Source organism: Pagrus pagrus, assembly GCF_965226575.1.
Source record: "Pagrus pagrus genome assembly, chromosome: 2".
Lineage (NCBI taxonomy): Eukaryota > Metazoa > Chordata > Actinopteri > Spariformes > Sparidae > Pagrus > Pagrus pagrus.
In genome coordinates this window covers 15225233-15347128 of record NC_140186.1, presented here as the reverse complement: position 1 = coordinate 15347128, position 121896 = coordinate 15225233, and the positions used below count along the sequence as shown (strand labels likewise).

The window sequence follows — 121896 nt, the reverse complement described above, 5'->3', positions numbered from 1 at the left end:
GGATATGTGCTTTCTCACTTCCTCCATGATCATAAATTTAAACATCCTCAAATTATATAGCGCAGAACACCAGAACCGTGTCTTTTTTTTTTTTCTTCCTGGAAAAGGGACACTGAGACATAATCGAAACACAAACATGGAACAAAAACTTGGTCACACGGAAACAAGAGCTCAGCGCACGCAGTCGCATCTGTCCTCCGAGTAACACTCATGACAAACATTGGTCAATATAGCTTTTATTTCAGCAAATCATACATACACTGTAAAAAATGCATCTGTATCATTACCTTAAAACGCTATCAGAGCTGTGATGACAGTGTGTGATTGGTTTTGAGTGGCTACAGTGTCTGAGGTCATCGAAATGATTTGCATGTCATCACGCTCATGAAAACTGCACACTTTCAGACTGAAATCTTTTCCAGACCTTAAAGTGAATTGAAATTCCAAGTTAAAAGGAATGAAGGGAGCAAAAAGAAAAAAAAGAAAAGAAACAAACAAACAAAAAAAACTATTGGACAGTTAGATGGCACTTTCCAGGTCTTAACATGGAATTTCAAAGAGATGTTTGATTCAAAATGAAGCCCGACGGCTGGTTTAATATATGAAAACAGATAGATAACATAGGATAACATATGAGCTCAGCAAATCCCAGGTCTGCATAAACAGTCACAGGACTTATCAAGAATACACAAATCTGGGATCAGTTTTTAACCCTGACAGATATACAATATAAGTCGATAGAGCAGATCAGGTACAAATAAAAGCAAAAAAACACTGTAAGATGATCTTTTTTTCATATAAAGCTGTCTAAACCAAAGCTTCCTCTAGCCAGTGTACTAATATATAAACCGTTTTCAAATCCAGCAGAATCTAAGTGTTTTTATGCCTTAACTGTTAAGTATATCTGTGCTTCTCTACATTCTAACTACCCTATGTTACAAATCAAAAGATCTGAAATATGGCCTATTAAACACCATCATAAGAGAGACCAAGAGCACAAGCCATACCAAAATCCAAACGGTATCCGAAGCCACTCTTATGCAGCGCAAAGACGAGCTTAAGTCGGTCCAGTAAGCATGCTTCTCCCACTACTCCCACCATCTGTCCTCACCAGTTCAAGGCACAACCTCACCCTCTGTCTATCCCCTGCCGGACGTTTTCAACAGGTCTGCATGGCTCTGTGGATTTATTACTGTGCAAGAGATTTATCCTGTTACACCGTGTGCTCAGATCATGAAGAATTTAAAAACATCAAATCTCCCCCCCACCCCGCACCCCCGAAGTTGATGCTGCGATGTGAGCTGCAACGAGGTTTTCTCTGACGTATTAAAGATAAGTAAACTTTTTTTTTTTTTTTAATCACACAGACTTGTATAACTATGCAAGTGCAGTTTCATCTGTACACGCTTGAAGGGGATTTTTCGTCCTCAAGCTCAGTTTTATATATATTTTCCAGTTCCACAAAGGTTTAGCCTCTGGTTCTACAGACTGAAACAACATCACGCAGTATTAGACATGCTACGACAAATCTGTTTCATCTTCTGTATTCATCCAACAATGGATTAGAAAAATAGATAATAATAACATTTTTTTCCCCCCTCACACCACCGGCCAAGCAGTAATTTTTCTTCCCTTGTTGCTGAGCCTTTGAGATGATTTGACTTGACTTGTGTCTCCGTGAAAACAGCTAGCATGTCGGTTCTGATTGTTATCCAACTCACACTGTGTTTTTTTTTCTCCTTTTTTTTTTTTTTTTTTTGCCTTAATACTCCTAATGAAGCATGTCTAACTCTTATCTTGTTTTTCCACACAGTTACAGTCACAGTTACAAATCAAGATCAAAAGAAACCTAAAGAGTGCAATATTCTCTTATCTACATCATCAACATCCCACCTATACACAGGAACATTTGATAAGGAGTTAAAGGGGTTCGGGGGGAGGAGAGGAAGAGGATGAAGAAGAAGGGGAAATCTCTTTAACATTGCGCCTCAGGCATCAACACACTCAGGCATCAGAGTGCTGCACAAGGACAGGACACACTAGAAGACATGAGACTGTCCAATGAAGGGAGAGGTCTTTGCACACGTGACCAAATCCAAAGCACTGGATTGGTTGTCGATTAGTCCTTGTTATGTTCTCTGGTTGGCTGACACACAAGTGAACAAGTGCCATTAACCATATTTTATACTTAGAGAGGAAGAGAAATCATAAACGTTTGCCAGGAATATTGTTTTTTTTTTCTTACTAATGAACAAACAATACACAGAGAGTAGTCCGTAGGCTGTTAGTACGATTAAGTATCTGCCTGGGGAGTCACCTAGAAACGTGCAGTTTGACCAAACAAACAGTTTTCTCTTTTTTCTTTTTTTTGTTTTCTTTTTCGAAAAAAATTACGACAGGTATTCGTCGTTGTTGTCATCGTCGTCCTCATCCTCATCCTCATCGTCCACGTAGTCCATCCCGGCCTGGTCGTCGAGGGCAAAGGAGTCTTCGTCGTCGTCGGTGAACAGCGAGTCTCCGCTGCCGAGGTCTCCGGAAGACTCCAAGATCACGCCTGGAAACGGAATGGACCAAATCTTACAATTAAAGGGAAACTGTGCCGATTTTCAAACTACTTTGTATCAGTGCAGTGTGGGTAGTATATGCAAATGACCGATGTTAAGCCTCCATTAACTACGTATCAAGATTCTGTTCCTGTGTTGCCTTTTTCTTGCCTACAATGTTTTCAGAAACATTTCTGAGTGGATTTTGAAATCACTTCTTAATACCCACTTTCATAGTCACCCTCTGTAACTGTGCAATACGAGCACACTAATATCTATGAATTATTTCCTCCATGTCGCCTTCACTGCAAATCTCTTTGTTCCCTCACACACACACACAGAAATATGACACCCTGTCCTCCTGAGATTTTTGCCTACCGCAGTTTGCCGGGCCATGGGTGCGTGAGCTAGCCACCTCGTTGCCATAGCGATCCACGCACCAGCACTGGCCGCTGCTGCTGTGACACTGGTGTGACCTGTAGTAGCCCTCCTCATCACAGGATGGAAGATACTGACCTGCACATAGAAAACACACAGACGCACACAATGAGTTAGAGTAACACACTTGTTGTCTTGCCTTTTGTGTGTGTGTGTGTGTGTGTGTGTGTGTGTCTGTCTGTCTCACCAAGCAGTTTCTTCCCCGCTTGCTTTTTGTTGATACTGGACAGCTCTGCTTTACAAGGGGAATCTGAAAAGGAGAGACAAGGGACTGTGGTGACAAACTGCACAAGTCTGCTTTTCTGGGCTCAATCTGTGAGAACTTTGCTTACTTTGTGTACTTTTTCTCTTTTGTTGTTTGTTATCCTGCTGCTTCTGCTTTTATATGTGCAACTGACTCATCTGTAAATACTGTTTCTTTGTGTGCAAAAAAACCTAATTTTCATCCAAGGTCTTGTACAATGGCATTTTAATGCAATGCATTGTATTGTACTGTGCTGCATTTATTGTATTTTAGAGACTACAGTAATGTATTCTGTACATGCAAAGGGAGAATATTCCATTGTGATTGACTGGAAGGTGTCTATTGTCTGTAGAAGTTAGTTTATAAATGTAAGAAAAGTTATAGTTTATCAAAACTTGATGTCCACCAAGGTAACTGTCGAGTCTGGGGAACATCGCTACAACAAAGTATGAAGAGACGAAGAGTATGATCAGAGAGTGATCAGACAAGCCACAATTTTTTTTAAACAGAAAGTCAGTCTGCTCTGATGAATGATTTGTTTTTTGTTTAAAGCCTGCTTGTGTTTCATCTTTCCTGTATCTACGGTGGCCCTGAGGCTCAAAACACAACATTTCTATGATCCGAAAAAGTTGTTGTGTTTTCTAAAAAGTTGTGTTTTGTGAAATGCTGTTTTGTTTTCTGAAATATTGTAGGGTTTTTGACCCTCAGGGCCACCGTTCTTTTTATTTTTTGTCATTCAGATAAGAAAATAAGACCAAATAGTTGCGTGAAATCAGAATTATATGGGATGATCCAGAGGCTGAAGCTGACTAACATCTGTGTTTACATGTATATCTCAATACTATGTCCATTTAGAGTGGTAATATACAAACTACTGCCCACAATATTTCTAAGAATAGCACACCTTCACCAAGGACGTTACCAAACGGATTTCCACAAAACTTGGATGGAGGATGAGTCTCAGCCCGGAGTAGACTCTGGAATAGACTTTGGCTCAGATCCGGGACTTTTTTTTAACATCGCAAGATTTTTGATTTGTACAGAAACATAACTGATTTTCCTCTGCTCAGTAGGAAAGATAATTGTGGTGGTCTTTTTGTCCATCTTGGATTATAGTGATGTTATCTATACACGCCTGTAGACATGAGAGGCTTTTCTTCTATTGCTTTATAAAGCCCTTCATGGCAACATGCAATCATACATCACTTATTAAACTGTTCCCATAGTCACAGTTAGACCTGATCAAGAGGCTATTGCTGAAATCCTACCTGCAAACACTCAATCTGGAAAAACTGATTTTAGTTTTTGTGCTAAAAACACTTGGGACATTTCTACAGGTCATTTTAAGGTTGAATGAACTGAATAAATAAATATCCATGTTTGTATCTGCATGTGAGTGCAGGGAGTTAACCGTACCTGTATACCTCTGGAAGCACGTGCACCACTCGGAGCTGGTTATAACCTTGTCGGCGTGCGTGTCGCAGGATTTGAAGAACGCATCGGAGCACGGCTCGTTCCTGTCCAGGTAGAGGCTCTTGATCTCTGATTGGTCCAGCTGGACGTCAAAGTTTGTGTCCAGCCGGGAGAACATCCAGCCCAGAGGGTCCTTACAGATAGGCGATGCCCCGACCTCAAACTCTGCTGGGAAAAGGTTAAAAAAATGAGAGATAGAGGTAGATGCAGCCAGGCGATAATGCATGAAGCAACGGTTTGTGTTAATGTCACGTGACTCACTGTTCTTCTCTGGCTTCTGGATCTTGACTCTTTTGTGGTTGCCGTTCTCATGCAGCACTCTGAACCAGTCTCTCAGACGACTCACCACCTCCTTCAAGTCCGACTCACTGCACACTGAGGGGCAATTACACTGATGATTAATGATGATAAAGTGATGCTTTACTGCCTTCCTTCTCCCTCGTGGAGATGAAAGTCAGAGTCAGCTATAGCACAGCTGCCTTACAACTTCAGTGTCATGCTAAAGGACACTTTAGTAGGGCAGAAGGGGGCTTTGACACCATGGAAGACTTTTTAATTAAGGGGAATTTACTGTTTCTCCTAGCTTGCAGTGTGCAGTCATGTGTACAGAACCTTGTACCTTTCTTCTCTGCAGAGCTCTGTTCAGGCTGAGCGGGGCAAGGACACAGGCCGGGGCACTTCACTGCGATCTTCTTTCCTGTGATGCACGCCTGGTAGTCTAACTTACACTGAGCAGGGGCGACACGGACAGAAGAGGAAGTAAAGTCAGGATATGTGTCTCATCACGACTGCTGAAATGTGAGATACCAGTGATTGTGTGTGTGCGGGTACCTTGGTGGAGTAGCTGTAGCCGTCAGTTCCACAGACAGGGGAAGGGTGGACCACAGGGCAGGGTTTGCACTTTGACCCCGGACTCTGGTACAAACTGGAATCTTTAAAACTAGAGAGGAGATTTAGAAGACACATTTTTTACATCTGACTGTATGCATACGAAAATATTGTGTGATTGTCCTCATCACAATGCGCTGTTTATCCCTCCGGCTTCATTCCAAACTAATGTTTTCTAAGAATTTGCGTATCCGCGCTGTGTTTTCTTGTTCTTACATCAATTTCAGGAATGAGACATGGATTAGGATTTATGTGTGATTATTTTCTGATTTGCTTACACTGTGCAGTTGCAATTGTGTTGTTGCTAAGAATGGGAAATGAGGTCAGTATGGCGTTTCTGTCCTCTGTCCAGTCTGCAGTGTCCCAGACAGACACACACACACACACACATACATACAAAGCCCATTCATATCACTTGGCAGGACTTTGTGTCCGTTGTAAGGCGGTGCCAACGCTGGGGTAATTGGACTAAAAAGTAATGTCACACAACAGTCACAAAAGAGCCGGGAAACCAGTAGACCAGCTGGAAAAAACAGAAAAACAGCCACCCCTCTGGTGTTGGTGATTATCATGCTGCATGAATAAGTGAGCAGGGAAACAACGAGGGAGGAGAGAAGGGACACAAAGTAATAAAGAGATTTGATTTGCTCCTAATCCACTGCGTCATTTCTGGCTTTGACACGGAAGCTAGCTGTGCAGCTGGCGCTCATTTTAGTTCAGGTACTAAGTGGCAAGGGGCTAGCTGGTTAGCATGCTAACTTCAGTGGACATCTCTCCAACACAACACATGGCGTCAAAACTGATTTTTCTTCACATTCTGGGGATAACTTTAGTTAAAAATTTAAATGTTTAATGTTTTTCTAGGAGTCTTATGTATTGCACCTTCAATGTAATTCACAGAAGAAGCAGATTTCTTGAAAATTTCAAGTTCACATGTGACATATTTTCTTTATATTTGTATAAAAATATTACATTTACTTTTGAAATTGTGATTTTTCATTTCCAGAGGGGAGCTTCGAAACTTTAACCTCTTCAAAGGGCAAGTGTGTGTGCATGTGTGTGTGTTCTTACCTAACTCTCCTCTGGCTGACACAGGAGGCAGTCTTGTAATCCTCAGCCACACACACCTTGTGGCGACTGCATTTGATCTTAAGACAGGGGTCTTTGGCAGGATCAAGGCCTGAAAACACAAAACAGAGAACTCTTTTCAGTGTTTTCTGTAAATGTTTGTCTTAAATGTTCAACCAAAACATATCCTCCCTTTTAAAAGGGCTTCCTAAAAGACAAAGCCCACTAGTGCAAACAGAGAAAAATCTACCCAGGTTACATTTTCCTTTTGTTTTGGATCAATGATTCCTAGTTAAACCATGTACTGCCTTTATTTTTTTACAGATCCAAGCTGTGAGGTGTTATAATCCGCAAGTGTTAATTCCAGCCACTGTCTGTTCACTTACAGTTCACTGGCAATGTGTTTCTCACGCTGCACTGAATGAGCCATAATACCGTTAAGTATCTTTACAGCTAAAAACAGATGGAACTGGTTTTAGAGGCTGCTGCTGACCTTACATCATCCTGAATCGAGTGTCAGTCTCATGTGTGCTCTCGCTGAGATCCACAAACTGATCTGGTATCAGATCTTACAGCTGAGGGCCATATCTGGCTTTTAAGGGAGAGCTGATTTTAGATCTGAGTCTCGGGCTGAGAGTGCGATCTTTGTCGGTGAAGACGAGCTGGCCGTTTCTGACCGCTAGTCAGCCTTCAGCGTGGCAACCTGTGTGCAGGATCTGAGGCCTCCAGCTGATCTCAGAACAGTTTGTGAATGACCTCTGCTCTAAAAGAACCTTACAGTAATCCCTGAGCAGCTTTGGCAGATTATCCTGCCTCCATCCTCCAACGCATCTAATGCCATTGTTTCCCTGACATGTCCGCGTGTGTGTGTGTGTGTGTGTGTGTGTGTGTGTGTGTGAGTGAGTGTGTGTGTGTGCATTTGAGGATACAGTGATAAGCGAGAGTGAATGTGTTCATCTGCCGTTGTTCCTGGATGTGTGTATGGGCTTATCACTGTCTAATACAAATGGGAAATGAGATGACCAAAGGATAGAAAATCAACTGGTAGGTGCAGTGAAAAGACTTGGTAATAGCACACATAACACACACTCATATAAGTTCACTAATAAGTGAGAAGTGTGATTGTTAAAATCTGCCTAATGGAGGTTTACACAATAAAGCACATGAGATGCTCACCATCCTTTCCTCACTGCAACTAATTCTTGTTAAACCACGTCTGAGCCGTAATGAGTCACAGGGTGATTGGTTGCAACATGTTGCGAACAACAAAATGTTTGTGAGAGTCTGTGTTTCAGAGAACAGACGAAATTCAATTTAGAAATATGACAATTTAAGGAAAATCTGATCCAACGCCGGATTATACTGCAACAACTTTTAATTGAATTTGGTAGAAAGCTTAAAGGCCTCACACCGAGGGAAATATTTTCAGGGATACGTCTTGAGAGGCTCCGTAGAAACACACATGGGTTGTACAAAATATCTGAGTGTATCTCAGGCCCAATTATTAGACATCTTAATTCTCCCGTTTCATAGCTGAAGTCCTTGCTTTGTGTTTTGTTTTTGAATGTGGGGTATGTATGTTTGTTGTTGTTTTGTTTTTTTGTTGTCTACCAGTGACAGTATGAGAAAATTGATGTGTGTTTTGAGCATTAAAGCATGTCAACCTATTCTAGTAGTGACCCAAAATAAAATTAAGAATGTGGAAATTAGCATGTTATGTCTCCTTTAACTTTGATACAACAATCCTGCCAAATTTGATAACATTTAACATGGCTGATCCTAATTGGACAAACGCCAATTGTGCGCTTTCTGCTAGTTTGTCAGGAGGTCCCCGAGGCAGCGAGTCGCACTGGATCATTAATCCGGATCCAGTGGAAACATAATATACGCACTTGTACTGTACATTTTCTACAGCATGTACTCTAATTCCCTAATTTATTCCTCATAATTTTATGTAATGCATCAATTGTGTATTCTCCAAAAAATCATGACTCATGATTGTTCCTCACTGTGTATATATTGTTGCAGGTACACATCCATATGCAGATTAAAAATTTTAACTACATTTTCAATGAAAGAAAAATACCACATTTAAAGATGTGTTCATCTTTGGAAGATGTACAAGTTCTTTTCTTGTGTTCTGTGTTATCACAAAGCCAACAGCACTCGAGGCTCTCTTCCTCACACCCACCTTGATCGAAGGGCTTGGATGGAGTCCACGTTCCAGGCTCCTGAAACAAGGTTAACCAATAAGCAACATCATAAAAAAAAATATTGTTCAAATGACTTCTAGAGTAAAAAAATACATGACAGATACGATACTATTAAGCTGTTGTACAAACCTCCACTTCCTTCAGGAGAAAGCATTACAGAGAGAGAGAATGAGGGATTCATTTTGATTAGGTTCGTCTTTTTGAGTGGAAACTTTGCATAATGAAATAAAATGATCTGGAAAACACACACACTCAACACACCACCGAGTACAAACACATGGGGCATGCATTTATTTAGCCGAGATAGTGTTGATGTCATGACAGCAGCTCTATCCCATCATTTGCATAAAAAGGGGCCCGTGTGTCTCTGTGTATGTGCTGCTTATACTCCCACGTATCACCTAATGGAATACTGTTTATATACCACGTGTGGCATCTTAACACCTGAACCAAACACTTTAAATATGTGAAAGAAATATTAAAGGATACGTTCACCCAAAAATGAAAACCAGTCATTATCTCGTCACCCACGTGCCCGTGGTAAGTCAGGTGTTTCATAGTCAACAAAACATTTCTGGAGCTTCACAGCAAAACAGCGGTGCAGCGTTTTTGTAAACGACTGAAGTAGATGCGGATTTGGAGAAAAAAACATATTAAAAAAATGAAATATAAAATGGCTCCATACAGCTCCTCCTTTGATTTGGTTTGCATGGAACTGCAGAGCGGAAACACATGAACTCTTTTGGAAACTAATTTTCTCTAATATGCATCTGGTTGTGAAGAATCTTTATTTACAGCCAAGACAATCGATGTTAAAATGTTAAGTTTTGTACTAAAAGGTATCAGACTCAAAGCTTTGCCACACTGCAGTTACAGATTAGATCTCAAATATAGCGTAAGAAACAAATATGATCAAACGCTGAATCATCATCAATCTGGGAAAATGCAGACTTCCTGGAGCTCTCACATGTTCTGTTTTATATAAGCCCACTGCATTGTCATATAAAGAAAACTGAGTATATGAATCATCATAATTATGAATAATGTTATTTCCCATGTACCAAAGTGCTTTAGTCTCTCCATAAACGTTTGAAAGTGAACTGTTTCGTTCCAACCTTCTGAGATGAAGTCGAATGGTTCAATCTGTTGCCTGTGGCTGTGTTTAAACAGTCTAAATAAGGGTTGCAGACAAGCGCAGAGGTGAGTGATTTGCCTGCTTTTAATAGAAGAGGAAGACACACCCAGGGGGTGCTGGCTTGTGATGCAAATGTAGAAGGAGCTTAAGAAATAGAGAGCTGTGTGTGTTCAGAGGCTTCATTCGTCGGTTTGTGTCTCTGGTTTCATTCAAACCCAACACTGCACTATGCTCTCGTGAACACGTCTGTTTTCTTTTGGGCGTTTTCATCATACACAACAGTCACACACGCACATGCTTACACACACAACCACAATCACACTTGTTTAACCTATTAGGAAGTCACTGAACTGACAGTAATATCGGGGCGACATGGCCTTTAAATAAAATTGTGATATTTCTGGGCTATATCATGATGCACGCTTTATATCTCCATATTTTGAAATCTCTTCAAAGCACTTCATTAATGCTAGGACTGGGTGACAAATCTCATGATATTTTTGACCAAATATTTCATATCAATATTTCAACAATATTGTTGGCATGACAGTGAGATTTTTCATATGTATTCATCAGTAATGTGGATATAATGACACAGTGGGTAAAAGCAAGTATTAGAACCAGCAGAACAGTCTAGTAAGTTCAGAAAATCACATCACTTTATGGCCTTTAAAAAATCAAAAGCCCTATTCACATGGGTACTACTATTACCTGGGGACCTCTGCTGACTTGTAATGCAGAGGCTGTCTGTGACAAATGAGCATTTATGCATCTAACACATACAGAAACGGGCCGTAACAACTCTAAACTCTACTAATGTGGCTTGTGAAGAACAGACGCTCCGCTTCTAAAATGGTGATGTTACACAGATGCCTCGACATCTGGGGGATAACGTCAGTAAAATCACGTAAAATACAGATTACGCTTTTCCCCTGTGAATGCACCATCGCATGAGATCCCTCGCTGTGCGAATAGGACCGTTTATAGTTTCATATCACAATAACGATATAACATGAATATATTGCCCAGCCGTAATTGGCACTCATTCTCTGGAGCCTTAATTTGACCATAACAATGACCACAGCATGCTTAAGCCCAGCCTTGTTACTGTCACTGTGTCAACATATGTTTGTCCCGACAGTTTGATTAATTGGTGAGAGCCACTTGTGAAGTAAATGACAAATTTAAGTCACTCCAAATCAATAAATAACCAGATGAATAAATAAATAAATAAATAAATAAATAATAATAATAGTTACTTGCTTAATCTACAAATTACAATTCATTTACTAGTTTACTACTGGATTGTTTGAAGCAAAATACAGCCCCTCTCGCACGTACAGTGTTTACTGTAACTCAGAAAACAAAATATTCCCTTTCTCTGTCTTGATCTCTTTTTTTTCATGTGTGGCCTCTCTCTCTCTCTCTCTCTCTCTCTGCATGTGTGTTTGTGTGTGTGACTCATTCAGCTCTTTGTGCCAGAACAAATAGGAAGGGAAGGAAACAGGGGAGAAAAAAAAAAACCATCTCATCAGCATAAATCCCACAGCGTGGCTCAACGGAGACGAGTGTCATGCCGCCCAATCAAAGGTCTGCGTTGTAGATTTATACATTCCGATGTTGTGCAAATCCCAACCAATCGGATGCATCAAATTCAATTAGAGAGTGAAATACAGCTCAATATGTTCTGTGAACACAATCACCTCTCACTCTCACATGTACAGATCAGATTTATTGTGCTACTGTCAAATAATCTGTGCACATTCACTATGGTGATGGGTGTCACAGCACAGGGAGATTCATTGTGAATCATTATTCCAATCATTATACCATTATTCATTATAAAGCAGTTATTAGTTATGGCGCAGTAAGGAACTAAAGAAGTGAAGCTAAATGTGCTTTAGAAAAGTGAAACTTCATCGGTCATGTGAGGGCATGAGTCTCCATAGAGCTGTGAACCAGTGGCTTAACACTGTTTGAAGTGAATTCAATAAACTTTTTCATCCTTGCCATAACGACTGACACAAACGTATTGTACATTCATAAAAAATGCAGTATAATGGGGTTCTTGGTGACTGAAAAGGTGTTTTCATAAAGAGGCAGTACTACACTGCTACTTCAGATTGTCCTTGGTATAAATGTCGGAGCAGTTTTGTGGTAAAAGTTTTCTGACGTGGCAAGATCAAAACATCTTGTAAGAAAGGTTCAGTGTCGGTTGAAACATGGTTGAAAACGCAATTCTTTGTAGCTTTGCAAAGTTTACAGGATCTTTTTTTTTTTTTACAAGTTGTCAATTTTGCTTCAAGCAGCAAAAACACCTTGGACTCTCTGCCACGCTTGTCGATGAGATGCAGTTTCCTGTATTGTCACCCGCAGAGGAAAACACCCAAGATTGCAGAGTTACTGACCTGCATTTCATGACTCTGATTCATTTTTGGTGTTTGCAAATATGACAGATTGGCTCAAACCTTTTATAATAACTGGTGCTGAACCCAGAGTCATTCATTCAGTTGTTTTTATTCCTGATTTATTGTCAATGCATCAATGTAGTTAATGAACTGTTACACCTTTATATGTGTCAACAGGGTATTTTCTGATATCGCTGTTGTGAAGTCATAGGTATGTGAGTCGTATTGGTTATGTTAAGGCAACAAAAAAACTTGGTTAGGTTTAGAAAAACAGGGTTTGGGTTCAAATAAACCCTTTCACAACGTTTAACACATTTGAAAGGATAACTTCTCCCATGTGTGTCTTTTTCTGTTCCTTTCCCCCGTGTCACAAAGCTCTGACATTACAAAAATGGGATTAGCCCGTTGCAATTATGGTCCAGGAACAACACCAACACAGCAGGAGCCTATAGTATTGTGCATATCAATACACTGCTTCATTGGAAATGTTGCAAAGACCTTTACGCAGTAATACCCACGCCTCAACTAGCCTGAACTGGCTCCGTAGGTGTTACTGCTGGTCAGCACTGTGGAGCTGAATTTAGATATCTATTTGTCTCTATGCATGTACAGAATGTCTATGTATGTTTGCTCCCTTATACTCGGACACTGTTTGCCACCAGATCCTAGTTATTTTTCAAAAAGCATGACTTTAGCTGGCGCATCTCCTTCTCTCTTACTTCCTTGTACTCTACAAAATGAGCAGGGTCACCTTGCGCTTTCTCTCAGTTCTAATTAAGTCCTCCTGCTTGTCCTTCAGTTCTGGCCCCTTCTGACCTTCTGCATCTTCACTACAGGCCATTCATTACTCGTTGTGACATTGCTCCCTCTCTACCTTCCACTTCTATTAAAAGGTCCATATTACAATGAGAGAAAGTTCAACAATTCAATTCATTTTGATTTAAGCACAGTACACTGACATCTTATTATGAAGGAAACCCATATACTGAAAGCTTTGCACAGATAAAGCCAAATAAAGAGGTACTCTAGCCTCTGTTCAGGATGGTTTCCCTCTAGCTCTGCAGACCATGATGACTGAATAATGAGAACATTGCATTATGGGGGCAAGGCCCTCCAGACCAGTCAAGACAACAAAAGTGCTTGCGGTCTGATTCCTTAATGGAATCAGTAGACGCACGCAAGCTCGTACGCTCACACATGAAACGCACACGCATATGCACGTCCACACACACATGCGCAGTTCTATAAACAAACTTATCACCACAGCACTGACTGTAGTGCCAGAATCTGTCAGCACTACAAAACATCAAATAACTGCATGAATGCACATCACTGCACATGCAACCAGCCACCCACTTTCCAAAAACCACAGAAAATCCGAAATTCAACAATAGGTCTAATGGCCTCCTGAGTGTACGCTCTAAAAATAGCAACTTTTCAATTTATCTCTCCATCTCTTTCCACCTCTATTCCTCCCTCTCCCTTACAGTTAGCTGTCCCTTTTTTCCTCTTGTGCACAATCAGCCACAAACAGAACAGCGTGTGCATTCGCCTCTTTTGGCTAACATCATAATTTGCCACTGTGCATCCGGACTTTTTTGTGGTTTTATTTGCATGCCTATAGAACTAAGTCCTCATGAATATGCTGCCTCTGACGAGCCCTTCTCTCACCTTTACTTAAGATTTTCACAGATCATCCCTGCTAATTGTGTCCCTCTGGCTTCCTTACACCTTTTCCCGACTCTTTGCTGCCTTCCTCCTAACTTCCAACAGGAGAAATATGTGCATGTTTTCACTGTTACTGGCTCTGCCTGTCTTGCTCAAGCTTGTCGCATGCATGCGCGCGGAAACTCACACAAATACACACTGAGGTGCTTTGAAGTGGAAAAGGCCTCCAGCTCTGTACCTCCCCTACATCATTCACCCTCCACAACACAAACAACGCAGGACGGACATGCACAGAAAAAACACACAGAGTGAGATAAGAGGTGATGAGAGGAGAGGATGAAAAGGTGTAAGCTGCTCTAATGAGGCTGCTTCAAACAAGGCATTAATTTATTCCTATACCGTGCAATTAAGTGTCATGCTCTTCATCACACATCATTCATTGTGTTTTCTCATCCATTGTTAAATCTTCCTCCTCCTCAGCTTATCTCTTTACTCTGTGGCTGCACTGAAGGCTGGGTGAGACCTAGTAAACAGAACAGAATGTCTAAAAAACTGAAATGGCACCAGTGCAGTGAAGACAGCCCCAGGCCTATCCAGGACTTACAGTAAATCAGTGGCCAAGATCCTATCTAGTGCACTTAGCAGCAGACCCACTTATGGCTCTTGCTGAAAGATCAAAGTGACAGTACATGCCTAAAATGTAAAATTCAAAGCAAAGTTTGGCCTAGAATACCAGCACACGAGATAAAAAGTAGGTGTACTGTGCAGTTCTGAGAAAAAGGAATTGCCCATAATTAAGAATACTGTGCTTTTGTTTTTGTTGTTTTTGATTGTAGGATTAAGACAGCGCTAACAGCAAAGACTTTCATCCCAAACTAAGGTAACCAAACTTCTGTATAAACTACCGGCACGATAAAAATCCACTCTGGTTGGTCTTGATGCCAGAGGTCATTTTAAGCTCCAGGATTGGGTTTATGCGCAAAGTCCTTCCTTATTTCCTTCTTAGTTAGCTTCTAGCTAGTTTCAAATGAGTGATTTGCTAAATTTTGTTTTTATTATGTGAATAATTGTCTGATACCTTCAGGTATCGGAGCTAGGAAATGACGTCATACCAGGTGCAACAAGTCAGAAAACCAGTTTTAGTCAGGTTAGTAGCCACTGGTAGCAATACAAGTTGATAACAACGCATCATGTGTTTTTTTGTCCATACAAACACTAAAGTTACGTGTCCACACGTAGAAGTTGGACAGTACTGTGTCTAAGACTGATTTACTGAAACACAAATAAGACAGAAGTGTCAATAAACAGTATAATTTACAGCCCCAATACTTGACAAATTGTTTATGCATGCATGCATGAAAAAATGTTCCGCGTTCGTGTCCTTGTATTAATATCATCCACAGCAAGAACGAAATATCTGATTAAGCTAACCTTGTTTGGTGATTTGTGTTATTGATGTCTTGTGATTTGAGCTATGTTAGGTTCTTGAAAAATGTGATTTCCTTTCTATTAATGTCATGTGCGGATGAATCATCTTCAATTACCTCTCTAACCCTTCAGTCTGAACACGTCATATAGCAAGCTAGTGGTAGCCTTGTTGGTTTAGTTAGCTTCACAACAGCTAAACCAGCTAGTATTGGGCTAAATTTTGTAAAAGATCATTTCTATGTAAGAACTAGTTTGTGTGGTGCAACCTGCTTTAATTTAGTAATGTGTACATCACCACTTAGTAAACTTACAAAGAGCAGATATAAAGCAAACTCCTGATCATAAATTAGTTTTTGAGGGTTTAATAAAGCAGGCTACACTCTTTTCTCTGGATGTGAAAATGTATATATATATATATATATACACACGTGTGTGTGCCTCAGAAGTACAATTCCTACATGTTCTAGGCTGACATTATCACAGGCAATGCAGTATGTGTCATGACAAACAGTTGCAGCCTTCCTGTGTTAACTGGCCCCTGGAGCTGTAACCTCTATACAGTGCGGTACGTGACAATGATGTGACAGTATTGGGATGCATGTGTTCCATTAACCGAGACGATATCAATCAGATTGGCATAGCTTTTAACTACAGCACATCTAGATAATGAATCGATTAATTTAGAAATAGAATGAGACTGCAGCAGCATTGTGCATCTTATATTCATCATTACTCCAAGCATTAAAAAACAATGATAACGGGCAACAAACATGCAAACAGAAAGAAAGGTGGGTTACTTTGCCACAACTGTGTTTATTTTTTATAAACTGTACCGATAAATTCCTCTGTGAAAGAATGTAAAAACACCCAGTGACACACAGCATTAAACAGGAAGCGAAAGGCACACACGAATATACCGAGCAGATAATGTTTTTGTGCTCCACCTTTATCTGAAATGCCTGAGCCTCAAGGTTAACATACAGGCGTGAATGCACACAGAGCCTTCACTTCACTGACAATCACTCTTCTATCTATCTATCTATCTATCTATCTATCTATCTACACTCTTCGTCTTGCTGTATCTCAAAGAGCAGCACATGGTCAATCACTTTTCCTCTCTGACATTCTGTCCTGACACCCTATTTGCATAATCCAAATCCTACTGAATAGTTGGACCTGAGGTGTATCACGTGGGTCCACCTGAGCCGATGAGTTCACACGCTTAACTTTGACGGGCAGGGAAAGTGGAGATTGAAAAAGTCCCGATGCATGGAAACATGAATAAAACGATAACATTTTCCCTTTTATTTGCAAATTAAAGAGAACGCTGCTCCCGCTTTTCTCTCCCTGACACCAAATTTATCAAGGGCTCTAATTCAGAGAAAAATCCTCCTGCATGTGTGCAGCATGGTGGTGAAACCACTCATTAAAGCTGGTGCGAGTGAAGAGAGTATTCTCTCTGGTGCATTATGTTAACTCTGTTGTTTTTGCAGCACACTCAAAGTACAGCTCCCTCGCAAAAAGCCTGTTTCTCGTAATGTGTGTGTGTGTGTGTGTGTGTGCATATGTGCATACATGCTCATGCATCTGTTTGTGTGTGTGTGTGCGTGTGTGCATGAATGCAAGTGCAAGTGCAAGCGTGTACAAATCACTTCTGCTTGTGTGGACCCATTTACCGCAATCTGTGGTTAGAGGCAAGATATGCTTCTAACAAATACTCTCCACCTGAAACCTACACTGCACTATTATAGAAGAGAAATATTTAAACAGACTTATTTTTAACTTTGAATTCCTTTCTGTAGCTCAAACAGAAGCAGTTCCCACTGACTTGTATCTGTAATTTGCTGCTGATAAGTATAACAATATAACTAGCTAAAAGCATCGTAATGCAAGCCTCAGTCTGAGTAAGGGTCATGCCATTATAAATGCAATTTCTTCTGAACTCATACTGAAAGGCTGATGTCTAATAAAAATAAGGATGTGACAGTGGAAAGCTTGAATACATTAATTCTTTTTAGCATCTTGACCAGGGGCGAATCTAAGGGTCAGTGGAGATCTGAGGGTTTGGCACTGAAATGCTTAAATGAGTCTGGGTGGCGACATGAATGAACTATTATATCATCATCAGCACATCGAACACACAGTTAACTGTCCAAAAAAAACAACCCTTCCTCTTCTAACATATTTTAACGTGCCATTTTTTTTCATTTTTTCCAGTCAAGTACTTCAGGTGATGTACTGTAGGTTACCTCATGGAACAAAACATTAATAATAATAAGATAAAACTAATAGAATAACAGCTACATAATTTCAAAAATCCACCAAAGCCCACATTATAATAGGAAAATGTCAACCGATATATGGCTATCAGAATGTTTTACTCCCTATACTGGTATCGGTATCGGCCCAGAAAAATCCAGTATCGGTCGGGCTCTACTATCAAGGCACACCTGCACGGCTCTGTCACCCAGCGGCACTCGCTGTTGTTGTTTGGGATGCAGCGGAGAGGGCGTGTCAGGCGTGACTCGAGCCTAGACTATCATGTCAACACACAATGCACAGGCACACAAAGTGCACTTCTACTTCATTTTGGTATCCTGACTGTCAGGAGGTTAAAAACTGTCCACTGATACTCTGCTGGCTGATGCTCCATGGACAGGTGCTGGGCAAAACGACTACACGGAGGAGGAGGAGCTCTGCCGTCTGTTTCCGTCATTCCAACCATTCGCTTTAAGACACATTAGCTCCTATCCAGCCATGATCTGGGTTTATACAAAGTGCCACGCTTGATAAACAGTTAAGATTCAGTCCTTAAGCCTCGTAAGCCAGCTGGGCTACACGATCAGAGGCTGTATGTGCCATGACAATCAGCTGCGGCACCACCTTCAAGAAACATGTCAGGGTAATGGTGCCTGACAGCACCAGCATAATCAACCAGATCAGTTCAAACGCAATCAGTGCAACGCTGGAGACCAGTGGGAGACTCGCATGCACACAAAGACACTCAAACGCAGACTTGCTCTTTTTTTTTTAGTCTTTGTCATTCTGTTATTTAGGTATTTAATCCAAAGATGTTCATCTGTGAAATACAATCACTGCCAATGCCATTTTACAGTTTGAATTCACATCGTTCAAACTCCTCACAAACGTTGCTTTCACACAAAAATGCATTCGATGTTACGATGGGACGATATGAAAATGTAATGTCACGATAATCCTGTCCACCGTAATCATGATTCACGATTTATCTGGATGATCATCAAAACATTTTCAAAACACATACAGCATCTTTTTTTTTTAGTGGAAAAACAATGGATCAAGGAATCTTCAATAAGTTATCATGAATCATAAGGTCTTCCTGCACAAACAGAGGGTAAATAAACGGTGGTAACCTCATCTCCCTGTCGTTCTTTAGTTTAGGACCCATTATTTTTGTGGGGGTATACAATGTGCAAGCCATGCCTTCAGCCATGGAGACTTTTTCAAGACATTCACGTGAGAGTATTGACAATTTTCTCGATTCACGATTATCCCGATAATGAAAATTCACCACAGACTAACCTCTCTCTGTTATCATCCCGTCTCTATTCAGTGACCACATCTCCCAAAATCCATAAAACTCTTTTCTCATTCGTACCTCTCCACCTGCACAACACTATATATTAAGAGCAACACAAGCCCACTGAGGTGAAGTGATTGTGATTTATGGCTATGTAACTAAACTGATTTGATAACAATGTTTTATGTCGAAAACTTGTATCGTGAAGTCAACATGTACGCAAGGCTGCGATCCGAAGTTACACTGTGACAGAGACACCACTCACCCTCTCACAAGACACTGTACCATCAACGTGATTTAGAAGCTGTTACTTCAAGGTGAAAAAGTTACATAATGCTGCTTTAAAGCACATTTGTCAAATGCCAACACCTTTCAAAACTGCCAGACACACATTCACAACAGACTGACGGCAAATCTAATGCGTTTCTGTTGTAATCATGGTGAAATGAATGACACATTTATAATAAGAAGAAATCCAAACTATTTCCAAACACAGCTGATTGCAAGCCAGGCCATTTTAGAGAGAGGGGGAACCCTAACGGTGCTGTAATATACATGTTGTGTAGTTTTTTTTAACTATTACAGTATTTTCAGGTTTATCAAACCATTCAGTGTCCTGTATGGAAATGTCTGCACCACCCGAGTGTCCATTTGCTCTACCTTGTCATCTTTTACATTGTGTTAATAAGCTGTAATACCCCCAACTGGGGCTTTGGTTGTGATATCTATATATCACACACACACACACACACACACACACACACACACACACACATCTCATCTTGTGCCAGGTGCTCGTGCCTCTAAACAAGCAGGCCTCACCGCTGCGGACTCCCGTCCCTCATACCTGCCCGTAATTAGGCCCCTTCTTTCGGGGGGTGGGGGACTCAGCGGTGCCTCTCGGACAGGAAGATGAGCAATTGTGTTTCGCAGAGGCCTCGGCTCTATCTCAGGGACTCACACTCACACTCAGGCAGGGACGACCCCAGCACCGCCAGTGTATTTACTGTCTCGGCGGAGCAGGTGATGAACGTGTGACAAACAACCACGACGGGCCCCGTGACGCGTCGCTCGGACACAAAACGAGGAGCGCATGATCACAAACCAATGAGGGTGGCTATAGGGAGGAAAAAGGTGGGGGGGTGGTGGTGTAAATGAGATAATGAGGAGGGGAACGGCGTTGGGTAACACAAGACCGAAATATGACTTACGTCTCTGAATTTGTCCCATCTCCCCGCCAGCCACTTATCGTCCAAAAAATTGCCGCTGTCGGAGCGAGCGGAGACGTGTCCGAAGGCGACGGCGCACACACACAGCAAGGCGACGCTCAGCATCTGCGGACACACAACAACAGCACGGAGAGAGGACATCGGATCAGGCTGCGGGACACCGCAATCGCGTTGAAAACACGGGCGGCTCAACCTGCATCACATCAAGCGATGGACACGGCTCGTCAACACTGAACACAAAGATGCGGAGGTGTTTTTTTTGTGTGTTGTTGTTGTTGTTGTTCTCTCCTACCTTGTGGCATCAACTGCTCTCCAGACTGTATGTGGTCGCTGCCGTTTTCTGTCACTAGTAATAGCAGCCCTCTCTCTCTCTCTCTCTCTCTCTCTCGCTCGCTCGCTCTCCGCACCGGCTGTCTGTGCGCAGCGGAAAGCGGGAGCGCGCATGGCATCGTGCGCGGGCCCTGCACCCCCCTCCCCCCCCCCCTCTGCCTCTCTCCTCAGTGCGGAGGAAACAGTCATGATGGCTCACTGTGGGCTGCTGTCGGCGCACCACAAAAGTGTATTCCGCTGATCACCTCTTATGAAAAAGACAAAGGGCAAACCCTGTGAAAGATGAAATTAGAGCACAAATTAAGACAAATGTGAGAGTGTTAAAAACAAAACAAACCAGAAATCAGTCTGAGGTCACCAACTCTGTGAATACAACTACTGTACATCCAAAAACACACACACACACAAAAAGAAAAGATTGGATTCTTTCCAAAGATCACACCCATGTGCCTGCATGTATATGTGTGTGTGTGTGTTTCCATTAATTCTCCATGTTGCTTTCTTACAACCATCAAATGGGAGCCGCACGGGCTTGTTTGTACAGTAGTGACTCATGAGAGAGTTTTCACACACATTCCTGGCAGAGGTTAGCTCAGGACTGTAAATTGATGCTGTAAGATAACACGCTTTCCATAAGAAATGCGCCTGAACGGCCCACTGTGGATGATTTGTGGAGATGGGTGGAACCGCTCTGTTGGGACAGTCCTCTCTGGGACGCGCAGAGCCGCAAAACATTCTTCCTCAGAGTGGTTATGCGTGATTGAAGGTGTTTCAAGGGGGAGGATTTGTTGCTGTTGCACTGAGAGGATTTGTCAGTATAGAAAGACATGTATGGGTGACAAAAATCAACTTTGAATGCCACCATTCTGCCGTTGCCGGTACCAGAACAGGAGGATCCTACTGTCTGTGTGTTCACAAACAGACAGGGCCGCCTCTTCATGGACTTCTCTGTCCTGATCGGATAAAGTGGGCAGGGATAGCTGAAAATCTCTTTTCACTTTTACTGCACGAGCAGGCGGAGGAGCTATATAACGCTTATTTTCATGAGAACATAATGCTTACAGCAGCTTTAATGTTGTCACATAAGCCTGGAAATCATCAGAAAGTTTGAGGATTCTGAAAGTATGTGAATCCGTCAGAAGTCGAATTGTTAATCTAAGCAAAGAGGGTTTTTCTCGGTGTCAAATCATGGCCAGACTAAAGGTTTCTGAGAGGGCGGTGCGTTGAACTTTAAAATGCTTTGCAGAAACTTGATCAGTTGTATCCAAAGCACGATCAGGCAGACCCCAAGTGACCACACCATCACCATCACCATCAGAAGATCAGTACAAGCTTAGTTCCCTTAGAGATATAATAGCAACTTCATCACAGATCCAGACATTTTTCTACATAAACAACACAAGACTTCAATCAGCAGTTTCTAAACCACCAGCAGAAGCAAGGCCAAACACTTGAGGTGGGCTAAAAGAAATACCAGAAGGTCACAGTGGATGACTGGAACAAAATACTATTCACTGTTGAATCCAAGTTTGAGACTTATGGCAGGAACAGAGGGGCAAAACAAAATTATATTACATTTGAAAGAATTGCAAAAGAGAAGTATCTTGACAAGTGGTTTTAGATTTTTGGACCCACTGTCTATGTGAAGAGTGTGGATCCAGGATGACGACCAAGCCTCCTCTCCACCATGGTGACCTGGAAGATTACAAGCCAAACAAGATAATTACCAAATTAAATATCAGACTGTACACAGATTTTAATAAAAAAATACAGATATAAGAAGATGAGCACTGATCCAGAGGCATTTCCTCATCTGGCCAGGTCAATATCTAACATAGATTTTTCAACTACATTGAAATCTGGTTACTGCAAAGAACATTTTAACGATTAACATGGTTTTCTTGTTTATCAAACCATTCACAGTGTCCTCCTCTTATTTATTCAGGTTTTCTCATTAATTTGTCAACCAGTCTGATGATAAGATGAGCGAAGAAGAGAATGATGCAGAGACAAAAGAGCAAAACCACTGCAATCGTGGAAAGGGTGAGCAGGTTTGACAGTATTAATATTATTACCACGCTCTTTACAGAGGAGCCGGATGGTCAGGAGGGTCACAGCATTATTATGCACACAGTTCCTGTAGAAACCAACCTTGACCTCAGCTTCACATCTTCATCTTCAGAAGAGGCAGCACGAAAGACGCGTGCGTGTGTGCGTGCGCAAATGCGTGTGTGGGCATGCGTAAAGATGACAGTGTGCAGATATTTGAAAGTCAAATTAGAATTATGAAGCATGCATGACTGCGTTGGAGAAGTGCATCATGTGGCCTGAACTGAGATGCTACTGTAGGTGGTCAACAAGAGAAGCGCACACAGGTTCAGAGAAAGGAAAATGTTTGATGTGAGCTCTGCGTTTACTCCAACAGGAAGTGTGCAGCGTGTAAACAGGAAGTTGGTGGCTGAGAAGCCATTGGGGCGCTGGCCTTCTTTAGAGCGCGGTTTGTCCTCTCAGATGAGCACAGGATGATCTAATCCTGGTTATGACGAGAGAGTTGGGTAGATGTTGGCGTGCAGGGCTGTGGATGATGTGGTCATTCTTTTATGGCTTACTGTTAGTGTGTGTGTGCTTTATGACATTTTTGCAGATGAAAGCAGTGAAAGAGGTGTTCTCTCTCTCTCTCTCTCTCTCTCTCTCTCTCTCTCTCTCTCTCTCTCTCTCTCTCTCTGTGTGTGTGTGTGTGTGTGTGTGTGTGTGTGTGTCTTCCTGCCCAGGGGGTTCATACATTATTCACTCTCAGACATTAAAGATGTAGATGTGGTCAGAGACATATGCAGGAGAGACACACAGAGTGCTCACACACAAACACGGCCTCACACACTGACTTCTGTTGTTGCCTAATGAAATTCTGCATGGATTTTTCATCCCACTGTAGTTTGATTGTCCCTTTTTTGCCTCCTCACAAATTGTTGACTCAATCTCTGCACGAGCAGAGAGAAAAGATTAAAAAGGGGAGGGAAAGAAAGGAAGGAGTTGAAGGAAAGTAGGGTAAAAACAACGTAATGTGTGAGCATGTGCTCCTGTGTGTGTGTGTGTGTGTGTGTGTGTGTGTGTGTGTGTGTGTGTTTGGACGGGAGAGGCATGAAACATGTCTCAAGGAGCTGAGATTTCACAGTCCAGTGACTCTGTCACTGTGCACCTGCTCACTGAGACGGTGGGAGGGAAGAAATGAGAGGAAAGAGGGACATGAGGTGAGGGGGGGTTTGGGGTAAAAGGGAGTTCAAAATCCATCAAGGGAGAATTAGGGTGAGGGTACTGAAGGAATTTATTCTGCTTGAAGACGACCACCATAAAATTCCTTATCATCACAGTTTACGATAAGACTGCCACTCTGTACTTTATTATACATTAGTATATCGCCAAAAGTATGAGGAGATCACAAAATGAAGTAAAAGTTATAGTGAAAATGGTAATAGTAGTGGTAATGACAGAAATATAATATTAAACGGGAGAAGATCTGAATATACAATCATATAGGAAACATCATGACAAAATGCATTCTAAAAGATATCCTTGTTGTAGGTAAATAATGGAATAAACATCAAACATATTCTGTAAGAATATGTTTAAATTTAAATATGGTTATAATAATAATAATAAATAATTTTCACACCAAAAAAAATGATAAGAAATAAAATCCTGACTCAGGACCAAAATCAGGTCAGTGGAATCACATTAACAAGAGCTCTCAAATCAAATGTCCAGTACCAAATTCTGGAGCTGGCTCACCTAAATGGCATACAGCCACCATTAATATATAATCACACTTTTTCTTTCCCTGCTGTGAAAGATGTCAAAACGTCTACTGTTTTGACATGGGTTACTGGAACAGCCGAATGCAACTCTGATTGTATTATTTAGGCCACTGGTTCTCAAACCTTTTCACATCAAGGACCCCTAAACTGACACAAATTAGACCACAAACATCTTATATATAATATATATATATAATATTATCAATATTATGTCCTACAGGCTTCCACATCTAACAATATTTTTGCTTATGGATGTTTTATTACAGACAGTATATAAAACACATGACCAAAATCAGCCCAGTTTCCCACATATAATGTTAGCAGTTAACATTTTAGCCACAGATGGTTGACAGAAGTCAAAGGTTGACATGTGTGGCAAACATGGTACACATTATGTGCTTATTAGCTGACTTTGACATCAGGAGGTGGAGGGCGTTAGTACAAGCCACAAGGCTGCCAAGTGGGCGACAGCAGTCCGACTCGGGAGATTTCCAGCTGTTTTTGTGGTGACCAAAGCTGGCTATTTTTTCACGAGAAGGCAGACCATCTCTGGCAGTTTTGTGGCGACAAAACAGAGTTTTTTAGGGAGAACTTGGGACATTTCCAGCTGATTTTTGGCGACAAAAGCCGGCTGTTTTTCATGAGAAGGCGGGCCATTTTCAGCTGTTTTTTGCGGAAACAAAAAAGTGTTTTTTAGGCGGAGCTTGGGATATTTCCATCCGTTTTTGTGGCAAACAAAACAGGTAACAGACCATAAACACAGCATGGTGATGAGAGTAAAAAAAAGTAAAAACAATTAACCCAAAGAAATGTAAAGGAGCAACATAAAGAAACATTAAATTTGAACTTATCTGTGGTTTCGCAGAGACATAGTTAGCTACCATTCATTCTTGCGATTGGGTTGCCAAAATAGTCATACATACAGTCATCTTGTCACTTTTGGATGGAATTATAGGGAAAAAATATTCCTGTTTTTGCCGGGAACCCTCTTGAACCTTCTCCAAGGACTCCTGAAGGTCCCCAGACCCACCTTTGAGAATCGCTGATTTAGGCTAAACCTGTCGAAAAGGGCCCTCTGTATGTTGTAGCAATAAGATTTTCCTTGATTGAATCTAAGAGGACTAGCCCATTAAAAAAAGCCTCAGACCAAAATACACATAAGTATGCTGAAGGGTGTTTTCACATACACAGACATTGTAGAATATGTCTCCCTCTTTCTTGTTCAGTGCAGCTCAAGTGTCACTCAAACAGCGTTACGAATGATTAAATTATAATGTTGGAAATAATGGAGTATTATTATAATAAAATGCCCTCTCTCTCCAGCCTCCTCTGTCTCTCTCCGTCATGATGTGGGAAGAAAGGCAATAAAACACAGAGCTGAATTAGAGAGAGACTCAGGTGCGTCTAAATCTTTAATTGGATTTCTTGTCATCTCTGTTCTTCTGTGAAATGAAACATTCGGGTTTGCTTGGTTTCACCACAACTCCAGTAACTGTTTTATGCCATTTTAGCAAAAATGAAAATGTTTTGCGTGGAGATGTTTTGTGCGATTATGTGCAGACGTTTGTATGTGTGGGTGTGCGTGCACATGGCTGTGTAGGTGTATGTGAGTGAAATTTGTTTCTGAACATGGCTCTGTCTGCGAGAGAGAGATGGAGAGAGCGAGAGAGGGGGTGGGGGTGGAGGCTTGGGTGTGTGTGTGTGTGTGTGTGTGTGTGCGTGTGTTATCTTGCAAAGCAGACGTTTTGAGCATAGCTGCGACTATAAGGTCAGTGTGAGTCCTGTGTTTTAGCCCCAGGATGAAAAGCTAATAGCAGAATAATGACAGAGGGGGAAACTGCAAGCAGGAGATAAGGTAGACAGAAACAAAATGGCCATCGCTGAGAGGGCTGATTACAGAGCCAGTGAGCGAGACTAAGAAAAGAAACTAAAGGGAGGGACAGAGAGAGAGAAAGAGAGAAAGGATGGGAAAAAGAATGGATATAGAAAATGGATGGATGTTCTGAACACCGGGGCAGTGACCATTGAGAAGTTGACCCTGTATTTTCTGTGACCCCAAAAAGCACAAAATTATGTCCTCAGAAATAGAAATGCAAACACAAACTATCTGTGCTGTTGTGCTATCTTAAATCATTAAATTGTTTTCTATTCCTGTTAGAATTCACATATCATTCCATCTATTTTCCCACAATTGGAAACGTATCCACAGTCCCAAGTTTAAGGTCAGGGGACCCAACAGGAGGTCTCTTCGATCTGTATCTGATAGAGACAGTCACATGAAACATGTTAAACATGGTGCACATATTCTACAGAGAGTCTTTGTATGAATGTGCTTCAGGGAATAAACACAAACGAGACAAGACTAATTGAAAAAGTGGTGATGAGGGGAATTTGATCATGGAGTCAAAGGAATGTTATGAATGAACCGACAGTAACATGCGGCAGAGTTTTTGGTTGTGGTGTTTGTTCTCCCCCTTGTGGTCATCATTACACGTTACACTTAGAAAAGAGTAAAGCATGCTTCTGTTATTCAGCTGGAACAGGACAGGGCTCTTTACATGCTCATACTATTAAACATTTTACTTAGGTTGTCTTATCCTAGGGTCCAAGCAGGTGTGGGTCAAGTTCAGTTCCTGGTGAGCAGTGAACTAATGTGTAGCCCAAAAACACTTCACAAAGGCTTTTCCCCCTCTTTTTCCCTCTTAAAATACACTATACGTGATTGTTGTTAATCATCTTGCAGACAAAGATGCTTAACCCTACTGTAAATGAGGGATTTTAAATGCCACTTCAATGACTTAAGTCACCAACAATTAATTCATCAATGGACAATTGCCAACCCAATCACCAGAATAAATGTTAGCTAAGCACATTTCTGCAAAACCACAGATGAGTTTGAACTGAATATTTCTTTATGTTGCAACTTTACCACTTGCCACAACACTCTGCTTCTGCTCCGGTTAAGTTCAGCTCAAAAACCGCTTGGTTAGGGATAGTAAAAAAATCAGGGTTTGGCTCAAAGTAAGTGTTTTGGTTGCCACGATAAGGGATGCTGCCCCCCATTTTTTTGGAGCATGAACCTGACGGGTGGCCAATTTTTACATATTGTGCCTTTAAGCAGTTAATATAAGGTACGCAACCAATGCAATCAACAACACTGTAATAAATATGGGAATGATCATTTGTTGGTCCTCATTATTTGGTTTGCATACATGATTTGACAGAAGTAGTCCTCCAACACAACATTACTAATTACTGTACAGGATCAAACATGTCCACTGAGTTCAATTAAAACATAAACATGACCAAAATGAATGTTATAAGCCTGACAAAGGTTGGATTTATCACACATAATGGATTGCATTACTGCTGTAGCTAATTAACTGTTCACTCAGTGTACGTTGATAGCTTCCCTATGGCTCATATAACACTGACAGTGTTTAAACGGTATTCCCATTCATTAATTCACCTAATCTCTCCGCATAATAGCAGGGACCTTGTTCCAGATAGCAACAACAATGGAGCACAAGCTGAGCTTTTCTGGATGCGTTGAACATGCTGCCTTTAACGCTCCCCATATGTTTAGCAGGATAGCCAGTCTGCTTTCAGTATGGCTCAATCCACTGAGTCCTAGACTCCATGTTGTCTGGAAAACATGTCTAGCAAGTATCTCTATTTACTCTGACTGACTGGCCTAAAAGTCATTTTATCTTCTGTCTTCTACCATGTCAACATATTCCCCGATGGGTAATACAGATGTCAGGCCTGATGTAGGAAGGTTTCTCAGAGCTGCTGCATTCTTCTAACACAGTCCTGTTTGCAATCTCAGAAAGTGTTGAGGGCATTTTAATGGGGGAATATGTGCAATGTTTAATTAATGAATTTATGTATAAATCATTTATCAATTCCTCGTATGTGTGAAATCGTACCTGGCAATAAAGTCCTTTCTGATTCTGATTCTGATTCTGATTATTAAATTCATAAGACCTTGCTAAATCATATAGCTGTTCTCCAAATACTGTTTTAAGTTTGGCCCTCTGAGCTAAATTTCAGAATTGTTGTGATTCTTTGTATGTGTATTCACAGCCTCACCAACTGCTTACTTTTAACTTGAGAGACAGAGGTGTGTTATTCCCTGGAAAAGCCCTGTCTAGGAAAAACATGAATCACTACTGAAATTGAAATTTTGATGCGAGTCTAGACGGCACTGCAACTCCAACCCGATCCTGCCTGTTTACACACGGCAGCCAAAGGGATCAGACACATCTTTATGAGGGATTTAGTCCAATCCCATTTATATTTTTTTTAAATTGCAGTCATTTTCTTTCCGGATTACTGTACCACCCTCATTAAACTGCTCCTGACCAGTTGCTCCAAGGAGAAGGCTGCAAGCTCCATGTGTTAAACCTGCCCAAACTCTACCATGTCAACCTCTTCTACTTTTCAAGAAAGGTTAGTCCATGTTCATGCTACCCTCCTGCACATGCACGGGGTACGGAGAGGATCTGGCCCTACATGTATCCAGGCTGTTTTCCAGCAGCTCCACGTAAGCTAGTTTATTCAGATTCCACTATCAGATGCTTGGCTGTCCTTGACTTGTGCTAGCGGTCATCAGTACAGACTACTGACTCCTGGCATTACCAACTGTGAAAGGACCCTCCTAGTGTGGGCAGTACAGAACATTCACTCCTCGCCTTCTGTCAAAGAAAACTCAACACAAATACACTTTCTAACTGAATGTTTTCTCCGCTCTACAGCCCTCCATATTTATAATATCTCACAAACTCATACACTTGTTTTCAGGTACTGCAGTTTTTTTGGACCCGCTTTCGAGGTGTGATTCGACTGTGTGGTAATTTTAGAGGCTCTAGTTTGCAGTTCTGTTAAACTGTGTTGCATCATACTGAGGTGGGTTTGTGATATCATGTTAGACCTATTTATATCAGGGTAGAGTAAACAACAGAAACACCTCTAAGTATAACGCAATACAATTAAACAGCACCACAAACTGGAGCCTCCCGAATGATCATATCAACAGTGAACATCATGAAGTTGGATTCATTGCAGGACGCTTGTTTTAGGTTACATTAGTTTAACTAATTGTATCAAATAATCTAGCAAACGTGTATGTGTATGTATGTACAGCGAACGGGATGTGAATGTTTCACCCCGTTTGTGTCATCATATGCAGTTGTTAAACTCATAGGTACGTGTTTCACACACCTGTCAGTGGCATTAGTTTTGGTCAGCCACATTTGCATATTATGAAAAAAAATCTAACGACTCGTCCTTTTGTTCAGGAGTCCTTAGAAACAAATTGAATTGCGATTTTACTCACTTAATATTATGTCTGGATGCATTTCTTACAGAACATCACTCACATAGCTATTTGTCTGTGTATATGTAATTATGTATGTGTTTAAATTCACCAGTGTTTCTGTCCTTTTCTCTGTTTTTTAAAAACATGATATCTAGTCCCTGAGACCCGCAGATGAACTCTACATATCGACGCAGAGGACACCTCGACCCTCTCAGCCTGCAGGGAGAAACAGATGTACACAACTGTTCTCCTTTCACCCTCTTCAGAGTCAGATACTGCAGTGAATGGTGATCAGAAAATAAAGTATTCATACAGTATAATGTACAATATGTTTGCTTCTTAAAGGCAAGCCTTCTTCTGCTGAACAGACCTATTATATGTAATACTTAAGACTAAGTGATTTAATTCATTCACATTGAAACAACATGATAGACAGTTGCAATAATGTGACTGAATTGAATATATGTAATATAAATAGATGGAAAATGTACATGTGAGCTGTTTTTAAGTAAAGTAAATGCTGCCGAAGCATCTTTAGCTGAACAAACATCTATAAAATACAGGAAATACTTGACTTCTGTTTGCTTTATTTGTAATACTATTATCTGTCCACTAGGGAGCAGAACAGAACAGTTACAGGAGCAGAGTCTGCTTGAATTTAGTCCAGTTCAAACAACAAAAACTGATTCAAAGATATTAAAACCCTCTATTCCCTGAGCAGTCCATCTATTTTCACTTTAAGTGCTTCATTTCACCAGATGATCCCAAACGAGTACTATTTATTTATTTAGTGAGTTTATGATGAATTAGCAGCCCCCGATCCTAAAAAAAAACTGAGGCATATGTCAGATAATTTGCTTTGTGCGTCAGATTTTTGTGCCTATCCCTGCACAATCCAAACTCCCTCTGCTTCCTCTTCATTGCCCATTTTTCTTCCATCTCTCTTTGTTTGCACTCCCCTTGCCCATTCTCCCTCCCAGCTCTCTCAGCAGCTTTTCACTTCTCTGAAAATATGCAAGTGTTAGCATCCCCACTCTCCCCGCTCTCTTTCTCACTACACACACACACACACAGACGCACACACACACGGACACACACCATGACCACCACAACTCTCCATGGGAGAGGTCTGTCATGCTCTGTAGATTGGGTGTCCCAGGGTGATTAACTATTGATATGGAGCTCAGGTAACACACCTGATATGTGGGGGTGGGGTGACGGGTGGGGGCCGGGAGAAAGAGAATAGAATAGGTAGAGTAAGAGGGAGGAGAAGAGAGAGAGTGAAACAGAGAGAAAAACTACCCAAAAGCTATACTTGAGTAAAAGTAATAGTAGCATGTGAAAATATTACTTTGGTTAAAGTGACAGTCACTCATATGGACAGCACGTAAACAAAAGTCTTAAAGTATCTGATCTCAAAAGTATCAAAAGTACAGGTATAAGTAAATTACACACACATATACAGTATATACATGTATGTATACAGGGGTTGGTTGATTATTGGATCTAATATTCAGCATTGTTCTGATTATCAGAATCATTGTTTATTTTATTCAATTGCCGGTAAAATAAATGAATTTAAATATGCACAATGTTACTCTACCACAGCATGTAATCTTCAAAGTTACTCAAGCAACAAAAGTGTTCAAATAAATGTGGTGAAGCAAAGTACTGCAGTTAGGTACAATTTTAGGGTACTTGTAACTTACTTGAGTATTTCCATTTTTTGGTACTAAATATATAATAGTAATATAAATATATATATATAATTCCACTCCACTACATTTTGGAGGTAAATATTGTACTTTTACCTCACTACATTAATTTAATAACTTTAGTTACAAGTTACTTTTCAGATTACATGCTGCATCAGAGCTAAATGAGCGCACATTTAAATGAACTTATTTTATCAACAATCAGACAAAACACGATTCCAATAATCAGAAAGATGTTGATTATTGGATCTGATAATCGATCAACCATAGTATACTGTGTATGCATTCATGTAAATATATGTAGAATTTGCTTTTGCTTGTACTTTTGATAACTGTCAGTACATTTTTTTGCTAGAAAATTACTTTTGATTCTTTCATACATATAATGTCAGACATTTTAAGACTTTTACTCAAGTACTATTTTACCAAAGTAAAGTAACATGATATCTTTACTTTACTCAACTATGACTTATGGGTAGCTATTTCATACAGCACTGCTGAGTACAGTACTTGAGTAAATTTACTTTTAACAGACAAATACACACTTCAAATCTATATACAGGCTGTTTTTGGATTGGAGGGCTGAGTGGAAGCTCAGGCCAAGCAGCCAATAGCAAAGTGGCATATTGTGATGACTCAGGGCATAGCTGAGGAAATGTGATGCCGAGGGCAGTGAATGTATCGAAAGAGATGAATTGTATGTGTTTGGTGTATGTGTGTGTGTGTGTGTGTGTGTGGAAGGCAGATGTATAAACAAATGGATCACTGTTAGAGAAGAAACATCGTTTTGTTTTTAACTCCACACATCGTGGCTCTGCTCTCCAATCCCCCTAAATTACTTTACATTCCCCTCAGTTAATGGGCGTGTGCATGTGTGTGTTTACCATGTAAACAGACCCAGGTCTTTGTGTGACAGTTAAGTCCCTCTGTCAGCGTAATTATAATGGACTCACCCCTTTAAATTCTTTATCTCCGCCTCTTTTCTGCCTGATAAGCATCTGTTCTCTCTTGACTGTTCTGCCGGTGGGGAGTCAACTCCCCGAGCCCCTTTCCCAAACCTGTCCCTGCAGATAAACTGCATCAACACAACAGCTACTTCTACTTTGTACCTATTGTGCTGTTTTTCTGCCAATGAATGAGTTGGTAATGAAGATTAAGTTCAATCACACACACACAGACACACACACACTGGTACAGATGGTGTAATAATGAGCCTGAGTACAACAGTTTGTTGTGGATAGCTAATCATTTTGCTGATTATAAAGATTTGTTACAAAGCGTTGTTGCCAAAATGATTTTAGCAGAATAAACTGCTGAATTTCAACTCAGAAATCTTTCAGAAACACACACACACACACACACACACACACACACACACACACACATAAGGTGAATGGGGGGGAACTGGTCATAATACCATAAACCTCGCACAGAAGCATTTACCCCTTTCTAACAGGTTCTAATGAATGTAGATTTTCACCTCTTGTTTTCTAAAAAGTAAAAGGTTAGATATAAGATGGGCACCAGTTTCGAATAGGGCACCATTTATAAATGGTGTATGAGTCTTTTATTAAACTTACAGATCAGCAATAAGCCATTAAAAAGATTAACTCTCCTGTTGCCAGGTTGTGAAAAAATCCATTGACCACTTAAATCAAAAAACATTCATCATCTATTTTAGCTGATAAATTATTTATTGAAGAACAAATGTCAGATATTGTCAGTTTTATAATTGCACAGCTCAGATTTGCACTGTTTTATTATTGTTGTTGTTGTTGCTTTTTTCTTTATTTATCACATGTGCCTTCTAATATTGCTTTATTTTGTATATTTTTGTTGTATATATTTCTTTTCACATTGTTGCATTCTGTGGACAGCAAACAAAGAATTTCATCGTACAGAGAAACATGTTTCCTTATTGTGCATATAAACACTTTGAATCTTGAATCTAATTTGTTAATTGGCTATGCTTGAGTTTTGGAAGCTCTCTTTCAGAGCCAGTCTCCTCCTACGATGTCAGGGGAAATAAAGAAAAGATGGCCTCCTCTATCAGCCCAACCTATGACCAACACACTCATCCCAACTGTTGACAGTATCAACACAGATGGAGCCACCTGTAACAGAAGCAAAGTACCTGTAATGTGCCCTACACCCTTCTCTCATTGTGGCTCCACCGCTCTGTTTCACCCCCCCTCTATCTCCGCCCTTCCCTTCCTCTCCATCGATAGTCCCGCCTATCACCGCCCCTGTGAGAGTGACAGCGAGTTTAATGTTCCCTCTGCGCGTCTTCGATACCCGGGGACCCATTTTACTTTAAGCCCTCGCCACTTTTTTTTTCTTATGTGTTTTATCTTCCCCGACACTTTAAAATCCGCCCAAGGAAACTCGGACTACCGCATCTTCGCCCCTTTCCTCTCCTGAGCAGCACTGAAGTCACAAGGTAAGGCCACCACAGGCGAGACGCCGCGACAGGTGCGGTGAACTCTGCCAGGTTTCCGCAACAAAAACACACTTTTTCTCCCATATATTTTTTTAAAATCACGTGTAAAGAGTAACTTATTACTTTTGAAGTCGACAGCTGTGGAAGTCTTTCGTGATATCTGGCTCAGGTGATAGTCGAAACCTCCTGAGACGCAGGTGTAGCCAGGTCGCTTGTGTTGCAAGTTACCGACGAAAATGTTACCACGGGCGATGATTCCTGGTTTTCTTCTCGTGTTATGTTACTTTCTGAAGCACTCACTTAACCAGCCTCATGTGTGTATATATTGTGCTAGGACATAGTTTAGTTTTGATATGTTACCATGTAGGTACGGTACTGTTTTCTTTTCCTCTGTGTTGTCAGAATGACTTTTCACCCTTGATACTAAAGTCCAGAGAAGCACAGCCTTGTGAAGACAGCGGCACTTTACCATCAGAATTTTATTCGCCGTATCACATTACATGCTTTTGGAAAGGTTGCAAACCCAAAATGTTAAGTGGGCTGTCCTGTACGACCTGAGGTGAACCCCCTTTAAAGCCCATTCTGCTTATTATTCGGTGGCGCTTCTTTTATTTAGTATTTAATGAATGCAACTCCAACTCACCTGTTCGGTTACACCTGTTGCGCTTGCGCCACGCGATCACCTGACACGTTCGTTTTTTTTTGTTGGCGTTGAACAATGATCCGAGAGATGAGCAGGGCTTTTCCTGTTTTCAGATATGCAAGTCACTGCCAACACGTTTGTGACTCGGTTGTGGATTGAGATTAATTTCCTCCTACAGAAATCCTGTGATGGATCGCTTGAACATTCAAAGTGTGTGTGTGTGTGTGTGTGTGTGTGTGTGTCAAGAGGTGTGCCTTTACCCAAAGCAAACCCGTATTTACAAAGAATAAAGGTATAAACTCAACCTGCCTGCTTGTTTTGAGAAAAGGTGTACTCAGGAATTAGGGTTGTCAATCCTCATCAGAAAGTAAATGTCATGGCAAGATTTTCTTTTTCTACGGGCTGAACATATTGTTTTGTTTGAGCACACACTAAAGCAGGTGTTCCCAACCAGCGGGCCGTGGACCGATACTGGGTCTTGAGTTGAGCACCAGGCCACAATCCCAGTAGGAAGTAAGGGGGGGTGGGGCCGATGTAATTGCCGTATATGTACTTTCTTTCTTTTTTTCCCTGGAAATGCCAACCTTTTTATTACACATCACAAAGCACGTTATTTCCATTTAACATTAAAATGTTCAAGAAACCGATTTTCGCACTTGAATGCGTACATGCCGGGAGGTCTCACAATTGAGAGGAAAAAGTTAGAAATGGACTACATTGAAAGTTTTCTATTTACTGGGACTGTTGAAAAAAAGGTCCACAAAAAAGCTACATAAACTTCAGTTTCATTGCTACTGGGGATGCAACTTCTCCAAACTCCTTGTGTGTGGTGTGCGGGGGAAAAAGCTAACTAACGCTGTCTGTCAGAAAAATGATATCTCCTATCTGTTCTGTGTTTTTCAAAAAGGTTGGAACCCCTGTTTTAAAGCATACTTCTTCTTACCCACTACATCCCTTTTCCAACTACCCCATCTTTATTTGCAGTACATTGTGCTAATGAGATACTGTTGATGGTCACTTGAAACTTCGCTGCTTTGTGCCAGTCCCCGGCTTTATTTGTTTATTTCCTACGACAATCATTAACTCTGGGAAAGACAGAGCCGGTCCGACCTGTTCCTGTCTGCTGAGTGTTGCAGTGTATGGGCGAGGTAGCATGTGTTAATGAAAGTGAGAGGAAATGGTACAATGGAAACAGGTGGGAAATCAGCAGTGACAGGTATAGAAATGGAGAGCGGATAGGTGGAACGAATGGGGTTCAGTAGGACACTGAATGTCAGTCTGGTCTGTAGAGTTTGGCTCCTCATCGCTGAATGATATACACAGATAGGCTTTATTTATATCTAATCTGCGCTTTCTTTTTAGATGCTGATAAAGCGCAAAGATATGCAGGTGTTTAGAGAGACCCTGTTGCCATTATAAACACCTTCACATGTTGGAAAGTGGAGTGTTTGTTCCCCCAAGTTGATTTTATTTTCACCTAAAGTTCAACAGCTAAAGGCTCTTGACCTCGGCTTAACTTATCAATGGAGTGCTCTAGGCTGCACCTTTCATCTTCGATTTGAGAGGAAGTGTTTTATTTAATTTTTTACAGATATCACATCATTAACCTTCTATATACCTAGCTAATGTGACTTTTTGCACTAGATATTTCTGTTGACATTGAAATAAAGCCATCAGACCAAGTTACCAAGTGTCGGCATCTGATATTTCATTATCAGAGACTTGAGGTATGATAAAAACGTCATGCTAAAGTTAATGATTTCATGACACTTTACAGCTTTTGGTAGGTCACAAATCTGCCTTCAAAGCAGTAGTACATGACTTGACAGCTAATGTGATAGTGAGTCTTTACAATCAAAGCCTTACTAACCTAATCTAGCCATTCTTGCCCTTCAGGTCACCCCATTTGGAGTCTTTTGCAGCAAACAAACCCCCGATTAGTTAATCAGGCTCCACATGAAAGATATGAGGCAAAATAAACAGCTTGGACTGACTTGTGTTTGACTTAATATCAGTGCATGGAAGTCACATTTCTCCTCTCAACAGGGTGCATTGAGCTAATGAACCCCCGCTGTGGAGGCTGCAAGGCTGCTTCTCCTGCTGTGTTAAATCAAGAAAATGTTAGTCTAGATTATGGTGTTAGAGGAGGATAATTACTGTATAATTAGCAACTTGTTTCACTCTTAAGAGATACAAATTCTCCCTGTGAAAGCTGTAATTGGTTTTAATTTGAGAAACACAGAACAGAAAGCTGCAGTACAAGCCGATAAATATGAAGTGATAGCGGAGATATGGTTGAAGTTTATTATGTTGTTTTGTTGAAGCCTAGCTGGTTTTACAGTTTGTAATTTGAAATGTGCAGTTACAAAAATAGATGCCGTTGTTGGAGTTTGAACTGTTGATATATAGCACACCAGTAAAAAAAAAATAAAAATCGATACCACAGTCTCAGTAACATGTGACCTATATTACACTATAGCTCGTTTGCATAACCGTAAAAAATAATTAAATTCATGTTCAGTGCACTTACTTGTGCTCTACAGTTAAGCATTACATCAGAAGTAATTCTTTATATGCCTAAAACAAAACTTTTACTTATGATAACAGTATAATAATAACAATAGTAATGCTAGTTAGAGCTGCAACCAATAATCAGTTGTCAGCTATTGAACTAAACTCAATATCTTTGGGTTGTTGAAAAAAACAGGACATTTTAGGACGTAATCTTGGGGCTTTGGTAAACACTGATCGACATTTTTCACCATCTGACATTTTATAAACCAAACAACTAATTGATTAATTGAGAAAATACTTGACACATTAACTGATAATGAAAATAATCGTTAGTTGCATCCCTGATTAGAGCCCGACCCTTAATTTGCTTGTTTGTCACAGATATATCGGTATCAGCATACATAATGTCAAATATGAAAACTTTTATTCACACAGCACAATGGAGAAAAGGATGTGCGGGTTAATATAAAACCATTTCCAGTGACGTCTGCTGTTTTAGGGCACTGATGTCATTTTGGACAATAAAGTTTATTGTTAAACTTTAAAATATCCTGCCTCAATTGCGTGAATATCTTTGTCACAAGTGTTTGATACCCATGATTGAGGGACCATTGCAAAAAAATGTGTGTTCGTGTATATATTCTGTGTGTATAAGAATGTCGATCAATACATAGATATCGTAATTTCTTTACTTCCTGATATCAGTATGGTAGGCCTAACAAATCCAGTCCTGGTCAGGCTGTAGCAGGCTGTGGATAGTTGCATAGTTTTACATTGGAGAAAGCTTTGCTGTCCAAACTGATGTTTACGATGTATCATCCCAATATGACTCTCTCTCTTTCAATAAGAATTAATGTTTAATTATTTACCATATATCTCGTAAGTTGATATATTCAAGAATCATACATGCAGTAGGGGAAACAATAGTGAAAACAGCTGATGCAGAATATTGGGTAAAACCTAACACTGTTGACCATAACATATCCGTAACGTTTGTGCCTTTTTTCATCTCAACTTGTCTTCACCCAGATTAGCTTGTCATTATGTAACCTTTAATTTTCTTAATCCAGATAATTTCATCAGCCCTCCCTGTGCGGGAGCAGGGTAACCAGACTCCATCGTAACTTAAGTCATGACGGATCACAGTCCTCTGTAGACAGTGGCTTGTTTCTATAGTCACCATCAACAGTCTGGGCTCAGAAGTGTTTGTAACGATATCCCCCGGACAATGCTAAACAAAATGGCGGCCACCTTGAGTCCTCTTGCTGCCAGGCCCCAGCTGTTTGTGGAGAGAAACTTCATATACTGAAAAACAGGTGGCTGATAGGCTATACAATCCTGCTCAGATGCTATCAGGAGATGGTCAGCAGGAACAATATGGGCCATGCCATTTGATATAGATTCAGACGCAACGCTGACATCAGTGACGCTAAAACACGATGCAGGATATGTCTTGTGGGGGCTGACAGGAGAAAATAAGTGCTCGTACTGTTCAGGATGGCTGAGAACACACTGAACGAGAGGCAGGGCACGCCCTGGACAGGGTGTCGGTCTGACACATACAGACGCTTATTCAAATTCACACATCTACAGTCACTTTACATTTTCCTATTCCTCTTATCTTCAGGCCTTTAGACTGTGGAATGAAATCCACACGAGCACAAGAACTCCAGAAAGGGAACACCCAGTGCACCAGGCTTGGTTTGAAGCATACGACCTGTTGTATTTATTTGCCTAACTGGGTGTGGATTAGTACAGGTTAAGTATGATTACTTGCTGTGCTAACACGTGTAATTATACAAGATGTGACCTGATGATGACCTTCTGATAGGCCTTCTCTGAAGTTATGACCTGATGATCTGCATGGTGCGATGTGATGCTGTAACGGCACATTTAGATAGCTGTATGCTAAAGGAGAGGATAGGCTACATATATTATGTAAGTAGGTCAAAAATGTATTCATCTGCTGCCATATTGTGATATGTTGTTTGCATCAAGTATAAACATCAAGCGGACTACTCGTTTTGCTACACAAGAATTCATAGAAAAGCCTTTCTTTTGGCTGTGGCTTACTTAACTCCTCATCCAAAGCCACAGTCACAATTTGCGTCGTCCTTTCTACACTTTCCTTCAAAGGTCAGCGCATTCCTTAAGGTGAAGCAACCTGCGGAAGGAGAGCATGGGTTACTCATTGTAGAGTAGGAAAACCTGGATAATTGGTGGCTCTTTCCATGAAGTGGTTTCCAGTGTTGATGATTAATCCGAGTGAGAGGGAGAATGAGAGTAGGCATATAGGGCGCAAGCTATGACATGGTGGCATGATAATAGCTCTTTGTGTTGGTGTTTGTGAATAGAGCAGACAGAGGTTTAGAATGACGTTGGTGCTACCCACACCATGTCGGTGACGGCTGTGCACAGAGTGAGGAGGGTGGAAGGGGTGGAAGTGAAATGCGTAAAGAGAAGGCAAAGGTTGTTTAGTAAATCATTGATGATAAAAATGTAACCACACAGATACTGAGACATATTCAAAGCACCGCTCAGAATATATGACAGCACTGAAACTTGGTCTCGGACGAGGGAGTTCTTTTCCATGTGTTGAAGTTGCATACAATGTAAGATTTTCCACTATGTGACACTCCTTCTTGGATTATGGGTGACTGATAAGAGGTGGGCCAGAGTAGGGTTTACAAAAGTTTAAGATGTCTGCAAGGCTGACCTCCCAGCTTCTACATTTGCCATGCTAATCTAATCAATGTCTAAATCCTTAGTTAATAACTAAATAACTTTTTTTTTTTAATTACAAAGGATTATGCATTTTACAATGATACCCGGTCCTGTTTTTTCACTCTCCAGTTATCATTTCAGAGTAGGAAATTGATTGACACGAAGCAAACATATTAAAGTAAATAAAGGCCGCTAAGTTTTATAGCAAGGAAGCTTCGTAGCCTCAATAATGGATTGTTATTCGAGACAGCCCTTCTCGACACATCTAATAAGCTGTCCGTTGCTCTTTGAAGACTGTCGTCTGTTTTATTTTTAATATCAGGTGTTAACGTTGTTCCTTTCTTTATAATTTCAGCCATGCTACTACCCCCGTCACTACTACTCTTCCTCGGCCTCCTCACCTGGAGTCCCACATCATGGGCTGCTAAAGTGATCGTGGTCCCACCCATCATGTTTGAATCACATCTCTACATCTTTAAGACGCTGGCCACGGCTCTGCACCAGGAGGGCCACGAGACCCATTTTTTAATTTCAAAGGGTCGTGAGGTGCCCCCCTCGCCTAACTACCACTTACAGCACTACCCAGGGATCTTTAACAGCACCACGGCTGACAATTTCCTCCAGTCTAAAGTCAGCAACATCTTCTCAGGCCGCCTGACATTTCTGGAACTGTTTGACATTCTTGACCACTACTCTCAGAACTGTGACGCTGTTGTTGGCAATGTCGAGGTAATGACCCGCCTCAAGGAGGCCAAGTTCGACCTGCTGCTTGTGGACCCTAATGAGATGTGTGGTTTTGTGATCGCTCACATTTTGGGTGTGAAATATGCCGTGTTCAGCACCGGCCTGTGGTACCCTGCAGAGGCGGGTGCCCCAGCTCCGCTTTCGTACGTACCTGAATTCAACTCATTGCTGACGGACCGCATGACTCTGCTTCAGAGGATCACCAACACAGCTGTTTACCTGGTGCAGCGCTTCGGAGTCCATTATATTGCGTTACCCAAGTATGACCGGATTATGAAGAAACATGGAGTGAAGCCTCAAGTGGCCATGGCTGACTTGGTGCAGGGCAGCCGACTGTGGATGCTATGCACTGACATGGCTCTGGAGTTCCCCAGGCCCACCCTGCCACATGTGGTGTACATAGGAGGCATCCTCACCCAGCCTCCCAACCCACTGCCACAGGTCAGTACTGAGAGACACACGCAACAAGCACATGATAAGGTTGTCAATGACAGAATTTGCATGATAGATGTCTGGTCTCATGCACGAGAGGGTTTGTGCTGTTCACTTTTAAAATATTGGAGCAGGAGTTGTTGTGTTTTTCACAGTGCAAGCTATTTTATACATCATTATTTACATGTAATGTGTTAAGTTCAGCAGAGGATAGAATACCCAGACAGCCATGTTTGTGCCTAACCCAGCAAATTAAATACGAGGTGCTTCATCATGTTCATTGATATACAGCATTGCCCAAAATGGCCCTAATACACCCAGAGATGTTAAAGGGATAGCTACCTCAGTATAAACTATATGAACAAATGTATATGCTCACGGTATTTAATATGCTGTATATCGTCACATCAGATTTAACAATACTTTAAATTTACAGATGCTCTTCTTAATTTCTAGATTTATGTGCGAAAAATTTCACACACAACAAGCCGCACAGATGTGGTGCTTTTAGTGCTGGAACATAAAATGAAGGCTCTGTGCCATTGGCGACAAAAGCACTGCAGTACAATGGCTACTTTACTGTAGTATGGAAAGTCATATTGTTGTGCTTCAGTCGAACTCATTGTGATCACGCCATAACTTGTCTGACTCACGACACCTTGCCTGCAACTTGTATGATGATGCTCATTCAGTTCATAGTTCAAAATACACACACCTCTCAATCATTTATTGACGGCCTATCTCTATGATGTCTCTTCTTTCCCTTTCCTGTCGGCTCTCTAGTCTGACTGAGTTTGTATCTACCCTTGCTTGTACCCATTGTCTCTCCTATCACTTGGCATCCCTTATTATCACATCCTGCTACAAAGCGATCCTTTATAGACACTGCTGGGGTGAGGATGGCTTTGGGTTGAATGGACACGGTAGATTTTGAGCAGAGAGGGAGGGGATTCATGGAGAGCAGAGGCGGGCGGTGATGGGGGTTAGTCCTGCGTTCGGACGCCGAGAGCGCGGGCCGTCGGCATCTACTGCGGGGGGTTTTGCAATGCCACTCCAGCCAATAGGGAGCATTGTGCCATGCTGTGCGGAGGGAGTTAGAATGGAATTGGAGGGAGAACGAGGCCATTGTTCTGGGCAGGGCTCTGGGGACACTGAGACTCTTTTATGGGGTCACTGAGGCGGCGTTGTAGGGACAGTAGAGCCCAGTGTGCCCCTGAGGTTGCTCTGTGCCAGGGCCGGTCTTAGCTACCGCAGCTGGACTATTAGCCTCCCTCCCTCGACTTGTCCTCCCCTTCTATCATTCCAACATGGCTATTCCCTGATCCCTCTTCATCTTCCGTCAGTCCATACATTTTTACTTTTCATTCTTAAATATACAGTATTTTGCTACACAATGCACTGGAGCCACCCTAAATGCATGCATGCACACATAAACAAAAAAGCCCTATTCTGAGACCAGTGTAGGACTGGCATGCCAAATTACGAATGCTCCTAAGGCGATGGCATGACTCACAGATCAGAGCCAGAGTAAGACGGGTCATCTGAGGGCGCACTAGTAGCATGGCTAAATGCTACAGTGGGAATGCAGTTGACATTTCTTTGTGTAGTTATAATTCACTCATTTTCAATCAAATTGTTTTCAGCACCAGTTTAAAACTCTCAATAGAGATATGCATAGCATCCTCATTGTTTGTAATCTTTTAATCCATCAATGTGGACAATCAATCTCTCGCAGGACAGGCATGCTAGTAGCAAAGCAACACAGCAGCTATTTCTTAGTAGTTAAATGGCATTTGGCAAACTGCTTCGAGGTGTGATACCACTAACCTCTGGTTTGGGGGTGGTTAAAGTTCACAACATTAGGTTACACAAACAAGCCATCATATAACACTCCCACACCGACAACCCTGCGGCTAATCGCTGCAACTCCTAATTTGTTCCCAATGAAACCTTTGACTTGGGTGGAGGAACTTTGTTGCTCTTGGCGCATGGTCCTACCCTTTGTAGATTATTCTTGATCATCATTTACTCGCAGATATTTCACAACACTGGTCTGATGCTTCAACTCGAAATGCTGTTTCAAATTCGTTTGCTGATGTGGCCGACATTTCGACTTAATGTGAAAAAAAATGTCTGTTAGAACCGTGCCGAGTCGCTCATAAAACTCAAACATGAAAATAAAACCTGGCTTCAGCAGTTAAGGTAGCTGCGTCTGAGTTGCCAGTTGTGCTAGCCCTGCTGCTGGTTTCGTGTCGAAGTCTGCTTCCTGTTGTTTTCCATTAGAGTTTAACTCTCACGGGAGTAAACAACGATCACATTCATGAGTTGTGGTTGCAGTTCATTAGTTTACTGTTGACCAGACACATCAGCAGATTCAATTTACGCATTCAATTACTGTGTTCATGCACAAGACTGCCGATGAGTACTGCGATTTCTTCATCATGTAAATTGTGCCTCTAATTAGACAGTTGCAGATATCTTCCCTAACCCTTTATCCAACTTTGTTAAGGTAATGATGTCATACAAGGTATTGAGATAATAAAAGTTTTCCTCCATAGAGATGTTTTTATTAGTTTTAGACTTGCAAGTATTGTTCATGTCAACATCCAGATGTTAAATCTAAGGAATAAGAGTGCCTAAAAGTAAAACAAACCTGGACGCCCTCAGCCTGACTCCATAATTTTGGGTTATATGCTCATGAGTTCATACCTCCACCTCTGCTTATCAGCTGTAATATTTGGGGCTCTTTTGTTCTGTAGAAAATAGTTGTCTGTGGATTACCCAAAAGTAGCTGGGGTGTTGTTTCCAGAGTGACATGCTGCCGTTGAGTTCTTTAAGCATCACAAAATAAATTCCTTTAACATCCATTGTACTGAGTTGGCAGCAGAAACCACAGATATCTTAAAACTTGGCTGGCACTTAAAAGAGAAACTTGTATAAGTTTGTTTTTTGTGATTTAGGAGAACTTTAGCAATGTATGTCAGTAGAGTATTTGTTTTGTATCTGACGGCTGGCTGCTTTATCAACTTTTGTGCAGTTTTATGGTGTTATAAATGTAAATAATTGTTAATTGGTAGTGCAGTGAGCTAAGGACGAGTCTCCTCATGGCCACAATTAAGTCATCATTGCCCCTGCCATTGTAGATCCCAATTTATGTATTTTCCAATTTTATATCCATTGATTTATCAAGGTAAAGCAAACACAGGGTTGTTCAAAACCAGTACTTCATTAATGTCATAATATGGGGTGATGACGTATAATGCAACACTGGGCACCAAACCTCAAAATACAAGCTCAGCATATCTTTTACTTGCTGTTCTGTGGCATAAACTTGCATATATTTAACAGCTTCATGCATCAGGCATTCTGTAGCTTGCTTGATAAACTTCTACTGCAGACATTTTTTATGTTACAAAATTCCCTAGATTTGAATTTAAATGGTCTACAAGCATATATTTTTGTACAGTCTGTAAAAGCTGCAATATGATAACTAAAGATTGCACTTGTTAAGAGATTTATAGTCTTGGAGTCTCTCTTTTAAAATGTATTCTGTTCAATAAGTTTAAACATAAACCCACGTTTTATCTTTTAGCCTGTAAATTATTCAGGATGTGAGTGTAAAACACATCTCGCCTGACTCATAGCCATAAATCACTGCCTGCGTATGAAGCATTAAATACAGCAATAACAATGTCCAAAGTTCATGTCAATGGTTGGTTTTATTGTTGGTCAGGTATGACGCATTAACACAGTAAAAATCAGCTGTTAAATTTAAATCATCGCATCCCTCCAATATGGTTCAAGTGAATTTTCAACACACATGATTGAATATAAGCTCCAGCATGTAACACAGCATATTAGTGTTGCACTGAATTATAAATTGTTTTTTCACAGGCAAGAAACGCTCCAAGATGTGTATATTTTTAGCTCTCATTATCTGCCTCTCATATTTCAGGATTTTGAGGCATGGGTGAACGACACGGCGGAGCACGGCTTTGTGGTGGTGTCGTTTGGAGCTGGGGTCAAGTACCTTTCCCAGGACATTGCTCACAAACTGGCAGGAGCCCTCGCCAGGCTGCCCCAGCGTGTCGTCTGGAGGTAAAGCATCTGCTCTCTCACTTTCACTCATACTGTACACAGCTGTCACTGTGACAGATGTGGGCAGCATTTTCTAGTGAGCCTCAGGCTACTTTCCAACACTCTCAGCACTCAGGGAGCCCTGAATGTCACACAAATGAGTATGTACAGTATATATTAGAAAGTAAATTTGTAGTTTTTTTATGGCCCGCCATAATCAGCTATACAGCAGGTTGTTACCTGTTACCTTGTATGTTGAGACCAAAGTCCATTATCTCACTTGTCTTTTACTTAAAGGTGTTATATAAGGTTGCCTGTTTGATTTAACAGCTTTGAGTGGATCCTGACCCTTCAGAGACTATTTTCCCTTGTCAGAAAAGTGTAAGACAGAAACTAATGATGATGGCTTCACATTTTAATGGTGGAGATATCTCAGCATTTTATTTAAAGGTGTTATTGATAACATTCAGCGCCTAAATGTAGCATCCCATCACCCCCTACCATTGCATTTGCGTCAAGACTGATGTTCAAGTGGTTGCCAGTTTGTTGGACTACCTAACGTTGCCAGCGCTAGCTAGTAGGGATGCAAATTTAAGCAGTCTCTTTAATTGATCCTTAACAATCACTAATCGGTTAGTCATTAACGTATTACGTTTTCCCATTAGAAATCTGTTTGTAGGCTACATTAGGAAATTAAATAACGGATGAAGTAAACACCAAGTTACTTAAATAATAAATGAAATAACACAAAAAAAGCTATTCAACAACTGGCCCAACAAAATCCAACACATTAACTGCTACTAGCTACTAAATGGCTAAAATGTAATAATGTCAGCTTGTATTGAAGGTCTTTTTAAAATGACAAACTACTTGTGTGTGTGTCAGTTGAATACAATTCCTCATACCAGTATATTGGTTTTCATTTTGGTATATTTGATAAGCATATATTTGCAATTTGTAACGAGATACTTTTTGATGTATTTATGCCCATCTCTGATTGTCGATATTACGTTTTTAATCAGTTACATTTAACATCCCTACTAGTCAGCTAATGTTGTTGTTGTTGCTAACGCTAACATTAACGTTAGGGCAGTACGGTATGCTGAGTTTTTTTTTTTCTTTTGCCCCACAAACTGGCAACTACCAAGATTGTTGAAACTGATGAAACACAGACACCATGTGATTCCAACAGCGTCATACTTTTGGCTGATAAACCTTGTTAGAAGCTGGAACCAACCAATTCTTACACGGTCATAAACAAAGCAATCATTTTAGATTTTAAACAAACATTGTGAAATTATTGATTCACAATCATATAATATTGTTAAGGAAGAGAGATACTTTTATTCTGCCCCTTCTCACAAGGTCAGTCGATGTATTATTTTGTCTACATAAAAATATTATCAGTGTGACCTTTTATTAAGGAAAGTTAAATATGAGAAGTGATAAATCCTGAACAACACCTCCACGCCTGCGCTATGAGGTAGGTATTACCCTTAACCACAGTGGTCCGATGTGACGTTGTGGGTGATTTGCTGCACCCACGGGACAGGAAAAATATGTCTGTGATAGGGAAACGGTCTCTGTCCATCCATGCATGTGTTTTTCTCAGTGTTGCACTATGCTTGTAGATATTTTCATCCATGATGAACTGATAGCAAGAGTACTATAAAATGCTTGTGTTTACCTGCTGAGACAGATACTGTGGGTGTGATTAAAATCTAATCTGTCCTGCAGCAATGATCCATTGACAATGACTTGGGTGTGAATAACATCAGATGAGAGAAACAGGGCCTGAGGGGAAAAAAAGACATGATGCCAGGTTTCACCATGCTTTGAACCTGTTTAACCTTAACTTTTATCTTTGTGCTGTGTATTTACGTTTGAGATTCATCGACAAGTTTCACCCTCATTGTTTCTGTGTGACTTTAATCTCATTAATGATTAAGGATTAGTTAATAGGACATCTACACTGACTGAGTGTGAGGTTACGCATTCCTCGACAGACTATAAAATGTGTTTATGTAGGTCAATCTATTCTGGTGTGTTCCCAGTAGTGCTTTTCTAATGCCGCCTTTTCTATAGGCGTATGTTGGGTTAATGTTTGAACATGTGCCTGTATGCAGAGGTCGGTGGCTGGTGCTTAAGGTCTTCAATTGTTCAAATAGCTACACTACACAATTTACAGTGATGTCATACCTGACAGAGTGGTCAGATAAACTTTCATTAGGTCTGTCTGTGCCACATAATTACAGTTTTAAAATGATATGTTGTGTTTATTCTTACTGCAATGATAATTTTGCTGTAGTCTATTTTCAAGCGTTTTATTATTTTTATTTCGGGTCAGTTTTCAGTACTAGTTTAAGTGTTAGCATGCACACAAATGGAAATGGATCACTGAACTTCCAATGTTTTCGGAAAGTTAGATTATTCATTATTTTTATTTCGGTTAGTTCATTGTAACCATTAGCTTTTATGTTTAATGTCACCTTGTGCAATGGTACATTTCCCCCAAGCACTGTGTGTGACAGGCAGAGGTGCCTTTTTAACTACTTAAAGGCTTAAAGGTGTTTAACAAAGACTTAAGCTCAAACTCTGGAGTGAAAATTAACGAGTGCAGTCGTTTAGTAGCATTATATTTTCGAGCCCACACATGACAAATACCTGAGGGTAAGAAGTTCAATGTCACCTGTTAATAGACAAACCACTCTTCTGAAGTAAACCTCAGAGTGATCATGTTAGCCAGTGCAAAGATATGAGATAAGGTGGATAAGAAGGAAGGAGAGAGAATGAGAGGTTTTTTGTTCCTCTTTTTTTTTTACGACAATTGTAATAAATTACTCGTTAATGTGAAGCTCACATGAATCATAAATTAGAGTTGCTCAGATCCAACAGATGAGATAGTGCGGCTGACAGTCACTGGAATATGAATCTATTATTGGAGCGCTAACAGGGAGAAAGGTCAAGTTCTGGTGGAGTATGACCCCTCTTACACAACCAAAGCAAAATAGTCAAAACACACTCAAATTTAGTCTCATACGGACATTTTGACCCTTTATTCCAGTGAATACTTCCATAAATTAATAATTAAGGTTTTTTTTTTCCCAGGGGTGATTTTTGCAAAATGACAGGAGGCCAGGGGGCAGTTAATAAACAAACATTAAAATCTAGCAGTTGAAATTAATAAACATGAAAGGGTCTCTATGTAACTATTTGCAGCAATTTACATGTATTAACCTACTATTTTATTGACCATATGTGAGTGGAATGTAACATTGCATGAAAAATTAAACCTTTCCACTCAGCTAACAGAGAGCAACAGTACACACTAGTTTAGAAACGGGAGTCTGCTAACATAAATGAACAACCAGCTTCCAGCACAACACAGAAGTTCTGCATAGACTTACTTACTTTTAAAAGGTCCATAACTCATCTTAATTTAAAATTCTTTATTTTCTAAATTAACGGACGTATGAACTTAACTTATTAGCTAAATTATCTTGGTATAAGGAATGAGACTTGACAGGCCTTATATAGTTTATACAACATTAAACATGTCTTTCTACCTGCCAAGCATGAGTGACTGTCAGTAGATGGGAGGTGGAGGGTCAGGGCAGATTGTCCACTAGTTAATCAATCATGAATGGTGTTGGATGGATAAAACCAGTAAAAGTATAAGATGCTAAAATGGGTCACCAAATATACTTGGGTGGACCGTGATTGCTTAACCTCTTGGTTGTCTGGACCTCACCTTTTAAGTGTCTCTCTTATTGTATCACACAAAACAGACAACATGAAGCAGGATTTAGTTTATAGAGCTGTGGGGGAAAGCGGACGTGTGGTGCGACAGCCTTAGCAGCCTACTGTGGCATGCTAGGGGCAGGGTCCAACAACAGACACTCACTTTATGACTGGATTTTGGGGGTCGTAAGACTCTATCCCGCTGCTTCTCTGATCATGTTGGAATGAGGCGTGCTGGGTTTCCCCTGAGTAATAATGTGTGATAATTTGTCATTTAGTTTTGTCATTTTATTTTGTAAAATGACAAAGGAAATGCATTCCTCTGTTCCCAAGCACTGACCTTTTTAAAGATGAGATATCAAGGTCTACAGATGAAGTGAGACTCTGATGTGAAATTTACAGCTTTAGACTGGATCCCCATGGACGCTCCAAGACTTTTATGTGACATTGAATGGTAATTGGCTTTCAGTGGTCCTCCCAAACTCAGAGGATGGAAAAGGAAGAGGGCTGATGAGAGGGACAGGGACCAAGCCAAATGAATCGTGTCATTGATAATTGGCTGCATGAATGTACGCTTTGATTGGCAGGACAGTGAATTGGCGCTTTGTTGAAGAGAGAAAGAGAGATGAAAGACTTTGAGTTGGGGAGGGAAGGAGACAGAGATGGACGGATGGGGGTCGTTATGTAGCATGCATATGTATTGTGTGCTGCGTTTGTTGGAAATGCTTCCGCACACACAACCACGCACACCAGCAGACATGCACGCAATACTCTGCACATTCACCACCAGCCCGTAGAGGACAAAGGGCTGAAACTTAAATGTCTGAGTGAACAAGCAAAGCCCTTCTGCTTTTTGCTTTTTGTCTAGAGAAAAAGAGATGGAGATTGAATTCCCCTTTGTTCACTTTGTGCATCATTAAATGTTCGACTCAATTGATTCATTTAGCCTTTTGTATACATTATCGCTTGTACACACTATACATCTTCTGCTCTCACTATGGGTGCAATGGGTGGGCAAATTAGAAAACAGATGAAATATCATAAATAATAGTCAAACTTTTACCAAACTGCTGGTGAGAGAGCAGTACAACAATTCAGAGGATAAATATATACAATATATACTTTTATAAATAAAATAAAAATCATTTTGTAGTTGGCAACACAATGTATACTGTTGTATACTGTATACTCCCACAGTCCTTAACAAAGATAAACATTAGGGATTTTTGTGTTTTTCCTGTTCACACTCGAGAGATAAACTACAGTATCTCAGCATTATACACGTTGTATTTCCCCCTTACTTCCTTCATTTTTTTTAACTATGGTTGTGGCAGTGTTCAGGGCCAGAACATGAAAACTCTTCATAATTTATATGCAAAAGACTGCAATGCGATGGGTTCTACACTGTGATCAGCAATGATCAGCACCCTCTCCATCACACAGTAGACAGACAGCGGAGTACCTTCTCTCACAGGCCGCTTCAGCTCCGCTGTCGAAGGGACAGATACAGGAAATCTTTCCTGCCACATGCCATCACACTGTAAAATAACAGCTAAAACTCTGGTCATAACATACAGTCTCTACGCACTTTATATGTTTTTACACTGTTCTGCACCTCATCTGTTCACTGCACCTTATATTTTATTTTGCACTACAATTAATACTGCTTGTGTATACATCAACACTGCTCATTTATACATTTTTATACATATTTTGTATATATATACATTTTTTATATTACATTTTATATTGCTAAGTTAATATGTCTAGGTTGTTCTTTTTATTTCACTGTGTTGTCATTCGTCTCTGTGTGTAATGCTGCTGATACACCTTAATTTCCCAGCTTGGGATCAATAAAGTATATCTATGCTATTCTATTCTACACAAGATGGCATCATATTTCTGTTTCCTCTGACAATTGCAGGATTTTTAAGAATGGCAGAAAAGATAATAAAATCATGGTTTGGTTAAAATGCCTTTGATTCACACAGGAAGTGAGATGCTTTTTAAACTATGTTTGTCCTTTGCTTACTGGTACGTACTTACAGACTGAACATATTTCACTTAACCCAAACCATAACCTTTACCTAAAGCTAGCCAAGTAGTTTGGGTGCCTTAAACTAACCAAACAAGTCGAACTTAAGTGTGTAACGTACTTAACTTTTGTTGTGTATGTAAGCTCGAGAAGCACAGCGATACAATAAACCAGTGAATGAAGTCCATTCAGGCACACTGTTCATGGTACCTGACAAACTTCTCTACTTCTTCCTTCTTTCCTTCTTTAGATTCTCTGGAGTGCCACCCAGTAACCTTGGCAACAACACCAAGCTTGTTGATTGGATGCCTCAGAACGACCTATTGGGTGAGTACAACAATCAGATTGGCTGAACTGAAGTGTTTTATAGCACTTGTAAAACCCTTGAACCAAGATGCTTGAAAACAACATCTGAACAATATAATTTCTTCATGTGGCTGGTGACACGTAGCTGATCCTTGCTGTTCTTATATGAGATGTAGTGAATGTGGGTGTGGTGGAGAAGGTTTTGTGTGGGTGGCTTCCTCCCATTCCTACTTATTAACCACAACAGTTGGCAGAATGTGAATATGTACGCCACTTTGTGCCTGTCGAGAATGAGGAACAACAGGATTCAGAGACTGACAACAACCCTTGTATTCTGCAATGGTGTTATAGCTGTGAAGTGTTATGCCTGTGTGGATTTTTGCTAAGTCAGGAAGTGGCATTTTAAAGTGACAATTCACCATAAAACAATAAAACTTATTACGTTTCTCTTATTTTGTTGCTAACCACCACTGTTTATCGGTATTAAATGTTGATGACCACATATAATGACATATACCCACAATAAAATAAAGAATTTGTGGACTAGTTAGAGCTGAATTGTGCTACTACACCTTTTTAAAGTGTATAAAATATGTACAGAGAAAGGTAATCTTTTACCTTGAAATTTCTTGCCGTCATAAAAACACTGACTGAGGTTTTTTTTGTTAATTATGATGTTGAAATGATGCACCAAAACACACACAGATGCAAAACTGTAAACCATCCTCTCCCCAACTTCATGAAGTGAGGAGTAACGGTGAGATATGCTGAGTGTGCAGCAGTTTGTGGGATTGGCTGTATAAATTGCAACTAATGTAGGAAGAACCACCCCAGCAAGAAAAATGCCCCATCAAGAAAAGACTAATGAACATAACACCTGACATGCAAACTAACATCCCTCTTCCTCTCTTCTGTTATCTAGGCCACGCCAACACAAGGGCCTTCCTGAGCCACGGCGGCCTCAACAGCATCTACGAGGCCATGTACCATGGGGTGCCGGTGGTTGGTGTGCCCCTGTTCGGAGATCACTATGACACCATGACGCGCGTGGCGGCCAAAGGTATGGGCATCATGCTACACTGGAAGTACATGAGCGAGGAGGACCTCTACACAGCCCTGACCAGCGTCATCACTGATTCCAGGTTAGATTTTGATGTCTTCCATGCACAGTCACACACAAATTGTTATTAATTGTCAGTGCCATCTGGTGATCATGTGTTGAATCACTGCTCTTTGACATAAAGGGATAGTTCGGGTTTTTTGAAGCCGGGTTGTATGAGGTAGTTATTCATAGTCAGTGTAATACCCAAAGTCGATGGCGGTAAGGTGTAGCAGATCGTAGTAAAAGTGTAGGAAGCAATGTCAGTTTAAGTGTATGCTATATTATATTTTCACCACTTTACCTTGCTGAGTCCACACTAACCCTTTAAAAATATAATATATTGAAATTCTGCATTATAATGTCTAGTAACAACTAGGTGTTTGTTATATATATTGTTGAGTTGTTTACTCACATTATCCCAAAAGTTTCCAACAATGTTCAAACCCAAAGAAATCCTCAGGTTTACTCAAAATAACGTGCTTCATTAGGTTGCCGTCGCTTCTGCGGGGTTATTGAAGTCAGTGAACGAGACTAACACACAGCCAGATTACTCTTCCAAATTAGCCGTGAGCTAACATTAGCTAGCAACAGCACACATGTGTGTCTGTTCAAGTTAATTTCCCATACAGCTCCATCCAGCAGTCAACATTAAAGTATTAATAAAAAGTAATCTCTGAGCTCTCTTCCCGTCGGTTAATGGCTCCAATGTGGCCGTTTGTTCCTCAGGTCCGGCTAAGCCCCCAACACCCTAGCCGAATCTTTGCAGCTGAGCAGCGGCTCCTCCCCACGTAACACTCAGCAGATGTCTTGTTTTGTTTTAGGGAGCCCCCTAGCAGCAGAAATTATTTATTGAATGTTTAAAACAACAAAGTAACACAGGCAAACAAACAAACCGATTGAGGTATCTGTAGGCCAGCAACTCTTTGCTGCTGCCCCAGTCTACAGCAGTACATTACTTAATTTCCTCCATTGGTACTCCTGTGTGCTTATCCAAACTGGGGCTGTGCCAACTAGCATCTACTTTAAGTAATACACTCACTGTGGATCAGTATTAGAAGAAGAGGCTGGTTATAAGCACATCACGTAGGTGCAATGCTATCAGGAGATCGTGTGAATGAAAGAAAGGTAACGCCTGAACACTTACTCCATGCCACAAAAGTTTAATAAAGGTGACGTTTCGATCCCACTTGGATCTTTATCACATCAGACTGTTTGAAAAAGGGACAACCACACCCATATTTATACATCATGCACACCAAAAGCCAGACAAGCTCTATGATGGCTGTGTGGCTAACCGTCCAAACTGTTCAGAGTAATCCAAATGTTCTGTATCTGGTAAATATTGGTGTTGTCTGACGTGATGAACATCAAAGTGGGATTGAAACATTTTATTCACAGGTACAATAATGACCATTTTTATATTCAGACATGGTTGGTTGTTCTCTCGTGTATTTGTGCCCTCTCACATGATGAAGTTTGCCCATAACAACTTGTCTCCTTGTGTCCAACCTCTGTCTTTCCCTACCTAGGTACCGCAAGCAAGCACGTCTACTCTCCAACATTCACAAAGACCAGCCAGGCCACCCTGTGACCAGGGCCGTCTACTGGATCAGCTACATCCTCCGTCACCATGGTGCCGACCACCTGCGCTCAGCTGTGTACGAGGTGTCCCCCTACCAGTACTTCCTGCTGGATGTGGTTTTCACCGTAGGGGCTGCCCTGGCTTTGGGTTTCTTTGCCCTGCGACTGTTGGTGCGATCGCTGAGGGGGAAGGTCAAAGACCAGAGCAGAGGAGATGGCATCACCAGGGATGATGGTAACATGGCCAATGGGCATTGCCATAGCGAGAGCATTGCCAACGGGAAACACAAACGCAATGGCTCCTTGAAAAACGAGAAGAAGATTAATTAATGTTTTAAATGGCCAAGAGGGACGAGGAAGAAGTTGCCCCAAGGACTCAGCTCTAGGATTGGTTTAGTGGTTTTATAAAAGCTTTGAGAGGAAGCTGTTCTTAGGTCTGTGTCGAGAGGCAACTGTTAGTCAGAGCGAACAGAAGGCTGTAGAAGGAAACACAATGCATCGTGTGGGACAGAGCAAGGCATGGGTGCTCAAAATCTGTGTGTGTGTGGGTGTGTGTGTGTGTGTGTGTGTGTGTGTGTGTGTGGGTGTATGTGTATGTGTGCACTGAGGCGAATTTAACGAAAAAAAACCAACTCTTAACAACAGCAGCTACAGCAATACAACACCAAATTGGAAAGTGATTGAGGATGAAACAGGAAAGACACAACGGAGGACGTCGTTTATTCACGTGCGTCTTCTCTCCTGCATACTCTCTGTTGTCTTCCTGCCTCCCTCGCCCAGTAGAAGGATGATGAAGAGGGGAAAAGTCTCCAGTGCCGCCAACCCCTCATCCTCAGAACAAAAGAAGAAAACAAATGGATAACTTTTGAAATCTTTAGGATTTTAATGTTTTTAACTGCAAACTCTGCTTCAACAATTGTCTGGAAAACTGTAAATAGAGGACACATCTATTTATTACTGTACAAATGCATTTTAATGATGAAGCTTTTGAACATTAATCTTATTTTTAATTTATTTCATGTGTCAGTGGTGTGATGGCATGATGGCAGATGTATACTCCTTCCTCTAAGCTAACATTTTACGCTTCATATTGATGACAACAAAAACAAAACAAAAACTGACAGCGGCAGTCATTGTAAGTCTGCACAGGTCTGTGCTTTTTGTACTATCCACAGTATTCACAGTTGTCTTGTTTTGGAAACTAATCAGAGTGTTGAAAATATTTTCCATTTTTCCCTTTTCAAATGGTAGTGCCAAACTGCGACTGCACTTAGCTGTGCAGCAGCTAAGTCGTCTTTTGTTCTGGCAGACAATAACTCAAGTGAGCTCTGTTTGGCTTACCAGTGTGAAAAGGGTGTCATTATGTAAAGATATAATGATAACTAGAGGGGATACTGTGGATACACAGAGCCAGATCAGAGGTGTGCTCATGCTCATCCAGTCAGGTGATCAGGGATGAGTCAGAGCATTATTGATGATTTATGATAAGTTGCTTCGTCAGTCCCATATCTTGATTCTGCATCTGTCCTCTATTTATTAATTAGGATTCATCATTTGTCTGCCATTTTTAGTGCTACACTTCATCACTGCATCAGTCCTCTTTGATTCAATGTTGGATAATTTCTAACATGTTGCAAATGCTAGTTTTAAATTACACGGTTCAGGTAGAAATGTCAGAATCCATTGAATGCTTCGCTTCTGCAAGTTAAAGGTGCAATATGTAAGAATTTTGTTTGAAAACATTCAAAACTTCATTAAAATCATCAACAGAATGTGGAGGAATACTGTAACAGTTTTGCTGTTATGACGTCAGTGTATTGTGTATGCTAACCAGCTAGCCCCAAAGCTCCTGTGCTAACACTTCCATGGTGCTCTGAGCTCCCTGCCTCGACCGCTAACTGCACGGCTAACTGAGCTAACGGCAGCTTCAGTTGGCAGCAGTTAGCGGTCACTTCTGCCCCCTGTTTGTTGTGAGTATGAACTCAACAAGTGGCCAATTCTTACATATTGCACCTTTTTTAAGGCAGACCTTATGTACTTCTATTAACCTTTTAGTGTGAATGATTCACATTCTGTACGTGGCCTTTTGTAATGCAGATATCTGTGTGTGCAGTATGCTTGAATACATGTGTATGTGTGCTTGGTGTTTCAGTACTTGTGTGTTTTAGTTCACTGTGTGTGGATGAAAAAAGGCAGATGACGTTTTAGCCCACTGAGACAACAACCATTGGCTTTTGTTTTGCTATTCTGTGAAGTCTATCATCAAACTGAGTGAAGGCCCATGTGAAGGATTCTTTGTGCTCTTTTCTTTCAGTAAGACTTTTTTTTTTATCTTCCACTCCACAATATTTTACTCCTGCTTCTTGGCGGCCATGTCCGTTAATTCTTAATGCAGATGGAAGAAGGGTGAAAGAGCGACTTAGTTCCGACAACAAAGGTGAACCCCGCGACTTCTACAATGAATAATAATGTGTCAAAGTGACACTGATCCCTGCAGAGAATTTCTCTTTTCTTGAACCCCCGTCAAGGAGATCAAAGTACAGGGCGAGCTGGAAGAGTATCTTTTGAGTTTGTGGGGATTCGGTATCTGGCTAATGGACATTTCAGAAGGGCAGGTGCTCGTGGACATGGGACATAAAAATCTCATGAACATGAGACTTCCAGTTGGATAGTTACCAAGCCACCAGACCACACATACTGTATTTTCTTCCATTGTTCTGGTAGCACAGTCCAGACTTTTTAATTGGCATTCTAGCAAAGACATTGTTCACCAACTTACCAAAGCTTCACACATGGACTATATATATATATATATATATATTTATCAATGTAAATTTAAAGGAAACAGAAGAATCACTTAACATCCAACCAACATGCATACAGTATGCTCACAAATCCTGTATGATCATTTTCTGAAGCTTCACGATCTTCCTTTTCTCTGTGAGCTAGAAGTACACCTGCACAGCCCAGCCCAGCCCTGCTGAAAACACATTATACTTGAATCATTATATCATCATCTTTAACACCTTCAGCTGCTAGGGATGGTAGGTGGGCCTGCAGGTGCTACACAAGCTATGAACAGGGTGTGGAGAAAAAAAATATTTTTGAAGTTATTTATTATTTCAGTATTAATGTTCTAGCCCTCATAGTTACATGTCCGTCCTTTACTTCTCTCTGTCCTAACCCCGCAGTCTGACTTTTTCCTGTTCTCGTGACGTTTGCATTTCATCAGCTCGAAGCTTCTCTGTCCTGTCGTCACTAGCGCTTGTTCCATTTGTCCGCCTCTTTGTCTTACTCTTCACTTCATGATGTGTTCTGCTGTCTTTGTATTCTCGTCTTTTTCCTCCCCCTTCCCCTCTAAATATTAGATGTCTCCACTCACTCGCTTTTTAAAAAAAAACAACTCTGTTTTACTTTGATTTTAAAATGACATAGTCCTCAATTTCCTGTCAAGTGTGTCCATGTTGTAAATAGAACAATGTAAACAAAATACTAATGCTGAATAAAAATGACATATTTTGTTTGCAGCGACGATTGAAACTTCTTTCTCTAATTGGGTTGTCTTTATTTTTGGAATATAAATGGAAAGAAAGACGGATGAAAGTGTCCTTCTAGTTGGATAATTGATTGTTGCATGTTATCAGTACAACTGCATGACATTATTGAACAGACAAATGCATACAGACCCGACGAGGCTAATGTTAATGCTGCCAGTCTCACTTTTCTAGGGGATGTATAGGCTTTCTGTCTGGAGTTGTTACCAAGCAGCATGAGGTTTTGTAGGTATCAAATGGTAGAATCATCTAAAGTAGCCAACTGAACACACACACGCGCGCGCACAAGCCGGGCGGATAGATAGGGTTATCTAATGCTGTATGCTCGTGCTGAGTGAGGCTAAGGTAACAAAACACCCGGCCTGGTACCCTGCCTCGCTCACTGGCCCTGTTAATTATTCACATTGCCTGCAGGGGCCTGCAGACCTCACAGACACACACACACACACCAGTCAAAAGCATCTGCAGGTATGTTTAATTTACGTTCTCGAAGTTGTTTTCTTTTGTTGTCGCTGGTGGCCAAATCGGGCACTGTTCTGTTAACTGAGACAGGAAGGGGGGAAGAAATGGAGGGCAGGTCTCTGCTGATGAGGAATCTGATATCACAGACAGCACAGTGGGCATCATTCATGACATCCTCCATTCAGTCTCCCCGCCGCTCCTCCCTCCTCAGACCTTGTAAGTGCCTATTATCTACCTTTTCTCTCCACCTCAAAGGACAATCATCAGGAGCAATTAACCACTTTGTGTTGGACTAAGTGGGCTTACTGCGTGGAGGGAGAGCCCTCCGTCTTTGCACAAGATCTACAGTATGTGATGGATTTGCAAACTGTTTGACAACATGGGTGTGCTCGAGTCTTGCACACTGACATAAACGGTCGTTATGTGAGAGCAAGGTGAAGAGGATGTAAGGTGTGTGAGGGGTGTTGGACCAGGATGTTGGAGCTTGTGTGTGGGTGGGTGTCTGTGTGACATGGCTAAGGGTGTATTAGTGTAGTGATAATGTTGACTTGGCCTGTGTGAGCTTAGATGAAGGATGGCCACTTATTCATCTCAATCATAGCACATATAAAGTATGCAGTGGTGGAAGAAGAAGTAGTCAGAACCTTTTTAAAAGTACTCTGCACTGCACTGTAAAGATACTCTACTACAAGTAAAAGTCCTGCATGTAAAACCTATTAAAAGTAAAAGTACTCATTCAGCAAGTGATGTACAAGTACTTTGAATTTACAGAACTTGAGTAAATTAAGTTAGTTACGCTACATATATAACAAGAGCTCTAACTATAGATCTGCCCACAATAATGGAGGAATGACAGACTTTCCAGTTAATGACTCAATCCAAAACTAAACTCACTTTGACACGTTTCTGGAAGAAGTACTCAAATCCTTTATTTGAGTAAAAGTACCAGTACAACAATGCAAAAATACTCCATTACAAGCAAGAGTCTTGCTTTAAAGCTCCTCTCCTTCTGATGCTTGGGGATTGTGGGTCAGGTAGGTGTAAAAATGACATAATAGGTAAGTTAGTTGTAAGTGTTTATACATTTCTCATAATCTAACAATAACTGGGTTTATGATGTATTATTCATGCTTATATGTATCTAATTAATGGAAATAAGCATCATATAAGGACTTATAACAGCCTTTTTACCTATTAACTAATACGTATTACAGCACAAGGACATTAGTATTAGTTACCCTCAATTATACACTGATTTGTGTAAAACCAGAGGCAAAAAGGTACAAAAACAACTAGTTTATTCTATTTTAAAAGCTTCTTATATTATTCACTGTGTAAAATTGTCATCTTAAAAGTACCGTGGCTTGTAACTAAAGCAGTTGAAACAATGTAGTCGAGCAGAAAGTGAAATATTTCCCCCTGAACTTAAGTGGGGTGTAAGTATACAGTAGCATCAAATGGAAATATCTAAGTACACTTTTAAAGAACTTGTTCTTTACTTAAGTACAGTACTTGAGTAAATGTACTTATTTTCCACCACTGGTTTGATCAGTAATGTATATATAATGGAAAGAGAGAGAAGATCAAGCTCAGTGAATTCAGAGGATGAATCTCACATGAGATGGACCTGATGCGTTGCTGGATTATCCCCGAGCTCTAACATTCACATTCTCACATTTGAATTGTGTTGCAGTGGAACCACGTGAAAACCGGTCTTGCTCCCTTGAACAAAAATAGCCCAAATCCTCACATGTATTTTGGGATTTGGCTGCTCTTATTACAGCAGAGCGAGGTGCAACAGTATGTTTGCTCCTCAAGCTAGAAATATTTGCTTTCCTTTTCCGAAAGCTTGTGAGCCTGCCTCAAGATAAGGACCGCCAGAAGACGCCTCCAGTGCCTGTAATGAGTAGACACGTCATCATCATCATCAGCAGCAGCATCAAAAAGGCCTGTGACAGACTTCTCTCTGGTCATCTTTGTCTTTCTTTGCCCTTTTTTGGTCTGGTGAGAGGTAGAAAGGAGAATCATGTTGGGATCAATACAGCTTCTGTTTGATAAAAAGTGGTCAGTGTAACTAGTGCACAGAGGAGAGAGAAAGGGATCCTGCAGGTTCCTCTTACGTCCAGCAGAGGGTAGTAGTATTCCATTATCAACTCCTCGGCTCACCTCATAAGTCTCTCTTTTTCTTTTCTGTCTCTCTATCCTATTTTTCTGTCCACACCTCTACTTTGACCAACAGCTGATGAACCTGTTGAGCAAAGTTTAACAATGAGTTCTGATGCAAAGATCATGCAATAGGGAGAGTGTGTTTTCTGTGTCGCTTCCTGCAGTGGAGGTGGGCTGCTGTTGTAATTCAGGCCCAGTGTACATCCAGCTGTAACTCCCATTATATCTCCCTCAGACTCTCTGGTCTCGAGCTCCGAATGACAGATGTGGCCCCGGCCATCTGTGGAGGCCTTGGTAGAATTCAATTCAAACATCAGAGGCCTTCAAGAGCTGTGTGTATGTGCAAGTGTGTGTGTGTGTGTGTGTGTGTGTGTGTGTGTGTGTGTAAGATTTTAGATGAAAGTTAAATGATCCGTGTGGAGAAACAGAAGCCCCGAAGATAAGAGCAGGCCAAAAAAAGGAGATGAATGGGGGGTAATAAATTATTTCAACATGCAAACTTAATTGACACGTGCTGTATTTGTGCTCGCGCGCGCGTGTGTGTGTGTGCGCGTGTGTCAGGGTGTTGGGGATAGATGGAGTCCTGTCACCGTGTCACCATGGAGATAAGAGAAGCCTGACAGCGAGGGAGAGCGAGTGACAGCCTTTATATCAATCATACTGACTTATAACAGCGTGTGTGAGTGTGTGTGTGCGTACGTTGAGGGGTTAGGAAAGGGCATTACGCTGGAATCAAAAATAAATCAATGTCATGTGGTTTCGTGTGTCAACAGCTGTTGTCAGTTTGGCCTCACCTCCCGCCGTAATCTCTAAACTCCAGTGACCACACGCACACACACACATATGATGCACTGACACACAAACAGACAGATGCCACTGTGTGTCACCCATCTCTAAGTGCCTGGACAACACCCAGAAGGACAGAGTTGTCCAAATGTTGTCCTGGCACAAAAAATCTACATCTTTCTCTCTGATCTAATTTGTTTTCTGCCTCACTCTGTGTCTACTCTGATTTCTACTTCATTCCCCCCCTCCTTCCTCCTGCAATTTCTTCCAACTTCCCTTCCCGTCCTCTCTCTTTCGGTGCATATTCGCTGCCTCCAAACCAAATGTCGTCCAACCCGGAGCCTCAGTGAGTCTGTAAGCTGATGCAGCGTATCTGTGAGGAATTGGGAATTCAATTGGAGAAAATCGGGCTTTTGAGTTTTCAGCCAGATATTTAATTATGGGAGTGAATTATAGCTGTGTCGCTGCGGGGACACAGAGGAGAGGTAATGTGACTAAGTAAACAATAAATAAGCACTAAATAAACATAAAGTCAATGCCGTGCTTGATTAGAAACATAACACCCACTGCTGCCCTCGCTAAACCTCTCGTACTCACTTTAGCCAGCAAAATCCAACTAACTTCCACCTTCTCAAACTATGAAGTTTAGGAGAGGAAATCGTTCATATTTACAAGATTAATGAGGTAAGAATACAAACGCAGAAACATTTATCTTTTCCATGACTGAAAAAAACAAGCTGTCGATAAAAAAATCAGTCGACGAAGATCTTTCTCTTCTGATTAAAATGTCTTCGCCAAAACTACATATCGCACCTTTAATCCCTTCAAACATATATTATCTGAATCCTTCGCCCGGCTGCGGATCTCAGACAGTAGCCGAGAGGCCAGTGAGATGTACTGATAGAGAAGGGAGGAAGATAGAAATCTAACCTCCACTGTGATTAGGTACTGACCTCATAGGCCTGCTGTCTGCCCTGATAAAGAAACCGGAAGACACACACACAAACACACACACACACAGCCACTCTACCCTACCCTGTATTTTGAACTCGCTAAATCATTTGATCTTATCAGATGCTCATTCATTTCATTTCTCTCTTGTCTCTTTCGCTCTGGGTTTTCTCGCTCTTCATATTTTCTGTCTGTTCTCCCCCAAAGCTGAGGGGAAGAGAGATAATCTCACTGTGATCTGTTCTCAGAAACTATTGTTCACGCAGTCTCTTTCTTTTGCTTTACCCCGCTGAAAAGTGTTTTCTTTAAGTTTCAAAAATGCTCTAAATTCAAATATAAGTTCAAGCGAGGCAAACGCCGGGCCCCACTGGTCTCATGCGCTTTTTGCTTGGGTTAAAAAAATGTAAGCGCTTTGCTGTTGTCATTTTTCTGATTCAGCTCTTAACACACAGAATGGTGAAGAAAAAAAAACAAAAAACGATAACAGCTGGCATCCAAACCTCCTCTGAGGAGAGACAACAATTGACACCTATCTGTATAAAGTGATAACTTTCGGTCAGTGATAAGACAGCGATACTGACAGTAAATATCATGAGCTCTGCTCGATGCCTAGACGTGTTCCTGAAGGCCTCGTCTGATGTCAAATAACTGTGTTAGCAGTCTTGTCAGAGATCAGATATCCGCACTGTCAAACATAACTCGTTTTAAAGTCTGGGTTAAAGCAGGGGCTAACATAGTTATCTCCTCTCATACTGTATATCTGTTGCACCTCTCATGGCGCATGTGCAGACAGACGCTCACACTCACACACACACACACACACCACCATTGAGTCAGTCAGCGAGCTCTCCATCATTGCCAGCGGTAGCCCGGTGCTCTTTGGTTGGTTGCAGGTTGATGGATGAGTCTCCCTTGAGCAGCTCTGTTAAAGCGCCTCTCTATCAGGCTGCAGCCCGCATGGGCCCTCACATTTGATTAGATCCCAATGGAAGCCAGTTGCTCCCTGTCATCACTCATACAGCATAGGCAAGAGATGCAACTGAGGCAGCCATCGGAGCACAGAGCTTGACACGCTGAGGAAGCCATTTCGGCGCAAAAGAGAGGATATTATGTGACTCGTGTACAACTTGGTCTCACATGGGTGGCGCTGCACTTGGCTGGAGAGGAGGGATGAGGGAGAGGGATGCTGTTAAGGAGCAGAGTGTTATTTCCATTCTTCATGGGTTCATATTCAGAACAGAAAGCTACATCCAAGATTCTATCAATCAAATTGCCCGGCTATTCATTCAAATTACACCTGAATGAGAATGAGGACCATTACAGCACTTCAGAACTCAAAAGCCTTCTGTCGCTTTGACGCTCCCTCTCTCTCTCTCTCTCTCTCTCTGGCTGTTTTTCCCTCTCACTCTCTTTCATCTCTCCCATCCCTCCGTTGGTATTTACATGTCAATGACTTCTGCGTAAGTGCCTTTCTCTTTTTTTTTTTTTTTTTCGCCTCCTATTTACATGTCAGTGGCTTTCGCTGCTTGATGGTGCTGCGTTGCAATGAAAGTAATTTGCTCTGTGACAGTCAGACCATTTTACCAGCTATTACTCTCATCCATTCTGGTCAGTGAATACTGATGACAATGAAACCAGGGAGCTGTGAAGACATTTTGCAAGCTCCCGTGTTAGTAACGCTGGTACGCCTTTCATGTGGCTGCAGTCCTGTCCCATTCACCTCTAAAAGAGTTTATAAAAAAAGAAAGAAAAAAAAAGATACGCAGCATCTTTTCCCTTTTTTTGTCGGTCTTTGTTAAATCCCGCAGTCATCTCAAGTCTTTATGCAAGTTAATGGCTCTAGTGTGAAGTGTCTGCCGAACAATTCTTTATTCTGACTTCTCATCTCGTTGGAAGCAGTTGGAATAATAGCGTTGTTTATTGCTCCAAAGCTGCCTGGTCACTGCAGCCTTGAGTCAGGCCTGACATTCTTTATGAACCACACAACAATGTGAAATCCATTACACTTCCAGTAAATTGCTTTGAAAAACTTGATGGTTGCACAAAAAAAAAAGCAATTTCAGCATGAAATCATGGTACTTCCCAGTGAGGGCCTGGAGATAAGTCTCAACTGATGATGCGGTTTAAAAATAAAGACTAATTTCCTTTTAATCAGCAGCGTAGACTGCACCGCCCAGAGTGTTAAATCACTGTTGCAGAAGTGATTTGAGGATGGAGGACGCGGTGGAGGGGGGGATGAGATGTAGTGATGAGACGGTGCTGACGTGCCCAGGGTCAGCAGCTCACATGTCTGGTTAGACAGACACACACATGCACGCACGCCAACTCTCTGCTTTGTTGTTTTTAAGACTTCCGTTGGCCATTAATGATTTATTCTTACAGGCAGGACAGAAATATGACTGCTTATGACTGAAATATTGATGGGGCTGCATGAATTATTAATAGGGCTGATTTCTGGAATAAAGATGCAGTTGACCTACTGTAGTCAGAGGTGAGGTACAGTGGTCCGACTGTTTTGTTCGCTCACCTCCGAGATGCATTTTGTGCGACTTTGTGTGTGTGCGAGTGAGAAAAAAAAGCGTGCGTTCCTGTGTGACTCACCCGGTGGCTTTGCGAGTCTGCGACAAATACTCATCTGTTCCTCGAGTTATGCATGTATGAATGAGAGACGGTTGTACCGGGGTCATCCCGCCGGTGATGTGTTTATTCTTTAAACAACCACACTGTCCACAGATTGTTAGATAGCTGACAGAAGTAGCAGCCTCGCCACTACGCACGGCACCCTTTTGCCAAAACAACCTGCACGCTTTTAAATCCGTCTGTGTTTGTGCTGCCTCCAGATGAATCTAATTTGGCACCGACAAGCAGGAGTAGTTAGTGCAAATCTTAGCGTGCTCTTGGATCCGGCGAACGGAGTATTGGCGTAGAGACGTGGCACAAAAACAGTCAAAGCGCTGCTTGTTTTGATGGAGGTACAGGATTGATTCAGTTTGTTTACGTTGGATATATTTACCTGTTCTCTGCGTATACATTCTCTACTGATTTCCTCGCCTCCTTCCCCTAATCCCTGAAAGATTCATAAGCCTTCAGGTTGTCTTTCATCAGTGTGAGTATGCGTAGTCTCCTCTTGTCTTATGTGGAAGTTAGTAAACCATCACATTGGGTTTCACTGCTGGCTGAGTTTCTCGGGCTCGTCATCGTCCTCTCTCAACTCCTCACCTCGTCCTCATCCCTCTCGCACAAATTAGTGGGGCATTGGATTGATTTTTCACCCTCTCGTTTTATCTCAACATGACCCTCTGCAGAGCGTTTGACGATGTTGGAGGTTTTTTTATGGAGTCGTGATGGATAGATATGGAGTTCTGGAGACGAGTTTGACTTGAAGCTGGAGGCAAAGGAGACAGTAATACATGCTAATGACTCGCAAAAATGAGGCCCTGGAGGTGCACAAAAGAGTTCGGTGCGACAGGAAAAATGTCCAGCGCGGCTAAGGACGAAGAACAAAAGGGGATTATTCTTAAGCGTTTGGGCCTCAGCGAAGTTTGCTGGCTCGGGCTGCTTCGTCCTTCACGTGGGTCAAGAGGACAGGGATGCAGAGGTGGGGGAGGGGTAAACAGATAGTATCTCTCTCCTCAAGGGATGGAGGGAGGCAGAAGGGATAGAGAGGTAAGCGCTGTGAGGAAATGGATAGATGGAGGGGTGGAGATAGGAGTGAGTGCTGGTGAGTGGGGGAGAAGGAGAGATGGAAAGATTGGGAGGAGGAGTTGTTTATTCCTCTGATAGGAGGGAATATTTGACGGATGGGGTGGTGAGGACTTTAATTCGATTTGTTTACATTCAAATAGATGGCTAAATATCTCTCCACTCACGACAATCTTTTCGCAAAGCTTTCACTGATTCAGTTGCATTGTGGGCCACAGGGTGAATACCTGGGTTTAGATGGCAGGTATAGATGAAACAGATTTAAGGCTGTAAAGAGATTAGCCATAATCTATCACTGAAACCAGGGGGCTTTGAGTAACATCATGCACAAGCACAATGGAAGTCTGCAGAATTTAGATTGTGCAGGGTGGGAAAGAGTGGAAATGTGTGTCTCTAAATGATGAGGTTGAGTCCCGAGCCACCAGTTAATGGTTTCCATAGATTTATCGGCAGCACCGGGGGTACTTTGTTTTAAACTCGCGAGACAAGTTGCAATATGTCACCCACTCAACCAGCCAACAGACATCAGATCTGTCTGATCGGCTGTTAGGCTGACACGTGAGTGTGTGCGGAAGGGGAGTGGAAATGAGAAAGACAGGGCGACGGGGAAACCAAAAAGTGTTGGTTAATGTGAGCTGCAGAGAGGCATTAAGTACTGGTCCAGTGAAACCACAACTGGTGTCTGGTGGTCGATTCCACCCGTGGATATTGGATATGCCTCGCTATGACCACCTGTGAAATCACAGCACAGAGCATTTGAAGCCTTTAGGCAAAGTACTTGTCTCTTCAACAATCGTGTTTTCATAACCGGCCAACTGGGAGGAGATCTAAAGAGAGAGGCAGGAGCACTAATCAATAGGAGAGGGCGGACCGGTGTCAAACGGCAAATAAACAAACAAGCCATTATCCTGACGCGCGCGCGCGCACACACACACACACACACACACACACACACACACACACACACACACACACACACACACACACACACACACACACACCAGGATATGTAACAAATGCAAGGCCAGAGAAACACACACTCTTAGTAAATGTATAATATGAAACGAGTGTTAATATGGTTGATTGTATGCAAGTGACAGCACAGAACTCATTCCTATTCACGCTGCCTCCCTCCGCTGCTTCTGTGTGTGCTTATCTGTGCGTGTTCACATGCAAACATACAAACTTTGTGTGTCAGCGTTCGCACATTTATGATAAATGTGGGTGTATGTTGTTTTTTTTTCTTGTTTTTTTTTTTCCCAGGCAGGCAAAAGACGGTGAAAATAGAAAATAAAAATAAAAAGTGGGAGCAGAGGAGAGAGTGCGGCCGCTGTAAACACTGATATTACTGTATTGATCAAACCCTCATATCTGGTGGCAGTTAGATGGCCCACGGGCGTGACTCCGTGTGTGAGCGTGTTAACGTGATCCATGCATCATCTGTTGTGTATGCATGCGTGCATTCGTCTACGCGCGCGCGTGCTTTATCTCTCCCCGTCAACAATTTGTGTGTGCGTGTGTGTGCTGAAGTTTGTTCTGGTGACAGAGCGAGGGAGAAGGAGAAGTGTTATCGATTTTTAGCCCAGCCATGCTGGAGAAAGATCTGTTTGGGTGGAACTGTGATTACCTCCCTTTCTCCCCCCTCTCTGTTTCTCCCCTGTCTCTCTCTCTCTCTCTCTCTCTCTCTCTCTCTCCCCTTACCCTTTCACTTAGCATACATGTAGCATCTATCTATCTGTTCAACGTCTCACCCGTCTCAATCGTTAGGCCTAAACAAAGCGTGTGATGTGCTCTCGCTGTCGTCTATTTCTGGATGCCAGCACGTCTGGGAGAGAATATGTTTCAAAGTTTTTGCAGCTTAGAAATGGTGTGTTTATATTCTAAGTATACCACACTTGCCACATTGGGATTTTGTGTGTTTGTGTGCATCCAAGTGTGTGTGTGTGTGTGTGTGTGTGTGTGTGTGTGTGTGCACTTTCTAAAAACAATGACAATAGTATCCGAGGTTTTAAAAGATTTAGGAGTGAATCAGTTGCCTGGTTACTGGAGTCTGTTTGTTGGCGTGCATCCAATTGCAGGCATGTAACCACACCCATGTACAGTATATATTGTATGCATGCACATGCAAACATTTTTCATTTTCCAGAAAACATAATGTGAAACATGCCCCATTTACTTTGCCAAACTTAATCCTGACTGCAAAGTACGACAGGACCGACCGGCTCATTCCGAACCCAGATCAGTGTGCATCTGTCTGTCTGCACATCTGTCTGTCTCTCTGCTCGCCAGCTTGTCAGTCCTCCTCTCAGCCTGTTAGAACGGAACAGACGGCAACACAAAGGCAATCTGTGTTTCTCAGTGTGCGTAGTGAGATAAACAGATAAATGATTAGTTGCAATAGAGGAGAGGGAGTCTTAGTGTCATCATTATGAGGCAGAGAGGGATCGGGATTAAAAGAGCGGCATTGTGTCCTACAGATTATTGGGTCTGTGTGTGTGTGCATGTGTGGTTGGCTGGTTTTCTCATTACAGGATTAAAGAGCATCTGGTTCAATGTTCCTACTCAACTCTGCCACTCAAAGTCACGGGGGAAATAATACACTGTTGTCTCATGTAGGTGTACTGCATGTACTTGTCTGTGTGAGTCCATCTGTGTCTATGTATCCGTGTGTGTGTGTATGTGCGTGCACACGCGCACATGCCACATACATGATGCTGCCTGCATGTCAGCTGGGAGAACAGATATGGATTGAATGGCACTGGACACGGGCACAAATGAAATTGCTGTGTCTAGAGGCTGTGTCACAGAGAGTGGGGAAACTTGTATTGTGGGCTCTCTGTGCGAAAAAACTCTTGACTCCAATCTATTTCTGGTTGTATAATGAAAGGTGGACTGCAAAGGGCTTAGCTGTATAAAGCCAAGAAAGTCGTAGAGAGAGTGGAGGAAGGAGGCAGTGGGAAGAGTGGGATTAGATAGATAGATAGATAGATAGATAGATAGATAGATAGATACTGTAGATAGATAGATAGATAGATAGATAGATAGATAGATTAAGTACGGACAATAAAGGTACTAATGCTCTTATTGATTTTCTGTCTAATTGGCCCATTGTGGGATGTGGCAGCACAGTGCATTACATTAACAAGTGTCCAAGCGGTTTAAGAGGTGACACTGTAAGCTCATTTATCTGACCCACTAAAACAAAAACCAACCAACTCTAAAACCAAAGCTGCGCTCACATCACTGAAGGAGTGGAGTGGAATGGGGGCAACTGGACCTTAGGAAATGCTAAAGCACAATCCTATTTCCAATTTTTACCCCTACCACTCGTTTTCAAGTTCCCCTTTGCCTCGCAGAACAGAGTTACAAGAAGTAATGGCTGAAATCTCGCCTTATGAACTTGAACAACCCCTCAACCAACACCCTCATATTTCACTATCTTCACTTCTTTACCTGGGCAGTAGTGGTGCTTTATAGGTTAAATTGGTAACCCGTGCTCCTACCCTACCAGTTTGCACTGATATTGGAGAGCGAACCAAGTGCAGCTGGACTATAGTTCATTTGCTGGCATCATATGACATCAAGGGGGCAATGCAACATTGAGACACGTCAAAACGTGGGACTGTCATACACAAATCAGCAATAACAATTTGACGTTAGCTAGCTAGTGGGAAGCTGAGATGTCATACTGCTGTGTTCTGGGCGCAATCTGACAAGTTGTTATCATTTCACTGATCCTGGTTGATTAGCATCTGTAAAGTAAAAGCAGATCCGGAGGGACATGGGAGCATATTTCAAGGTAATAAGTGGAAGTGAAACACATCGGATGTAATCAAATAGTAAAGTTACTGTAGTATTGGAAGTTATTTTACCTTGAAATATGGCCAAATGTGCCTCCAGACTTTAACTATCAATCATATTAAAGTTGCTGAACAATTGCTAAACTGTAAAAATTACAACAATTTGTCAGATTACCTGCGTGCTACAGCTTGCAACCTGGAACAAAGCAGAATTACATTATTCCAACATTTAAATTGGAGGAAAATGTGAATGTCGGTACATTGAAACGGCAGAGAGTTCTCATAACACTCGTTTTGTAGCATGCCTCTGAAAAAGACTCAGTTTGGAGGGGCCACGTCACCCAATCACTTCACCTTAACCCTCTTTCCCAACAAGAGTCAGGGAAGGGTAAGGCTGTGTAGGAGGTGCAAGGGTTGTTTTGGGATTGGGCCAAAGTTTCTCTGGGCGGCACAAACTGAGTCTTAAACAAGTCTGCACATGTTGACAATATGTCCCCATTTAGTTCGAATCATGAAAACCTGCAAGGACATAATCTCATGAGCTGTGGGCGGCACTATTTACATCCTGCTGTCAGTTTCATGCTATTCTGCTGATTGACAGATGACAGCTGTAATGGGGGAAAGAAAGATACCAATGCAAAGACTGCAACAAAGCAAACACAGACGCACACAGTGTGGGACTTCAAATATATTTTCAAAAATTCGGTTTGTAAATATTTTATGAGGACGGAAATGCACTCAGCACTCTGAGTGTTAACATAAATTTGTTTGTTTACAAGAAAAGTCTATATGGCACCTTTATTTAAAATACATGGAGAACAGGACAACAAGCGAAGGAGACGGCGCCGGAGGAAAAAGATCTGATGTTCCGCATACGTTTTGAGATCAGTTAGCGTCCAACCTGTCACATGAATGCAGCACACGCGCGCACACACACACACTCACAGTCAGTGCATTGCCTATTAGACACAGCTCAGATCTCGATAGATGGTATTACTGGCTCTGCATCTCTGACAATATACCATACCTACATCTCCTAATTTAATTTAAGAAATTTGAGTGTATAAATTCTCAGTGTAAAATCAATGTACCATGCAGTCCCCTCAAAGATTCCCACCATGAAATGAAAAATGTGTTGTACATGTAGATTACATGTTGATGAAGCTGTCACTGAGCAAGGCTTTGCATTTAATAGATGTGCTTATTGGAGTTATGTGATGCGGCACCTGTAAGTGATGTCACACAGTCACGGCAATGTTATAATTTGTTTATATCACTGAGAGAGATTGTTATTCGAATTTAGTCCAGGGAGTTATCTGACATGTTGCAGCATATGGAGCCTCTGACATCAAATTTCAAGACCCAGGACATCTGTGCCATTGCGCTAAATGGTCTGGTCTGAAGAGTTCGCTCAATTCTGCAATTTCTTCATCAAATAAATTGGTTATTGCACACTGAAATGTTGTGGCAAGCATTTTGATGATGCATTTGACATAAATATATTTCCTCCTATGAATGGTGTATAAACAGTTAGCATGGTGCAGCAGAGGTTAGCACTGTTGCCTCATAATAAGAAGGTCCAGGGTTCAGTTTACAGCTGGGGCGAGCCTTCCCTGTGAGGAGTTTACATGTTCTCCCTGTGCCTACATGCATTTCCCCACCATCAAAACATGTATATCAGCTTAATTCCCTTAGATATGGAGTTGGTACTCAGGGATGTGTTAAATGCTCTGAACAAGTTTGAGAACATTGTGACAAATAAATAAAATCTATATAAATATCTAAATTACAAACACTAAAATACTGCTTATATTATGTTATATATATTTATAGATTTAAGAAAAAAAATAATTTAAAAAAGGGATTAACCTAAGGGATGTCATCAATTCTTTTTTTTTTTTTTTTTTTTTTTTTTACAACTAATTAACTTTGCTTTCCACTCATCCGAAACAATACACACAGGCAAAAATAGAATAAGTACATACCTTAATTGTATAAATTGTATTTTCATTTGTGACTGACACAACAATAATAAATCATTGTGACTGTGTTGTTGATGGTGGTGCTGAGCTAATAAGAGTGTATGTCAGTATTTCTATGTGCTTGTGTATGTGTGTGTTTATTGCCAGTGCCTCTATTAATCAGAACCTATCACTTGTGCCTAATGGAGATAGATTATCAAGCAGAGAGACGTGACTGTCCCTAGAGAATGCCTGGTTTTCAGTGTGTCTCTGTGTGTGTCTGTGTGTGTCTGTGTGTTAGTGTGATATAGTAAATACCCCAATAACTGCGTGATTTTCTGCTTGACTACTAGAGCCACCATCGTTTGTGTCACCTGCCCCCGATAAGGAGGTGAGGGTGTGTTTCTGGAGACACAGAGGTTAAGCACACTCATTTATTACACACTCTCTCTCTCTCTGTGTGTGTGTGTGCGTGTATACATTGTGTGGGTATAATTAGCTGAGACTATGCATGCTGGCGTACTCCACAATCTATTTCCCTAACAAACAAGACTTTAACAGCACCTGTACAGGCTTTTTATACACGCCTGGAGGTAGAAAAGAGTTTACCACCAGCTGCAGCAGAAGGCTTTAATCCCAGAGATATACGTATATTATCCTCGCCGCTCAGGGTGAAATATCAGCTACATACTAATATTCCTCCCCTTCTTCCTTGAAACATGTCCTTGCACGGCTCCCCGGGATACCTCTCGGCCTCTTTGTATCTTGGAAATGTTTCAGGTGTTACTCAGCCGAGCGAAATTACCACATCAAAAGGCTACAAACTGCAGATCACATTAATTCGGCAGGAACAATATAACGTGTATGGGTTAGTGACAATAATAGACCCAAACAAACTCCGACTGATCCTTGCCACGCATAATCCCCACGCCGACACGCTCTCGCAAGGAAACACACACTTGTGTAAACCCATTTTACTTTCATTAAGTATCACTCAAAATGGATGAGAGCTCTCATTTCACGGAGCGCTGCCACTGACTTGATATGACTGTCTCTTCAACAGCAGACACACACGTGGCACGAACCCTCGTATGAATATTCCTCGGCCTGACAGTGGCGTAAGGGAGCGAGAGAGAAAGAGAGATTTCGAGGCTACAGATTGATAATAGATTAAAACACTTCTATTACAAGCTTTTCAGAAGTCAGAACAGATGCATGATACAATATTACGTCAGACAAAGGGGAAAAAAAAGGGATTTCAGGCATCTGCTCTGTCTGACAAAGTGTGCAAAACAAATCCAAACGAGAGCAAGAGATGATCGTTTCTCTACTCATTGTTTATATATTTCGTTCTGACAAAGCTTTGATTGCCGCGCAGAAAAAAGAGAGATGTAATGAAATTTCTTCCAATGTTATTCGGACCGCCGGTGCCATTTGAAGGTCAGCTGAAACAACAACCAAGTTTTCTCGTCTCTAAGGGAACAAAATACTCCAAATACCTAAATAACAGCCTCCTTGCCTATTGTTCCATTTTCTTCTTTCTTCTATTGATTGTCAGCTGTCTTCTGGGTAGTCAGACTTGCTGATGACCTTTAAATTCTCTCTGTGTTTGTGCCCCAGTCTGCATTCGTGTGTGTGTGTGTGTGTGTGTGTGCGTATGTGTATGTGTGTCATTACCTCTGTGTCCAGCCGCAGCATGTGCTCCCTTTGTGTTCTGTCATGTTATCATATTTTCTCCTGTTCGCCTCATCGATTACCTGTCATCGGGCTGAAAAGTGGAGTTTTGTTTCACCAAGTTAGCAAATAGTGAGTTCTCTCTCCCTCTCTCTGCCTCGCTCGTCCGTCTTATTTTTTTAAAATACAAGAGGCCTCTGTCACGCTAGCTTTTACCTGCTTACCACACTTGTCTTTGTGAAATACTCAGTCGTCGTGGTCTGCTTCAGCTGTTCGACGAGGTTGTGTAACTTATTGAATACAGCCGTATATCTGTTCCTTTTTTCAATGTTAAACAGGGCCTCATGTCCTAGAGAGTGAAATCAAATCAGACCTGTCATAACACATCTGCTATGCATGGCTTCAACTGTTTGTTTTTGTGCGATTCTGTTTGTACGTGCAGGTGTGTGCACCTTGCATGTGTGTGTTTGCAACGTTGGTGGCACGCATGGCTGAGCGCGGGCTGGTTTTTCTTCCCTGGGATGCTAAACAACAGAAGAAGAGAAGGTTAAGTAGGAAGGTCAGCAGGAGAGTAGAGGAGGGGTAAGATATCCATCACAGAAACCAATACATTTCCGTGGACACCATGGCTATTTATTTTTATTTCTGTGGAAAAGAAGACACTTTCTGCAGGTAAGCTGGCAGCCTGCCTGGGGCCAACTTGACACATCCTCAGCAGACATTTGGAGGAGAACATGGAGCCCCGAAGTAAACAAACTGACTGGGCAAATCAGCTTGAAAAGTTGTTTGCTGGGTTGCAGAAGCAAGTTTATTTACTCTTTCAAATAACAGGTCAACCTGTCAAAGTTATAGGTAAACAAAGTGACATTTTCCTAATCCTAAAAGGGGCCACATTACGGTCACTTCCAGGCTCATATTTTAGGTGTCTACTGTAATAGGTTCATATGCTTTCATGTACAAAAACATCATTGTACTCGTATTGTCCATTGCTGCAGCTCTGAGCATCTGACTAACAAGCCTATTTTAGCCCACTTCTTCATGAGGGGTCCCCTGTCAAAAAGCCCAATGAGCTCTGATTGGTCAGTTCACTCAGACCCGAGCCATGCTAGCTCTACTTGTGTTTTACCTTCTAGCTCGCTGCACTTCTACTGTAGATATCACCACATGACGTTTGGACAGTTTCTCTTGCTGTCCCAGTATTACAGCATTAGTCAAGCATCACTTCAGAGTGTGCCTGGGGGCCATATTAGCCTAACGCAAAGTTCGACAGGCAAACCTGCCTGATACACAGTTAAAAAAAACATAAAACATGACTAAACATGGATCAACTGGTATTGGTCCATCCTCGAGTGTGTCGCCTACCATTTCCTGTCCTAAAGGACAAAGCAGCCCGGTTGAGTCAAAATGCACATAGTTTTCCAGTTGAGGGGACATGTCCATCACATTTCCATGAGAAATAAAGGTAATCCACTCGATCTTGACATCCTCAGATGGTGGGAGAGATGACGACAACAACAGAGACTGCTTCACTTGCACTTTCCACATTTTCGTATAACAACAACAGACAGCGAGGTGGGTGGGACTGTGGGTGGCACCCCTAGCTGGAGCTGGTGCTGTGTTACATAGTGATGTAGATAAGTAATGGAAGAAACAGGGCCGTCTCTCCCTCTCTCTCTCTCTCTCTCTCTCTCTGTCTCTCAACCATACTGGTCTAGGCAGATGGCCGCCCACCACTGAGTCAGGTTCTGCTCCGAGGTTTCTGCCTGCTCCCTTTGGCGTTGACTTTGGGCTTGTAACTTTACAGATGTGGCATCTTTATAAAGTCAAATATATGTTTTGATTCTTCTCCAAACTAATTATCCGATGACAGACAATGCCTCCATCAGTAGACAAGTGTCAGTTATGTTCATGATAACATGGTGGACATTTGTCTGCATTCAAGAGACACCTTAGTAAGAGAAAATGACTCACACACTGAATATTCCCATCTATATTTACTGGTTTAACATACATACTTGAGTTATCCTTGAATTTAATGATCGGCTTAAGGCACATTATGACAGCAAAGTTTCAAGGTTTTGTGACTTGTGGGGGAGAAAAAAAGGGAGTAATCAAAGATATCTTCAGATTTCAGTGTATCCATGTCAGTTTCCTGGCTGGTCATAAGATAATCAACAGCTCTAGAGGGAGTTAGCTGGCGAATTATCTGTCAGAAAACAGTCCGGTCTGATTACAGCAGCCAACAGGTGCGGTTCACTGGTTTGGATGAAGGGGTCAGTGATTCCGAGAGTGAGACAAGCTGCTCGCACACTGCTGGTTTCATCACATCTAGGCAGCAAAAAAAACCAAAAAAAAAAACTCTTCTCTAATCTAATGTACTCTCTACTTTTAGTTTGCAGAGTATGTTATTGGTGGAATAAATCAAATCACATCACAGCCCAAAGTAATGTCTTAAAATTGCTTGTCTTGTCCAACCAACAGTCCAAAATTCACATACAATAATAAAATTAATGACATTAGAGAGTTGGGATAAATTATACAATTTTTGGGAGATTCAATTTCTCTCAGTTGACTCAAATCATTTTTCTCCAACATATTACATTTTCTCTATCCAGGTAAAATAAAACGCATTAGTCTCCCCCTCTCATACCCTATTTTCCTTTTATAATTTCCTCTCTCCTGCAGTCTCTCCCCCTTTCTCTTGACTACACCTCCCTCCCACACGCTCTGTCACTACCCCCCTTTTTTTTTTTTCCATATCTCTCTCTGCTTCTCTTCTCTCTTCTTCGCCTCCCGTCTCCTCCGCCTCAAACACCTCTTGTCATTATGGCTAACTCCTGCTATGACAAGCCACGGCTTGATCTATTTCTATCTCCACTCAGTTACATATACGCCAACTGTTCCTGAGCGTGTGCGTGTTCTGGGGACAGAGACTTGGGGACATCTGTGTGCATGCATATTTAGTGCCTTTGTGCTCAACAGTTGTTTGGTTTAAATTTGAAAATCAGCATTAAAATTTACAATGGCAGCATGCGCAGTACTTTGCCAAGAGTGTCTCTCTAAAAAGGGTGAGCTTACACCCGGACGGTCCATTATATGGAGATGACAGTGGTGAGGAAGCTACCTGCTAACAAATGGACGTTAAATCAGTATGGAGACGACTTACGCCATAAACAACAAATTGAAAGAAAAAAATTAATGAACTTATTATCTCTGATCTGACATTGTAACCATGTTTACGTATTTATAAGTATTGATAATGGTTAATGTTAAGCTCCAGAACACCTCGAGACATGTTTACCCGTTTTTGTCTTCAGTGCAGACAGGCACAGGTCAGCAATGCCAAAGCTCTTCTGCGATATTCATGAGTCCTGTGGAAATAGTCCCTCAGGTATTATGGTGCCATGTTGTTAATGATTATGTGAACTGTACTGAGTTACAGAGTGACCTATAGCTTTAACAAGAAGCCAGCCAAGCCGCTGGAAGCGTTTAGTGCCTACATGTATCTTTTCCAACACATCCAGCACAGCTGCCTTGAGAAGACTGCAACTTTTGTTTCAGCAGTGGAGCTGTTGCTCATCTAGATAACAATTCTTACAAGAGAGTATATCTGAGTAAGTTACATAACAAAAACACGCAGGGTAATCATCTTGATCATAAAGTAAACTTTGCAATCTTCTAAACGGTTCTTACACAGACCTAATTTATATATATATTAAATGACTATGTACATTATAATGTAAGGCTCATAGTGATGAACCAAAAGAGGATTATCACCAGACTTCGCAGTTTTTCTCAGCTTGATAGAGTTTTTTCCCCTTCCTTGTGTTTTATATAGGTTCTTGTACATGTAAAATATCTTGAGACCCAACAGACGCTCCTCTCTCCCACAGAAAACACCTCGTCAGTAGTCTTATAATCACACTATGTCACCATATCGCACATTTGCATAATTTATGCGTAGTGACCAGCTTGGCAAGTACAAATTGATTAAGCAAAGCTGCTCTGTTATTGTTATCAGTGCTGGGTCAGGTGTGCGTGAGCTGACCAATCAGAGAAAAGTGGGTATTTGGGAGGGCCCCTAAAAAGACAGGAGCTAAAACAGAGCGTTTCAGAGAGAAGGGGAATACAGAGCTGCTGCACTGGACAGTATGAGAAAACTGATGTGTTTTTTGAGCATTAAAGCATGTAAACCTACTGTTGTACTAACCCAAAAAAAACCCATTATATGTCTCCTTTATTGTTTTAGTTCAGGTCTCACCACGCTCTTCAGTGTTGTATCCAGACAGAAATGGGGACTTGAGTAACATGGCTTGACTCGAGTCAGACTCGAGCTAAAAATTGCAATACTTGAGACTTTCACGGCTCGACATTCACGACTTGATACTTGACTAAGACTATGGACAGATGACTTGAATGTACTTGACCTGATTGGGTCATTTCCTAGTGCAATGCATGCAAATATAGTAGCCTACGAGGATCAGTAGACCTGGAGAGGCACAAGGCAGCTATCATGAAGGGGGCTAGTCCAAAAATAATAAAGTTTGGATTCAAGGATTATGTTGTTGATGCTAGTAGTAAGTATAAAACAGTGGTATGTAAGGTGTGCAGCTCAAAAATCAATGGAAAAACCACCACCACAACATCTGTCTTTATAAAGCCCACAAAGAAACGTACATGTATGTGAATGTGTCTTTCTTCAGCTAACTTATTGGCTGTTCAAACGTTACTCTCAAAGCTAACATTACGTTGTGTATGATTGACTTGTAAATTGCAATCACTTGATTTGTCTTTACAGGCCTCAAGTGTCCCAAAAACTGCTTCATTTCTTTTAGTTGAATCACTGGTGTACTATCATAGACACATAGTGGTGTCACATTTTGGGAGCCTTTGTGTTTGTATGTGAGTATACTATTATCACCACTTTTTTAATTTGTGAACTGTGAAATCATTTGTTTGGTATCCCTCTAGCTTTTCCTTTGCAGGTTTTATCTACTTTAAAACATAGTGCCTCATTCTAACCAGCTGATCTGATCTTTTCTGAGGCTCTGTCTCTTCTGTTTATTTTTCTTTTGAAAGATGTCTCATACAGTGTTTAATACCTGCTGGCTCTGCTGTGGTTTATACCATTTTCGAAGCTGCACATTACTGGGAAACACTGAAAGATAAAAAGCAGGAAAGCAAAAAGTGAAACAGCAAAGTAAAAAGTGGACATTAAACAAAAAAGTAATGTGTGACACAAAGCAAACAATATATACTGAAACAAAGTCCGCTCCACCATATGCCATTCTCAAACAATCCAGTCGCCAAATGTTGACTGTTAACGTTTGCAAAAAGGTGAACACCCAAATACACAGTGATAGGCAGGTAAGAAACCAAAAGCAAGCTTTATTTACAACACTGGTATCCATGCAGGCAATGAATGGCTGGTGACAAAAAAAGGCAAGCAAAAGAGAATCAAAGGAAAAAAAATATGAATACAAAACAAAGAACAAACCAGAAAGAATGGGGAACAAAAAACTGGAAGACAGAGGACATGCAAGAAGCAAACGCTCACGAACCAACACCAGGAGGAAAGCAGGCAAACTGACGAAGTGTGAGGGGAAAACACAGGTTTAAATACAGAGGGACTGATGTGCAAATGAAACACAGGTGAGCAGGAAAAAGGGTGGGAAAAAGACAAAGTCAAGAAGTGCAATGTCACCATCACAGTTGGCATTGCATATTTTTGCAAACCAGAAACACGTTGAAACTTGGTTTCTAAGTTACGTTTCTTCTTTTTTTTTTTTTATTTTATGTTGGGACAAAAAAAAAAAACACTTGTTAAAGTTGAGTAAAGATAAATATTCTGCTTAAAAGACCTGGCTTAGTTGCCAAAAATTACTAAAATCACCTATAGCTGTCTCATTGTCCTTATAAAAAAATCAGCTCATTTCCATGTTCTGAGTGTAATATGATACAGATTGTGTAAATGTTTATATGATACATAAAAAATGTAACATGAGTAACGGCTAACTGCTGCTTATTGTAGCTATTTAGCTCAGTTAGCCGTGCAGCTAGCGGTTCGGACTTGGAGCTCGGGGACCAGGGGGGTGTAAAGGTTTAGCTAAGTGTTTAGCTGGTTAGCATGCTAACTTCAGCAGATACCACTGCTACATACCTGTAGCACATAGACATAATGTCAAAACTGCTAATCATTCACATTCTGTTGATAGTTTGTTTATTTTTAGCATTTTTCAACTAAAACAGTTAAATATTCCACCATCAGTGTCCCTGTGGTTTGCAGAAACGTACAATGCCAACATTGGATTTTGGCTACTGGGCTGTTCCAACACAACACACTGCTGATTGATCCTCATTAATCCTGGGAAGCAACTGTACTGTTTTTTCTGGCAGCTTGTTGAGGTCAACATTTGCTGCGTTTGTGTCCATGGAGGCTATCACACTCCCATGCCTTTGCCTTTCTCTCTATGGGGTCATCAAACTCTTCACTGTAATCTCCCTGGAGACCTTGATGTATTCAGTGTGTGTATGTGTGTCTTGGTTAATGCAGCACCCCTGTCTGCACTGGCCAAAAGATAGCGTGGTTTTCTTTTTGACCTCTCTTGTACCCTTCCCTCAGGGGCAAACGATCCAATCAGAGGATAAGCCTATTTCCAGACCCTCCCCCTGGGAGCAAGAAAGATCCAATCGGATAAGGGTTCATCTCAGATCAGAATCAACAGGGGAGGTGGATAAGGGACCAAACCAAACAGACACACAACCATCAAAAGGACGACAGAAAAGAGAAAGACAAACACACAACAAAAAGTCTACAAAGAACACAGAATAGCCTAAACAGATGATACTTGTCATGTAATGAGTGAATAAACTGTGATACTTTCTCGAAAACACTCAAGGGGGTTTACCTTGTGTATGAGATTTCAGATAACGAGAGAGTGGGCTCCTGTTTCTCCGCCTCCGACTGCGGCAGAACCCCTCTGTGATAATTCTCGGCAAGTGCTTTAGCAAGTGGGAAAGCAAGCCCACTGAATCGACACAAACAAGAAAAAACTCACCCTGATTAAAACAAACATTAAATTAAATGCAACATTCTCGGCTGGAACATGCAAACAAGGAGAGGATGGTAAATACTGTGGGGCTGAAAGGAATCCAACTCAATTTGTAAAAAGCCATAATTAATGCATGCTCTTTACTAGCCTTAATCTCAACCAGCAATCACAATTGAATTACGTTAAATGCTATTGCTGATGAAACTTTAACTGTGGACTGGATGCACGGGCATGGCAAATCCAGGACAACTTTACAACACAGTGTTTTGCATGGATGGCTATTTCTGTTGCACAAAGCTGTTGGTGAATGTGGGATCGCTACAAGTTAAAATCAAAAATAAACAATTAACATACCACAACAGCATTTTGTCAGTGCTGCAGCACCTCAACAGAAAACATCTAGTCCAGCAGAGCGGATCCCAGACTAGGGAACATTACATTAGCAATAGCAATTAACATAAATCAGTGTGATTGCTGGTTGAGATTAAGGCTAGTGATGAACCTGCATTAGTTATGACTTTATGTAATGGCTAGTTAAGAACGTAAATCAATTTGCTGCCTACCTGGTTATGTCTGTGAGAAAATAAAATGCTGCAGTCAATTTGTTCAAGCCCGAGCTTCATTCGTGTTATTATTATGTTTTCCCTTTCGTATATCACTATTGCTCTTGAGGTTCCTTTTTGTAAGAAAAGTTGATTTTTTAGTCTCATTCCCAACTCGTCAAATAATGACACTTGGGGATTGTAGGACGGGTCTGCAAATTGCAGAGCACTTACTATTTCTTATGACATTACTCGATTCATCGCCGGACTAATCGGTAGAGTCCTCGATTACTAGAATAATTAATAGCTGCAGCACTGAGATAATGTGGGACTGATACTTTAATAGACCCGTAGACTTGGCGCCTTTTGCTGCATGTGCCCCAGGACGACATTTATTTGCCTTTTCTTTAATATTCTGTTCCACCTTTCCTTTGCCTTTCAGATTAGAATTTCCTCCTTTCCCTTAATCATCTCTCATTACGTTCCTCGTTGCATGCAGCGGGCTGCTGTATTTGCGTGGGCTGTGGGCTAGTGCATTTGCGTGCCCCGTGGTGCAATTGTCACCAATGTCACATTCATTTGTTCGTGCTACTCTTCACTCTATCTGAAGCTTTGAAGATACAGCGAGTATATAATTCCCTTTTTGACACCACAAATACACATACGCCCATCCAAAACATTCAGCACTGACACTGAAAATCTTAATTTGCATCCGTCTTTTAGCCCTAAAGGAGCAATTGTGATCTATGAAGCCTCTCTTTCGGTTTAATTGTTTTGTTGCCCGGAGGATGTAATGATTATGCATGCTATAACATGCCTAAGTGATTGTCTTTGTGCATGTCGATATTTGTGTGGGTGAAAATATGTGCCTGTGTGTGTGTATGTGTGTGAGAGAGAGAGTGCTGCTGTTGTGGTCCACGAAGTCTGTGAAAATGTTGCTGTTGGGGGCTTTTTCTTCGTCGTCCATACTGTAGCTGCTTCTTGTCAAACAATAGCTCATCTCCTGGAATCATTTCAGCACGATGTGGGCGAAGTAGAGAATTCCTTTTGTTTCCATACAGATGTTTTCGAATCTATATGCTCATATTATACAAAAAAAAAAAGAAATCTGGCTGCCATACATTTCTGTATTTGCATGCATGTGTGTGTTTGTGTGTTCTGCATCGCTCAGGGCAACAAGTGTCCTTTATCACTGTCAAAATGCCAAATAAGTTATCAACACCTCCCTGCCTGCTGCTGTGACATCTATGCCCACACACATACAGACACACACGCACACAGCGGGCATGCAGCATTACTCAGGCACGCACAAAACTGGCTGAAGTAACACCGTGTACATTTTTATTAAGGTGAAAGTGAAGAATTTGGCATTTGAATGAAATGCATCATTTGTCGTAGAATGTGTTCAGGTGTGTGCGTTCGTACGCTTGCTCGCCTCTCTGCTTACGTGTGTACTGTATGCGTTAATGCTTTTAGCATTTTCTTCACCGTCAGTTAAAAAACTGTCCTCTGGTAGAAATGTAGATTTTCACCTTTGTGACACACAAACACTCACTGAGTTGTATTGACTGGTGTCTCACTCAGAAAGCCTGAGGCAGCTGAGTGGGTTGGATTTAAAAAAAAAATCCTCTCTTGCAATTTAGAACGGCTACTTTGGACAGTGATACAATGAATTAATTAGCAGTACCAAATGAAAGGGAATTGTCCTGAGATCAGAATGTTTTTCTTTTTTAAAAAAAGTGGTGTTCTCAAAGAACTCAGAAAATCACTCACAGGCATACAAAATAAAAAATATACAATATGTGGATAGTGTTGTGTTGGCAAACCAGCACCAGAGAAGAGCAAAAGCTTTCAACTGCAATGGGACTTCTAATGCACGTGACAATAAACTTAAATTGTACCAAACTTTATCATCAGTTGAACACCGCAGCCATGGAAAAATACCCTGCGTTTTTACAGTGGTTTAATTAGTTGCATAATAGTGACGAAGATAGCCTTCAAGGACAAGAAGACGTGAGTATATCCAGGAAACTAAAGAAGAGAAGAGTGTGTGTGTGTTGTTCTCCTTGAGTCTCACCATCCATCAACTAACATCATCCTACACACCATCACTCTGTTTTAAATCTCCTTCATCTACTGCCCTAACTGTGCTTTATTTTCCACTTGAAGATTTAACAGACTAATAGGCACTCAGGTATATAAACATACATACATACACCCCCTCTCAAACACACACCATACACACACTGCTACCACCAGTAATGGAGGGTCTTCACTGCAGGGGGGTAGAAGAATAATTAAATATTTAACCCTTCCCATCTTGCTCTCTCTCACACACATGCGCTCCTCATTTTTGGCGAATCTCCAACACACACAAACAATCTGTTCTCAGAGCCACTTTTCTGTTTTACTACATCAAGCAGGGTAGCTATAATTTCACCTGCCCCAGTTGTACGGTCATCAAAGTGAAGCGAATGTAATATTGTAAGTAATGTTTAATGGAATATAAATAATGTAATAGGCAAAAGTGATACATTATACCTTGAGTTATCCTGACAAATAAAAGAAGAAGAAGAAGAGTGCTGTGACACAAAGCAGAGGGATGTCTCCTCCATGGCATTTCTGTATCCTGCATATGGCCACAGACTGCAGGCAAAAAGCCATAGAAAGCTGTTCATCGTGTTTTAGCTGTGGTCTGGTGCCCCTACGGTTTCTTATTGCTTTTCACTTATACACCACTGTTGTAAACATAAGCATCGGTACACATGGATTTGTTATGGTTATATTACTTAGGGTCAAAAACTAGCGAGGCTATGAGTTTGCCGACACAACCAACTTTATAGCAAGCGCAACAAAGCAAGACATAGCAAGCCAGCTAATATTACTTGCTTGATGTCTATCTGGCAGCCTTTCGTTTTGCAATGTTTTCACCAATGACTAAAGATAAATGCTGCATTCAAATTGTTTCTGGAAGACAGTGAACAGCAAACCGGATGTCATTTTAGTCGATGAGAGCAGGATGGTAAAATTATAGATGAGGCCGGCTGTGAATATCGGTGACGGTAGATGGCATTGTTGACACACATAAACAAAGCACTGTTGATAACCGAAAGAAGCACTCACGAGATTTCTTTGCAAATCATCCGTCTATGCTTAAACTTGTACTGTTATTGCAGATTGACAACCACAGTATGCAAACTGGATGCATTTCCTGGTAATGTTCTGCTTCTCTTTAAATAACTTGGCTCGTGCCGGGGATTTATTCTGGTTGTTTATGGTTTTGTTTGATGTTTGTTCTCCATACCACAATGTCTGGTCTAGAGTTTAAAAAAAATTCTAGATCTAAATCTGAAATAGCTTAAATATTTTTTACTTTTCGTTATGTAAATAGCTCCCTCTGACAAGGAGAAAACACAGGCGATCTGGACAACGTCTGTATTTTGTTCCATTATTTGTAAACAGCACAACATCAATACTGCAACATGTCAACACACGCGTTTCTTTTTTTCCGTCAGACTGAATGTGTTGTCCGTCTGCTGCCTACCGAATCACACAAAACACTCGCACAAAGTCAGCTAGCTGCATGGCTAACAAAAATAACTAGCTAACAACCGCTTGTTATCAGCAATAAGCGGTCAATTTAGCCAGAAGTAACGTTGTCTGTTTGTCAGGAAGAGCTGAGGCAGCGCAGCTGGAAGACATCAGAGGGAAAACCAGGAAACATTCTCTCCATTAAATATGATCCATTTTCACCGACATAGTTGGTGTTGTGTGAAGCGTGAGATCGTACCCGCCCACCCAAGTTACATAATGTAAGAACAGGCATCCAGGGCACAGAGTTTTAAAAACAGTTAAATAATCTGGCTTTAATCATGCATCAACCATATTTTATCAGCCATGACAATGTTTCTCTAACTTTACCGTAGTTGATGTGCTCAGAAAAAGTCTTTAACAGTGATACGGAGGGTTGGTAGGTGTGGACATGTTGGTTTCTTCATCATAAAACCACCAGTGTCATTCATCTCTAGCTAAACTAATCTCTTACTGAGTGATCCATTCATGCAACCACAATATTGCATATAATTACACAGAAAATTGATAGTTTATCTCTTCTTCAACTGCTTGACTTGTGTTCAACAACTATGTTTATCTTGTTGTTTTACTTAACAGACAGTTTCGAATGTTATTTAAAAACAAATATCACCAAGGAAAAAATAAAATCCCTCAGTCTGATCTTAGCCTGATCAGATAACATGCGATGACCCTGTCAGATCAAGTGCAAATGCAGCTTTAACCTCTGTCTGTCTGCAGTCTGAAAAGGATAAGATCATCTCTTTTTTACTTGAGGCCATTTCCACTAAATAGCTTGCTGCATCTACACCTTTACATCTACGTTGCATCCCACTGAGGATGAGATTACATTAAAATGTTCACGGAGCACATCTCATGTTACAGCGCAGACGTGCTTTGCACGTTGTGCATGCACGGAGGTTAAAATCCAGGAAGCTATGGCAGTTTCATCTCATTAAACCCAGCCCCATGAAACCATCTATGACTCTCCCTCTTCATTCTTCAGCGCGAGGCCCTTTAAAAGCATTTAGGCAGAATACTCCTCCACTGCCTCGACAAAAACAAGGCAAATTAAATGATTTTTTAAGAGCCCGAAATGAACTTTGCATGGTTATTGATTAATAAATTAAATTCTTTTGACATTTTGTAGAAGACCCTTCCTGCTCTGAGAATTATTGCTTCATAACGCCATTGTATTATTGAAAGCTTTCCATAAAGTTTTTAATACCTTCTTTCATCATAAATGTATGTGTTTGATGTGAGTATCTTAATGAGATGGAATGTACTTTGTTATTCCAGTGATGCAAAATCAATGTAATACTCGCCTGAATATTTAGTGGGCAAGTGAGCTGCTGAAGATCTGGAAACTTTGCTCTCGAACACACACACACACACACATGCACACACACTCACACACACCTTTTTCCTTTTCTCCTCGCGCTCACACACTCAGAGTGTTCCTGTCTCCCATAAATCTATAATCATCAAGCATGGCAGAGCCTGGTCTCTGTGATCATAGTAGTTACTCTTACACCTCATCGCTGTGCGCATACATTTGTCCGAATTCTTAGAAAGCAGACTTGAACTAAAACAGGTTGTTTTTTTTTTCACTTTCCTGGAAAAAGTGGTCTCCGTTGTAAAACAAATGGAAATAACACTGTAATCCCATGTAACAGTAAACGAGGCAAATTCATGATAATGGCTAAAACAGCTCATACTAGAAGTACATCTATGATTTAAATATATAGGTCAGATCGGGGCTCATTAGTGGTTCATACCAAGTGTGTTAACTCTGCAGGGAATAGTAATAATAGAGTACATGTTTATGGATGAGGCTCACTGCATGTATGTTATGCTGTGTAGCCGCAGCACTGCCCGGGCTGGTGTCCAACCGCTCACACAAATGTGACATTGGTAAATTAATGACGAAGTGATACAGCTGGGGTGGCGGTGGTAAATAAATTAGGCCTTATGAGCGAGCTTCCTCAGAGATTTCAGACTTCAGAAGGAAGGGAAGAAGAAAGGGACAGAGGCAGGGAGGAGCGAAAGCGATTGAGGAGGAGTGTAACGCACTGAGATGGACGAGCAGAAACAATTTTGAGATTTTCTTCCCCTCTTTTTTTTCCTCCCTTTCATTTCTACCCCTTCTAGTTTTTCCCTCACTCGTCCGTCTTTCCTGCTCCCGTCTGACTAAATGCTTTTCTGTCTGCCCCAGCCTGCACGCCAAGTCTGTCAGTTCTCCTTTGAGAAATCAGGAGGTGAAGAGGGGGGAAGGAGACAAAGAGCGAAAAGAGAGAGAAAGAGAGGGAGATGGAAGATGATGGCTCTCAGAGTGTAGATACAATTTCAATAATTAAGACGGGATACAATTTCAATAATAGAATTCGACCTCGGATCTCTTCGTCGCTGCCTCTCACTCAGGGAGCCTCGCTGTCAGTTTGTGTTTTGACTATAGCATGGGTTAAACTGGGGGCTAATCCATCTTGCTCTGCTGGAGACACTCACAAACAACATAATCTGACATCATGTAGCCTTTCGAACACTTGGAAATTCAGATGAAGACAGCTCTCCACAGTCATGGCTGTCTCCTGCGAGAGTTGGTCCTGACTGTCTGCCAAAGGAATGAAAATCAGTGCTGGGTTGTGCACACCAGTCAAGGTGACTTATACCTTCTGAAAAACCTTGATGCACACATGCGCACACACATATACGCACCCTATACTGTCTTCTGGGTATTCCCAGGATGGTTAAGGTGTATTTGAAGAGCTTGACTCATGTGGTGAGACTGCTCTTCATTTATACTTCCTGCTCTCTATATTGCTGCATGACAAAATTCCTTTTCGCTGAGGCTTCGGCCCGGTTTCCCCTCTCTTGACATTCTAATTCACAGGTCTCTAGTGTTCGGACATCTGTGCTACGAACCTCATCTCCAGGAGAAAGCTGCCACTAATGGACTAAAGAGCTGGAGCATATTTAAAATAAGCTGTGAAGAACTGTCACTGTGCTAACCCGTGCCCTATGAGAGTACTGTAGGTTGCACACTGGCCAAAAACACTGCAGTGTAATAATAATCGCGGTCTATTACTTATTCCATCCTGCCGGCTCAATGTATGTGTTTTAGTTGTGAAGCTAAGCTAAGTTAGCATTCCCCCCTTCTTGCCCCAGATGCCAGAATAAAATGTTGACATTATAAGTTTATGCATTTCATACCTATCACGACATTTCTACAATTAAGTGACATAGCTCAGACCTGCCTGAGCTGACTTTGGAGGAGGAATGGTTGGACAGCGGTTAAGCAGTTGTCAAGATGACTGCCAAGCAGCAGAGCTCTGTTAGAAGTCACCACAAGACCACAGTTTGCAGTTGTTTTTCTGACAACATCCCGGATATTTGAACCCAAACTATGACCTTTTCATAACCCTAAACAAGTGTTTCTGGTGCCGAAACCTAACAAAATCATAACCACAACATTGTCACATCATAAAAATAAACCGTTATTCAGCCGATTGGATTGTTCTCCCATTGTAATCCAGTCCTCTGAGGCTAAGCATGTTAGCATACACAAAACAAAAAGCAAATTAGGATGCTAATTGGCTAACAATTAGACATCTCAGGTGATTTAAGTGATGTGTGACATGATGCCGATTGTTAATGAAATAACCACTGATTCATTTGTTCCAATCAGTTCATTTATTAATACATTTAGTACGAATTGCTTCATGGGATAATATAGCATGAGCTTTGGTTTTTGTCTCCAGGTTTCAGTCCACACTGTCTAACAGTAAGCAGGGGAGTCTAACAGTAGTGCAGAGAACTGTGTACCATGGTGAATTAGAAAGGCACTCAGTAGAACGAGGAACTTTCCTTTTCAAGTATCCTATTATTATAATAATTATTATTATTATTATTATTTTTGACAAGTTTATTAATTTGTTTTCCATTTATAGTCTTTCCACAAGCAACTATTGAGCCATACACCAGGTGAGGAGCCTCCCTGCCTCCATGTGTTTCCAGGTACAGTAAGCTACTAAATGAGGTTTAATTTTAGCCAACGGCAATTTACACCTTTGTAAATTGTGTCATTTACAGTAGCTTAGTCCTCAAGCGTCTTAATTAACCAACTTAATTTCCTCCGACATGAAAAATAATTAAGCATGATATGCATTATTGATCGCACTTCTGTGTCATGTAGGCGGATGAGGAGGTGTTCTATTATACATCAGGACTGCATGGAGAATGTGATGTCGTAACTCGTCGCCTTATAGCTGAATTTTCTTTATTTAGATGTCATTATCCTTTTGGAACGTATATAAGTTCTTGCAAAATGACAAAATGAAAATGAGCTTGAGTAATACACCATATAGTCTGTTCTGTTTGTTCAAAAGAGACATGCTGGTGGGAACTAGTTTGTAAAATAGTTTTCTGAAGTCCTACATTTACTTACTAGTTTATAAGTCTTGTATAATAATACTCTTCTACAGTGTTTAGTGATTTGAAAGTGACCATGATGGATATGTTTTATTCTTTCTTACTTCTTTGTTAACACTATAATATTTTACAATATTCTTATTGTAACTCATGAAATTTCTCTTTGCCTTTTTACGCTTTCCAATTTCATATTTTGACTAGTGTCAGACGGTATCAAAGCAGCTGTTTTAATTGTGCAGCAGTGTATCCTGATGGAATAAATTGCATTTGATGTTCCCAGCTCAGTCTTTGTTTCTCCATTTGGCTGGCACAGGTGGTGATACACTAGAGTCGGAGTTGAACACCATCAGTGCAATTTTTATTACACACCCACATCAGGAGCATCGCAGCCAGCGCGCCGTGCTCTAAGAACGAAACACCGGGGCATTATCAGCCACTTGCACCAGTTTACCGCCATTATAGCAGCGTCTCCTTTCGTCCTTTCATCCCACTTGTCCATTGACTCCCAGAGCAGGAGCCGAGAATTTCCCTCTAACTGGAGCAGAAAATTCTGTCTGTCTGCCTTATAGCCCTTATCCCCGCCGCTTCACACTCTCAAACCTGCACACTCTTCTTTTGCCCTTGCCCTTTAAGCTGAAAATAGTGTGTGTGTGTGTGTGTCCTGTGTACATGATACAGTTTGTGTGTGTTTGGGTATGTATTTAAAAGTGTGTGTGTGTGTGAGAGAGAGGGAGAAAATGAGGACATATGGCTGTGAATTCCCTGAGATCCCACCTAAAACACTGCAGTATTCAAGGCATAAATCACCCAGATTGCTGAAACACACAGGATAACACTGCGCTTCTGTTTATGCATCCATGTGTGTGTACGTGCACATGCACGCACACACACACACACACACACACACACACACACACACACACACACACACACACACACACCACTACCTGTGCACACGCCTGTGAGTATTTCCCTGAAAGCACACTTCGGTCAGTGTGATGATCACACACATTAATTTGCATTTACGTGCCTTCACACTTGTAAGGACATTATGTGGCATATGTGTGTGTTCTCACGCACTCGTGTTTGTGTGTGTGCACATGATTTGCATACCAGTGTACCATAATGGGGCTGCTCTACAAATCCTGGCCTGTAGTTCTGGTCCACCCTACCCCCTCTTTCTCCCTCTGTCTCTTTTTCAGGTTCAGCGCAGGTTCTCTAATGCTATCACTCTAACCATATGGTGGGAGCATCAGTTAAATTGCTGCTGTTTCAGCGCTGCCTGGCCTGCGTTCAGATCAAACACGCGCGCGCACACACACTCACGCGTGCACACACTCTGGCTGGCTTGTGTACAGACACAAACAAAGCCATATGGCCCTTCTTTTTCTTCATTTACCTCATTTACTGTATGTAACCCCGGTGCAGCTGAAGGACACGAGGAACCAGCAGCACCTGCAGCACACATGAAGAGGGAGGCATTAAAGTGATGCACACGGGAGTTTCCATTCGGTCTGGAGTCAACCTGCCCTCCTGCTGGCCAAAGCCACTTAACTCCACCGCCAGCTATACAGGAAGGATGTGTAAGATTGAATTATAAGATTGAATTAAATTATTATCAGCACTGCAGGACGGACCTCTCCTGCTTCATCGTTTATATTCATATAAAAAAGGTCAGAGTGTTACCCTCAGAGGTCAGAGTTTATCCAAGAGAGGACAGAACAACAGCGCATCTAATTGCCTTATCTAATGCCCGTGTATGTACGTGCGTGCGCGTATGCATGTATGCATGTGTGTCTGTTTTGTGGGAACATGACTGTGGCTGTTTCCTCTCCTCCTAGCCATTAGAAGGGGCTCATATAACCAGCCTCTGGGCCTCGGAGAGACGCACTCTCTATAAATACACACCACTTAAGGGCCTGTGGGGGACTCGCTACACGCACACACACACGCGCACTACACAAGCAGTAGTTCCACGACTCCCTATTAAGCCATCAAATGGATGTTTATGCTTTTGCTTAATAGGAACAGGCCTCAAAACTGTAAGCTTCGAAATTCAGCAAGGTCAAAAAAACAAAACTTTATGCTGAGCAACGAATACATTCCACCTCCCTGATGCCCCTCGTATTGCTTACCTTACTTATTTCACACTGTGCTCACGTGTGGCTTTTGATGAACAAAATGAATACAATTTGTCAAACACAGTGGGCTTCCGGGAGCAGAGAGTGGCATTTTTAGAGTTCGACATTTTGCAAAAAAAGGGTTAGTTGTTGCTCTCTTCATACATCACAGTGTTGCCTTCACAACATTCTGCTGGAAAGGAGATAAAACTGTGGAACAGATGTCCCTGTTGTCCTTCTGCCCTGTGTGTGTGTGTCTCGCTGTGTGTATACACGTGCATGTGTATGCTGTGCGAGTGTACAAAACCTTTGCCATTAGTATTTTTAGCCTTTTAGCACCTTGTTTTGGCAGCATGTTCACTACTTTTATCTAGTACTTCGGTAATGGCCAGAGTGCTGTATTAGACACACACTCGCACGTACACACACAGACACACTGCTGGTGCACGAGCGAGCAAGCACACACACACACATCTGCATACACACTTTAAAGTTGAGTCCTTCCTCATGTCGATGGTCTTCAGAGATATTACGTCCTCTCTTCACCTGGCCCGGGGCATCACAGCCCCATTTCTACATCAGAATGTCAAGCCTGTTCATTTTTTTCCCCCTGTCTGGCCATTTAGTGCATCCCAGTAGAGTTTCTGTCTGTCTGTAGCCTATGTCTGTTTACTACTCTGATAGTCCGTTTGTCCATCTCATCAAAGCCTGCTTTTCCCTAATAGAAGCACCATCTGTCTATCTGTCTGTCTGTTCAAACTGTCTGTCCATCTGTTTGGCCATGCATGCGCATGCCAGTCTCTCTTTGCCCTCTCTTTCTGTCTCACCAGTTATCAGTCTTGTTGTTAATTCATCAGATAGTCCATCCGCCTGCCTGTCCGTCATCAATCTGTCCATCTGTGTGAGAGAGAGCGCTACCAAAATGCATTTTTTTTCATCTTCATACCAGAAAGCATCTTCATTTATAGATGCCAATAAAAGTGATTCACATTGTCCGTTGATGTGGAATCACTGGTCCATTACACGCTGAATAACTAAAATGGTCGCAAGGTGTAGATTGTTCTTTAAATTAAAATCCATAAAACGTTATATTTGATCTGTTTATTTGGAAATTAGATGAAGCTATTAGATCCCCATGGGGATGCTGGGTGATTGCCGCTGTAGACAAAAGGATCCACAGAATAATACGAAATATTTGCATTTAAATAATACGTCAGGAGTACAGCAAATAACTGAATGAACATAAATGCAACTGGCAATAGCAGCAGGTCGAGATTAACAGCATATGCTGAGTGTCCGAAACATGCATCACCGGTTCTCTATTAGGTAGATGCTCTGGTGTGAATCACTGGCTGTTCATAGTGATGCAGAGGGAGGAGGCGTTTATACGAACACGGAGAGAGGAAGAGTTAGAGTAGCCACCTCAACTGTGTCTGTAATGTGTGCAAAAATGTAAAATAAATAAATAAAAGTGAACAATATTATTCACTGAAAAACAAGCCTCTGCCTCCATGACCTGCTGAGCAAGTAAACGATCTTGCTTTTCAGTGCTGCCATAGATACTACGCGACTGCTGTGTGGTCAGGTGTTCATGGCTGCTCCCTTCTCACACTTTATCTGTTAACTCAGAGCTAAGCCATAAGAGCACGGGCTGAAATTGCCCCTATGTCTTTCAAAAATATCCGGTTTTGGTGCCACTAACATGGCAGAAAAATGTCCTGACGACTTGTTTAAAACCTCCAGTAGTCCCTTTGACACATGTGGAAACACTGTCTTGAACAGTGGTCTCTGGCTTGACAGGCACCTTGGCAGCCATCTCCTCCACCTCCCCACATCAAAGCCAGCTCTACTATATTGTGTACGAAATGTTGATATGATATGTAGGTATGACACATACAAATTTGAATGTATCCAAGGTTTGCAGAAAAGTTTGCAGCCAACATTGTACTCTGGCATCTGGGCTGCAAAATTAAGTAACCAAATCTTGCACAGCAGTTAAAGTTACAGTTAAACTGGCAACGCTGTCTTCTTTTCGAGGATGCCCCATTGGTTTGCCTTGAAACACTGTGTGGCAGTCACTGTCTTTTGAGTGTGGTAGGTTTATATGATGGAAAACTTTAAAAAGCAGAATAAACTTTACGACATGCAAAACAACAAAGATGCTCAGACTTCAAACACTCTCCTTGGCACATTTTCATTCTGTTGATCACTGAAAACAAAAGCCTCTACCATCTTTTTAATCTAGATGAGTCACCACAGAAGAAACCTTATGTATTTGTACCCTGGTGCTTTAAAAAAGCACTGTTTGATTTAAGCTGCATACAAGAACATCGATTCACACTTAAGAGGTTTAATATTTGAATTTAATAGAGAGAGAGGGAGAGAGAGAGAGAGAGTTCAGTGTTGTGTAACACCTCATGAGGAAAAAAGTCTAAAAAGCATTCTCCTATCCACTAAGAAGTACCACACGACTTGAATAAATGTCAACTAATTAAGGAAACAGATTAACCTGATCCGAAGCGTGTCAAAATAAACTAATGATATATTAGATTAAACAGTGGGATTGACAATAAAATTAAATTAAACTTCATCAAACTCCAACAATCTTCCATTATTCGATTTCCCACAGTGGCCCCGAGGATGAAAACATTTCAGAGAGGATGACAACATTTCAAGGCAAAATGTATGTGTCCTGAAATGCTGTTGTGTTTCCTTAAATGTTGTTGTATTCTGATATATTGTTTTTTTCTGAGATGTTGTCTTTTCTGCACTGTAACATTGAAATGCTGTAGTGGTGTCTGAAATGTCGTGTTTTCTGACAATGTTGTTGTGTTTTCTGAAATGTTGTGTTTTGACTTTCAGGGCCACCGTAATTCACTGTATGTATCCAGATGTGCACAGAGCAATGCACCCTCCAAAAAACAGACAGAGGAGGGAGCCTCAAATGCTGAACATGGTGCCATTATCAAATCATATAATCAGATGGAAGTAGCAGAAACTTAGAGAAATGTACAAACATGTATATTCCTATAAGCATTTACCATTGTTTACAGAGTTACAGTATGTTATGTATAGACTTTGTGCATGAACTCAGGTCAGAAATATTCGAGCACAGCAGCAGTGCGGAGCCAACAGAAACAATAATAGCCCAGAGCAGTTCATTGAGACAGTGCAGCACAAACAGGCAGCATTAATTCATTTTCCATCGCCGCTTACTCATTTTCAGGGTCGCAGGGGTGCTTGAGCCGATCCTACGGAAGGCAGAAAAACACCTTGGACAGGTTTCTTGTGCCGGTGTATAAACAAACATACAAATTCAAACCTAAGGGCAACTTTGAATCTGAAATCCACCTGACTTGGATACTGTGGGAGGAAAAAAAACAACACAAACACAGGAATAACATGCAAACTTCACATGAGAGAATTTGGGGATAAGATTTAAACCTTGCTTCAAGCATACATCCTTAACCGCTGAGCCACAGAGCCTGGTCACACATTATCCCCACTTTTAAGACAACTTAGATGAGGTCAACGGGGGCAGGAATCACTGTGCTCCGGGAACAGAGCTCTGCTCTGACAGGTACACCTCGGGGTGCACCTCGGGGGTATGACACAGAGGTTTAAGGTGCTCTGAAGCTCAATCAGCTCACTTTAAAGAGTTGACTGGCTGAGTTCCTACACAGCGACCAGTACACAGCTTTTACTTCAATAAGGCTTCCTGGGTGACAAAATGGAAAAATTCAACATGGCTTTGTGTCTGTGTGTGTGTGTGTGTGTGTGTAAATGCACATGCACATGTGACTGTGGCCGCATGTGTTAGTGTATTTAATCCTCAAGCTTACGCACGCAGTTCAACAGATGTTAGAGTTTGAAATTCAGCCTGGAATCATTAGCAGTAATTTACCTCGTAATTACTCACAAATACTACTGTGCACAAACACTGGTACACACAGGGTAACATTTTATAATATGGTTCACGAACTTCAATACAGTGCTGACTTAAGAACAGATGGGAGATATTACATTAATCAACCACATAATGTTATGTTTTTAGTATTATCTATGAACCAACATGCTACTTTCTTATATACTTTCTTGACTAACTCTGAACTCCTATTTTTGTTCCCCTTTCAAGTAAAAGTGATGCATTATGCTGATTAATTAAACTACTAAGTGGTTCCTTAATTATAACTTCATCTAGTTTTTCGCAACTACTTGAATTCACAATTAGCTGCTTAATAAAAACTGATACAGCAGGATTCCCACAGATTTTATTATCATATTCAGACCACACATATATTAACATTTACATCCATGTCATATCCTGTAGCATTCCTGATGTGGAGCATGTACCAGCGTAAGTAAGTTCAAGATTAGACCGTGCAGCAGTGGGGAAAGGCAATAACTCTTTATCATGGGTGATAATGGACACAGTCAAACCACAGCAGGAAATATGGACAGAAAAAGATTTCACTGTTAGTCAAGGCCAGCAGGAATAAAGCTTTGTTCAAGCATTGTGTCACATCTCTGACTGATTTACTTCCAGAAGTGAACGGATGATTGTTATGGATGAAAGACGGTTAGCATGCGTGAATATGTCAGTGTGCGGCTAACCTTCATTTAAAAAACACCTATTGTTTGTCACCAGAACTAAACGAGCAATAGTGATGTTACGTTTGTGAACGATCAGATTCTTTTCAACAGCTCTTTGCTACAAATGAAGGGAACAGAGTCGTACTTGGTGAAGGTTGTTTTTTTTTTTTTAAATCATTGTGCCCAAATGTTCAGTACTCTTGTGCCAATAAAAGGTTTTGTAACATTTAGAGTTGCATGAATTGTACTCAACGCAAGGCAACTTTTTCTTACATAACACATTTCATAAAAAATTAATTATGTATTTTAATGTGAGCATTTTGGGGAGTCGTGCAGATTTTTTTGATGAGGAGACCGTTAATGTTTAAGCCACTTACAGTATTTCACTCGTCGTCTTCCTTGGTCCAGCTTCGGATGCAAACCTTTTCTATATTGTTCTAATGTGTTTATTTACCATTTGAAAAACATACATCTTGGACAGATTTAACTTTATATGGAATTAACTTGAATTCCAGTTGTGAGCCACCGTCGTTGTTTTTGTGATAAAGAACTGATACTGCTTTAGAAATTAAGTTGGTCAAATCAGGGAGGGACGACTTCCCGAAGGCCCCTAAGCTGATGGAGAACAAGCTTTAGCAAATATTCTTAAACCCGGTCTTAAATCAGAATTATATGTATTACAATATACCATCATATGCTTACAAATTAGCTTAAACTAACTGTGCATAAGTAATAAAAGTAATAGTGCAATGTGGTGAGCTGTACAGTGAACTGGACTATGATTTCTTTGGAGGCCACAAACAGAGTAAGTGATGGTCAGAAAATCATGAAGTAATGACTGGATACTTAGTGACGACTCAGTTTAAAGACTCACTTTACTTGCAGGTCCACAACAAGAGTAACTAATGATTAAGTACTAAGTAATTAATGAGCCGTTACTAGTTTTGTACTGCTCAGTGGCTGTTTCAGAGTAAGTCAGGAACTACTCATGGAGAAACTGGTCGTAATCATTATCATTATCTAAAGATTCTTTAATATAGGGCGCCCCAGTCTGTTGTAAACATCACTATCTACTATACAGTCCTTGATTTCCAGGAACTGCTTATTAATGATTCATCAATCATCAGGTTGTTTTCCAGTGTGAGTTTTTAAAAGTGTGCTCTTGCCCTCCCTACCTTTGTCTCTTGTGTATGTGTGAGGGTGTCTAAGGGTGCACATGTGTGAGAGCACGTGCAATTTTTTTTTTGCAAGTGGTGATCCATTACTCTGTCAGCTCTTTCCCATGATGCTTAACAGCAACAGGAACATTGTGTCCGGAGAAAATGACTTCATCCTCTGGAAGACAATACTACCTCATTCCTTTATTTCCCTCAGACTGCCTCGCTCTCCTTTGATCCCTCATTCTGGCTTTTACAGTCGACTGTATAGTCTCTATCAGTGTCTGCCTCTCTACCTTTGGATCACTTGTGCTCTTGGTATTTTCTCTTCATGACTCATTTTTTTTCTCCTGCTGTTTCTCTCTTTTTCCCTTCTGTCGCTCTCTCTGTCTGCTTTAAAGATACTCTGTGTCTTTTTGTCTCAGATGCTATGGTGATATGACTCTTGAGCAAAGGATGATGGAGCGAGCAGCCTCCTGCTTTTACATAATTGTAATGTGGCACACAGATGCTGTATTCTCTGTCTGTTTCCTCTTTCTGACTCTCATTTTTCTTTCTCTCTGCCCCTCCCTCTCGCTCACACGCACAGAAAACATTTATTTTAAGGTGAAGTGATTAGCATCAACCCTCTTACTCTTCTAGCCACAAGCCAACTGACCTTGGTTGCCCATTGTCATGCAAAGTGAATACAGTAGCGATTTAATACAGCAGCTTTAATACCATACACTGCTGTGATAGTAGTTCCTTTTTAATTCTCGCATTTAACAGTATTGAAGCTATTTCATTTGCCACTACATTATATTACATCAGCGCATTCCTTTTTAAGCTGAGTGATGATTAATACATTTTTACCTAAATATCGGGATCAAATATGTCTTAAAGTACTCTCTCTCTTTCTCTACATTTTCATTCTTACACATTATATACTTTAATTATTCATATGTATGGTATTTGCAAAAGGGATGTATAAAGTGGAATGTTATTAGGAGGGTGCTGATCAATGACAAACCTCTCAGCCAATCATATTACTTGTCTGATAACTGTTGAACAGCTGTGCAAAAGTCAACCACTGACAGGCTGCACCAGATTTACTGCACAGGAGTCTTCGGCCAAAACACCATCTCTCGGCTGCAACACACTTTCCCAGCCTTCATCTATTTGATTCACATAACAATGAAGAGAAAGAAAGGAAGAAACAATTCATGACACGTTTATGAATGAGGAAAATTATGAATTTTTAATGGAACTATTAGTTTTTAATGGTGCAATCCTTTTTTAATTACAAAATACTGTGAGGGTGAAAGTGTTTTGTAAATCACGCAGTGATTATTTAAGTGTTACTAACTGGAGATGCTAGAAAGAAATTTCCTAGGGCGACTTTTTGGATACTAAACTAATTAATAGGAATTTATACATGCAATAGCTAGAATAAATGTTTGCACTGTTCCGACAAACTATGGATTTGTTGAGTGTGTACCTTTCAGATAGTGCTGGTTGACATAGCCTTCAAATGTTATTGAGATACTTTTAGGCTATAGCACGATACACTATATATATATATGTATATATCTCAATATCTGAAAATTTCCACAGAAGCACTTCATAAATGGTAGAAATGGGCAGATTTAATGACGAAGAAGGTAAATGCAACTATTGGAACAACTACAGCCGTCCGCTAAGTTCGGAAAATTGCATCACTGTGTTGTAATGCAGCCTTTAAAACCAGGAAAAGACAACACTTATTCCATATCAGGGTATAACGATACCTAGAATCTAAGATGACATATACGTAGCTTCATATCATGATAACGATATATACCATATATATTGCGATATCTGTGTCCAGTTATATGGCTTCAAAATGTCCAGACGTCTGGTTAAAAATATCCAGTGATTAAACACCTATAAATATTGAAACTGTCTTGAGCAGTGCAGCCGGCTTGGCAACCGTCTTGCCTAGCTGTCACCACCATCCCCTCCACCTCCCCACATGAAAGTCATGCCTTGTGGTAATGTCGATTTGGTACATATGACACGAACAAATCTGAACGTATCCGTTGTTTGCAGAAACATTGCATTGTCAAAATGTAAAGCGTGTATAAAAAAGTTTTTTGTCAGACCAACACAATACTGTAGGTAAACCAACAAAGATGCATGGAGAACGTACTTCATAATGTCTTTGTAATAGGTTTACCAGAAAAATCTGAGCAATAACACCAAGTTTTCAGCATAAAAACTGGAATATTGTCTTTTTTAAGTGTATAAAATTTTAGTTCCGCCAGCCTGCCTATAGATATACATATAACTTTTTATTTTCTCTCAGAAGTAGTCATATGCAGAAAAATGTCATCTAACCTGTCCTTGATTCTGCAATCACTCTTTAATGTTTGTTTACTGATCATTAAAACTAACATTTAGTCTAATCACTGCGACGAGGAACGTCCGGTCAGTATCTAGCAACAAAATGCTTGAAAATTGGCACTGTCTCATTTTAATTGGGACATCTACACGCCCAAGTGTCCCAAATCTGAGTGGGGGTGTGGGGTCCCAGGGGAGTCTGGTTATATGATCTACATTCTTTAGTCTAGTTGAAAGTCTGGCTGCTGCCTTTTGAGTGAGCACTATGACAGGGAGCTTTACGGCAGAGGCAAGAAAAGAAGGAATTACAGTCTTCATTATGTGTGAGATTCAACTCTATCCATATCTGACAAGGATGAGAGAGAATGTCTGTTTGATTGAGTTCTCAGCTGATAAAAACAGGAGGGAACAATCCTCCGTACTTGACCTTTAAACTTAAACTAAAGCCAAGAATAGTGTTTTGTTAATTTGTTCACACCATTTCCCAATGTGGGCCAGATAGTCCAGCAGAGATAATGATCATTCATGGTCAATCTGAACTGTGCCATCTTATGACACATCCTGTCCGACTGTTATCAGGGTATAAACTTGTTTTTTTTATGTTTTGTTTTGGGCAATTGTGTGTGAAATTACTTCCAATGGGGATTTGATTGCTGTTTGTGAATGCTATCGAAAGCACCAAATTATCTGGGGGTGACTGTGGTCTTTTGGGGCTGTTACCATGACTTAATTCAGAAATAAATACCAACACCTTGCCTTGTGATGCCTCATTTACATTCAACTCATTGTATTTCATTCCCCTGCCCTCCCTCCCACCTTTTGCGCAGTGTCAGATGTGTGCAGCACAAAAATACCAGTTGAATGGGAAAGTGCATATCAAGTTGATGTAAATGCCAACATGTCACAACACAGACAGAAATGAGAATGGCATCTGGGAGCTACCTGTTGACGGTTTTTGATATGTGAATAATAAAATAAATGGACTGTGACTTGTAATTACTATGTTTACATAAAATGAATCAAGTGTGGATGACATGGACTTAATAGGTGAGATCATTAATGGATTATAGCTTTCGCTCTTGAGAAGCTACCTCTAATTATCCATTACAACAGTTTAATTGAACTTAAAGAGTCATTACAATCGGACCGAAGCCTCATCTGTTTGTGGATTATTTCTTTTTCTCTTTTGCGCCACAAAACAGAAAACAAAAATCTGCATTGATTTGCAGTGAATGAGCTGTATTAACACATGTTCATGGTTCAAATGAATCTTTTGAAATGATATGTTTTGTTCCTGTTCCAAGTTTTCGGTTGTGTGTGTGTTTATGTGCACACACATGTGCAACAGTCCCTTCTCTCTACAGTATTTTTCCACACAATGACAGCCCATTCAAATCCAATTAAAGCGACACAGAGGGTTTCACAGCATCATTCATTCAACTGTCATTCATTCTCTCCCCCCTGTCCCTCTCCCTCTGCTGCCTGTGGATGGCTGGGTGGTAACGGGGTGGGTGAGCTCTATCACTTCCTCGTTTTATCTCTCTGTCTTCTCCTTTTATACCTCCTGTCGTGAGCTGACACCTCAGGGTAAATATGTTTTACTTGGCGTGATGTCAAAATGTTTATTTTGAGAAGAGAATGTGTGTGGCTTTGTGTTTGGATTGATGCTCATCCTGAATTGTCATTTTGAACTTTTCAGTTTAGGACTTCTTTTTGATACAATAGTATTTTAAAGCAGTATATAAGCAACTAATGGTTTGTTACACACAAGATACACACACTATACAGGCAGATACTGGCAGGTGTTATTGTGACAACATATGAACATTTATTAAATGCTTGACACATATAACATTGTTGTAATCATATATGATAACATGTCCTAACTAACCTAGTTACAAACATTTTTTAAACTTTTGAACTGACTTGTGACTTTATAGAAGAGTTTAAAAATGCTCTGTACACTGCAAAATGGTCATAAGCAAATCAATATCCGTTATATAAATATCACAGACGAAATTTGCATTTTCACATTCGATTGGCTATTTTCACAGTTTCCACATTTGGGAACAAAACATGGCACATGATGTCACGTGAGATTTACTCGTCACATGAGAATTCTATGTTTACGTACATTTTCACGTGAATGGCTGTTTCCATGTGTGAAAATAAGGAAAAAGTATGCATCAACTTTCACAAGTGATGGGCTTTTTTCAAATGTTTCTCGTGGGAAATTTATGTTTCAGCATGTGCATTACATATGTGATCACACTATCATCACAACAAAACCTAGAGCATGAAATCACGTTAAATTTGCTTCTCCTTCTGTGAAGTATACATTAAATAATAATAATAGCCTAATACATTTATTTATATACCATATACCATATATATATGATGAACAGGGTTTGCCCCGCCGTCGCCCTGGGATCAAACATATCATATACCAGGAAAACAATCATTAAACCTGTATCAGGACATTATACACTATTAAAATCTATGTTAAACCTATAACTTATACAGAAAATAATACAAAATAATTGCTTTACGGTAATCAAGGAGAAATTTCGACAGTAGTATCATCATCCATGCTGCTCTGCATGTTATAGCAGGGAACCAGCAGTAAATTCAGGACCTCCTGCTCTCAAAAAGCTCCCGCAATAAGCTAGCATGGCACTAACAGGGTGTCCCTTTTGGCTGAGTATGAAGCAGTCCTTTCCAGCCCTGCTAACACTATCACCACAAAACAGGAGAGCGTCCCACTGCCAAATGTCACCCCTTAGCACACGTCTCTTGGAATAACAAACCTCTTTAACGGCCATGGGTTAGGTACAGTACATCACCAGGATGGACGCTGACCATGTGGGGAAATGAATTAGGGAGCAACAGTAATGATGAAGCACATGTTTTGTCAAAAACAGACCCAGTAAAGACAGCCTGGTGGTTTTGCAATATCTCAGTTGAATTTTGGGGCATTGGGTAAAGAAGTTAGGAAATGTTTTGCATGTTTACATATTGCATTCATTTTGTTTAGATGCATGACTAATTATACACTGCCATGTGCTCTCAGACAGAACCAGCAGGTGTGACGGCGAGGCAAACTTGTACACTCAATGTCTGTTCCACTGTCATGGCAACAAGTGCACACAGCAGAGACAAATATACAAACTAATACATGTGTTATCATGCCTACAGTATGTCATGTGTTTAGGTTGATTCTTCAGTTGACTGACTATGTTACTGAGTATTTTCAGTGAAGTGTGCACTTGAAATTGTGTCATTGAGTCACGCGAACACGGCTAAGCCGCAGCGTTGGGTCATGCTCTTCATGGTATTGGATAACAAAGCATATTTTCCAGGATTTTAATTGTGAAATTCCAACGTAACTGTTTCCAAATAAGGGCTGAAAACAACAAAGTGGTTCATGCTTCTAAATGAACTTACTTGCTCTTTACTTTATTACAGCTATAGCTGATTGTATGCATCTACCTGGTAATATTCCATTGCTTACATGTCTTTACCTGTAATACAGAACGTCTCTAAAAGCACCGGTTGCCAGTATTTGTGTGGCTTTACACAACATTTAAACAGCTACCGGGCGGAAATCAAACATGATTCAAATGTGCATCAAACGTGATTTGTGTATGTTACCATCTGACTGCTTGGTAAGCTTTTTTTTCATGGCATGCATTTCGATAGTTGGGTTGATATAAGCGCTCACATGTGTGTGTGTGTGTGTGTGTGTGTGTGTGTGTGTGAGGGGTTCACTGCAGGGAGCACTGTTTCCATTAATGTCTGTACTAAGATGCAACTCAGCTTTCTGAATTATGTAAATGAGGTGCTGTAAATTCATGACAGAATCAATGGCTTTCATTTTTATCAAATCAATCAGGCCTCCATCAGTCCACACTACTGCAGGACACACACACACACTCACGCACACAAACACACCGCAAGGCCTTACATTAATCCTGCCAAGACAGGCCTTAGAATAATGAGTTTTGGAATGATGTGTATACAGTCATAAATATAATTTTTGCTTTTAACCACCAGCTGATTCATGATTCTCTCTCTCTCTCTCTCTCTCTCTGTGTGTGTGTGTGTGTGTGTGTGTGTGTTTAAGTGAGAGAGAGAGCAGTTGTGATGAGTCAACTATTGGGAATTTACCAAATGGATCTCAGCCTGATACACTATAAGTCATGGAAGACGAAGAGTCTGGGCACTTTTACAGTTGCATTCAAACTGACACTCTCTCACACACCTTTATTTAAACTGCTTCTGTTTTCACCTTTAAAGCAGCCTAATATGACTATTTTACCCTAAAATAGCATCTTCTGTCGGCACATTGACTTTTAATAGGGAGAATGGTGCCTCTGTCATTCCCACTCAGCACCCTGAGTGCCCGTTTTTGTGCGATGTAACTTGAGTTGAGCAGGAGATGTATGTAACGCTTTATGGCACAGTCACACACCACCAAGTATGTCGGGGACACTGCATGTTTTTTGGGTAGAAAATATATTCCCCCTCTAAAGTCCTCAGGCTGTTCTGCCTCAACTCTCTGATTTATGGAGTTTCCTGATGGACAAAAAGTTTTACTTCTTGCCAAAGTAACCACTAAAAGCTGCTTACACTGTGGCTGCTGTTAGCTCAATTAGCCGAGCAGCTGGCTAACACTACTTGGACTGGACTGGGAGCTCCAAACACAGGGGTGTTGTTGTTGGTTGTTTACACCACTAACACAGGAACTTTGGTCCAGTTTGGCAGGAAGTGGTCTCTGGATGGGATCTCTGCAGACTTCATGGGAGAGCTAAGAAGAAAAAAGGGTAAGTGCAAGTGAAGTAAAAGCTAAGAGTTAATCTCCAATTGGCTTTTAGTCGTTGGCGAGAGCTTTGCAAAATAAAAGGTTTGCAAGATAGACACCAAGCTGGCCTTCTTGCTGTTGGATATTAACTGGCTTGCTAAGTTAAACGTGTCGTGTGGGTGCACTTGCCTGATGTTTGACTTTGTTAGCAAAGATGTCTGATGTCTATGTTCGATCATAGCTAAAGTAATCATAATAAATGCAGGTGTACCGCTGTCTTTATTTACGACAGTCTGCATATGTGAACTGCACTCAGAAACTGTAGGGGTTCTTGCCTGATGTTGCTTTTACAAAGTGGGGTCCGTGGGCCAAAGCTTGCCCGCCATAATGTTTGATTTGGCCTTCCAGATGTTTCTTGCAATGTTGCTTTAACAATACAATTCAATAGCTGTTTGCTTTTCCCCTGTGGAAAAAGTTTGTTTGCCCCTGCTTAAACATTTGCAAAGCTGCATCCTGGTATATGTGCACACTTTACTTCCTTTTTGCAGGGCTCACAGGCTTGTGCTCTACTTCAGACAGACATACCTTAATACCTCAGAACAAAGTGTGTTGTTAAAACCATTGCATACAGAACAAACATAAAGAGGCATTGAGAAAAATCACTGTACCACAGGACACACAAAAAACCCCTCATGTGCTAGAAATTACAATTGAAAACAGGGATGTAGTTTAAACCCAAAAGCTTCCTTTTCGGTTTACTTCTGGCTGCCAACTTGGCAACTGCTGAAGCCAGGATAATTAGGCAAACAATAGGGAAGCCTAAGTGGAGCTGAAGAGGGATTAAAGAGCAGAGAGACAGGTTAAGACACCCTGCAGTGCCCTAACATGTCCCACATTATACTTTTTTAGATGTTATGTACCTCATGGATCAGGTTTGCAACTTAATCACAATGAATGTGAACCCACCTGTTCATATTTGCAGAAGGCGGGCTCCAGATTCTTTAGAATAGGAAGCTGTTCGGTGATTCAGCCTGAGACATGACAACAGCTCACCTGTGCAAAAAGAAAATAGAAGCAGAAAAAGCCTTTTATTCATCACCAAAGAAATCTTCTTGGATTTTTTTTTTGTCTTTTGGCCCGTACATTCACGATATATTATTGGATAACAATCCAGTTATGTCTCCCCTTGTTCAATTCCTCCCTCAGACCAGAGAGAATTGTGTGGAGGACAGGAGGTTTATATCTTTAAAGCTTTTTCTACAGGCAAACTACAAAAATCTGCTATGTCAGATCACCCAGTCCAACTGTTGTTGTGTTTCCTGTTTGGGCGTTTGACAAGCATCTGTCCCCTTCAGTTTGTTTGCCTCCTGTCTGCCACCACGTCCCATTCTTCTCCCAAGTCACATCAATATCACATTCCCACTTCCTTCCTATATCAAATAAAGTCTAGTAGGGGTTTTTTTTCAGCACGACCTTGATCCGCCATTGAAGGCTCACTTCACTTGTCTGCCTCATCATGTTACACAAGCATAGCATTTCTCCGTACCTTACCTCATATCCTGCTCAATTTTATGTCAGTCACAATATCAAACTCTATGTCAAAGTTTTGAAGCAGCATCTATTTTTAAGAGTCTGTGAAGATCCCTCTGTGCTGCTTGTCAATACTCAGCATGTAAATATATTTAACTCGCACTGGTGCCATGTCCTCCGTTGAAAAAAGTTTAATGAGGTTCAGTGCAATGTCATCAAACTACAAGTTGCATTGGCCAATCTAGTGCATGCACATTCACATTCCTGGTGGATTCATTTGTAAAGAGAAGTGCTGTATTTCTGTGCAGTGTTTTGGCCTTTATATGCATATGTAGAGCTATACTAAATTACTCTATGTATTAGGGGCCTTGCTCAATACAGAAAACAATCTTTACCAGCTTGTCTGTAGTTTCAAAGATTGAAAATCTCCTGTCTTCTTATTACAGAAGCAATTCCTAAACCCATGGCTGTGTCCTTTCCTACAGTTTATCAGACCTCATATTAAGAAATCCTAACAAGAACTGTAATTTTAATTAGGCCTATTCAATCAACACTTCTGTCATGCCTGTATCCTTGACAACAGCTGTCTCTTTTCACTTGCCACTTGCTAGTTAGTTGGACAAGAAAAGCAGGTGGTCAATTTTAGCTTCAGTAAGTTGGAGGCAGTAATCTTGTTAGTGGAGGTGAGAGTGTAGCCTTTTCATGGCATGGGGAATTTTAGGCTAACAACGGTGTTAGCCTCTGCAACAGGATAATACCAGTTTTAGGTTGTCCAACAGTTATGGTTAGAGTAGCCTAGCTTTTCAAGCATGTTGTTCCCTATCTTCAGTTTCATTTCCATACAGACAAAACAACAGTTGGTGGCAGTATTTTCAATTAAGAACAGGGTCGTTGGGTCTTTACAATCCTAAATCAAGATTCCTAACCTTGGAAATTCTTCAGTTACAGCGGTTCTGTTGTGGCTCCTTTCTCATCTTGAGATAAGATAGAAAATGTTCCTATTGCTATTAAGAAACATGTTTTCTGTAATAACAATTGATAATGACATCTAATGTCTGTAATGAGGCCTCAGGTTCCAGTCCAGAACTGGCTCAGATGATTGAACTTGAGGCCACTGAGCTTGAATTCATTGACAAGTTTGAGTTAGTTGTGCTGCATTGTGTTGAAACTGTGGCAAAAAATCACCAATGTCTCTATGGGATGCATTCATTTGTCTGTCTGATCAGTGAATGAGAAGCAAAAAAAAAAGAAAAAAAAAAGTGAAATCATTTAGCTCATGTGTACATGAATGAGCCTTTGTTTTCAGGCTTTTTATTCGCAAGCCATCGACATTTGGCTGACTCTCAGATTAAATGGCCATTTTGTTACCACTCCATTATTATTCATTATTTATTATTCAGCCTTCTTTGCTTTTAATTGACTTGCTTGCCTCTCGAATGGGGCAATAGCAATTCACAAGACCAAAACCAACTGGAATAAAACATAAAATTTGAAATGTGGGAGGTGATTCAGAGGTGTGAAACTGGGATAACTGCCGGTCTGACTTGCTATAAACAGCAACAAGTAAACAAATAAATGAATAAATAATTTAAATTGAAAAATAAATAGGTGAGAATGTAATGAACTCAGGAGTTCCCTGCTTCAGTGTGTATACTGGGAAAGATAGAGAAGGATGAAGCAATGGTTGAATAAGGTAGCTGCTGCATTATTCATTGATCAAACGTAATAATTTGAGATATATTGAGTAGATTCTGTGTTTGCCTCATTAAGCGCACAATTTTGGTTTGTATTCATTCTGTATATTGTAGGTCAACAAATGTAATTTTTACAGCGTTGTAAAACATGCAGTATCTGAAAATAAAAAGTACACAGTCCAACTCACTCACTTGTCATTGTTGTTTTTGTTGTTGTTTTTCTTTTAGTTAGGCCGCTGTTTCTGAATAATACACCTTCAAGCTTAAATAATAAATTGTATGTTTATATATTCATAAAATAATTCATTGCATGTCTGAGTATGCACTTGTTGGTGTGTACATATGAGCACTTGTTTTTGTGTAAGTGTGTTAGAGTGAGTGGGTGGGTGTGGTGTTTGCTCAGCGTATACAGGTGTGTGTGTGTGTGTGTGTGTGTGTGCTGCATGTGAGACTGTGCTGCTGGGGTGCAATCATTTCCTGTCTCCTGGTTTAGAAAAGATGTTGGCATGACAACATGACACCTGGGAAAGGTTGGAGGGTAGACATGGAGGGAAAAGAGGAAAACAGAAATAGACAACTGGAAGTTTTCATGCCAGCTTTGAGAGGAGTTTTAATGCCTGGATATGTTTGTGAACTTACTTCAGATCTCAGCTTGCGACACAACCTAAAAATACTTACAAAATAAAGAAAAAAAACAACTTGATACACTGATTTTTAATATTACATCAGTATCAGTGAAGCAATGTTCCCCAAAACAACTGAAACAAGGGGACATTTCCTTAAAAATAAAATAAATGTAATGCACAAAGCTCAAGATCTGACGATTTCCCCTCTTTCTTCATCAGACTGTACCTCACTCAAGGGAGTCACATGCCTCCTGTGAGTGTGTGTGTGTGCGGGGGGATTTTTTGCATTGTCTGTCTCCTCATTTATGAGAGGCTAAGCCATCACCAGCAGTCATTATGAGACATAGAAGTCATTCAATATGCTGACATATTGATCCCGTCTATCTGTCATTCACTCATCTAATATTCATGAGGAGGCAGCGTACTTCATTCCCCCATAACCACAGATACCAGAACAGATTTGCTTAAACACTGCGGTGTGACTTTACCGCAATGTTGAGCACTTTGCTGACTCTTTGTCAAATTAGCTGCTGTGAAAACACTGCTGTGTCTATTGTATCTGACTCTACAACTGCCCGGCATTGTAAAATATCTAAAACTGGGGAAACGACCTGTAGATTTCCCACCGTCTGTTATAATTTGCATTCACTCAAGGATAATAGCAGGAGGCAGATCTAATTTTTTATGATAGAGTATGAACGCTCAAGTTTCATGAAGGCAATTTCTAAAAAAAATAAATAAATAAATAAAAAAGAAGGAAATAAAATAATAAATGAAAAGAAATATACAGTGCAAAAGACGGGTAGGAGGGAAAACCTTGGGATGTTAACACCTGAATTATTAATCAAGATAATTCAGCTCCTCAACGACAAGAATACATGTCTCTGCACCCCACTGCGCACACGCATTTACACATCCACAAATACACACGCGCATTTGTTCTCGCATACGCACAAGACATTTTTATCTTGCCTACTCGACAGTTATCTCTTTAAAATGGGTCAAGACAAAATGAAAATCGAGAAACTTCTCATTGCGTGAAAGAGATAGACAAGGAGAGAGGCACATACACTGGGGAGGGAGGAGAGATAGGCTGGGGCTGGAGGGAGGGAGGGAGGGGAGAGTTGTTTGATAAGAAAAGTTCCCTTCAAAACTCACAAGATTGCAAAGGGAAGTCACCTCATATTTGTTGTTTAAATTTCATTGTTTTGTTTTCTGCATGTGTGGGCGTCCCTCTGTTTGTGGGTATGATCTTGTGTGAGTTTTGCAGAGAGACAATGACCCCTTTCCCAAAAATAGACATTTTAAAAAGTACAGTTTGCCAGCGAAACTCTTGTCTTCTGCATTGACTTCTTTTTTTTCCTCTCTGTTACCAAGACAACAGACATATAAAACTAATGTTTTGTTCAGCTTCAATTTGCCCCGGGCTTCTTTTTTCACCTAGGTCAAGAGGTCTGGGAGCATCCAGCGTAATATCATTATACAGCTAATGATTTAGTAAGTTTGGTTTAGTTTGTTCGGTAGTAGAGGGAGAAGCGAGAGGTAAACACTGAGAAAGAGCCTGCACGACCATGAGAGGAAGCAGAGGAGGAAGAGGGAGCGCTGCGGCTAACACCCACAGTTGACGAATGCGAGACAGAAGGCAGATCTCGGTGACGGCATGGTCTAATAAAAGCCACATTTCTTTATTTGCATATCATTTTCTATTCTAATTGGTGTGTTTATCCACTTAGATAAACGGCAATCAGAGCTGTTTAGTAACGACAAGCTGATAACCTGCTGTATGTTAACACAGCTATTAACATTTATCATGGCGTCACACAAACATGCCTCGGAGCCACTCACTAATGTACCAAGCGCTTGTTTTGCGGTGCATGGTCCTTGTCTGTGGTTTTCCTCCCTATTTTGCCACTGGCTTTATAATAATTACATTTAGACGTTTTTTTTTAGATGGAATCAGGTTGAAATAACAGCATCACAATGAGAACTGACAAACCATGACACTTTATCAAAATGTGGCTATATTGAACTTTAAAAGGCAAACAGCTTCTGCACGCTTTGTTGAGGCAAATTTTTAATCAAATTGTCAGGCTGTTAGCTTGTATCGAGACATACCGGATGAAGGTCATGTAGGACCAAAAGCTTGACAGTATTACTTTGCTAAAGTCGACCCAAGCTGTGGCTTTCACACGGCTTCTAGCATGTTCTTTGAGTCTTCCTGTGTCTGTCTGGTTTTCATATAGATGGCTATTTTTTTTGCCTCCAGCTAAACAGTGGTCTGTCTGAAGTGTCATATCACGCAGCTCTATCCTCCACATGTATCACTCTGTCGGGCCTGACTTGTGACTAAAGGATAATAGACACAGTGATGGAGGAGAACACAAACACGGATTGTCAGCTTGATAGAGAAGAGTACCTTTATGCGGTTCACTCTCAATAAAATGCTGAATACGGAGAACAGACTTTCATAATTCAGTAGTGACACCATTTTTTCACCGTCTTTCACACCTTCTGAAATGTAGAGAATATTTAGGTTAAGTGCACATACAGATATGCATAATGTAGACGCTTAATCAAAACAACAAGCTTCGATTCACAGGAATTTGAAGTAAATGCTTCACACACCTTGTACTTCTAATGTCACCTTTATTTCCTCTCTGTTTCTGACACCTCTTTTCCTGACAATTGTTTTGGGTAATGTGGTTCTTCTTCCATCTCCCTTGACACCAAAGAGAGCAGTACACTCCATCAGAATGGCCTGTCTGACGGTCAAATAGCATCGGAGACCTCTGACCCTCAACACTTTTCCAACTTTGGATAACAGGGGACACTGTTTGAACAGCACTATAACTTTCCGTAACTGAAAATCCAACATCCACACACATTTTAAACAGAAACTGGTCAGCCGTGCGTAGGTGAGAAGCCCTTATTTTCGGTTCTTGACACAACTATTTCTGTCACTTTCCATGTGAACAGCTGAGTGGAGCAATAGTGTCTTCCAGGATATGAAAATGTGAGCCAGTATTCCTATTTTTAAAATAGTTTCACACATCCCCCTCCCCTTTCTCATGACAACAACCTGTTAATGTGCCCCAGGGCAAACATTTACAGATGCCCCTACTGACCGCCAGCCCACACATCGTGCATGCTCTACATGTACATTCTTACAAACCCTATCGCCACACAAGACTGTAGATGAAAAAAACCTAGATTACACTCAATGGCAACTTTTTCTTCTTCGTTTATATTAAAGTTGAATGCCAACATTTCAAAAGATCTTGCAACTTGGCTATTTTTAACGTTAACGGAAAGATTGTGGTCAGGGCAAATAAAATATGTCTGGGTAAAGCAAGTTTTGGGAACACTTAATAACCATCATTAATAAATGGTACACTTGCAGGAGCGCTAAGCTTTAGTTAATAGTTGTTTGACTGATAACAATTAAATGCTTTACAAACCATTTATTAAGCGGATGGTTAGGTTAGACATCATCTTCACCTTTGTAATGGCCATCCAGATAATGTTTACGGATGATCACCAGGGAAACTTATTAACCATATAAAAGGTATTACAAACATCAGTTGCTTAATTAATGGTTTATAAAGCATTTCATTGTTTCTTAACAGTAAAACACAGCTGCAAGCTGTGTTGCTTTCTCACTCTACTGCTTCCTCCTCCTCCTCCTCTTCCTCCTCCTCATCCTCTCTTTTCATTCGGGCTCCCTTCTGATGGACCACGGGCCCCTGGGACCATCTACCTCTCCTGGCTCCTGCTGCCTCACATATTGATGGATCTGGATCGTCATACCCTGGGCTCCGCTGGATAATTTCTCTCCTCTGTTTTACTATCTCCTTATATCTGTATCTCTCTGTCTATTGCTAATTATCTTGTGTGGCCTGCCCTCTTCCAGGTCACCACGGCGGAGAGGAGGTCGTCTGGCTCGGGCACCACTTGGCGATGCCTTTGCCTGCTGAGTCGTCTCCTGGATCCACACACTTTACATATATTATAATTTGTATCAGATATTCTGTCAGTGCAACTTGTAAACTGTGATTCTGTTGTTCTTTTCTGTACATGCGACATCTATTGCACGTTTGTTCGCCCTGGGAGACGGATCCCTCCTCTGTGGCTCTCCCTTAGGTTTCTTCCATCTTTTTTTCCCACCCCTGTTAAAAGGGGTTTTTTCTCCATCAACATGGCGAGTTTTTCCTCACTCGAATTGAGGGTCTAAGGACAGAGGATGCCGTTCACTGTACAGATTGTAATGCCCGTTGAGGCAATGTGATTGTGATTTATGGCTATATAGATAAAATTTATTTGATTTCATTAAAAAAAAGTATTAACGAATGTTTAATTAAGTCTGGGGAATTTCTCTTGCTCTTCGTCTCCTTGCTGATATAAGTTAAGATTGTAAGTGTCCATGACCATTTACAATGACGTCATTATATTGATTGACCCCCTCAGATATCCCGTGTCCCTGTACTATGGTCGTATATATTTGTAACATTTGTAGCAAATTTGAAAATCAATCTTTTTTTTTTACTAAACTGAATTTGGCATTGAACCTCGCGCCTGCTTTGTCCACCTGCTAAAATAGCCTTGTTTAGAGTAAGAGAGGGCAACGGAGAGATGGGAGATCCAGATTCCTCGAATTGAACTGTTGCCTCTGGGTTGAACAGTAAACGACCTTAAATAGGCTGAATAATGACGATAACAGTACTTCAACATATGTGAAATTTGTTAAACAGGATTAATTTGCAGTTTAAGTATCTTCCTCAAACACATTTCATTTGATGGTTTCTCTCCATGGTGGAAATATCACGGCCATCACACAGCAGTCTGTGTGTGTCAGTCAGAGGACGCTTAATTTGTCAGCCATCTCCTGCTGGTAATGGCATTAAAACATGCAAAGTCTTGCAACAACAATTTCGAACCCAGCTGCTCAGCATCACAAGGGCATTTATTTTTTAATTGGTTTGTTTATATTTGTGGAAACTGTACAAAGAAGTTGCATTTGAAGAGCTTGTTCAGACGCTGTGTGTCATCAGCCGAAGCAATAGGTGATGATAGTTAGTCACAGTGTGAACGTAAAATTGTTATGACTCATGACTTTTTTCCACATGTTTTCCGCTGATTACTGATGTCACACAATGAAGACAGTGTTACAGTATAATTAACTACATTTTTATTAAATCTCACAAATTGATTTATGAGGTAAAACAAAATGATAGTGTTGCTACAGGTCTGTCTTTCTAATAAAATTTGTCATGTTCCTCATTTCTTACCTTTTGGCGTTTTCCTCTAAATGTGCTTAAATAGTTTCAAATTCATTATTTTCAGCCCCTCACCCATAGTAATCCTGCACCGAGGATTTGCAGGATAAAATGGAGTGGACCATGTGGAAATGTTTAATAAGAAATCCTTTGGGATTCCTGCACGGTATGTAAATGAATGGAAATCGTCTGTCATGCATCGTAAGCTGTGATGTTGAATTCTTGGGCAGTATTTCATATAATTATGTTGAGATCATAAATAATATACAATGTTTAAGGGATATAAAAACACAGGGCAGACTGTGGTCCCCCTCAAACCTCAGGCTTTTTTAAAACAACCAGCAAATCTGAAATTCATTTTCAACATTTGCATGCATAATTCAACTACATTTTACTATTATATTATGCAGCTCCCACTATTTAATGTATGCTGAACAGTTTTCAAGTACATACAACTACACATTTCATATTTAGTACCAATAGTTATAATAAAAGGTTTGCTGAGGTTTTCTGCATAAGTCAGATCCAGAGGCTTTGTGCAAACACGGTTGAGCTGAATGCCACATTTGTAATATAAATGATGACTATAAAAAAGGCCATATTCAAATGAAATATAGTAACTATAGGAAAGTGGCTGCACTGCTTCTCTTGGCCAGCACCCATGATTAACTGGGCAATTTCAGCTGTTCATTTATCTAATGAGTTTAAGCACAGAGCTCATAAAGATAGAGGAAGCAACAAGTAACAACTGCAAGATTGTTCTGTATCCAGCAAAATGTCTGAATAGCTTTAGACCGTATTTATTAAATTTTGGAGAAAGGGTTTAGCTTATTAAGCGCTGCTGGGTCAAACAGCTTATGTAGTTTCTTCATCTGCTGTAACACAGACAAACCGCATTAATAAAAGGAAAAAAGGAGTCACAGGTTGAAACCACAATAGAAGCAGCCAACTCCCTTTAAAGACATGAAACAATGATTTCACCATAAGGTGCGATGATGTCAGCCTATCATATGCAGATAATGTTAGGTTCAAAGAGGCTCAGATGGAAGAGGAAAAACTACAAGACTTAAAATGAATTATTGGCACGTTTTATAAGCATGTGTATTTGCAAGCTGTTGCTGTCTTAAAGCTGCAGAATATTTAAATGTCAGGAGACATGCTTGTGTTCTCACAGACGAGGAAAAGCAAACCAGCTTAGTGGATTTATGTTTATAATCTCAATCCATATTTAATAATGCTAATGTACAAACATATAACCCTTTTCATGTCATATGTATGATTATGACGTGCTTTTTTCTAGTTCTTTTGTATTTGGCACTTGGCTTGAAACTGTCAAATGAGCAGTTTAACACCGGGCAAACAGATTCAGAAAAAGATAACAGATTGGGCAAAAAACAGGAAAAGAAGGAGAATAAATCTGGCAAGAATAACATGAATATACATTACAAAGACAGCATGACAGATGACATACAGGAAATAAACATGGTGTCTCAACAACAGATGATGGAGTGAATGATAGATGATTTGCAGTGATGCACATAGCCGCACCTACGACTAATTAAGAAATTAATTTGTTTATCCTTCAGTATCATATCATATCATATCATATCATATCATATCATATCAAATCGTATCGTATCGTATCGTATCATATCATGTCATATCATATCATATCATATCACATCACATCACATCACATCACATCACATCACATCACATCACATCACATCACATCACATCACATCATATCATATCATATCACATCATATCATATCATATCATATCATATCATGCCATTTGGTTTCCAATCTTTGCCTGAGTGGCACTTAAGCATGTTCCACTTAAAGCTGTTTCAGCTCAGTAACACTGATGATTACTCAAACGTGTAAGCTGTGGTGTCAAAAAGGAAAGACATATTTTCATAATCAACTTTGTTGGCTTGGCATTGCAGTGGCCGTTTTGAGGTTTTCACACCCAAACGAGCTTTATTTCATAGTCAAGTCGATGCTTTGAACCAGAAAATGTACCCACATCCCCGGAAGAGTCTCCAACTGCTTGTCAATCACACGGAAAACAAGTATTTTGTGTCTCTTGCCGCAAGCTTTGGGAAGCAGGAGACGCGAGATACTCCACATCGACCTCAGAAAAACTATGAATCTTGAAATTGTGATAGCTAATTATTGTAAACAAGCACATATTTTAACTTTCAGTAAAATCTAACATGGCAATCTGTTGTGATTATGTCTTAACAGGATTTGCTTTCACTTGCACCTTCACAAAAACAGTTATAAAGACAGAATTAACAATTAAGATACAAGCAGATCTGTAACTCTTTCCCTTGTAATCTTTTGATTCAGGTGTTACTAATAACATAAACTGTTTAATTCAAGCGTTCCAGTGAGCCATGACAGTAACCCAGCATAAACAATACCAAGACAATGCAAGTAACATAATGGAAATGGAAATCAGCTATCATTTACTTTATTAGTTAGCACGTGTGTGCTTCCTACAGTGACGTGTCAGAATGTTAAATGCTATTAGAATAGTTATTTTAGTAGTACGTTTTCAAGTTACATACAGAACTTAAAGTGAAACCACGATTATCTCCTAAACCTAACCAAACTATGACCGTTTCACAATGTTAACGGTGCAAAACTCATAACATGAAACATCTTTAACAGCAAGCTTTAGTTTGAAAGTATAACCGGACGTTGCTGACGTGAGCGTGGAGCTTTGCACGTACAAAAGTGACACTTGTGGGGTAGCTACAGCGTCGCAGTTTGGAGTGTAGGGCTAATGACCAATGCTGATGCAGCCAACGAGTTAAGAGTGAGAACTCGCTGCTGTGTTGTATGTTGACCAATGGATTCAAAGCAAAAACAGCTCTTCTCTGCTCCGCTCTACTTTTTGACGGACTATGGGAATAAGCAACCGACTCGGTGAAAATCTGATGGGGAGGATCTCTGCTTTGTTATCCTGGTTACGCCAAGAAATAAACTGAATGACACACCGTCGACTAAAACAAACTTTTACTGTAAGCAGCATAAAATGGTATATTTATTGAAATTATCTCACAAATTCGATAATTATTGTACATCTGGCAACCTCAACACTCATCAACAACTAACCACACTGTTCTACTCACTGACATCCTGTTACATTGCTCATTTCTTTGCTATCATGGCTGATATTTACTTGTTCTGTGTCCATGAGTTGCAATAACAGAGCAATTACTATTCATCCAAGTGTTGCATGTGTGTGCATGTGCTGTGTGTGTGTGTCTGCGTGTGTGTGTATGTGCGCCATCACCATGTGATTAACGGGCCATCACCAAATGCCGCTGAGTTTTCTGCACTTCTCTTTTCCTGCTTGTCACAACTTCTGACTAGCTCAAAGAAAAGTGGCTTTTTTTTCGCACACAAGCGCTCACAAACACACGACAACCACACTCTGACTGAGGTGCACGCAGACACACGCAGGCGAGACGAGCTCATAACACACACTTCATTTGCGCTCTGACAGCTCAGTACATGCTCTAGATGAAAGAATTGACAGTTCAAGGTGACGGGTACCTCCAATCAATCCACTGTTGCGCTGTGTGATGTGCGCTCTGTGTACAGCATTTGTGTGTGGGCGTGCAAACACACGTGTGTATGCCTTCTCTTTTGTAGCGTTGATCTAGGCAGGGGGTAGCTGACAGGTGTCCCTTCTTCTTAGCCATGCAATTTATCACCCCACTGGTGGCAGGGACCTTTGACTGAGTCCAAATGCCCACAAAACAAAGTGCTCCTTCTTTCTCCCCTTTCCTAAATAACTAATCAACAAATAAAACAAACAATAATCAAAACATTTCAAATCAAACCCTTAGACAAAAGGTGATGATATCACTCTGTTAGAATATACAATCCCCTTTCCAGTCCTCTCCTCTCTCACTCTCTCATTATCCGAACACTGACAACTGCAGCGAATAACCAGGAAAAAAAAAAGTCAAGGCATGCTGAGCAGCCATGGAGATTTTAAATCTTTTGTTCTTTCTGGCTTAATAATAAAAAGTGTTTCAGGGCTCAGTAGGAGCCAGCTGTCAGAAATAAACCATGGCTATCAATATGACTCCCCAGATATCATTATTTTAGTTCTTTTCAATTAATTATGAGAGCGTGGTGAGACGGTGCTTTAGATCTCATTTCAGGGCCTAAATTGGTTTGTGAGCATAAAAACCTTTATTGTGTATGCCCCGCGGCACACACACACACACACACACACACACACACACACACACACACCCACTTACACACACAAAAGTAGTGTGGAGGGTGAGTTTGGATATGGAAGTTAAATGTATAATTTTGTAGCTGAAGATCACAACACTTGGATATCGACCAGTTTATCATGAAGCTTTCATTGGAGGTAAAAAGCTCCCTCTTGATAGTTGGTTCCACTGGATGATTTTTTTTATTTTTTCTCGTCTATTGAAACGCACATTCCTTTGCTTTCTCCTTGGTAACAGTAGCTTTCTCTGTGGGGAGCCCCTTCCATCCACCCCACCCACCCGACCCCCAGCGCCCCTCCCTATCTATTCATCCACTGCTGCTGTACCGAATCAGCTGGGGGTTAGGGCTTAAGGGCGAGCGGGGGGTAGGCTAAAGGGTTATGAGGGGAAGCGTGAACCATGGTGAACAACACAAGCATAAAGACAGGCCTTAAAGTTGAGATACAGATCCAAATCCTTGCTTGTTTTTTGTTACCCTCTCTTCTTCTATCGCTATGGCTTTCGCTTTGCTGTCTTCATCCACCTCATCTCTCTCTCTTCTCTCTTCCCTCTCCTTGGCAGTGGACGGAAGGAGTCAGGGTGATAAATAGGTGGTGTCCGATGTGCTTCTCCTCTCCTGTCGTTCTTTCTCTCCTTCCCTTCCACTCTCCTCCTTCCCGGTCTCGGCTCACCACACTCCCAGCCCAACAGCGTGTTCATTCCTGTCAGCAAAAAGAGAATCACTGGAACAACCTGGTCTACAGCACACATGCACAAACACACAGACCCCCCCACACACCACACACACACTCATGCACATCACTGGAGATAACATAGGGTTGATAAAATAGGGCAATGGTGGTATGTTAATGTGTAAAATGCACTGTGAGGTTCACAGACAGCTACAGCCGCACGCTGAGCCTACAGTACATGCACAAACACACGCACAGCCAGAGTCTATTAGTGTTCACAATGCACACAGTCTGGATGAATTAACATCAGTGGTCACCAGCATCGACACCACACACACACACACGCTTCTTTATCACTTTCTCACTCCTTAGTTGCGTGCGTGTGAGCGAGCGTGGCTGTGTTTGGATTATTTGGTTGCATAAAAATCTAAATTGAAGAAGAATAAAAAAGAGAGAAAGAAAGAAAGAAAGAAAGAAAGAAAGAGGAAGAAGGTGGTCAATACCTACCTCAGTCATGATGGATAGCTGCCCTGGAGTTAAAGCTGAATGTAGCTTTATTCCTCCTACCCTCTAGTGACATGAGTCCTCCCAGGAAACCATTATCAGAGTAAATGCCTGTATCTCAAACAGCACCATATATTTAAGCCCATAAGAGCTCTGAATAGCGCAGAGCTCCCTCATCCGTTTCCAGAATCTCTTCAAACAGCCACCTGTCCAGATATCTTATCAGTATATCTCAAATGGGAGCAACACATCATACGCTGCATTCAAGCTTATAATAACATAGCCTGCAGTGTCAGTCCCCCCCTCTCCAAACATTCTCACTGTACTGCACTCCCCTTGACCCCTTTGCTAGGTAAGTGAGTGTGTCACTAGAGCTTTATTGAGGAACAATTGGTGTAAGCATCCCCTCAATGCTGCCATGCATCACCTGTTGTATAATTGAAGAGGCTGAGTGCCTGTTAATGATCCTCTGCTTGACCCTGGGCCTGTATTTGCATTGTTTTTAGCTTAGCACATGGCTAATAGCTAGCCTGAAGGCACGCCAGCCTTGCTTAGGATCGAACACCAATTTCCCCGGTGCCAAGGGCGAGCTTACAACATCATTTACAACACAAGAAAAAAGGGTGCATGCCTGCACGCAAATGCAGCCACTCATTCTCTATATTTCCCGCTGCAACACAGAGTGTCATGCACACATGCACACAAACACACTGTGGCCAGGGGGTACGTTGAATAGGAACAGCAAAAGGTGCTATTTATTTAGCTGATGAGAATGAACCTGTTAGCAGAGGGCCTGTGAAGGGAAGTGACGCCCCCAGAGAGCCGACTCTTTCCTTAGCCCGTGAAGGCTGCTTTAAAGAGGTCACAGAGGGTGAGGAGCAAAGACAGCGTGCCGCAAAAGAAAATTGAGCCTAAATGGAACATGCTAGCAAACAGACCCACCCTGCACTCCTGACATTTTTCTGAACATGTCTTTAAATTGGGTTGTAAAAATGTGTATCTCTCGGGTTTATATGAGAATCCAATCTGTGACAAGGAGGGGATGAGCAACAGAGCAAGTGATAAAAACAAATAAATCAATTTAGTAGCCGGGTTTATTTTCCGATCACAGAGAGCAGTGAGTAATAAAAACTGTGTTACACCAATGCTAAGCTTCGCTTGCATTTTTCATTTACGTGCGTTGCATTTGCTCGCGCGTGCGCGCGTGTGTGTGTGTGTGAATATATTTGTGCTAGTCAGTTGCCTTTGTCAGCTACAACAGGATTTTCGTGTGTGTGGCAGAAACCAGGGTTTCTTTTCACCTACCAGATGCACAATGTCATAACCAATACACTGTAAAAGCCCACTGGGTTCCATTTAACAACACAGAAATATCTACCGTGGTATGTGCGCAGATATAAACAACGTTATGGCCTCATCTCTGGCCCACTGCTGTCCTTATGCTGTGTCTATACTTCACTCTCTTTATGGCACTTATTATTGGAAAGTCAACAGACATAAAAGTCTCTCTGTGAGTAGAAAAGCCCAGCCAGTGTTTTGGAGTGTCATTTGGCAGGTGAAGTGGGGAGGATATTGGGAGAAGGGCAGCAAAATTGCCTCAAATCGAAAAACTATACAGGAAATAATTTACTTGGACTGAATGTCTCTAGGCACTCAACATTTAGAATGGGCTCTGCTACTTTAATTGAAAGGGAAAGAGAGACAGGGAAAGAGAGAGAAAAGCTGTTACAAACAAGAGCATGATTTATGAAATCCACCCCTCTGTTCGTCAGAGCGAGCTCATTATGTATGCGCAACAGTGAGAGTGTGAGAAGACGGATGAGTCGTCCCGGTGGCGGAGGAAGAGGAATGGCGGCGCTAAACTCTGCCGGTAATCAACTGGTGAAATTAAACATCAAAAAAACAGGAATGATTGTGTGCGGCAAAGCGATTTGTCTGCAATTAGCGACCGGTCGCATAACTCACACACAGGCACACATAAACACATTCACGCTTAATGGAACAAGACGTGTCACCGGGTGTGTATTTGTGTGTGTATGCAGAAATACGGCGCAGGATAACCATAAAAACAGTAAGTTAATAAACTTGAGAGACATTAACAGGACCTGGGGCAATTGGTGAACAGCTACTTCATTTGTCAGCAGCTCTTATTGAACGCTTTCTGAGGGGTAGCTGCTTGTATTTATAGCCTTGTCTCTGTCATTTGTTTATGCTAGTTTAGTGAAAGAGAGACAGGGGCGGGGGTGGAAAAGGCCAGTGAGGAGAAGAGAAACAGAAGCATGTTTCATTTACATGATATTTGTAGTTTATCGTACACATAAGTCAGTATTTTAGTGTTGTATCAAGGCCACTTTCGTGACCTTTATAGATCAGACATAAGGTATTGTACACCCTCACCTTAGCAGGACTTGACCCGGCGCACACAGTGGACTCAATATAAAGGCAATGTGTCAATGTCTCAGCTTTTTCTGCAATGAGAAAGACACAGGGAACGGCTACCTGAGCCTCAGAGCACTGTATGGAGCTGAATTTCATTTTGGCATTTTCTGAATGCTGCCAGTGTAATTCATCAGTGTATTGTAGCAAGTACTGTTTACCTCAGCAGGGGTGTCACACTGTTAACACCCAATGTCAGTGCTAAAAGTATGGCAAGACTGCAAAGATCTTCACTGGCCCTTTCTATGTCTAATTTTATTCTGTGTAATTGAATTCGCTGTTCATCACAGGATTACTAGCTGACTGAGTTTAAGCCTATACTTTCCTTAATCTGCATAACACGATTGCCTGTGCTTGTCTGACTTGATAGAATAACCTGCGCCAGCCCACTTGAATGTATCCAGCTGCTGCAGACATGTACTGGTGTATTAATGCAGATTACTGTGCAGATGCCACATAAACAGTCTGATAAATGAGTGATTAAGAGAGCTGGACATGTACTTACAAGCCTGTTTTGCTTTGGGTATTAAAGTATATGCTTGTGTGTGTCATTCTTGCAAGAATAGTCCTTGATTATGTTTTGAACATTTGCAAAGAAAGTGTCTAAAGCATTTGCCAGCATGCGATTGATTTGAGTGCTTTAAGTGCTTCTCTCTCATATGCACACCTCCACCTTTTCCTTAACCCTTCTCAGCTCTCTCTCACTTTATCTCCCGCCAAATGTTCACTAAATCGTCTGTTTCTCCTCCAGATCTGCTGCTTTTACAGTTTCCAGCATTATAGAACGAGAACTCGAAAGTAAAGGCCTGGTCAGGAAGTGCCACAGCAAATTAGCCTACATCTGGGTCTTGAAGCTCAGCGATGAGGAGACGACTCACAGGGCTAGCTGGTGAGCTAACTGCTAAGACGTTAGGGAAAATGCTAGCACAAGTCAGTCCCAAAGCTCCTCGACCATCGTTCCATTTATTCTCTTTGACATGTTATTATGGATACCACTGCTTTTCTGGGCCCACTCTAGGGCCCACCCTACTCTACGTCTGATTTGTCCTTCCCTCTGCTTCTGATTGGCTTACCATTATATACTTCAGTGTTGTGCATCAATGTTGTGAGCTGGGCGCTCTTGAACCCATAGCTTAATGACGGCTCTGAAGCACACCTCTGATCGGTTGACAGATGAAGCCCAAGGCAACGACCAGTTGGCCAGTTGGCTAACAATTATGCTAACAACAACAACAGTAACTGTTTTCAACATGGAAAATGGACAAATAATCACAGAAGACATTCAGCGTTGGATTTAGCGTTATGAATTTATTTTCTCCATAAAGACACTGCAGTCCAAGGCTGAATAACAAAGCTGCTCAAAGGGATAACATTGCACCAGAGGCCTCATTAGCACAACCTAGCC

General features: G+C 41.1%; 2 protein-coding genes across 3 annotated transcripts; one reads left to right on the top strand and one right to left on the bottom strand.

The window, feature by feature from the left end:
* Nucleotides 1-220: 220 nt before the first annotated feature.
* spock3 (SPARC (osteonectin), cwcv and kazal like domains proteoglycan 3) lies at nt 221-20697 on the bottom strand. 2 transcript variants are annotated; one of them, XM_084339855.1, is made up of 11 exons: nt 20587-20697; nt 20277-20399; nt 8846-8885; nt 6658-6766; nt 5530-5638; nt 5318-5426; nt 4960-5073; nt 4642-4866; nt 3169-3231; nt 2922-3059; nt 221-2554 (listed from the first exon to the last, which is right to left on the bottom strand). In XM_084339855.1, exons 2-11 carry the CDS (start codon nt 20397-20399, stop codon nt 2391-2393), a joined length of 1194 nt encoding a protein of 397 aa, XP_084195981.1. In that variant the 5' UTR covers nt 20587-20697; the 3' UTR covers nt 221-2390. The 2 variants fall into 2 exon arrangements, with proteins under 2 accessions (XP_084195981.1, XP_084195982.1); XM_084339856.1 differs by having other exon boundaries at nt 4642-4863.
* Nucleotides 20698-33717: 13020 nt separating this feature from the next.
* Nucleotides 33718-57341, top strand: ugt8 (UDP glycosyltransferase 8). The gene is made up of 6 exons (XM_084369681.1): nt 33718-33911; nt 40148-40977; nt 44924-45066; nt 51072-51148; nt 52050-52269; nt 53759-57341. The coding sequence occupies exons 2-6, from the start codon at nt 40150-40152 to the stop codon at nt 54138-54140; spliced, it is 1650 nt and encodes a 549-aa protein (XP_084225807.1). The 5' UTR covers nt 33718-33911; nt 40148-40149; the 3' UTR covers nt 54141-57341.
* Nucleotides 57342-121896: the final 64555 nt, after the last annotated feature.

Bases quoted from the DNA above. Each gene is read 5' to 3' on its own strand.
- spock3 (XM_084339855.1), bottom strand. From the start codon at position 20,399: ATGCTGAGCGTCGCCTTGCTGTGTGTGTGCGCCGTCGCCTTCGGACAC. The intron at 5,074-5,317 runs GTACAAGGTTCT...ATTGCCCCTCAG, and splicing joins GAGCTCTGCAGAGAAGAAAG to TGTGCAGTGAGTCGGACTTG. The intron at 4,867-4,959 runs GTGAGTCACGTG...ACCTTTTCCCAG, and splicing joins CCAGAAGCCAGAGAAGAACA to CAGAGTTTGAGGTCGGGGCA.
- ugt8 (XM_084369681.1), top strand. From the start codon at position 40,150: ATGCTACTACCCCCGTCACTACTACTCTTCCTCGGCCTCCTCACCTGG. The intron at 45,067-51,071 runs GTAAAGCATCTG...TTCCTTCTTTAG, and splicing joins CCCCAGCGTGTCGTCTGGAG to ATTCTCTGGAGTGCCACCCA. The intron at 52,270-53,758 runs GTTAGATTTTGA...TTCCCTACCTAG, and splicing joins AGCGTCATCACTGATTCCAG to GTACCGCAAGCAAGCACGTC.